General features: G+C 40.6%; 1 protein-coding gene and 1 long non-coding RNA gene across 3 annotated transcripts; both read left to right on the top strand.

Moving 5' to 3' along the window:
- Positions 1 to 2,018: 2,018 nt before the first annotated feature.
- Positions 2,019 to 93,884, top strand: LOC101163172 (alpha-1,6-mannosylglycoprotein 6-beta-N-acetylglucosaminyltransferase B). 2 transcript variants are annotated; one of them, XM_023957678.1, is made up of 18 exons: positions 2,019 to 2,477; positions 3,355 to 3,467; positions 21,393 to 21,537; positions 25,359 to 25,468; positions 26,966 to 27,039; positions 28,694 to 28,861; positions 32,927 to 33,091; positions 36,861 to 37,030; positions 61,605 to 61,736; positions 64,541 to 64,674; positions 65,467 to 65,597; positions 66,115 to 66,120; positions 69,693 to 69,848; positions 70,441 to 70,587; positions 70,683 to 70,799; positions 74,984 to 75,058; positions 90,532 to 90,794; positions 93,247 to 93,884. In XM_023957678.1, the coding sequence occupies exons 1-18, from the start codon at positions 2,407 to 2,409 to the stop codon at positions 93,443 to 93,445; spliced, it is 2,376 nt and encodes a 791-aa protein (XP_023813446.1). In that variant the 5' UTR covers positions 2,019 to 2,406; the 3' UTR covers positions 93,446 to 93,884. The 2 variants fall into 2 exon arrangements, with proteins under 2 accessions (XP_023813446.1, XP_023813447.1); XM_023957679.1 differs by having other exon boundaries at positions 90,532 to 90,703; positions 93,247 to 93,393.
- On the top strand, positions 85,712 to 86,017 carry LOC105354593. The gene is made up of 2 exons (XR_909182.2): positions 85,712 to 85,752; positions 85,831 to 86,017. It is a non-coding gene; the product is annotated as an uncharacterized LOC105354593 (long non-coding RNA).
- Positions 93,885 to 121,896: the final 28,012 nt, after the last annotated feature.

Here is a 121,896-nt window from a genome sequence, read left to right as displayed (position 1 = left end):
AGGAACACACATATTCATTCCAGATCTGTATTCATACACGGCAGCCTTCAAACCCATAAAACCTGGATATCCAGGTCTGCTGACAGATATTAGAAAACCTCCTTGTGGACAAAAAGCAGAAAAAAAAATGCATTTCTTACAACAGAATTAAAATTTGCACAACAGTTGGTGCAACCTTGACAGCATTTAGTCATTTCGGCCTAACTTAGTGGAAGTTTCGTGTTCATTTCATCTAATAGTTTATTCTTTTGGACATATAACACTTTATTAAGTACAAAGCTCTGCAAAATGATCACTTTTGAATTGTATTTGATCACTTTTAACTTGCATCTATCACGTCTGTCAAAATTAACTATACTTGTTCAGGCTGAATAGTCAAACAAATAATCTTCATTTCTTTTCTTGTGTCAATGGACACAAAATTGTTGAACACGTCAAATATTTTGCACATCCATTGTAAAAAATATTTGAAGATGGGAAAAGACAGAAGGTGTGGAAGAAATTGTATGAGAGACAGAGGAGGGAACAAGGAGGGAAGATTAGAATGTTGGCAGCAATCAGAAAAAAGCGCACACACCCATGTTGCCCGTCCTGGTCCATACAAGACACCAGACCTTTTGACTTGTTTGAATGCTTCTTATTTTCCCTGAGAATGAAAGGGATGAGCCTGATGACAATCTGAAAAAGTATGTTGTACGTTAGAACAACGTAAGATTCCACCACTCTGCTTTGCAGCACATGACAGTGACGGGGCTTGTGAAGTGTCTTCCTCTTTACTCTCCATACCTAAACCCACTCGAGGTGTTTTTCTCTTCCTGGAGGTGGAAGGAATTTGACCAGCATCTACATACCCAAGTGACCCTGCTAGGAGCCATGGATGCAGCTTGTGAAGACATCACAGCAGAGTCTGCAGAGTGTGGATTCGGCACTCAAGAAGATACTTTCCACAGTGCATTGACAGAGCTGATATTTGCTGTGAAGTAGATGAAAACACGTGCCCGGATGGTCTAGTTCTCCATGATTGTTTTGCAGCACTGTCTATTTTACAGAATTTTTAGTTTCAAATACGACCACAGTGATGGTTAATGAGCAAAAGGTGGTTTCATTTTTGTAGTAAATGTTTTATTTTCCAGGTGCACGATGGTGTAACCAGTTGCAAATTTACAGTATAAAGTAAAGTGCTTATTCAATGTCTGGATTTTTAGTGAATTCAAGCTTTCAAAATACCACATGAGGCCATATAAAGCTGTCTTCACATTACATGACATCGGGAAACACTTCCAGAGTAATCTGTCTCAATGAAAACATGTTCAAACCTTTTGAGTTGATTGCTAAAAGATGCTGGAGTCAGAACATGTCATTTAGATAACACTGACACTTTCACAGACATAAATACTTGCTTTTGAAGATCAAATGATCCAATTTGAGACACTGACTTGTTTTGTGCAAATGACTATACATTTTGAAAAAAAGACCCACTTTCGCAGGTTATTTGACACGTTTTGCAATTTGCACTAATTGTTTTGAGAAAACGCATGAGCAGTGGTACAAACTTCGAAACTGTTGTGAGAAATTCAGCAAAACGACTGAGAAAAACTTTAAACATGTGATCCCAGTTGTAGCCGCTGGGTGTCGCTGCCGCACAGTACTTTGTGAGCAAACTGGAGCTGTCCATGGTGCTAATTAATATAATTGTTTTCCAATAGTAATTGCCGTTGGTGCATCTTATTTTGAAAAGAACGACTTTAATTTCTAGTAGACAACCTCAAAATGGTGAAATCACTTTTTGAAATTGCAAAAGAGTCATTAGAAGGTAAACACCATAATGTGTTGGTGGATTATTGGATTTTTATAGGGGAAAAAACAAAACCCCCCAAAAAATTACGTTTTTATGACCCATCGCATCAGAAAGTCTATGTTAAATCTGCATATAGTTGAGCGTGAAGAAGTCTTTCATGATGTTAAACCGAAAAGTCTATGATCTAAACTTCAAGAATCAGTAGATGGCGCTCTGAGCGCAGGAGCAGCTGGTAAGACCGAGAGCAAAGGGCCAGTGCTCCATCCACTCTGAGAATTCAATGAAGTGAGCCCGGGCTTACTGCGCTCACTTCACTGTCAGGACACGCCGTGGCGTGACCGGATTTAGTCTTAACTCATTAACGGTTCTCCATCGACTAATTTCCCCCCTCCGGCAACCGGTGGAGGGAGTGAGGGAGGGCGGGAGTTCTCTGCAGGAGCTGCCGGCAGGATTTCCGCGCAACTTGCCCACAGCGAGCCGCCGGCAGCGTTTGGACAGGGAAGTTGCTTGTTTGGAATCCGCGCGCAGCGTCCAGCCTGAACTCCCGCAGATATGCAGATATTCAGCGCGATGTTAATCCGAGCAGGCGCCCTCTTCATGCGTGGAAAATGACTCCGACCGTCGGTGATCTTCTTTCCACGATGGTGAGGAGATGCCCCGTCACTTTCAAGCCATTCAGGTTAGTGAAGATTGAGATTTTATGCAGGATTAAAACTTTGCTTCGTTGTGCACGTGATCATCAGCCTCTGAGAAAGCATTACAGCACTTAGACTTATGATTGCATATTAAAAGATGTGTGTGTGTGGAGTTGGACTTACTAAAACTGCAAGAGAGATGTAAGGATGAGCAATAAAAGCAATATTATAGGATTTTATTTCTTGCTGCAATACATTTTAGGCTCTTAAAACCAAACTTTGACTTTTAGTTTCAAATCGTGAGTATTTCTTTTTTTTATAACAATATACAACCTTTTTTTCAGCTTTTATAGTGTGACAGAGACCACATGATTTAACAGTGTAGGTGCAGTGACAGGATGTTTTCCTTCCCTGACAACAAACATCCAGTTTTCTCCTGCGTTATCTGGAATCAGACATGGAGCCACCACACTCACTGTCAAGCTCCTTCGACTTCAGTCCTTTATAAAATGATTGAAGAATTAGATCTGTAACTGAAGTGTGACTGACAAATCTGTCCCACGCTTCCCCCACTCTTGTGCTCCTTGTAAGAATTGTTTCCACGCATTTTCTCTCTGCGTGAGCGCCTGAGCGCTCAGGCAAGGCGGGTTCAAGAAAATCTCCACTCAGCATTTGACAACTTTAAAAATGTTTCCAGCTGTCTACACAAGACCTCCTTTTCAATGTTAGAGCACATTTCAATTCGTATTTGAAATGAAGCAAGACTTGACTTTTTCTAGTGTGATCTTGCAAACAATTACCCCAGAAGCTGTACTTTGAGTTTCCTGAACTTCGATAAAATGACAGATTTGGTGTTTTAGATTTACCACTTTTTTCCATTTGTTGCGCTCCTATAATCATTCTTTGGTATCGTTTCTGCAGGATCTTTGTAGTGGGTGTTGGCTTCTTCAGTCTGTGCTTTCTAATGACTTCTTTTGGGGGCCGCTTCTCAGCCAAGCGACCCGGAGACTCCCCCTTCACCGTGAGGGCAGAAGGTAAGCCTGCGGTCACACATCAGCACAGGTTAGTTGCTTGTGACTCCAGTGGCTGTGCTGGTAATGAACAAGCAGGAAACACGCTGAGAGCATTGTGGGGCTGCCCTGATTGCTGCCAGAGAACTGACAGACCTGTTCACTCCTCTCATCAGGGGAGCATGGGGTAAGGGTTGGGGGTGGGGGGTACAGTTGCCTGGATAGAGTCATTTCTTTTCCCATCTCAACCTCTGCCTTTATTCCACTTTATATCACACCCCGCTCTGACCCATAAGGACTTGTTTTAGGACTGAAAAGTGCACCCTGAGACAGAACTGCTGTGTGTGATTTAAAACACAATTTTGGTCTCATTTGGAGGCATATATATAGATAAATTAAAGCCCACCCACTCTTTTGACCCACCCCCATTTGCTGAGCAGCTGCCACAAGCCCCTCAATCTCCTCTCTGTCCCCGCTGCCCCTTACAAATTGATGAAATAAACATGCTTTTTTCAAATTGCCAGCTGTCTTGTGGCTTTATCGCCATAGCAACCAGTTTATTTTTTGGTCATCTGGGGGTGATGAACAGGTCTATGGCATTTTTAGAAGAATTTACAAAAGTAAATTTTTGGATTTCAATAGTAACGTATTTTATTAACCAACCCCACATTCTTAATTACCGCATGTCATATCATTTGTTGAGCTTGAGCCAGGGATTCATGTATTCAATATTTACAATATACTAGTAACAATGTGAAAACCCCTCTTTTGTGAGCTCCGCCGTTAAAAAATCTACAAACTGTAAAATCAAAATTTTTTCCAAAGTAGCCACCCAATGATGCTAGAAGCTAATAGATTGAAATTCCTAAAGGAGGTGTTACATTTGTAGCTGGTACAAGAGTATTTTTTAATTTTTTCTATTAACATTCAAGATGGCGGCCTATTTCTGAGATCAAAGGTAAAAAAACAAACAAACCTGGCTGCTTGTATGTAAGATCGCTCAAACAACAGTTTTCATTTTCCAACTTTGTGCAAAGGTGTAAAAAATTCTATATTTGAAACTTTGCCATCATTTTTCAGATAATAATTCTAAAACCTTCATTTGAATATCATCTGACATGTCGGTTTTTGTTCCGTTAGTGGATTTTGAAATATTTGTTTTGAGTCCCATAAGAGATTTTGGCCCCATTCTTTTCTTTTCAACATTTTTCTATTGCTGTGATGTCATCAATTTTTTTGGGGAGTGTTGCTCACTATACCAAAAACTCATTTTCACAGGGTACTAGGTGTGTGCAAATTTTGGTGAGTTGTTGAGCATGTGGCGAGGGCAACCTTTTTCCTCAAAGGCACAGCAAGAAAGAAAAATGTTATTAATAATTTTGTCCTTACAGTTCAGGACGGCTGCGGTTCACAATAAATGCAAAGCATTGAGGACATTTTAAAGAAGAGGCTTCCAGGTTGCTCAACTAGGCAAAAGTTGCTTTTCTCTAAAATGGATTAGTCAGTAAGTGAAGGTTGCAAACATCCTGAATATTAATAACTCAAAAGAAGTGCAAAATAAAATTATTCTGGTATCAATTTGCAGTTTTTACAGAGATTCACAAACACAGATTAGATACATTTTACTCCCAAACATCAGTAAATTAAAACTACTCTGAAAAGAACTATTGGGAGAGAAACTCATCTTTTCCCTGACAGATCTTTGTGTTTGCTCAGTCTGCATGGAAACCATACAAGAAGTCGTCTTAGAAGAGCCATTGTTGGCTTTCAGAACATTTCTTTCCTCCCCACCTTGTCATTAGAGGCTGGGGTTTCATTCTCTCTGACAGAAACCAGCTGGCATAATGGGAAGTTATTTGTGACGGATGCAGTTGTTGTCAGCGTGTTACGCACTTTTTTATGCTCAAACATGGGTGCTGTAATCACCCCATCTCCCGCTGAATAATGCTGATTGTCCCAGGGCCAGTCAATAAACAGTTTGTGGTTGTGATAGACTTGGAGGTGGGGGCTTTGTTGTGTTGCTGATGGTGAATCGGTGCTAAAAATGGAAGGAAAAAAAGGATTTTGTAATGGAATCAAGTTTAACCGCGGGAGACAGTTTCACCCATTTACCCACTGATCTGCCTCCGAAGCAAAAAGGTGTTGGATTAATTAACCACTCGCAGGCTGCCGTAGTCGTCAAACATCACCTTGCTGGAAATCAGTGAGTGGAGCTGTGCAAACACGGCGTAGAGAGAGCTTGGATGCATTAGAAAGAATAGAGAAGTGGCAGCATGACAGTGGGTGAGTAAGTGGGATGCATCGTCGTATGTTCTGTCACTTTCCAGCGGTGTTTTGACATGCACACGCTCATGCTAAAAAGTGTGAAAACTGAACAAAAAAGCTTTGTGAGCACCACAGCAGTATATTTGAGTCTGGAGGGGTAAACAACACATTCATGCTTTGGCTGAGTTGGAGCCCTGGGTTCACCTTTAATGACATGAACTGCTTGATGAGCAAAAACACATGAAGGAAAACAGGTAACTGCTCTTTTCTCTTTCTTTTTTTTTGCTTCATTTTTTTTGCACCTTTACAGATGTCTAAGTGCTTTAGGCATGCTCTGACTGCACATCCACACAGTTGAGTTTAGATACAAAGCAGCGTCCAGATTTGAAATGCATGCATTCCTTTCATTACCCCTCTTTGAAGGTGCACGGGCTAATGATGTAGAAAAAGTAGGAGAGGAGGGGACAGTGGGAGGCTATTTCTTCCAGATTGGGAAGCATGAAAGGCAGAAGCTTTTGATCCTTGATATCTTAAAGTCTCCAGAGGTGCACCCTTGCTTTCTTATAAGCTCTTTGAAGACCACCTTCATAGTCTGTCCTTTAGCCACGGGCTTCTTAATTCAGCTTAGCTGTGAAGAGAAAAATGGCTTAGAATGCTTTCCCTGCTCAAAGCAACACTAAAAGGTCTGAATGTGCTCTCCATCCTTACGTAAGGTCCTTTCTGCCATTTTGGTGCAAGAAAAAACATTTTTTTCGCTTATCTGTTTTAACCCCATAAAACCATCTACCTTTGTATCATATTTATCATATTTATATTTTAATAGTATGATCCAAACTTTCGTTAAAAACCCATTGTATAAAATGTGGTCCATATTTTGTACCCTGTAGTTCATCATCTGTCCAACAGGGGCAGTAGAGGGGCTTTTCCTGCTCATTTCAAAATGGCTGCTTACATAAATTCTCAGAAACACTTTAGGTGAGAAAATTTTTTGCTAATTTTTCAAAACTCTATGGAAAAAATAAGTCATCTATTGTTATTTGCTTTTATTAATGAGTACTTACTATATTGAAAAAAAGCAAATTTGTTGATAAACAATTCTTTAGATTCCAGTTACACCGTGTTCAGAATGTGTGGTTAAAACTTGTGACAGTTGGTAAATGAGCTGTTTTTTTCCCCTGAAGACTCATTTAAAGATTTTTGCATCTTTAACAAACATTGTTGTTAGCAAAAACAACAATCATAATTGATCTCTATCTCTTAAAACATATATATTGCAAATATTTTTGTAGATTTTATTAAAGGGGTTAAAAACTTCTTAATTCTCCCCCAAAATTGAATTTTTTATGCCAATTTTTTGACGTGTTGGGCCTTATCTGTATTCTTTTCAAGAGTAAATTCTACATGAAGGGGAAATTAACGCGTATTTGCTCTGCTATTTTACTAAAATGTGACCGGATTGGTCACACAAGTACTAAGAAATGACAGGAAAGCCGCTTCACCGTGAGGGTTTGACGTTGAACCATCAGGTGTGTGCACATCTCAAACAGTCTGCATCCTGTTCCCTGCAAAGCCTGTCAGATAATCCGAGTGAAGTTTTTGCCGCATGGTTCTGCAGGATAAACCAAATATTGGATGTGAACGAGCTTGGTATTCAGTATCATTCATCCGACTGTGGTTTCCAAAAAACTTCAAAAGTCAGTACTTTGAGGGAGAAAATAAACAAGTAGAACACTTAAAATTAAGATAAAAGCTGAACCTTATCACTAGTAGAATTATTTGGAGGTAAAATAGCTTTATATTGAATCAAGAAGGATGTGGATGGGAGAGAAGCGCTCTTCGTGGATGCTGTTGGCCAGTGTTTCAGTTGAGATAGTTACATTGGATGCAGTTTTACCTGCTTTTCTTTATCCTATTCAGATTTTTAGAATTCAAGCTCCCATTGAATATTCAGACACAAATGGATATGTAAACGGCTGATTTTGGTCGAAAGTTCCCTTTTTAAAAAAAGAAAACAATTAAAAATGATGCTTTTGTAAGACTTTTGATAAAAAAAACAGAAATTAAAATCAAAATCAAAAAAGTTATTGGTTTGTTACATTTAGTGTTTTGAGATTTTTTTTTCAAATAAATCAAAGCTAGAAGAGCCCAATGTACTTACTTTGTACTGGAAGATTTTGCTCGTAACCATGGTGACCAACCTGAACCCCAGTAATGCAAGTCTTTGCACTCGTCGTAGTTGTTTGGATGGCTTTGAGACAGAACTATGTAATGTTCGAAAAAACAAGTAATTCTCTTTTCAGGTTATCAAAATACAAAGATTTTTAAAAATGTGTAAATTTTATTTGAACATTTCTTCACAAAGAAAAAAGGGAAGCCATTTCCTGGATGAACAATGACTTATATAACATAGTTTGAAAATTGTATACTATTTACAGAAAATCCATTCTCATTTTATTTTCATTTTCAATTTGTTTGTTTCTGTTGTTAAATGGATGTTATGTTATGTTAAATGTTAAAGTATTTTCATAAACTGGTCTGTTTTGGTGTTTTTATGGCAAAATAAAAAAAATAAAAAAGGAAAAGCAATTTTAATCGATTTTGCTTTACATTTGCAAAGGTTTTATAATTGTATTGATTTGTTGGAGTGTTAACAGATGCAAAAACTTCCCAAAATTTGCCTTTGAAAACAAGATTCAGTTTTTTGGTCAGAAGCTTTCACGGGTTTGTAAATGACATCTTGAGGTATGATCTTCTGAGCAGAAATGTAAAAAGCTGTAAATAGTGTGAGGATGAAAGAGAATACTTCTCACTGAGGAAAATAATGTGACATGTTGCATTTCCGCCTTTTATTTCCTCTTCAAGTGATTGCCGTTTCGTCTTTTAACTCTGCTGAGTTCAGAGACAAATGTTTTCTCTTTTTTTATGGATTTTCTTTTCCAAGGTCTTTGCTTCAGCAGATTCAGCTACAAAAATAAGAGCCCTCTTTTTTATTTTTCTCAAAAGAAGCAAAAAATAAAACCAAATAAAAATTTGATTTTACAGGGATTATAATTGACCCTGTATAACCATTCGTATCATATTTGATACACACATTCCAGAGACATTTTATTTTAATTTAAACTTTCCTTAGGGTGTATTTAGACTGGATAAGTCAGTTGGTCTGGATTTAGTCCGCTTAATTTGGTAATTTGGACTGAGTCCTGAACTATGCGTTTGGTCTGTTTTCAGACTGCCATCTACTGGTCATTTCTGATTCAAGCTAAAGCTTGTATACAAACAACGTAAATGAAGATCTCTTCATTCATTGGCCAGGTATAACAAGGGCAGGGCAAAGCAACAGAAGAAAGAATAATGGAAGTCCTTGTTGGGATCAGCTTTAAATTTTGCTGACCAATTTTGAACGTCTGTATCAACGTCAGGCACAGCACTTCTTACTTGTTACTTTGATCGAGCGGAGGCATGCTGCAAGGCCGTTATTGAGGAGCCAACGGCTAAGAAGGTACGCTGATAAGAATTTATGACATGGATTGTCAGGAAACCACTGTAATGCAATGTGTAACACTTTAAAAGTTGTTTTATTGATCCTGCATTCATCCGACCACATTCTAAAGAGTTTCTGTATATTACTGTGGCTTCGTTACTCTGTTTACATCACGTAAAGCCTGGCTATGGTGGCCGTTTGAGTCAGGTTTTCCACTCAGAGCATGGAGCCTATTCAGATTGTGGAAGCTCAGAGTAAACCGGAGCTCAGCCCGATTGGAAACAAACCAAGACCACCTCGAAAGATGGGCCCTAGAGCGGTTCCTGGTTCCATCCAGAAACTAAAAACATTTAATAAATTAACCAGAACATGACAAAAAAAAACAGGGAGAAACAAAACATGTGACAAAGCAGAACAGACGACATAGTCTGTGTTTTCTGCCTTGTAGTTCATCCTCATTCCACTAGGTTCAGTAGAAGGGCATTTCCTGGTCATTTCAAAATGGCTGCCTCCATAAAATCTTAAAAACACTTTTGGCGGGAATTTCTTTTGATGATTTTTAAAACTTTGTGGTGAGAATAACTTATCTAGTGTTTTTTAAATGACTACTTGTATTAAAGAATGTAAAAATTGTTCATAAGTAAGGGTTAATGGCCGACGAAGTGTGCGTTATTACTTTTTAACGCACGCCGTGGAAGCCTGAACCGTCCGACGCGACCGTCCATGGTCACTTACAAAACCAATACATATTTACCAGTTTTTAGCCCTTAATTCTTGTTTTTTTTCCGATTCAGATCGCTTTTCTCACAAAAAGCGGACTATCTGATGCACCGCGTCACGCAGCACCACCGCTGCAGTAAAGATTCGGCGATATATATATGCTGATCGTCCCGATGGGTTGAATAAAGCATCAGTTCAGAGAGAAAGTTCACCTCTTACCACTTGTTTTTGTCCAACTGATGAAGCAAAAGGTTGTTGATACAAAACATTTAAGCAAGGTGACCGGAACTTCTGTTTTCACCGTGCGTTTATCAGGTTTTAATGCACACCTAGCAGCCAATCAGAATCGAATATTCAACCGGACCATGGTATAACTCTCTATAATACAGTTACATCATGTTGAAAATGTGTGGATCAAAAATGAGACAGTGGGTAAATAAGGTGTTTTTTTTTCCTGAACACTCATGTCAATACTTTTGTACCTTAAGCTAAAATTGTTGTGAGCAAACACTACCCAAATCACTAAAATGTATCATAATTTATGCTTTTACATCTCATAAAAATTATATTACGTCGTTTTTGTGGATTTCATCAATTGGTTTAAGAACATCAACCTCAAAAAAGAAGAGGATTTTCTACTATATTTCTACTATTGATACTATCTGTTTCTTTTTTTCTTCTTCTTTCAGATGGATATTTATTTTATTTTTTTTTTTGCACAATTTTATGCTCATGCCAATTAAAGAAAGACTCAACCAAACAGGTTTGTCTTTGAAAACATAAAATTCGGGCTTGTTAAAAGCAAAGCGTAGCAAAGTTTGACAAAAACAGAAACCACATTTTTCACTTCACAGAGACACTATTTGTGCATTTCTTTTATGTATCTAAGTAGCTGCTCAGGAATATTATGAAACACAATTTTAATTGAATCTGCATGAAAGAAAAAACTGAAAGGAAACATTCTGTCAAGGTGAAAATCTGAGCTCTGTAAAAAAAATAAAAAAAAAATATATATATATATATATATATATATATATGGGTATAAGGTCTTGGTTCACATCCAGTTCTCTTTTTCTCTTCGAGGTCTGTTTATTGCAAGACTTTTCTGAAGGTTTTTGTGTAAATAATATATTTAAAAAATGTCCTTGTCTTGATGAATTAAGATTTTATGCTCTCCATACATGTGAGTGCAGAACTGCATGTCATGTTCAGGTTAAACCTTATCTCTCTTTATATTTGAAGTGACAAACAAAACCAGCACACAACAAAATCACATAGTCGATTACTAGAAATGGGAGTTTAATCCCATATCATAGGTATTTTTTTAACAAGTCCTGTGATCGTTTTGAAATTATTTCATTTTTGATGTGATGAGAAGTGTCCTGCTTAAAGTAACACTCAGAGTATGATACACTGATACGGGATGGACATGATCAGTTAAAACAGTGAGATGGGATGGGGTGTTTAAATCATAGCTGTGCAAATGAAACATCCCCATATCATTGAACCACCAAAACCACCACACTACTAATGCCTTAGTCACATCTGCCCTATGGGTGGAGGCACGCAGGTGGCCCATGCAAAATTTTAAGAGCATAGACCGCTTGGTAAGCAAAATGTTCGTGCACATTTCTTCCATAGACTCGGTCCACACGACAAGTAGTAGTGAGCACTTAAAAGTAAGTACATCACGTAAGAGTAAGTTGGAGTGAAGTAAGTGAGATGCAAGTGTGTTGTACAGATTTTTCATTTCTTCAACCCCCCAAACCTTGCACTTTGAACAGCAAGCTAGTTAGTGCTGTTCAAGTGATAAGTACTCCTTGTACGCCCAATGCGTGCTCCGTCGTTGCATCCAGACTGTTAAACTTCTCTCACACGGCTTTCAGCAACGCGTGTTCAACCGACATCCTCCAATAAAAAGTCTATGAAAGTGCGCGTGAATGTGGTTTCCGAGCTTTCGCGTTGAAAACATTTGCATTCCTGCATAGCTGCACACATTTTTAAGACCATTTTTGGGCTCTGCGTACAAAACACATGTTGCAAGTTAAACTTGGCCACACTTTGAAAAATCAGGGGCTCAGATTTGGTTGTGGTGTAGGAATGGTGTCCCTTTAATTCATGGAAGTGCCAACCATTTGAAAATTGATCATAGAAGAGAAATTACTAATTGCCGTTTGTGCCCAGACAGAATTTAACAACACCAAGTCTTTCATATATCGAAATAGAGCTGTGAAAAATAAAGCCTGGAGCAAGATTCACCAGATTTGAACCACTTTGAAATTTCTCACCAAACCTCTTCCAACTGTGGGTGGCGGACATGCGCTAGTAAACAGTAGCAAAAGAAAAACAAGAAGGAGCACCTCCATGCTAATCCAGTGTTAACTTTGTGGGCTAAATGCATGTTCAAGAATGCATTTTTACATGTCACATATCCAGTATGTCCATAGCTTTAGAAATAAGAAAATTTGACAATCAGGGCGTAGCCTGTATGGACATCCTGCTGGCGTCCTACGGACACATACGTAACACATGCGCACTCTGTGCGTGCAGCATTTGCGTGCGGTCAGTAAGGGGCCAGTACTTGCACCTTACAAATGACTAGAGTGGGGTGTAAGGGCCCTGTACAACAGCATCACCAGTACGTCACATACGTGTGTAACTTGCATTATCTTTACAACACTTTACAATACACTTACCACACGTACAACAATGGCACATTCCATGTTCACAACGTCCCTTGTGTGATGTTGTGAACATGTTCTCTCGGGGGCCTCAAGGGAACTACGCCCGTACAGGTTAACCCCCATACAGGTGCATGTGACGAAGGCGCAAGCAGGATGTATCCATGTGACTATACTATAGTATTTAAGGATAAAACTTTAACAAGTAACAATTGATTACGTTTTGTAACCCTTGTGCTATCCAAGGCACTTTAACATTGGGAGTTGGGTCATCTAGACCCACTAGACAGTGCTCTGACCCTTTTTTCTTCGATGATTTGTGATCTTCACTGGTGTCCATGGATTATATGAAATCTTTCCACCTTTATCCACCTTTGTCATGGTAGGGAGAACACGTCAATGTCAGGGTGGGGTCATAGGATAGCCCAAGGGTTAATCTCCCATTGATCAAATTGGGTTGTTGGTATTTATCTTGTGGCATATCCTTTCAGGGGTCATCACAGTGAATTAGTTTTCCTTGATTTGCACAGGTGAAACTGTACAAATGCATCCTGGATATCTTTTAAAGAAATCCTCAATCCTTTGTTCAGTCTGAACTGCACTAAGACATTTTGACTGCTTTTACATCTTTAAATGCATCAAGTTCAGTGATTGTCTGGTAATTCTGTTAAGATTTATTTAAACTAGCACACAATAAAGTGGCCAATGAGTGCAAATATGATTCGACATAGCCTTTAAGCTTAGTGCTACACCAAAATATATAGCAGTCAGTGTGCTCTGTGCTGTTAAGACTGGGAAACAGAGTATTATTTATGTGTTCCTGCATTAAATCACACTGCAGAATTGCATCTGCTATGAATTAAGGAAACTGAAAATACAGCCGTGTTTCAGAATTTACAGGAAAAAGCCATGGCCCTAACCAAGCATTGCAGTCTTCTTGCATAATGTGGTCCCTGATAGGTGGTTACCTCAGGAAATAACTAGATTAGGGCAATGACTGAAGGTGGAGAGAGCCATGTTTAAAAGGATGTGCTGCTAGTTTCTCTCTTTTTTTTTTTTCTCAGCCTGTCAGAATTAATAAGGGGCTGGAGCTGCACAAGGTATAAGTGACAGAGCATTTCGTTTTAATAGCGTCTGTATTCATTGACTCGCTCATAGGTGCCAAAGAGAAGAGGCCACCTCAGTCCCAATCAGCGTTCTCAATAATGAATATCTGAGATGGAAGGGAGCTGGTCGAGGTGGTGGGGGTTCTGAGCTTATCTGAATTACATCTGAGTTGAAGGAGATATATGGTATTTTTTAGCTTCAATTTAACAGTGAGTATGACGTCTGGACAGCCAGCCAATTAAATACAAAGAAGACAAAGAAAAAACTATTTTTTTTTAGCAGATAGAGTTATACACAAGAGAAAAAAAAATCAATATGTCACTTTGCTTAACAAAACATTTTCCTCACAAATACAGTCATGTTGTTTTCCCATTAGAATCGCATCATGGATAAGCTTTGATAATGTTTTGAAAGGTAAGAACAGACACGTTAAATGGTTTGAAGCCAGTGACGTGCGGTGAGGTTGATGGCTGGTGAGGCACTGACTCCTTTGCAGTCAGATTTACAATTGCTAGAACTGAATATTTCAGCATTCATCCAACAGCAGCTAACAGCATAAAAGATACACACAAGGAGATATTTTTCCTACAGAAAATATTTATTTTATAGATATGGATTGAACACTCTTCTTTTGTATAAATTATTCATATTTACTGCAAGCAAATGAAAGTATACAGATGTGTTTAGCACACATTTAATTTTGACCCTCAGAAATTATTTCTGGTATTTTTCCAACTTCAAATTCTGGTGCTTTAATCAGTGTTATCAAATTTTGTCTGTGAAAATGATCATAAAAATAATTATTTTAGGCCTAAAATTTAGTTTTCAAATACTTAAATTCTTTTTCCGTTAACTCCTATGTTATTTAAAAAAAATAAATTGAAAACCATGTTTGGCCTTACCTTTACTTGTAGATGAAGTCCACTTACAGTCAGCGCTCTGATGGCCCGTCACTGTTAAAATTGAGTCATGCAGTTAGACATGAGGTGAAGCACCAGGAGTTTCCGCTCCGTATGTGATTAAGCAACAGTCAAATTCTGCGATTTTAACCTTAGAAACTGTGGACCGCACGTCACTGTTTGAAGCTCAGAAAAATTTACTTTTCCCCCAAAGCCTGAGGATTTTGTCAAGATATGTGTTTAAAAAACATTATAAAAACATTTTTTTTTGCACAGGAAAAAGCTATCCAAAAAATATGAGAGGAACACTAAACTTTAGGAAGAACCCAGAAACATAGAAAAATAATCTGTCCATGCAGCAAGTCATTTTTTATTTAATTACCCACTAAAATAAATTTATTTCTTTCAAATAAAGAAAATTAAGCTTAATATTGCATTTATGAGTTTTTTTTAAATTGAATTTTTAGTGAATCATAGGTATGGCTGAATAGCCCCAATATTGCTCGCTGTTCTTGTTGCACCAATATTAGGTTGGGAGTGTGAGGGGCAGTAAACTGCAGGTGGGGGAGTGTGTAAACAGGTGAATGCCGGGAAGTGGGACAGCTTACTTAGAGCCAACAGTTACTTTTTTTTTTAAATAATTCTTTAGCACAACTGTTTATAGAATAATCTTTTGATTATCGCAGTGGGACTTTCTTGTAAGTCCTAATCAAGTTGTTTGTATTTTTTGAGTTGTTATGTACCATATTGTAGTTCATTTTGATTACAGGGACAAAGACTAGTGTAATACATGGAAATGATTAATTTAAGAGCTAAATGTGAACAAAATGAGGATACCATCTTAGTGCAATTTTATAGTACAATTAGTACTATAAAAGTACAATTTAATAAATCCTCACAAAATCTAAAAGTGGCACTTATTCTTAGAACATAAATCAACATTTTTGTTTACAAAAAATGACACTGAAAGACAGTAGGGATGGGTATCGTCAAGGTTTTAACGGTACTACTACTCTTATCGATACTGCTTATCGATCCGGTATTTTAACGGTACTCTTATCGATACTTTTTGAGGACGAAAAATAAATAAATAACAAATTAAGAACATAAAGCGTTTTATTTCCTCATTATGCAACAACACTTTTTTTAACAAAAAATTTTACTTTATACATTAGAATGTTCCAGACAGGATATTCATTTTAATTATTTAATCTAGTTATTTGTATTCTTTATGAGAGTGATGTTTCCTTTGATCTTTTGTCCATTTTCCACAACCTTGAATAGACTTTTCTGTCTGTCAAACACCAGAGTTAGGATTGAGTGAGATGATGGATACAAATTCACTTTGATGCAGCCTCCTTTCTATTTATTTATTTTTGTTTAAATCCAGTAAACCCAATAAATTATATTAATTTTACGGATGACAAATATCATTAGTCATTAATTATTATTAAGTATTAGGAAGCAGCTGATAGTTTGTCACGGGTCTGGAATCATAAGCGGTGAATCTAAGCCCCGCCTCTCTACCTGTTTGTTTTGTGTAGAACACGCCGCTTAAACACGCAGCGTGTTCTACACAAACAGCCTAACATACGGTCATCGTAGCAGCAAGGTGACAGGATGGTAGAGGCTCTTTGATGCAAACTTCATTAAGTTTACGCAGAAACGGGTGTTCTTAGTCTAGGGCGCTCACGTGTCCCCTCCGAGATCGCCACTGTGTGTGCGCTGCCTTGTCTTGTGTGTGTGCGCGCGCGGCGCGTGCCGTCTGAACAGCCCCGCCCCCCGTGCACACAAATAGACAGACAGAGCTCTCCGCTTCAACGAGAATACCGAAATTAAAATAATCATTAATTAACTGAAAATTGACTGACTTGGTGAGTTAAATATGGCAGAAAACGCTTGTGGAACACACAAAAAAAAGAAAAAGTAACTTCTCCAGTACCGATTGCAGAACCGTTCAGGTCAGATCTTAACGATACTGCGGTCTTGAAAAATGTGGCCCCGGGGCTGGTTCAATACCGGGGCACGGTACCCATCCCTAAAAGACAGTTTAATTTGTCAACATTTATTGAATTTAAAATGACAACCTTAAAGTCAAACCAAGAATTACAGTAGAGTTTGAGCAGTTTTGAGTCTTAAGGCCCGTACACACCGGGACGAATTTCACGCGCGATTTTCGCCGACGTTTAATACCTCTTGACTAAACAAAGGGCACCAATGAGAGTGTGCACACCGACGCGAAAAATTGCCACGCGTCAAAGCGTCAAAAAAAAAAAAAAACGCCTCGGGTTCGTTTTTTTTTTTGACGCGTCGCGTCGAAATCTATTCGACCAATGAGAATGGCGCTTTTGCACACGTGTCTGGAGCTTCTGAAGTTACAGTAAAACACAACTTGGGGGCGCTCAAACACAAAAGTGCCTTGCTGAGCACACATACCAGCGAAGAAGATAGACGCCGAGTTGCATCTACACAGCCGCGAAGAAATAATGACGGACATTCTAAAATATCCCCGAACCAAGCACCAGTTGGAGCAACGCCATCTAATGTCAGGGAATGAAATTGCATGTTCGCTCGGCTCCACGTCAGCGAAAATCGCCTGGGTGTGAACACAAAAAACGTGGCGAAAAACGCTGGCGGATAACGCCTGGCGAATATTCGTCCCGGTGTGTACGGGCCTTTACATTTTTTTATTGTCAGGATTTTGGAGCAAAAAGATTTGGACTCAATTTAACAATAATTGTCTTTATTTCCAAATCCAGCCCTTAATGAGACAAATGAGTGCAAACTGTCTGGTTGGAAAAAAAAGTAATTTGAACCGTCTTTTATATAACAGGACATCCTTCAAAAACCCTCACTGTCGGCTAATAGTTCTGCAGACAAAAACACAAAGAGTCAGAATTCCTCTGAAAATGTGCATGTGAGGAAAAAAAAATGAAAGAGAGACAGTCTGAGGTAGGAAGCTGCATGCATCTCTCTGTGGACTTGTTCCTGTCTGCCCAGCCGCTGTTTAAGTGCACATTCCACCTCCCGCACAAGAAGTCATCTAATTAGAATTTCCGAATACTTATTGTTCTGCAGCATTACCAAAACTGAGTCATTAACTCCTGCAAAAGCTACCTTTCATTACCCAGCTGAGGACGAATCACCCTGGGAAGGTTTTTATGTTTGAATGAAGACACACTCCATCGAAATCTGCAATTTAAAAACAAACAAAAGAAAAAAAAAAAGAAACAGCAAATGTGTCCCCAGAGATACCTTAAGTGCAAGAAGCAAAGGTTGTTTACTGAGCTTATGATTGCAAACATTTATAGTAACTCTGTTGTAAAGCTGTTTTTAGAATGGGTTCTGTGAATTGCAAGACTTCTTTTTTTTTCTTATAATTCTTTAGCACAACTGCATGCGACCAAGAGGGAACCTTAACGTCCCACTCCAATCATCTTTTGATCTATTGTAAAAGTGTTTCTAGTGGTCTTTTAATCATGAATATGTAGTTTTGAGACAAAATCCAAAACACTGTGTTGTTTTCTAGAACTTAGGCTGAATCTGAATTCTTCCCCTACCCCTATGGCTTCTCCCTCTCCTTCATTTATCGCTCCAAGCAGAGAGATACAGAAAAAAATAGTCTTAGAATTTGGACTGCACTAACACTCGATGACGTCATTAATGTTCGCTACCAGCACTAGGAAAATAAATGATAAAATCAGTTTTATAACTTAAAAAAGTCATGCTAAAACAATAAGTCATAACTTATATTTAAATGTAAACGTCTGTGCTTCAGAGCACTTACTTAAAACAAATTTGTGGCTGGCCCTACAGGCAGAGGGACGCAGAAGTTGTAGTCTCTTCGCTCTACACTTAAAAAGAATGATTTCGGACACCCCTAGTTCTTCAAATGCCCCTTCAATAGAAGGGTTAGGGAGAAGCCAGTGGGCGTATGGTTCGGCCATAGTTTTTTCACTGGAAATTTGCCTCTTCCCTCCCTTTCTCTCCATGCCAGGCTATGTTCACACTGTGAATGTGATACCCATTCCTGAAAGCGCTAATTGCACATTCTTGAACACATGTTTAGCCCATGGTGTTCACACTAGACGAGCAGGGAGGGGCTTCTTTTTTTTGTTTTTGTCTTCTACTGTCCACCACCTACAGTTAGAAGAGGGTTGGTGCAAATTGTAAAAAGGCATTTTAGTCTTGGGAATTTTGCTCCAGGCTTTTTCCTTTATCGCTTTATTCCGATACATGAAAGACTTGGGCTAAGTCCGAGTTCCCACCTAACTCCTAACTACTAAAAAGCTATATAGTGTGGCATTATGTAGTGCCCTGAATTTTAAAAGCAATTCGGACACCGTGCTCACTACTTTTGTTTTTGTTTTTTGTAAACCTTGGATATGACAGCATTGATTTCACGAAGATAAAATCTAATTGATATGGGTGTTTGCAAAGATTGTTTATGAAGCTGCTGTCTTCTAAAGATAAAAACGTTAATGGTTTATCAAAAAAATACATTTAAATACATTTTTTGGGGAAGAATTGTTCCGACACAATGCATTGTGGTCTATATTCGCTAATCTGGTGAGCATCAATGCACACTGGTTTTTTGCAGACTTCTTTCTGGGTAATTTCTAGGGCACTGGATTTTGGAATTGTTGATTCAGACAGCACTACAAAATGGCAAACACACTATATAGTGCACTATAAAGGGGTTAGGCAGGGTATTCGGACATAGCATTGATGCCGGCTGGGCAAACCGCAATTATTAATTTTTCCTCCATGATGAATTTTCAAGTGGTTGGCATTTCCGAGAATTAAATGGACGCCCTCCTTAAGTCACTACCAAATCCAAGTACCTGATTCATCAAATTTTGACCATTTTAACTTTCAACGGGCATTTAATGGCTGCACGTTTTGTACGTAGAGTCTGAAAAACAGTTTTAGAAACTTGTGAAGCGACACGTGAACATGAGAGTTTTTAACGCAGAACCCCAGAAACGGGCATCTATACGCCTTTACATAGAGTTTTCGTTGAAAGTGGTCACTTAAACACATGTTGTGCAGGGTGGAATGAACTTACTTTACTGAAAGCTCTCTGTCTACTCTCTCCCCCTAGCTTACAGCCCCTTACACTCCCATGCTAACATTACTGGTGGGTGCAACACAAATGGCGAGCAATATTGGAGCTGTCCAGCTGTCCAGTTTTGATCCAGATGCAGCTCAGAGGAGGAAAACAAAGACATACATGGATCTAGTCGAATACAAGTGGATGCATCAGAATGGAGCGGAGCAGGGAGCTTGTGGCCTGCCCAGTTATTTTTTTGTTTACAAATATGACTTTCTTTTCAAGCTGCATTTTTTCATCAGCTCCTGATTCACAATGATATGACTAAAGAAATACGGAAATATGCAATTTCTAGCTTAATTTTCTTTTTATGTGTTCTCCATCATTAGAAATATGCTATTGAAACATGCTAAAAACACCAAAAACATCATATATATCTAGGTTGGTTTTAGGCCTTTCCAGTCAGCTGACAGCATTTTCTTCCTTCGGTTGATTCTTTTCGGTGTTTTGTACACAAACTGAAATGGGAGTCACTTTGTGTCTCTTGCCACAAAATGACAATTTGCTGAGTCTTAAATTATTCAAAGGTTGACAATGCTAGAACCGATCAAGTAAAAGAGAAAATAACATTTAAGGGACTGAAAAGGTTGTGTGAATCTCAACTCTAGTTCATCATATTTTCATAAAAATTGTGAGTCCTTATTGAATATCCTGTTGGAACATTATTGCTTTATTCTTGTTTTAGGCTTTTTAAAACAACACAGAGAGTGTTAGAGCATTGCTTCCCCCCCTTAATCTCGTTATTTTACTTACTGGTCATGTCATGCCATTTTTCTCCTAGGGAAACATTGACTTTTATTTGACCGTTGATAGATCGGCTCTGACAAGGAAAATAACTCTGTAAACTGTAGTTTCTGAAGATGATGAGGAAAAATTTAGGGGCTAAACTCTATTTTTACTTCGTCATCAAATACAATCGAATTTTGAGGCCACTTTCTTTTCTACCCCCCCCCCCCCCCACACACACACACACACACATAGCCCTTGCTGTTACAATTTGACTCTTTATTAAAAATTGCTGAACTTTTACAGTTTGAAGCAAAAAACTAACCTTGTTATAGCAGCTGATGCTGCAGTTTAATAGTTATGAATATGATTAGGGTTATGGTGAACAATGAAGACTGTGCAGATCTTTGCTGCCACGGGACCTGATATGACCTTATGGCCGGTAGCTGCTTCCGTGTTCATTGTTTGTCAGATGTTTGCTAATCTGAACTCTTTGGTTTACTTCTGACATTTGAATAGCCATGAGGTTCATTATGGCCATAAAAGATGTGGGAACCAAGGAACAAATGCAAATGAGAATAGACTAGATTTGTATTCCTTTTTGTTGCAATGATGCATCAACAGGCCTGGATTTAGCCAGCCCCACTATGGGGTGTAGGTAGAAAATCAATGGGGGGAAATCTGGGTGTCCTGACAGTTCGGGGTGTCATATCCCTCCAAGACCTTAAAAGGTTTAGAAAATCATCCTATTATCATATCAGTTCATCTATCAATATGTCCATTTTCTCCTTTAATCTATTTGATGTGTCTCTTTTTGACACTACCCTCTGCATTTACTGGCCTTGGGACAGGCACAAACTGGATTAGGCATTTTCAGTTTGTGTGCCCTTTTTTACTTGTTTCTCTAATTCCTTCTGTATCAGAACAAAGCTGTGCTCCGTTTCTTTATGTCTTTAGTTCTGGGAGGACAGGAGTCCCGCGGCGTGCTGAGAAAAATCAGTGACACCCTGGAGGTGATCATGAAAAGAATGGACGCTCTGTCTAAACTGGGAAACGCCACAGACAACCACCGGCTGGAAGAACTGAGCTCAGCTCTGGACAGGTACACACAACAGCAACCAACTCACCTCCTATACTTGTGGGGCGGCAGAGGCTCAGGAGCAGGTTGTTTAATATTCAAAGGGTTGGCGGTTTGATCCCCGCTCCCCTCAGTCAACTGTCATTGTGTCCTTGGGCAAGTCACTTCACACTTCCTGCCTCCAGTGTGGCTCCACTGGTGTGTGAATGTGCATGAATGTCCCAGTGATGGTCAGAGGGGCCGTAGGCGCGAACTGGCAGCCACGCCTCTGTTAGTCTGCCCCAGGGCAGCTGTGGCTACATCAGTAGCTCACCATCACCAAGAATGAATGAGGACTGAATGATTAGTGGACACATTGTAAGAGCTTTGAGTGTCTGGAAAAGCGCAAATAAATCTAATCCATTATTATGTTGGGGTAATCCATTATTACTGTTGTTACTTAAAATGTACGAATGTAAACATGTCAGGCCAACTATGGTGCAGTGGTAGAGCGATCAACCTCTATTTGATATATCGTAGGTTCGGTTCCTATCCTGCTGTTCCCCTATCCCTCCCTGCTCTCTGGCCCCGTTGGCGGTCCTGCTGGCCCTGGCCTGGGTGGCGGATGCGATTGCCCGGCGGGCGGTTGTTCTCTATCTGCTACTGTGCAAGTGTTGGGGGGTGGTCCTGGATACCGCCGCTGCCGCGGTTTAGGGATGACTGGGCACTCTCCCTCTGTCGTTTTACATTCCATCATCCACTTTAGAAGAACATAAACAGTGACTCGAGGACAGGTGTTAGCTCACCTTTGCAGTTTGCGTGACTGAATGAAATTTTTCATGTGTGTTAGTGTGAATGCACAAGTATGTGTGTGTAAACGGTTTGTATTTTGTACATGTTTACTTGTTTGTTTGTGAACAGGTATGTTTGTAAAATTTTAGTGTGTGTGTGTGTGTGGACAGCCCCCGCCCCTTTTAGATCTGTTTCACTTCTAAACCTGAATGTAATGATTATAAACATCCAGCATCTTGTTGCTTTATGGTTTTAACCCCCCCCCCCTTCTATAATCGCCCACCTACTCCCCCCTCTTTAACAATCCTCTCTACTCTTCCCTCCTTTTTTTCACCGTCTAGTCCCACAAAAAACTGTTACAAATATGGTTACAATAAATGTTTACACACGTTTACACAGAATCTCATGTTAGCTTCAAGTAGTTAACGAATCAAATAAAACCGTTTATGCATTTGACTAATTGGAAGAAGTGCTTTATGTCATCGACCAACCAAACAGAGGACTTTTATGTTAGATGCCCGCCTCCTATGTAAGGTCATTTGGAGCATAATTTAAGTTATGTTGTCTTTTGTTTAGATAAAACTGTTGTAGTAAAATAGAAATTATGTTTTCGTTGTTTAGCTATTTGTTTATGTATCACAAGTCCTAGCGTCATTGATCACTAACATCGCACAGCGCAAGTTGTCCTCATATCGTGCAGCTCTATTTGATATAACCTTCTCTGACCAGAAACTTGAGGAAGAACCCTCCAACTCATAGAAATATCTTTGTCATTCAGAGTATAATTTATATTTCTTCACACAAAGCCACGTGACTAAACTCTCAACCACAATTATTTAACAGCCCATTAATTGCCCTCTCAGGGTCCAATCTGGTAATGTTCTTGTGACACAAAGGCCATTTTTCTTGGTGGTGAAAACATTTCTCCCTGCATGGCTAAGGGTCAGGGTTGACCTGAGGTATTACAGTGGACAGAATTCCTTTCCAAAACCCATTATTTTCCCCCCATGCTCTCCTGCAGTTCATAGCATACCGGGTATGTGCTGTGTGTTTAGATGGCTATTGCGTCTATATCTATCAGTTTGTAGGGACCTGATGGAATGCAAAATTTGGAGTTAGAGTTTGACAAACTTAGCATTAGAATTGTTTTAATTTGTAATAAGGACAATCATTAAATGCAAACATATGGAAAAATGCAAAAATATGCTGTTTCGCTAAAATAGACTGGCTGTTTGAGCTTTATCTTTCTGCACCTGCATTCATTATTATGAATTTTCCAGGTTTTATATTTAACAAAAAATCACTTGGAAATGCAAGAATTCAAAAGTTCCAATTTAAATACTTTATTTCAGGGTTTGTTTTTATTCAAAATGCTAAAAGAAATTCATGATTCATTGCAGAAGCACTGGAAGCTTCCCTTTTTTATCAACTTAGCAGAGATTCACCTTCAGTTGTTCAAAAAAACGCATATGCAGTAAGATGGTCCTCCAAACCCTGGTGACTGCAGTGGTCAGACACACATGCACAAAATTAAAATGATAGTTTTGAACAAATTTCCACTTGCAAAAAAATTCCATGTTTTGTATGCCAACAGTTTTTGTTTCCTAAAGTACAAATGGGAACTTCACATTTTTAAGCTGAGGCCCGACAGGTTTTGCCAAAAAACCAATTATTTAAACCTTTTAAAAAATATGAAGGCAGCAATAGAAAGCGTCCTGTCGTGCTGAAGAAAATGTGAAAAAATGTGCTCTGTTTGCTTTTAAAATTGATTAAAAATGCAGATCTTTGGATTCTCTTTGTCTTTTTTATGGCAATTAAATGAGGCTTTGACAGTCTCATCTGGTTGTAATTACTGTTCCAGTTCTGTTAGGAGAGATGCTCAATAACAGTAAAATAGATTAAATAACAGTAAAGTAAAAACTCAGATTTGAAGTCTTAACAAACTTTACATCAAACTTTTGGCAAAAAAATTCTTGTCATTTACTTTTCTTTTACTTCTTGCAGACTCTTCCTTAAATTGTTTCAAACTTGTATATTTTTAGGAGTTGTATCCTTTATATTTTTTTTGGCATCAGAATTCTTTTTTTAACAAAATGATGCATTTATTTTACCATAAAAAGCTTTACAGAGAGAGCTTACTGTGAACTTTAGTCTTTCTTGAATTGTATGATCCATGCTATACTCCACACCATGATATGACCTCTTCCATGCTTTAGTGAGCGATATGAATGGTTTTGTCACTTTAGAGGGGAAGACAACCACAATCAATTTAAACAAATTGAGTCAAATTGAGTTAAAAAAAACTTTACAAATCTTTTAAATGTTAAATATATTTCAATACAAATCTATGTCAACATATAACATTTAAATCCATGTAAAATAAATGTACTTTAGATATTTACATTCATATTTGCATGTTCTTGTTTGCATAAAATATTTGATTTGTAAAATTAAATTTGATCAAAAGAGAACATATTTTAAACATATTGTGCTCTAAATACTCGTGTTTTTCTAGGCAAATTCTTTAAAATTTATATTCTTTAAATTTATACTGAGGAATTACTGCTAACTTTGCACTTCAATGATCGTAATTAGTCATCTTAAGTGAATAGAATGGAGCTTCTCTTGTGGCAAACACATTGTTTTCCTCACATGTTTTTGACTTTCTCTAATTTTCATAACATGATGGGATAGAAAATGGTAATATTATTCAGTTTTTAAACTCTTCTTTTTTCTTTGTTTCCTTTTTTTCAGTTTTTATAGTTGTATTTTGAAAACTGTCTGCTGTTCTTTGTTTCTGCCAAGAGCTTGTTGGTCAAATGATGTCAAATTCACTAAATGAGATTTGAAAGCGGACTAATTTTTGCCCTTTTCTATATTCCCTACTGACTTAAGAGACTAGTCGAAGTATCCTCATTGCTGTAGTATCTAAACAAATAAAAAATTCAGTTTATTTCTAATGAAAAGTATTAAAAGATATGGAAAATTGCTGGACAGAATGATAAGAATAAACGTTTTTTCTCTCAATTTTCTTTTTAACATTTCTGTTGTTTGCTTTATTTTATGTACTACAGGATTCAGCCTGTTGGATTGGTGGAGCGGATCCAGGCCATAGCTCAGAACATGTCTGATATGGCAGTGCGGGTGGAGCAGATCCTGCAGCGCAGCATTGCCACCAACAGAGGTTTAGAAAAACACTTTATTATATCCTCTACTGCTCTTTTCTCAATATGAAGGTTTAACTGTAGTTTTTTGAGCAAACCTAGTTTTGTTTTCTTGCCTGTCAGTCCAACCTACGCTTTCAGACTGGTCGATCGTGCAGAACGTGATCATTATCTGCTCAAGCAAGAAACCATATTTTGTTTCACTATGAATGATCAGGCAGACGTTTCACACAAAAAGCTCAAGAACTTTCACAAATTACTTTTATTTCAATAGGATCCAGATATTCTCAGCTACCTTAAATAGTCTTCAATTAAAGGGCCTATATGATGCAAAATGAACTTTTTTAAGCTTTTAAGTGCATTATATTGTTAATACCTGCGGTATTTTGATCCATTCATGTATTTCTGAGCATTCCTCCAAAAACCTGTGCTCTGAGCATTGGCATACATGTATAGGCCTCTTAAGGGATTTCACTGCAGAATTGAAGTCTAAAGCTACAGTACGTTTACACTGCCATTGGTAACCAGCGTTTAACTGACCACTTTCAATGAAAAGTCCATGTAAACGCATGTGAATACGCGTATTGGGATTTCAACCGTTAAAAAATTGATCGTGGAGGGGAACTTAATAATAGCGGTTTGTTCGCGGCCGGAATTCCATGACAGCAAGTCTTTCATATATCATAATAGAGCTGTGAAAGAAAAAGCCTGGAGGTAGATTCACGAGATTTGCACGGCTTACACATTTCGTACCAAACCTCTTTCCATCTCTAGGTGGTAGACGTGTTCAAGAACGCACGTCACGTCTCTCAGTGTGAAGGTAGCACAACAGTAAGACTAACCATTTCATTCCCACCAATCAAGTGGCAGCACTGAAATATTAACCTTTGTCAGATAATTTTTTCTGCTGTCATAACGTTAGATCTCACTGATTTGGGTATAGACCTGAAGCTGCTGCCGTTCTGGCTACAGCGCTTTTCCCTGGGCTCTTTCTTTATCATGCTAATAAGAACGGTGGGCAATTATTTGTGTTTGATTGCACACTTTGACATTTGGCAAGAGGCGGGTACAGGAGCTGAGACTGCTCTTTTAATTAAGCTAACCAGTGCTGGGATTTGGGGGGGGGGGCAGAGTGATTGACAGATGAGAAACAGAGAAAGACAAGAGCGTTGCGAGGAGGGAAAATGGGATGCAGGATGGGGGAAGGGAGATCTTTATTTTTTTATGATTCACAGTAATTCAGTCTATGTATAGTACATCTGATGAATAGGCTTTAACAAACTGGTCTATTCAAAGAGCTTGTTATCCTTCCTGCTAGTCTATTGTGCTCTAAAGACTGGAGGAAAGACTGTAGAGACCCATAGAGAGGCATCTAAAAATAACAGCTCCAACAATTTTGCACAAATAGCAATTTGTTTTTTTAATGCTAGTTTTGTGCTTTGTGTTTTTTGCCATTTTTCTAACTGATTTATGCTTGTGTGAGAATTTTTTACACCTTACTTTTTTTTTCTCATCAGCCAAAGATGGGGCTTTTGGACAATGTGAGATTCCCAAGGATCCCCGTTACCCAGACTGCACCAGCAAGATGGATGTAAGATTTTGGCCTCAGACAGAAAGAAAATTGCCCAAAAATGATGATCTTTTTTTTTTATACGGTGACTTTATTTGATGACAACAAAACAGTTTTTCAAGACAACTAGATACGTAGAGACTTTTTCAAGAAAAACAGAAAACAAAAATTTACTATAAACAACCGGAAGAACATAAACAAAAAGTAGCTGTAAAATAAAATAGTAGAAACTCTCTCCCTGCTCCTCGCCATTCTGATGCATCTGCTTGCAGACAAATAGATCCATGTTCATCTTCATTTTCCACGTCCGATATGGAATCTGTTTTGAAGCTGTACAGCTGGGTAGCTCCAGTGTTGCTCGCCAGTTTTGTTTCACCGGTTGATAGCAGCTTGATGGCTCAGATGGTTGGGTGTAGGGCTGGCGCATGGGAAACCAGAGTTTGATTTACAGGAGGTGCAATGAGCTAGTCCGGTGTGGGTCTTTCATGCTACTGCCTAACAGCATAATAATAATAATAATGGATTGGATTTATCTGCGCTTTTCAAGACACCCAAAGCGCTTACATTGTGTCCATTATTCATTCACTCCTCATTCATACTTGGTGATGGTAAGCTATGGTTGTAGCCACAGCTGCCCTGGGGCAGACTGACAGAGGCGTGGCTGCCATTTCGCGCCTACGGCCCCTCTGACCATCACCGGTATCATTCATACACATTCACACACCAGTGGAGCAACACTGGAGGCAAGGAGGGTGAAGTGTCTTGTGTTAGGTTGGGGTGTGAGTGGCTGTAAGTTAGCGAGAGGGCATGTAAACAGATGAGGAAAAGTGAAAGACCAGTGGTTAACCTTCTAAATGGGACTTACGAGCCACAAAACTTAAAAAGACACCATATTGTCAAATTCTATATGTTTTTAAAAAGTGTAACCGGGCTAGCCTGTCTTGTAGGATGTAGGTGTGTTTTACTCCAGCACATACACCAAAAACAGAAGAAAATTGTGTACTTTTTAGAATTAGTTTTGCTTTAGCTGTTGTCAAAGTTTTAATAAAGGTTAAACAGACGTTAAACTCTTCTATCACAGGTCATTATAAGTAAGCTTTGATGTGTTAAAGCAACTACAAAAAGTAACTTTCACAACTCACTTCCTTTTTGTTTTTTAAACATGCTATGTAAAATGTAAATTTTTCTTTTCTTTTTTTGTCCTTTGTGGGATTTCTTTTTTTACATTTCTTTTATTGAGTTTTTAACATATTTTCAAAACAGACAACACTAACATATTACAAGAACAATTTGTGGAAAGAAAAAAAAATCAATAATGTAGAAAAAAAAGAGAAGAAAAAAAAAGACAATCCTTTGTGGGATTTAAATGAGATTTAAAGTATCAACCTTGCACATTAGTTATTAATCAGGAATACATTTGACACAATTTTGCCCCAAAAAGTTAACAGCTAAGGACAGGATTAAAAACGAAATTCTGTACACAAGAGTGCAAGATTACACAACTCATAAATTCAAATGTATTAAAATTTAAAGACATTTATTTTGTTCTGAAGCATTTATGCCAACTGAAGTTGCATTAAAGAGGATATACTCAAAGGAATTTGCTGTGCAGTTGTAATTGGAAAACATCTTCCAGGTTTACATCTTTAAAACAAAATGTATTTTTGCTTTCCAGTGGATGCGTGCTCGCTGGACCTCAGACCCTTGCTATGCATTTTACGGTGTCGATGGCTCAGATTGCTCTTTTCTCATCTATCTGAGTGAGGTGGAGTGGTTCTGCCCCCCACTGGTCTGGAGGAATCAGACCACGACACCCACCGTGAAGCCTCTCGCCAGGAAACAGGTAATCCAAAGTCCACGTTGTTTGTGTTACTTCCAAGGCATTGCAAATGCAGTATTAGTACTTAAACATATAAAAACAGTTTTAGTTTTGTAGTAATCGTAAAGACTGCTATAGTAAGATCTTAGTAGGATTTCTGCATATTTGTTTCTGCAGATGCATTAAGAAAAATGTTCCTCTACACTCTCCGACTCACACATTGCCTCCTCTCAAGCACTAGTTTCTCTTTGTGTTTGCATTGCTGCATCAATTAGTTTTGTGTCTTCAGAGCAAACACAGATGCGCTGAACTTCTCGTCACCCCCACAAGGTTGCCCTACTCTTCGTCTTTGCTTCCTCGCTCCAGTTATCCCCCCACAGCCATGAAGCTGGTACTAAAGGCCAGGAGTTTCCCCTGCCGTTCTGCCTTCTGCTCTAATTGCCAGCCGTTTTTGTCTAATCCCGAGGCTTCCCCTTTGATACTTCACGTTTAGCTCTCCTAACATAAATTGCTCCTGGGACCAATAATAAATCTGCACTTCTTGTCCTCAGTATAGCGATGGCATTGATATTTGTCTTTGAGTGGAATTTAAATAAATTAATGGGTTTGACAGATCTGCAGCTTTCATTTGGGAGTATTTTTTGTCTCTGTCTTTACTCCATGATCCACTATCACTTAAAAAGTGTTAACTCAGACATTGATTACACTGAGCGAAGTAAAGATGTACTGTGTGAGCATATGATGAGACAAATTTAAAATCCCCTCAGGCAAATATTCAGAAACGTTGTACCCAAAGGTACAAGAGAAAATTCAGTTTGACAGCTTGTCTGTACGCCTTACACTTTTAATCATCATGACTAAAAAGCTAAACCCAGATGTTATGAACAGATGTGGGATGTCTCAATTGGTTTTCCTTTCAGTCTAAATATGTATATAATTTTTTTTCTGAATTAGATGTAATGTACTTAGAGATCAACATTTATGATTTAATGTTTTTATAAGAATTTTTTTTTCTTTTTGTCTTTATTTTTACCTATAGTCCCACTGATAAGGTTTTTGGGGTAGCTCTGCAAACCAGGTGTCCCTGTGTGAGAGGTTTAAAGAAAAGTGAGTATGGCAAGCAAAAAAAAAAAAAAAAAAACTCATAAAACAGGACAAATGACTTAAAAAACTGTGTTTTTTGATGGCTGTTTTTTATGTGGATTCTCTTGACACCTTATGATCTTTTTGGGTTGCCATACAAGATAGACAAATCTGAACCGTGTCACCCGTGAGCTACTGCTCTGCTTGTTTTACAGTTAGCCCTGCTTCAGCAATTACTGGTCACCGGGGGTTCTCAAAGTGCGGCATGTGGGCCAATGGCGGGAAGATTTCTTTGTGGCCCTCAATAAATGAGAGCTAGAGCAGGTTCCTTTAAGAAAAAACATTGTGTTGGTGAGGAGAAAAGGCGCTTTCAAGCTAAGTGGTCAAATGCTTAGTTTTGTCGTACCTCATGGGCTAGATAAAGTCATGTGCCTGATGTGCAAGCAGGTAAATGCAATCCAGAATTCAAAATAAACTGTCGCTATGTTACAAATCATAAAAACTAGGACAAATTTACCGGTGAGGAGCGCAACAACAAGCTCCAACAACTACAACGAGGCTATGCAGCACACCAGATGTTTACAAAAATGGCTAAATCCAGTGAAGCTGTGACAGAAGCTAGATATGTTGTTGGAAATGCTCCAGCGTAGGAAGCTTTTAAGTGACAGGGAGTTTGTAAAAAGAATTTATGCTGAAAGGAGATGACATTGTTTGTCTAGAGCAAAAGAAAACATTTGAAGAAATAATTCTATCAAATGATACAATTACTAGACGAGTAGAAGATCTGCGGGCAGCAACCACCGACCGCAACTGGGAAAACATCTGGAGGACCTTGTTAACTGTACGAATGACACTTGGTCATTAAAGTTTTTAAAAACAACTTTTTCTGTTTATCCATTTTTTGCCCACCAAAATTGGTCCCCAGTCTGATGTCGAGTTCCTAATTTGGCCCTCTGCAACAAAATCTTTGAGAACCCCTGTTTTATACAGTCAAGGGGGTTTATGATTCCTTTTGCTTGCCATACTAGATAGACCAAATTTTTAACTTAATGTAACTATCTTACAATCATCCTCAGTATGTCTATGTGTTTGTGAATGTGACCATGAAGACCTTCTAGCCAGGTATTAAAGGGCTATATAAGTATACGCCATTTACCTTTTTTTTCGTCATTGATGCGTCTGTGTCAACAAATTTCTTTAAAGGTATTCATTCTGTGTAGGGTGGTGGAATGTGTTTTGATGTAGGCGGTAGGTAAACCAGCTCAGTGGCCTTGTGGTTAGAGTGTCCGCCGTGTAACTGGGAGGTCGTGGGTTTAAAAATGGGACCCAATGCCTGACGCTCAAGGATTGTGTCTGCAGCCCATCGCAGCTCACCGCAGACACAAATGCGGAGTCAAATGTGGAGAACAAATTTCGCACACCTAGGTGTGTGACAGATATTGAGACTTTAACTTTAAAGGATAATCAGGTTTCTTTTTTTATTTCAGTTTTTTAAGATTTCATTTTGATTTCTGGAAATTACTTTTGTTTTCCGAAATGCTTTTTTTCTTTTTTACAGAAACTGGAAAAAGTAGATACTATGGGACATTGCTGAGTGGATGATGAAGTTTGTCCATCATTTCAACCAAAAGTTATTTGGCAGGAAACGATACTGGTTATCCTCCATACTAACATACTAATCATCAAACTTTTATTAGTATGCAGAAATTGAAGACGCAGCTGAAGAAAGTCAAACGTCAAAAATCAAACGTCATCATCCTATTAGCAGTGTCACGTAGTAAATACCTCTTCAGTTTTCTTCTTTTGTCTTGTTTTATAAAATTTCACTTTTGTTTTCTGAAACTTTTCTTTTTTTATTTCTTAAATGTAATGCTGTTTTGTCATTTGTTTTTACTTTTTGCTATCATTGTGGTCTTTAATATGTTTTTGCGTTTAGTGATTCGTCAGTGTGATATGCACTTCAGGGCCCCCGTGCTTTTTGTCTAAAATACAGTTTAATAGTATGTTAGTTGACTTTTCCCTATCAGGAGACACAGCAATGCAACGTTTGACATTTGACTAAAACACTGGCACTCATGGAATTTTTACTCTGAAATTTTATTGAATGTTGAGGATTTCATTTGGTACATGTACAAAATGTTTTGTTTACAAAATTTGTATGAAAATCGATTTGGAGTTTAGGCAGAAGGTAGTTGCTGTTAAAATGTGACTCGCCGAAACACATAATTTATTATAATTGGTTCAAAAAAACAAAAAGAAGCATCGTAATGAGAGCAAATAATGCAGACAGCTTTTTTCTTACATGGCTTCCTCTTCTGGACATAATGTTCTACAGGAAAATGTCATGAAGGCTCTTCGTCATGGCGGAAGCCATTGCCCAGGAAAAATTCTGTTACTCAAACAGCCTTACATCAAAGCAAGACTGAAGTCTGTCTATGAAGATTGAAAACATGAAGATGAGCTTCAGAAGTCTGTCCCTTTGATGTGATAAGTCCAAACTTGTACTCCCCGGCCATATGGAAGCTGCTCTGTGGAGGAAGAAGAAAATCTTCAATGCAGAGATTCTCTGAGGCTGCTCTGCTGCTTCCAGCAAAAGAAACCTTGATGAGTGCATGTGATCATGAAAAGCCAACCCTCTGTCGGAATTGAATGCCTTAGTAGCTAAAGGTCATCGCTGGGACCTTTTAACAGGACAGTTAAAGGTTATTGTCAAATAGTGGCTCTTTTTCATGAAGGTTCTGTCTTGGAATTTACATAATAAATTATATGTTTATGAAATCCCAGTTTCATTTGATTGGAACATTTTCAACATTAAGGAATCTCAGCAAGCCTACTTATGGTTTCATCACAAGCCACACTGGGAAGAACATCTCCTAATTAAATTATCCTATAAAAACATTCCATAACCACAATGAAACCACATTGTCTAGTTAGTTATTTAATGACTAAATTACGGTGGAAGCTGTCTATATTGAGTGATCATGTGGACTTCTTTGTGCACTCCAGGCTGTTTTCCAGTCTGACATCGGCGCCCTTCTGGAGCAGGTCGGCACCGGGAAGGAGTCCCTGAGCTTCATGAAGAGACGCATCCGCAGACTGGCAGCGCAGTGGGTTTCTGCAGCTCGACGGCTGGATGAAAAGCTGCGCAACCGCTGGAGGGACAAAAAAAAAGTGAATATGAGGAGCTTTTGCACACGTCTTCCTATATCTGCTCATAGTAGGCCTTAGTCGCAAGTGCCCTTAATAGGAGATACAGGCGCCTGCAGGCGTAAAATGGGCAAGCCTGTGCGGGGGCATGCAAGGGGCTGCAGGACGTGTCAAAGCCATTGACCTCTCTGTGAGCCCGTAGACCAAACTGTTCATGCACTTTCATCTTGCTACCTTGACGGGTCGCAGCAAACGCTTCAACTAGATGATGTAGGCGTGTCGTACGGGATTTCGGGAAAACATTCAGCAAGCAACTGTCTAAGGTTACAAGGATGCTGCTAATAAAGTTGCTCAAACGGTGGATTCATATTTATGATTATATTTAGAAAACAAAACAGTTTTAGTGACCTTTTTTCACTATTTATTTATCTGAAGCACCTCGAAAGTCAGACAGGGCAGAAGTTGGCGTCTGACTTTTTTAGCTTCCACTCTTACATTTTTTGGTTAAGGGATAATTTAATTCACATTTTAATGGTTCCAACACAAAATCTAGAGTACAAATAAAGTTGCAGATATTTTACAGAGGATAAAGATAAACTTTACCCTCAAATGTTGAGGGAAACTGTAGGCTAAAAAATAAAACTGCCAACTTTAGCCTCCAACAAGCCAGTCTGCGAAAATATTGTCTGACAATAAAGCGCTCTGTGATCTGAAAAGGTTGGGAACCACAGCTGGGGATGACCAACGTGTCATGGCCAATAAGCTCATTGCTTAAAAAGTCCCAATACATGGTTTTATTTCTGTTTTCTTATGCAGTTTATAAAATGAGTCTTTAAGGAAAAAATCAAATAAAATAGTAAAATATCATGTATTCAAAACTACGTACAAACCTTTGATACCTTAAAGTCAGGATACAAAACTATCAAAAGAGCCGTGACATTTTGTTGGACTAATATTTCTTATCTTTAGCAGCCTGATGTGAATCATTGCAAGCTGAGTTAGAGGCAATTGCAGATAATGACAGGGAGGAAAGTTTGCAGACATTTATTTGCTATGGTGCACTCTCACCGCTGACATTTAGAGGGACATTTCCTGCAGGTGGCAAAAAAAAAAGCTTTGCCTGGTGGATTATGTCTGATAAAAATGACTGGCTGTGATCTTTCCGTCATGTAAAACCTTAACAAGATTCTCTAACTTTAAGAGAATTAACCCCACAAAAATCATCCTTTGGTGTCGTCCGCACTAAAGAAAAAATATTTAGTAATTGTTTTTACTCAGTTAATTGGGACTGTAGATCAAAAAATTATTAGAATAGTTAAATAAATTATTGTTAACAGTTTTTTTTTGTTGCAAAAAAAGCAGTTTCAGTTGATTGAATTCAAATTTGCTCCGTTGATAACGTTTTCCCCCAAATGCCCACTTTTTTTCCCCCTACTGCTGTACACAGCTTTGTTTGCTGTAATGGTGTGTTTGACAGCAATGGTTACTGTCCATTAGCCTGACCCCACAGGCCTGGCCTCCATTGTTCAAAATGCCGAGTGCTGTTAAGGAAGCAGAAATGGAGTGATTTGTGTGAAGAGGTGTTTTGCAGAATGGCTCTCCCTAGCCTCCCTTTCGTTCCTGCTCTTATTTACGTTTGCTGTTCTTATTTTGATCGAGGCTTTTATGGTTTCCCAGAGAAAAACTGCATTCAGCCCTACTTTTTCTTTCAGCTTATAAAACGTGGGGAAGCTATGAGTCATTAGGAAAGTGATGGTCATGTTCTGGTTTTACAGGAAAAACTGCCACCACTAATTTTTTTTAGCCATGGTTAAATATAAAGATCGCTGTTGCTTGGAAGTAGTCTTTATACAGATCGTTTATTTTTTTTTAAATAATTGCACCTTTTTCTTTACCAATAACTAAAGGGGAAACCAAAAAGTACCATTGAAAAGGTGTATCGTGTGTAACATTTTACTTGACTCCATAGGTGAAAAATTCCTGCCTTTTTACATTACATTACATTACATTACGTTAGATTACATTACATTATCATCTAAGATAGCACAAGGGTTAACCCTTGTGCTATCTTAGATGACCCCACCCTTACTTTGACATGTTCTCCCTACCATGATAAAGGTGGATAAAGGTGGAAAGATTTCATGTAATGACCCAACTCCCAATGTTAAAGTGCCTAGGATAGCACAAGGGTTACATGAGCCAAGAGTTTTTTGGAGGCAGAAAAAGCAGATGCTAACTTCCAGTGTTCTGTGTATTACTTTGATACAAAATTTGAACATATACATTTATGGCATTTGTTGATGTTTTAGCATAGTTAATTTCCTCATGGATTATCATATTTTTCTGCTGGCACTTATTCCCACTAAAAGTACTCCATTTCAGGGGTTATACCTAAAATGTGATGGACCCTTAACTGTGAAACCTGCTCTAAAAGGTCTAATTTTGAAGGATTGAAGGATTTTGGAGTCCTAATTTCCCTTTGATATATGCCCTCCATTATCGGAAATATATGTTAAAAACACAATTTTCTTTGAAATGGGTCTATAGTTTTAGAGCGAAAGCCCCATCACCTCTGAGCTCACGCTGCATCTGGGGGGCTTTTAAAAGCAGCTGATCAGTCAGCCCATGAGAAAAGGGAGCCTCTAACATCTCAGAGTGATATCATTAGATTTAAAAGCAAATAAAATAATCTTAACATGAATTTTAAAAATTGTAATGAAGCTAAAATCAAGGTGATGTGTTCATGCTTCTCTGTTCTGGTTGCCCTTGAACGCCCCTTTAAAAAAAACTCAGAGTAGCTTCATAGTCTATAGTTACATTCTTCCTTTGTAAATCAGCCTCGGTCAACTTTGTATTTCTGCTGAGCTTTTGATGGACCCACCTTTAGACCACGAAGAATGGCTGTATTGTTCATTCAAATAAAGGATGTTTTTACCTTCCTGCAGGTATCTTATCGATCCATGTTTCTCAGGAGCCTTAAGACCACGGTCTGCATGTCCAGAGCTGCTGTTGAGGAACTTCAGATGAGCTCCACTGGCTGTCAGAACACCACTCTATAAATTTTTCAGTGTAGTCCACTTTAAAATTTGCTATCATCTTTTGGAAGAAGATTTTCAAGGATCATCCATCACAGCCATGAGGACAATAAATGTGCTAGTAGATCGAATAAAAAGTGTTTCATAATGAAGTCACTTCATGTCAGTAAAACATGTTTAGTCTTTTTGTCTGATATCACATTATTCTGTTAATTGGTTTAGAAATTAGAAAAGAAATTCTCTGTGGGACTGATTTTTTTTGCACCATTTTTAATTTTTTCTCTAATTTTGTTCATGAGTTGTTTTATTATTCCGTTTTTTTTTTCAACACAGACTGAATCATTTTGTTAATATTAATAAAAATGTTTGAAAAATTGCTTTATTAAAAACACCATCTGTTAAAAAGTCGAATTTGATCAAGTGTGAAGTAGCCTGGGAATTAAAACCCTCCTCGTCAGCAATCAAATCAATTTTATTTGAATACAGACGATTCCTTTACAGGTTATATTTATTTTCTGCTTCAGCACAATCCATGGTTGATTAAGTATTGTGCTTTGAAGTTGTGTGTGTCAATCTGTCTTTATAATATGCTCATTCGAAAAATAATAGAAATGTTTCCTGGAGAAACTATCACCTATGATCAAACGGATAAACGTGGGAAATTACTGCTGTTAAAGGAACTAATCGTACTCAAAGGTGGGTTTCAATCCACTTCTCTTCTGCCTTGACAGATTTTTTTTTTTTTTTTTTGCATTCAGATTCTAGTCCATATCGGCTTTTTGACAGAGGAGTCTGGAGACGTGTTCAGTCCCAAAGTCCTGAAGGGAGGTCCTTTAGGTGAGATGGTGCAGTGGGCCGACATTGTCACAGCTCTACACGTTCTTGGACATAACGTCAAGATCTCAGTTTCTCTGAAGGAGCTGCATGGGTAAGCTCCAATCTTTATTTCTCCAACCCTAGTATTTTTTCAGATCTGTTTAAGCCATTTTTCCATCAAAATAAGTGGGATCAGCTCCTAAGACTACGATTAAAATTGATTTAAGAAATCAAATCAAATCAAATCAGTGTTACTTTTATTCTTGGTAGGAACTTCCTTAGTCTGTGGAACACAGAGCAGAGACAAACAATCATTTGCATAGTTAATTCAACACACATACACTCAGTTAGATACAGACAAAATAATAATGAAAAAACAAGAAGAAGAAAAAGAAAGGTTCATTGGAAGGTTTTTTCCATCGTTCTTGGCCCCACACACACACGTGGCCGTAAGTGTGTCTGTTATTTTTTTCGTGCTGTTTTAGCCTGAGGGCCCCTTTTTAGCTTCTGCACATCCTGTCCTCTTGCCGCTCTCTGAATCCTGCTGGAAAATGGGCTTGTCACTCTTCACTATAAACACAAGGGCCTTGGGCACGTGTGTGTGTGTGCCTTGTCAGAGTCGTGGCAACACCATGCCAAATGCTGAACATGGTTGTTCAGATTCTGCTCAGCGCTTTTTTTTAAATCAGGGATTTTTTTTTTACTAAGTGCTTCCTAACACAGATATGTCCAAAACTGTTTAGGATGATTTAAAGTCATGAGCATCTTCATGTTCTGTAATTTTGCAAATTGAATTCAAAGCGCTTTCCTGGAATATACCATCCCCTATGGGAAATTATAAAAAATAAAATAAAAAAATGCTTCTTTTAATGTAACTATGTTTAATACACAATTTAAGAAACTCCAGGACTTACCAGACTTAAAATAAAATACATGAACCTTCAAAAACTGATCCAAAATAATGAAACAATCACCTTTCTATTGGGCACTGAAGGACTTTTTTATATATTTCATCTGCTGTTTAGTGTTTGCTTGAGAAAAATGGTTGCAACCTTGCAAGTATCTTATGTGATGTGGAGTCAGGAAGATGCTCTGTTGTCTTTGCCACTGAGGATTACCTTTCACCTTTCTTTATGATTCTGTTCTCCTACAAGGTTAGATATTTTTCTCTTTTTGTCTTGCTTTCACACTGTGTATCTATGTCAAGCAAAGAGGACTTTACTAAAACAAACAGGGGAACCCCCCCCCCCCCCCCAAAAAAAAAAAAATAGTTGTGAAAGTTTTAGAGTGAAAGTAAAAGACAAATTTAAGGCAAAGCCTCTTTAGGAAAGTTGTTCCACACTGAAATATTTTTGAACAGGGGCCCGAAATGACCAGTACCAGTTTGTGAGACAGTTGGTACCGGATCACAGAGGAAAATAACACAACCTGCTTTTTTTTGTTTTGTTTATAATTCGATGCTGAAGAGAGTTTTGTTTTGGAAAACTACTTAATTATCCCTACCACATTCGACTCATTCCTGTCAAGTCACTAAGTTGACCAACTGCGCCAACCACTAAATTAAAACCTCCAAGCTAGCATAGTTTCTTAAAAATGAATGTATTTGAAAAGTTTCTTTTTGCAGAAAGGATCCAGTGAGGAAACACAAGAAACTTTGACTTCAAAATAAAACAAATTTGGATTTAACAGACAAAAACCAGGAGTCTTTACTCCAAATATGGATTTATCGTTTACTCCCACAGACCATAATAAAAATGCATACTATTATGTAACCAACTGTCTAATATCACCATGATGCTACTGATAAAGTTGTTCAAACGGTAAAATTACCAGTATGTTAATTGATTATATTCAGAAAACTAGAACGTAGTTGTCTTTTTTTTATTTTTGGATTAAGAGTTGGACGAGGCTGAAGTTTCTACATTAAAACTTATGGGTTAAAGGAAAATCTAAATTGCATTTCTGTCAGTCACATTTAAAATCACCAATATTTAGTGTACAAGTAAAGTTTAAACCAGCTGCAGATATTTTACAGAGGATGAAGATAAACGTTAGCTTCAAAAGTTAAGGGAAACCAGATGATAATGAAAACAGTTCTGAACACTAAAGCTGTTTTAACTTTGTTATATCCAAGAGAAAGGATGTGAAATTGGTTCCAATCTATAATTTTTACTGTTAACATTAGTAATACTGATAAATGTAAAATGGCCCTGTTATTTAGCATTTGATTATATTTTGTTGAGAAAAAACAGCCTTGATAAGTCGGAATAGCCCACTTTGACCAAAAATGTTTTGCTGTGAAGAAGGATCTACTTTGATAACAATTGCCAAGGGAGATCAGTGTGGTGGTGAAACTGGAGTAAGGGTGCTTCTACCTGCCATACCATTATCTACTCCGACTAATTGTCGTCATGATGTACTGAGCTGCAGTTTTTCTCCTCTGGAAAGGTTGGAAAATTATCTTAAAAACTATTTTCACTACAAGGTAGTATTATAAATCACCACTTTTTCTCCTAATTCGTTCAGACCGGAAGGAGGTGTCTCACTGTTGCATCAATGTGTTGTTACAGACAGCATCCCTACATCACTGCATCAGCTTAAGGGACAACAATCTGGCTGTTAGAATGTTCTTCTTTTGTCTCACCTAGACTCTTCACGTAGCTTTTTTCCCACTCATAACATGGGGAAGAATAAATCACAAAACCCCTTACAACAGTGCATTTTAAAATGGTTCATTAGGGTGTTGGGGTGTACAGTGGTGGCAGAAGTGGGACCTATTAAATGATGTCGTATTTACAAAAACTGCTTTTGTTGTAGAATGTTGAATAGGATATTACAGAAAGGTGTTTTTGTGTGTGAAGCAGTTTTCTATGAGGTAAATATATCCCTCCACCAAATACAGCATTCTAATCATGTCAGAATTTGTCTATTGTCTATTTTCTGCACCAAACAAGAAGACCATTCAATGAATGGTCTATTTTTGTTAGTTCCAGTTTCCAAATGGTTTTAATTTTTAATTAAGACTTTAAATTTACAAGAAAGAAGTCATACATTTACGACAAATAAAGGCATAAATTAAAGAGAAAAAACACCAAAGTTGTCTGTTTACCGGAGCCGTGCTCAAAGATGAAAGATGTGGAGCATTTTGTGAAGCATAAATAACATCCATTATAAAAAAGTTAAGAGAAATGGAAGACTAGTACTCTTAACGCTTTGTATTGTCTTTAACTACACTCCAACCCTTTTTTTGAACATAGGCTTAAATAAAATCTTTTGACTTAGTTTAAACTTCCCGGGCTTGGACAGCGGATCCTGCTTCGGGGAGGGATCACCCAATGAGTGACAGCTCTTCAGCTGCGAGCCATAGTCTGTGAGTTGGGCGCGGCTCACGGCTCACTCCTGCCACATATTTTGCTAATTTTAAAAACAAAATGCTGAGAGTTATGGGATAATATAATGGAAAAAAAGGAGTCCACCATGTCAGAAGGTTCTCCGACGCTGAATTTATGGCATAAAATTACATTGAAGCTTTGGCGAGCCAGCTTGCTGGTCACAGCTCACAGCATGAGTCGAGACGTACGTCAACACAGTCTTTTCATTGAACGTGGTCGCTTGAACGTGCGCTTGAACGTGCGCAGGGAGCAGTGTGAATGTAGCTTTAGGGTTGTCAACATTTTGAAAAAAGACTTTTGTGTGAAGGCAATTCTGGATTAGCAGAAGACAGAGAGAAAAATAAACAATTGTTTAAATTGACTTGTGAAGGGTTAGTTAACTGTCCAGTATTTACACCACCTTCACCCTACAGAAGCTGGATAAGCTCCAGTAACCCCGTGACCCTAAACAGTAAGCACTAGGTATAGTAAAATATGGGTTGATAATTCCCTATTCTTTAAGAATCTCATTTGTTAAATTTGTAATTTGCTTGTCCTACACAATGTGTTTGTTATATTTATTGCTGTTTTCTCGCCAATTTTCTTATGAAGTATATTTCTGGTAATAAGTAGGTCTTCCTGGTTATCATTATCAAAACATAGGCTTCTAACAAGCCTGGGACCACCATTAATATTAATTTCAAAAGTAATATTAAGTCTTTTTGTGCCCATCATTCTGAATACATCCTTGTATCTTTAAATCAGCAAAACCAAGAATACTTCTCCCTATCTCCCACACACTTTGAAATCGACACATCATTATGTGGGTTGTGCTCCCACAGATTCCCTCAGGCTTGCATCTATTTACATTCCCCAACCTTCTCTCTTACGTCCAGGCTTTAGAAAGGGTTTCACTGAGTGACCTGCTGTGGTTCTTATACAGGGAAGGCGGTTGATATGCTCAGGGTTCCTTTTGATTGACATCCAAGCAACGCTGGGAATATAGTTACTGCAGGAGTCAAGCTGTTGCTTGGCATCACATAATTGCCTCTGATTGGCAATGCTTATTCTCTGAGGTGGCTTTGTTTAAGTCTGTTTTGCTGCTTTTCTGTTTACCATTCTGCTCAGATATGTCTGTTTTGTACACGTGGTGCTTATAGTGAGATTTCTTTCACCGTAGAAATAGCTTACTGCAGCTTCTTTTCAACCAATCTATCTAACCCTGACGATCAATCTGTATAATTTATTCCTATGTTTGTTTGTACTTGTTTAAAGTTTTAACCCCTTATTGTCTCCTTGCTCATTATTATTATTCTTTTTTGCATATTTCTATTTTGTGCACCTTCCCAATTGATATTAACTGTTTTGAATTCCGCCACTGTGGTGGGGGAATTCAATGCAGATCATTGATCCACAGATCAATGTGGATCAACATTCCACATTTTTTCCATAGTAGCTTGCCGTTGATGCCTAAAAAGCTACAAGATGATCGATAAAAATCCCAGCGACAAGTTTACGTTTGTTTCTGATATTAAATGAGCTTGTATTTTTTAAATTCAAGATGGTGGCCTCTTCCCGAAGTCAAAGGTTGACAAAAATACAAAGGTGGTTGTAGACTTACGCTATACCCCCCTTTTACTCTACAAGCCCTGCCTTTTTGACTAAAATCTACACCTGACAGTAATGGTAAAGACTACACTTGACGGTGTGTCTTTAAAAAAAAAAAAACAACAACCTCGAATTAAGGGGAGATTGAAATATGTTTGGTAAAAATTGTGTTGCATTGTAGTCTAAAAACTTTTCTACAAACCGTTGACTGTACATAGAGAACTGGACAGAGCAGGTGTGACATCACATACAGAAAAGGCCTTAGCTTTGACTCCTGCAGAATGAAACCAATTCAGTCGCCACTTTCAGCGATAGGGCCATCGCCATGTTGGAGCCAGAAGGCAGTGGCTGGTCGGAGTGGTCGGAGTCAACGTTTCTAGGTTAACTATTGTCGCCAATCAGGAATAAGCTTGTTGGACGTCAACACCCCTACTACTGAAAGGGACAATTTCAGAGGCTCAAGATTTCATTTACAAATACTGCTTTTAATAATGTTTAAATACTTAAAAAATCTTGTGTAGCTCATTTCTTAATATTTGTCAATAATGAAACTAATATGACTCAAAACTTGGGGGGCAAAGTAGCCCCCCTTGTTCCCCTGTAGCTCCGCCCCTGGAACTACTGGAACTACATAAAAAATTATTTATCTTGATTACAAATCATTATTTGCAAGATCAACTAAGCAAGGTATCAGAAAATCTGATGAAATAAACATCTGATCACACTTCTAGCACAATTATTTTACTCTGGTATGAGAAAAGCAGAAAGAAGAGCCATGTAGAAGTATAATGAAAAGAAAAGAAAGAAGAGCAGTCTGCTTGGAACAAGGAAAGGGAGACTGAAGCTCCATTTCACAACTTTTCTGTCACCTGGCTGATGCTGGCATGAGCACAGCAAGGGGTAGAGCTCACTGCTCAGGGTCAAAGACAGCTGTCACTTCTGCTTCAAGATCTCCTCTCATCTTCTCCAAGTGCTCCGCAGGTAATTAGCTTGCAATCGAGCATGACATCACACACCTCAGGAGCGAGGAACCGCAGGAGGGGGGAAAAATAAAGCGGCTGAATGGTGTCAAAGAGAAATCTCTAAAAGCAGAGAGGAGAAATTTGGGAATAAACACTTTTAAATAATATATTTTTAATTCTATATAATCTATACATGTAACTCTCAACTACTTTCTAACATTGAATCTCTCTGTGACATCATCCATCTGATATATTTTTGACATCTTGTTGTCCTGCTGAGTGCAGAATACAGTATAAATTACCACCACATTTTTATTTCTTAGTATAAAGATCTGTCATGTGACGAGCGACCAATAGAATTAGTTAAGAATTCACCTATCCTAAACAGTGAAAGTGATAAACCAAGTAGAAATTGAGACTTTTGGTAAGGTAAGGCAAGAAATGTGAAAATCAAAAGCAATCTCTTTCTTTTAAGCTCTAACCAAAAGCCATTTCAAAATCCAAAACTTCCCCAGAAGCGCTGATGCACTACCAGCCTGCAGCTTTCTGACTGATGCTTCACCGGTTGAAGATGAAAAGCAAAAAAAACACGCATTGTTAAAAATAGCCAGAGTAAGCCATCAGTCAGATGAAATCATGGGGATTTGTCTTTTATATAAGAGTAGAATATTGACTAAATACTGATGTTTTTATATTATAGTGAAGCAGTTTAGTGTGTCTTTAAGGCTGTTATTTATTTATTTATTGGAATTTAAGTTGTTTTTTCTGAGCCATTTGTTTTTTTGGTAAATGAAAAACACAGTCTAGTTTTCTAGCCGCTTAAACGTGGTTTGAAATTTAATGTGTTTTTCCATTAAAGAGGTAAGAATTAGCACTTGACTTCGCCACTGATGCTTTTCCTGATATAATTTCATGAACTGTTTACATGTGAACTTTGAGCCACAGAAAAAGCAGAGTTTTTCCCCTCCACCTGTGATTTTCCTGTCTCAAGTGGGCCATTAGAGTGACAGACCCTTTTGCCAGACAGGTTCTCCTCCCAGCCATGTCACTCCTCTCATTCTGTGTGAGTTCCTCTCCTGCTGTCCTGCAACCTGCAGTAAAGTCCTAACTCCCAGTTATAATAAACTTTTATGTCCCTCCCCAGTGGATGTCTGGGCCCTTGTGTTTGGAAGCAAAGAAGATTTACTGGGTTGTCTATTTTTCTCATTTGTCTCTGTAGTCTCTCTTCCCCTAAACTGTTAAGTTGCCATGGTTCTGGTGACCAGCTGTGAAACAGAGAAATTGTGTGCAGTGTTGGTTGTCAAGTGGTGTAAATTTATGCAACCCACATGCCTTTATTCTCTCTTTTGAGAATTTCTTTCTGAGACTGTTTCCTTTGTTAAATGTGTTTATAATGTTTAGCCATAATGTATTTTTTTGTAGAGGGACTACAGATAGAATTTAGCTAACAAGCTACAATCTGGTGCAAGCATCTTTGCATTTTAAGCTTAATGTATTTGCACGCTGTCCCGATAAATTATTAACTAAACTGAACTAAACTAAACGTTCCCTCACACTCTCCTTAGCCGAGGATGTTTGACAATACTTGGATTCCACTTTTGGGTTGAAATCATATTGACTTTGTGAGTGTTCAAATGTCTTCTGCTATACAATGTTATTTTACAAAACCAAGAAACAGGTAACTGTATTTGGCAGACATCCAAGAAAGAGCCTCAGGTATGAAGAACTTGACAGCACCAGGCACTGACATTATACACCCAAACTGGCTTAAGAAACCCACTGCACTCTTTTCTCTTGGCAGCACAAATGAACCAGCTGCTAAAAGATGGCACTCACCCCCAATGACTAAAGGAAGTGCAAAAGATTCTGATATGGAGTGATCCCTCAAAGGGGGTAGTACCATCGAACTACCGGCCAATAATCTAACTTTCTCCAACATGGAAGCTCATGTCAAACACGTGGATCACTGAATGCTTGGAGCTGTACAACATCAACATGACTCTAAGAGCCTTCATAGTAAACTCAATGAAGTTGTGGAAAACCACCCTTGAAGCCAATGCAAGCCACTTGCACAAGTGTCCATCAAATGTGGGACATAACAAGGTGACACTCTGTCTCCACTGCTGTTCTGCATAGGTCTGAACCCCCTCAGCCAAATAATCAACAAGACTGGCTATGGATACTGACTCAGAAATCGGGCCACCATCAGTCACCTCCTCTGAGGATGACATCAAGCTATACGATAAGAGCAAGCGCGACATTGACTCGGATCCATACCACCAGGAGCTACAGTACTGACATTGGGATGTCATTTGGGTTCAAGAATTGTAATTGGATGTTGACAAATAGAGGCAAGGTAGTCCACACAGAAGAGGTCTCATTCCCAGAAGGAACAATAACAGACAATGAGTACAGTTACAATTACCTTGAAATTCCAAAGCCAAATGGCAACCTGGAGCAGGCAACAAGGAAAGCTGCAACCCACAAGTAAGGCAAGTCCTGAGAAGCCAGCTGAATTGCAAAAACAAGACCTAGGCAATAAACAGTTACACACTGCCAGTCATCACGTACCCTGCAGGAATAATAAGATGGTCAAAGGAAGAGATACAGATCACGGATGTTAAGACACAAAAGTTCCTCATCATATCACCCAACCATATCTGAAGTGGCTGATATCAAGAAGTCCTACCAACGGCTAGAAAAGGCTGGCCTACAGGACAGCACTGAAGCACTCATCCTGGCAGCTCAGGAACAAGTCCTGAGCACCAGAGCAATAGAGGCTCAGATCTACCACACCTCACAAGACCCAAGATGTAGGCCGTGCAAAGAGGGGCCTGATACAACCCAGCACATAACTGCAGGGTGTAAAGGCCCGTACACACCGGGACGAATATTCGCCAGGCGTTATTCGCCAGCGTTTTTCGCCACGTTTTTTGTGTTCACACCCAGGCGATTTTCGCTGACGATGAGTGGAGTGAACATGCAATTTCATTCCCTGACATTAGATGGCGCTTAATGTAAAACAGAAATACTCCTGTACACAAGGTGGCGCTGCGCAACTTTACGCTTCTTAAAGTCGCTTTTCACTCAGAAGAAGAGAGCAAGTATTTACACGCTTGTCAGAACCAAACAAAGAAAACATGAATATTTCAAGCACCAGTAGCTCCAACTGGTGCTTGGTTCGGGGATATTTTAGAATGTCCGTCATTATTGCTTCGCGGCTGTGTAGACGCTACTTGGCGTCTATCTTCTTCACTGGTATGTGTGCTCAGCAAGGCAGTTTTGTGTTTGAGCGCCCCCAAGTTGTGTTTTACTGTAACTTCAGAAGCTCCAGACACGTGAGCAAAAGCGCCATTCTCATTGGTCGAGTAGATTTCGACGCGACGCGTCGAAAAAAAAAAACGAACCCGAGGCGTTTTTTTTTTGACGCTTTAACGCGTGGCGTTTTTTCGCGTCGGTGTGCACACTCTCGTTGGTGCCCTTTGTTTAGTCACGAGGCGTTAAACGTCGGCGAAAATCGCCGGCGAAATTCGTCCCGGTGTGAACAGGCCTTCAGATGCTGGCAGGGAAACCATACATGGAGCGCCACAACAAAGTGGCTGGAATAAAACACAGAAACATGTATGCACAATATGGACTGGGAACACCAATTTCAAAATGGGAAATGGCAAACCAACCAGACATTTTAGTGGTGACTAAAGAAAAATGAATTAAGAATATGGCAGTACCAAGTGATGATGACACAAGAAACTGAAGAAATACCAGGGACTCGGAGAAGAAGTGGAAAAGGCATGGAAAGTGAAGATGACAGTAGTGCCCGTGGTAATTGGAGCCCTCGGGGCAGTAACCCCGAAACTGGAGGAGTGGCTGCAGCAGATCCCTGGAAAGACCTCATCTCAGTCCAGAAAAGCGCGGTGCTAGGAACAGCTAAGACACTGTGCAGGACCCTAAAGCTCCCACAGGCATGTTATGTGAAAGCTGTAGTGAACCATCATCAATGTATAATGTCTGTTTTATGTCTAATTGCTTTGGTATGACTGTCGAGGAGCCAGAACATTAGGTCCTCATTTTCCTCTCAAATCTGTCCAAATTGACTCTCATTTGGCAACCAAACTATAATGAAACTACCCAGCATTCTCTGACTCACCAACACTGAGCCAAATTGGTTAAGGAGAAGATATGGTTGGCACTCTTTCAAGAAAAGGTTTAAAATTCCATTGTTATTTAAGTCGAGACTATGCACCTTAGACTGGGAAATGGAAGACCTTGTCAATGTTTGGAGACATTTTCTTTACTTTAAAAAAAATGCAATTTGTAGTTTGTCACATACAGTTGAAGCTCAAAGACAAATAGCCATTAGTGGGAAAAACACTATAAAGATAGTACTAAGGGCAAGAATTTAATTGATTTTCAACCTTTTTTCATAAAGATTATTAGATAAAATTTAATCTTTTGTGTTTACCTCGGAAGGCTTAAGAATAATGAGGATAATATGTGGCATTTCATCAGTTTTCACCCAGTTGCTCAAAACAGGCTCCCTAATTCATTCTAATCCTGTTACTCTTCTCTTAAAGTTTCTCTGGATTTACATATATCCAATTAAGCCTCTGAGCAGCAGCGGCTTCAGTGGATCTGCGAGGAGCAGCCGCACTTTCTGCTCTCCGTCACTGTAATACATCTGCTCTCATATTAATGCATGTCAGCATTACACTATGAAAACCAGCACAGCCCATAATTCCAGCCTAAACTCCAAGTGCGAAATGTTGCTCATGAAAAATGCACCTGAAGCACTGGTAAGTAAAAGGATGCACACTCACATTTCAGAGTCACGGAATGAATCTGCAGCATGTCATTAAGCCTAACTCCTGCATTTTACAGGTATTATGGTCTATGGGGGGTAAAGTTGGTGTGTTTAGTCGAGCCAGTAGCAAGGTTCCAGCTGCGCGTGCTTTGCAACAATATAAATAGATTGCTTGACCCAAAAACGTCTGAGCAGGTATTTATTTAAAGCATAGGTATAAACAACCCTTTTGATTAGTACAGCAGTGACTGATTCATTTCACCAACCTAAGTTACATAACAGAAGTTGATGAGCAGTAAAGCTATTTTATTCTTTAAAGCAGTGATTCCAGACCAGTTTAATGTCAGACAGTATTTTCGCAAACCGGTTCAAACAGGGACAAAGTTGGCGTTTAATTTTTTAACGTTTTTCAAAAAAAAAGTCATAATAAATTGCTACTACATGAAATATACTTTAAAAAATGTAAACTGTGTAGGGATTTTATAGATGATGAAGATTAAATGAAACACAGTTTTTAATTTATAGAAGTTGTTTCTAATTTGAAAAAAATTCAATAAAGGTAACTTTAAAAAATTTTTTTCATACAAGGTGATTTTAACCGTGAAAACTCATTTCAGGCTAAGATTATCTTTCAGGACAAATAAATCTTGATTTATTATGATTTACATGTGCTTAAGTTTCCTAACAGGTAACCAGTCGATTCATATCATAAGTTCTGATTGATGATCCGATTCAATTTTGATTTTGGGTCATTTAGAACGATCTGGTTTACTGACCTAAGACTTCAAACAGAGACAAATACCTGGGTACTGAACAGTGCGGGTGAAGTTTTCCAGATTCCTTGTATTTCTTGCAAGATAATCAAGTGTAAATAAAATTTTTGTACAAAAAAGTTAACAAGAAATAATGGCTTGATCGTTTTTTGCTGCCATAGCATGTGTGTTATCGGCTGTGATGCACTTAGTCGTTTTTACGTTATAATAAAATATACCTACTGAACCTCAAAATTGTGTTTTTCAATATCAATAAAAATGGATTTATGTCATTTTGAAACGACTTTATAATGGTATATGTCAGTTTAAATTGATTAACAACTTGCCTTTCGATTAACAAATTGCCTTAGATCTATCTGGTTAAATCGATATATTACTTATTCGTTACTCCCCTAATCTGCATTTACTGGAAAAAAAATAAATTATGTTGACTTAATTTGTTATAGTACCGGCCTAAGGAAAAATCTAATTTCACCCCTGTGTAGGACCCATAAATATGTCATGTGGGTGTTCCCGTGAATGTCAACGTGGAGGCTAACTTCAGCCATGTCCAACTCTTAACCCTGGTGCTATCCTAGGCACTTTGACATTGGGAGTGAGGTCATCTAGACCCCACAAGATAATGCACTGAACTCTTTTCTTCAGTGATTTTTGATCTTCCCTAGTTTCCATGGATTACATGAAATCCTCTCCACCTTTATCCACCTTTGTCTGGTAGGGATAACACGTCAATGGTCATATTGACCCCATAGGATAGCACAAGGGTCATGGTGTGACAGATAAATACCATTGACAATAACGAGTCAAGGGCACAGATTGTTAGAAATTGTACGGTAGCAGCTCAGGCACTCAGCAAAGGCTGTTGACATGGGCCGGGGGCCCTTCGATGAATGGACATCAATCTGGCGATCCCGGCCACTATGGTACCTGTATATAAAAGGGGAGATTGCGTTGATGTGTTGATACTCTTTATCCGATGAAGACTCCTGCTGTGGTTGGATCGCTTGGACCTTTGTTGTCTTGGGCACTGGGGCTTTGCCTCTGCTGGGTTTCTTGCAAGGCATGTTGTCTAAATATTTGTAAATGTTGACAAGATTTTAATGTGTGCTTAAAATCTGAGTTGTGAATGACCAGTGGTGCAGAATGGGCCGTTTTTTATATATCCCTGGGCTACCGGGCGACTGGCGGCCGGTGGCACTTGTTATGGATGGCCACCATCTGCACATTTACAAATTGTGTAGACAGAGTTACTGCCAGCCAGCAATCCAGCCGCCATCCCCCTGTGGCCGTCCAGCTGTTGCCCGATTCCATCCCCGCCTGACTGACTGTCACCTGACTGCCACCGTCTGTATTCATGACCACGCCAATGATTTTCAAAAAGTTGGGTAGCACCAGCTGATCTTGAAGATTCTGCAGATGCCTCCCCATCGCCGTTGACAGTCACATATGTGATGTAGCATTAAAGTGGGCATGTGAAGAGGTGAACGACAACATGCTTCAAGAGTAAGTCATAGATGGGTGTGGTTGACAGCATCCGGTGTATCCAAAATACAACTTTATACAGAATCAGAAAATAACAAAATAGAAATCTTTTTTTTTACAGTATACATTTTTTGTCTGTGGCCTGGTACCAAGCAAAGGTTGGGGACCACTGCTTCAAAGGATCACCTTATTCAGATGCTCAGCAGGTTTTGCGCCTTTCTCTGGTCATAACTACTCTGATAAAGCTAAAGCTAAATACAAGGAATAAAATAAACATACTTGGAAAGGGGGTCCATGGAACACTGACAAGGCTTCCTTGAACAACAAACAGAAGACGCAATAACCAAGGGGAAAATTGTGTTGACATCATGCAAAATACCAAAGAGGTAAGATGAAACTGCAAGAACGTGTTACTAACTAGTAGGAAAGAAAAGAAAAACAAAAGCAAAAGATGACATTTAATCAAATAATATAATCAGAACTGACAAAATAAAAGTAAGATCTGATGATTCATACTGGACCCCTTATGACAAATTAAAAAAAACATTCCCAGTGGGTTTTTTAAATTATTATGATGTTTTTAACTAAATCCCACAACCTAAATATCTTAAAAACCCATAATTCATGTCTATCTGAAGTAGCTCCGCCCTCGATCCCCCTTTCTGCAAGCTGTTTCTTGCATGAGTGAAGAGCTTGACACAAGGGGATCACAGTTGACACCGACTGACATTCTCAGAATTGGTGAAAATGGTTCAATTCATTTGCACAGCTAATAAAATCAAATGCCAGAAATAAAGTGACAACTCCCACATAATTTTCCAAATACGTACAGCCAGTGCTTAACTTCTTTCTTGGCGGCATGTAGTCTGAGGACAGGTTAAGATTAGGATTGCGGCCAGTTTCGATGTTAAGTCAATGGTAAAGACGCATTCTGAGGTTGAGCGGTGCGATTTGAGCGATGGATGCAGGGCAAAGGTCTGGCAGCAGTGCGGTGCGATTTGGTACCCGTCTGAACCATCTGAACCAAAACTCCTAACAGTACCTGTCCTGGCTACTGTTGGGTGAAGGCAGGTTTACCCTGGATAGTCTGTCAAAAGGCAGATGGAGCTGGAGCGATCACTATGCCGGCTCCTGGGAAGAGAGCTGGTGGCCAGACCCATAGCGGAATGAAGAACGAGCCTGCTCAGACCTCATGAATATCATGATATTTTTCTTATTTTCATTGAGGCAATAATAAAAAAGGTCCCCTGATTTTCTGCTTGTTTTTATTTTTACCCTCTCTGCTTAACGCGGGACAGCAAACCTTCAAGCTCCGTCAGAGAGAGAACACAAATGTGGAAAGCACATTTAGGACTTTAACTTACAGTTTAATTTTAAATATACGCGGGCAATGCAGGAATGTGCCGTCTTCTCTTCTCTCTCACCTGAGCTTGTGCACGCTGGACGGGGCAGATCAGTGAGTTTGTGCAATATGCATGCGGTACTGGGTCGTTGTGACATCACAACAGCTCATTAATTCAAATCGAGCATCTTTGCGACAGTTTGATTGACAGCAATTTAAAAGGAGAACTACTGAAATGCAATGAAGAAACAGCAAATTAAAAGAAATGATGTTAAAAATAAAAAGAGACGCTGCTAAAAAAAAGATTGCAAATAAAAAAGTCACAACAGAAGTGAATTATCTGGGATTGTTTTTGCACATACACCACCTTGAGAAGGAGAAAAAAACAACAGGAGTATAAATTGGAAAACAAACGAGAACGTAAGTGAAGATGTTAGTGGACAAAGTCACTGTGTGTATGTTTTTATGTGTCGTATGGTTAGGCCATTTAGGCCTATTTGAATATAACCTGAAAGATGCCGGGTTATTGTTAGCGCCACCTCTCATCGAGTGGAGAATGGGGTTCTGTAGCGTTACTCCAATATGCAGCAAAACGCAGTTCCATGCACCACCTCACAGACCCACCCAGAGCAGTGTCTACCCCAGGCAAACACAACTAACAGGTACTGAGGAACTTGAACAAAAATACACCAGAGTGGAAACAACTGTACGTTAAATACTTCAGTTGTTTACTGTGGTTGTTGTTGTTTGTTTCATTAATGATCATACTAACAATGATTTAAGGCTTTTGTAACAATAGTCAACTTCATTTTGTCTGTTTTTCTATCCAGTTTTATTTTCTGTTTTTTATCCTGTTTTTTCTATCCTGTTTTATTATGTCTTATTGATGTTTTATCTCTATGTTTATTCATGTTTTACTCTGTTAAATTCTTATTGATATTTTATTCTGGGTTTTTTTTACTTTTATTTTTTAACCTTGTACAGTGATCTTGGGTGACCTGAAAGGTGTTTGAAATAAAATGTATTATTATTATTTTTAGAGTTATTTGGAAGAACGTGAAGTGTTTTTTTCATTTGCAGCATTTTATTTTTATTTTTAGCTGTTTGTAGTGTTTCTTTTATTTCCAACATCTTTCCTTTTTATTTGCTGTGGAGTTACCCTCTGAAAAGTGTCACAGTGTTGACAACAGTTTTTGTTGCATCTGCTGTTAAAACATCTGAAAAAACCTTTAATATCAAGAATGTGAAAGTATACCAGAAAAAAAATATACAAATGAGAGAATTTTGAGGAAGTAAGATGTATGGACATATTTCTTATTTTTTTTAAAGTAAAACCAATCTAGATTTACACAGCAGGATGTTAATTAACATTCATTCCATGAAAATGTGTCCATTTGGACATGATTGTCATTTTTTACCAAAATATTTCCTTTTTTAATATGTTCTAAGTTATTGGGAATGTGTTTAAGTTTAAAAAAATAATATTTTCCCATCTCAGGCATTATTTTGTTTTTATAAATTTTCCTTATTTCTAGTTGTGGTTGAAGTAAATTTCCTTTTTACTTTTGAATATGGTGATTTTTGAACATGGTGGTTTTACTTTTGGTCCCCATCCGTCCTGATTGTGTTCACCTGTGTCTCGTCTTATCTATGTGTATTTAAGCCTTGTCTTTCCCTTTCTCCTATACTGGTCCAAATTATGCTGTTCCTCTGTTTTGTGAAGTTAGCTGTTTCCCCTGTTTCGAGTTTCTTAGTTATACTTTTCCTGCATTGCAGTGGTTTTTGGTTTTTAGATTGTTTAAGTTAAAATCCTTGTTCGCCTGGAACTCCTGCCTCCTCCTCTCTGTGCTTGGGTGCTTCCCCCAACCCCCACCGTAACATCTTGTAGTTTAGCTATACATTTCAGCTATTTCGGTTCTTTATTTGATAAAGTTTGAAATATCCAATAAATTTCATTCCACTTCATGATTGTGTTCCAATTGTTGATGGTTCTTCACAAAAAATGTTTTATATCTTAATGTTTGCAGCCTGAAACGTGGTGTTACGGGGATGAGGCGTTACTCGGGGACAAAACTAAAACTACTTTAAATAACAACTTATAGTAATATTAAACATAAAAAGCATTGCTATCAAAAGAGTAACAATAAAACTTTAGATTCATGTAAAAATCATTGACTTTTTATAATAGTAGTTTGGAATGTAAACTTTAATTTAGGTCATGAGGGACATGACAAAATTGATTGTGTATGTTGGAAAACAAATATTATTTCTAATTAAAACAAATAATTTCATTATTTTTGAAAAGAAGTATTAAAATTTTTCATTTCATTGTATATATTAAGCTGTTTGAAAATAAACCTTGATGACCAATTATATTAAATACAGCTTAGTAAGAGAGGGACACAAATTGTCACATTTTCGTAGAATGACTTTAATAACCAAGCCATTTTTTTTACCTTCCACCTGCAACTTTTGCATTCCAATCACCTTCTTCTTTTTAAAAAAAGAAAAATAGAGCATGTCATACTGTGAAGGGATGGTGCTTTTGTCACACCCCAGCATCACAGCTTCTTCTCTAATGATTGTATTATACTCTTAATTGTATTCAGTGGTAATTGTTTACCTTTCTTTAATGAATACCTGAGAGGCTAGCTGTGAGACATTTAGCCAGCATGATTTATGCTAATACACTCGTGAGTTGAATATGGGATTTTCTATTGCCTTTTGTACACAGCATATTGATGATTAGTTATTCGCATTTCTTTTTCCTTTAAAATGGGCTTTAACATTTTTCATATTGAAAGAGATTTTAAGATCTTTACTAACAGAGTTTTAATGAGTTCAGGTGGACTGCTTTGTATAGAAAACGGTGGATGTTATGGAAAAAAATCTCTGTTGTTTGGAGGAAGCACTGAATTCCCAGGGGGTGTACTCTTTGACTGATGAAACTAGTGCTTGAAGCCCCGTTGCCTTTCACACTCTTGCTCATTATTCCAGCTGCTAATAGGAAAGCAGACAGCGTAATGGTTTCCAAAGGGCTGCAGCTCAGCCTAGACATGTTCACCAACCAACGGAAGATCGATAGTCCTTTATTATTGTGTGTGTTTGCATGGATGTTTGGCTGTGGTAAGTGAAAAACTGTAAGGTTGTGAACTGTAAGGCACTCACAAAAAGATCATGGTTTGAAAACACCAAAAATACTTTCAACAAACCTTGAATGTATCTTTTCAGTACTTTCTCATATTTCTTTTTCTTTTTAAGTTCCACTCCAATCATCTATTGATCTGTTTTAAAAGCATTCCTAGTAGTTTTTTTTTTATTATTATGGTTATGCTGTTTTAAGCTAAAGTTAAATAAAAACCTGTGTTGTTTTCTGCAGCGCAGCAGTAGTTCATTAGAAATTCGCCTTTGAGTTGTGGGCGGGACTGTTGGCATAGAGCAACCCTGCCCCCACTTCCTATCACCCATAACCGATCTGTTTGCACTCCCTCCCACTAGGTTACAGCCCCTCACACCCACATCCAAACATTAGCTGTGCAACAAAAGTGGCGAGCAATATTATAGGTATCCAGACGTACAGTTTTGAGCCAGATGCCAGCTCAGACGAGGAACACGAAAACGTACATGGATCTAATCGTGTATGTAAAAAATATGATCTTTTTTAAACAACATTTTTTCATTTGATCCTTATCCAGACTGATTTTACGAAAGAATGTTCAGAAATGCAATTTTAAGCTATGTTTGTAACATTTGAGTGTGTGGACAGGCCCCGCCCCTTCTAGATTTGTATTACATCTGAACCTGACCGTAATGATAAACATCCAGCAAAGTGTTGCTTTATCATGGTTTTACCCCCCCCCCCCTTCTATAATCACCCTCTTATCCCCCCTCTCTAACATCCCTCTCTCTTATTCCCTCCTTTCCTTTTCCGTCCGGTCCAACACAAAAGATTTTGATTAAAATGAATAAAGTTTGGCCTCATATTACAAAAGGGGTTTATTCAGACATACCTCTGGATTGTCAGAAGATTCATAACCCCTGTTGTTAAAGTAAAATATGTCCAACACAAGAGGCCTTCAGCTTTCATCTGTTTGCCCAGTTGTTGGACAGGACAAGTTGATTAAAAAAAAAATGCAATTTTAAGCTCAATTTTCATTACGTATGTTCTCCATCGTCAGACCCCCCCCCCCACACACACACACACACATACACACAAAAACATGTTATAAACAATAAAAACATAGTTTTATTCAAAGTGGGTCTTAGACATCACTTATAAATGACAGTTGTGCTTTTTTAGGCTTCTTCTTCTCATCTGATCATGCTCAGAATTTAAAAGAATAGTATATCTATTAACAGTGTTTGAGAGAAAGCCATTTATCTCATCAAAGACTGCAGACTATAGAACCCAAAGCTTTTTTTTATGCAATCTTTCTTGAGAACTCCTAAGAGGGGCCAGTAATAACAATGTTTAATTTCCTGCTTTGGTTCTCTCACAGACAGTGAATCGAAAGAGTCTGGGCTCGGTAGAAATGTTTTTGTAACCTTCTCTAGCCTCATCAGCATTTATGTCTTTTTTAAATTCCTTGGAAGTGTTCTTTTATTCATTCTTTGTAATATTTCACCTCAGTAAAGTGCACGAGGTGTGGCAGACGTGGCACTGTTACTCTGTCCTCACAGATTTCAAGTAACTCACTGTTCTGGTCTGTTGTGAATGTAATGTAGTCAACGTCTGTCATTATTGTTTGAACTTTCTTACGTAACTGCAAGCTTTTTTTTTTAATTCCCTGGTATCACATATTTCTCAGAAACATCCATTTGTCTTCCAAACCTACTTAATCCCTTGCAGGAGCCTATCCCAGCAGTACGCCACACACTCACATTTACACCTAAGAGTCACCAGTTAACCATGAAGCATGTTTTTGGACTGTAGGAGCATGGGGTGATTTTTGCGCCATAGTTCCAAGCACAACACTCACTGTTTTGAACGTAAAGTAAAAAAAAAAAAAAATGTGTTTGCTCAAAAAATTATTTTGCACTTGAAACAGAATAATGCACTTAAAACTAAAAAAAAAAGTGCAAACATGACAGTTTTACTCTCATCACTAGACTGACACTACAACTGTCACTCGAGAGAAATTCTCTCTCTTCTGCCAATGAAACAGAACAAGACACTACATTCTAAATGTTCCATGAAAGCCAGCCAATCAGACATGGACATGAAGGTTGATGCTGATTGGTCAGAAATTGTTTCAATCACGCACAAAACCTGATCCAGTGTATGAGCTAACATGGTGGAATCCTAGGATTCCTGCTATTCCTTTTATAAGGGCTCCCTCCTCATTCACAGATCACATTTGCAGATGACATTGTTCTTCAGGTTGCTTGTGGGTGATTAGGTTGATTTCTTCAACTGGTTAAAGAGACTAAGCTAGTTTGTATGTGCAATATTTGTTAACAAAGTTTATTAAAAAAAGAAAACTAAACTAGATATGTCTTTGAGGGTTCTTACTTTTCCAGGTAACCTTGTCTTAAAGTAAAATCATGATATCTGGACTTAAAATCTTTCTTGAAACGTTTGAGCATTTATTCTAGTGGCTTCATTGGTTGGAAGCCTGGATTCAGTCAGATTTCTTACAGTCAGACATTAAATTAAATGTGAAAATGGAAAGGATGAGGTTAATGATAATCTAGAAGTATGGGGTAGATAAAAAAATGTATTATAGTAATTAAAAAGTTATGATTGTGTAAGAGGTGAGATTTGGTGACCACATCAAGACAAGAGGAAGATCAGACCTTTATTGTCTAAATCAAAAGCATAAAAACAATTCTACCTTCACTGGTATCAGGAAAGTGCACTCATAGGGCCCTATGGGGTGCTTAAGGACCTGCCCTTTTTGCCTCGCAATAAAAAAAAAGTATTAATATAACTAAATTCCTGTTAGAGATACATGGCAAAAAATCGTTGCTACAAAATCCCGCCGGTATTTTATTCATAGCCATTTTCTTCAAATACAGGGGTTCTGAGCTGCTTTACGGTTCCACTCAGACTCAGGGCTGCCAGAGAGAGAAAGATAACAAGATAAACTGCTGCTCCACAGAGACCTAAAGAGACGTGACAGTGAAGCATCTTGAACCTATGAGTTCGGGTCTAAATAGTTGCCATCCACTGTTTCAACTATCTCAAATATGGTTATAATCAGGCTCATGGCTCACAGAGTGCATTTCTACTTTAGCCAGACGTCTGAGCAAGGTGCATCTAGTCAAAACAACGTAGATCATCCTGGGACAGGAGGTTTGGTACTAAGTTCAAAATAAAACATCGGGTGAAATTTTAAAATAAATTGACTACATTTATAGCTGGTTCATAGCTTTCTCACTACAGGTTTGACACTGCGATAAATTAATCTGTTAATATTTTCTGATTAGATTTGCCTTCTATAAATTCTGCATTATTCTGTTTCAGAATCGTTTGTGTTAAAATCCTTCCAATCACAACAAAAGCCTGTGATAAAGGATAAGATGCAGAAGAGAGTTTATCTGGCTGTAAATCCACATTTAGAACAGGAGTCACATTGGGTGCAGCTGTGAGGAACTGGAGGTGCAGGAAACTGGGCTTGAGGCAAAAATGGAAAGATTTAGTAAATAAACTTAAACAGGACAATAACTGTGGAAAAACAAAACGGAGATAAAGTAGATGACCTGACAATGTAGAACTGAAAACTACACATAATTCACAGAAATGAAGACACATGTAGATGATTAACATGAATCTGGAGTGATTGACACCACTGAAAAACCAAACTTAACCACAGAATCCTCACAGCTACAGTATGAGAATAACATATTAATAATGATTCCAATATTTTGGGGCTAAAAGTTGTAGGATTTCTATGATTAAAATATTACCATCTGTATTAAAAGTTGATTATGCCTGCAGCACATTGTGCCAACATAGATTATCTCCAGTATTTTATTGCTCTTATGTCTTCCAAGTATATTATAAAGTGAATAAACTCATGTTGACAATAATTTGTTTACATAAAAAATAACAGTTGTTTCACTTACACGGGTCAGGTAGCTGTGTGGTTATTTATTAGTGTTTTATTTTTAAATGTTACAAAATTTCTATATTATGTAAAGGACGAAAAAATGTGTTTTTGCTGCCATTTTCCGACGTTGAGCCGCTGCCCCTCTGAAATCCTGTGAAATCCCTGACCCGCACATGCAGACCTGCCTGTTTTTCAGCAGACTGGCTGGGAGGAGAACAAATGTTGCCAAATAATATCTAGAAATAGTAAATAGTTTTAGTTGCAAATAGTCATAGTTAGTTTATAAGTTATCTGTTTAACTCTTTAATACCATGTTTAAAACTTCTTTCTGTCCAAATGTCTGTTTGACATTCGTTTGATTACTGTGACTCTTTAACCATTTATGCAATTAGCATAATTCCAGCAGATCCAGAAGCCGACATGCTTATACAATTGACATTTTTCAGCCAATTCTGAAAAGTCACTGTGAAGAACTACTTTTCTCTGCGAGAGAATCAGCTGATTTATATTGATTGCGTAAACAGTCAAAGAATAATGGTAGATCAAAGAGCGTGTTTTATTTCGGTGTCCGTGGTGTTAAAGGGTTAAAGTGAAACTACTGGAGATGTTCTAAGAGTAAAATATTGTGCATAACTGCTTCAAACAAGCCCAGAATATTTCAAGGCAGGTGTCAGCTGCGATAAGAACCATTTGCGGTTATGCTGGATTAAGCTACCGCTCAGATAGAGCCATCTTCCCAATGACTAATGTGCCCCGAGTTTATCCACATTTAAACCCAAACTTTTTTAGATATACTGCATTGTCCGCTCTGATCTGGCCTTTTCATCTTTTGTTTTTCATCTTTTTTCTGACTCTATTACCATTGTTTTAGTGTCATCAGTACTTTTTTGTGTCTCTGTAAAGGTCTTTAAATTGTTTCTGTTAAAAGTTAAAGATACAGAGCTCTCCTATAAAAACACTGTCTATTCACTTCATTTAATTTATACTTTACTTCATGGTTTTGTGTCTCCTTTTAAATCCATAAACTATTTTTTCTTTATAAGCATACTATAATTTTTAGTTTTCATTTTTATGCTAAATTATGCAAAAAAAAAGTCATTCTGATTAGAACTTTGTCCTGTTTCATTAACTTTTGAAGTAAACTCTTGGAAACTTCCAAAGAAAAGTGCATCCGGAAGGAGCTCTTTTGAAAAATTTGAGGAAAATGTTTTCGGATTGCGCTGTTCTTCTAGAAAAGCTGCAATTGCCCTCACACTGGATGATTTGGAAGAAGGGTTCATCTTACTGCAATTATAGGAAAGTAAATAGAAGTGCTGCATGAGCAGTCCTTGAGTATTTTTGTGATGGCATGCAAGAGAATTGAGAAACTTCCCATTGTAGTTTTTGGTTCTATGCTTGAATGACTGCTGCTCCTTCGAGAGCTCCATCCTGCTTTACTGTGTGAATTATTTCTTCCTTTGTGTTCGTTCTTTCCTCCTAAATATAGAAAAGTCATTCATGTTTCATGAGAACTAAGTTTAACTTTGTTTTGCAAAAATTAACATGTTTTCATCGCCATACTTTGATTTTAGGAGTACTATTTTGGTTCTTATGTGAAAACAATCTCTTATTGTGTTTTCTACATTTTAAGGCACAATAAGACATTACTTTTTTTTTTTTAAATGGTGCGCCTCATAATCTGGAGCGCCTTATATGGATTATTTCTGGTTATGTTTACTGATGTTGAAGTGAATTTGAGAGGCACACAGCACTCTGTCAAAATTTCCGTCTGTTTTTTATTCGAGTTGCAAAGAAGGTTGGGTGAACACCCTAATGCGGCTAGCGTAGCGGTTTTGGACAGTGTTTTTTTTTAACGTATTTCTAACAAGGTTTGGTACGACGGAGTATTAGGGCCACCAAAAAAACAAAAATTAGAGCCACCAAAAAAAAAAAAAAAGTAAAATTACGAGATTTTATCTCGTAAATTTAGGAGATAAAAACTCGTAAATTTACGACTTTTTATCTCATAAATTTACGACTTAAAATCTCATAAATTTACGAGAAAAAAGTCGTAGATTAAGGAAAAAACACTGAAGTTGTCCGTTTATCGGAACCTAGCTTGAAGATGAAGTATGTGGAGCCTTTTGTGAAGCTTCATTTCCGGATTATTATAGGTTTAAAACAAAGAGATTCTGAACCTTTTGGCGACTCAAAATCAGATTATTTTCCGTGTAGCAGTCTTTCCAGGGTTCAGTGTCAGTAAAGCGGAGTTTAATATGTAAAATAAGGAGCTCAGAGACACGTTTGGGTGTAGACAATCGCTGCAGCCTTTATTCTCCTTTTCATTCACATTTTCTGAAGTTCATTTGTCTCATTACGTCATGAACCTGTCATCCCAACACCAATGCGGAAGTAAACAGTGTTACAAACGCCCCCTCCTGCAGATGAAATGTCCCGTTTCAGCATAAAACAATAAAGAGGAATGAAAATAGTGTTTTATATTAGCTTTGGAACGTTGAAAATGCCCAAAAAAAAGTGCTCCTCCTTTTGTGTGACGGAAGCGTCACACAGACGTAGAGTCTTGTCTTTGGTGGAGAAAGGATTTAAGCGAACAGCTGCAGGGACACCGACGACGGCTAGTTCATCGGGCTGCAGAGATCCTGCAAACCAACCATCAATAAATAAAACTTTAATGAATCGTAAATCAAACAAATGACCTTCCAGACATTTGGAACGTTATCAATAAACATTCAGCTCACCTGTTCAACAAAGTTTAGTCGGTCTGCTCTGCTGCTGCACGGCGTTCACCTTCTGCTCTGCATGCTAACTTCCACTGTAATCTCCTAAAATTACGACTTTTTTTCTCCTAAATTTACGAGTTTTTATCTCCTAAATTTACGAGATAAAATCTCGTAATTTTACTTTTTTTTTTTTTTGGTGGCTCTAATTTTTTTTTTTTCTTTGGTGGCCCTAATACTCCGTCGTAGTTTGGAGTTAGCATAGTCACAGTAATGTTTGTTTCAGCAGTATTAATCGGAGTTAAAGGTATTTTAAATATACTAACGTGGCTAACGCTTCTAATGTGGCTAACGTGTAGCTTGTTACAAACAAGTTCTAGAGTTTCTGTGAACGCAGTTAATAGTCTGACTGAAGGACTTATCTCTGACTCTTTTGCAACTTATAGTTTGGAGCATTTTATACATACATAAGTTTGAAAATAGACCGTACATTGACAGTGCCTTTTTATCCTGTGTGCCCTATATTTGTGAAAATACATTATTTATGGTAATGTTTGACCACATATCTTTTTTTTTAGGTTTTTAGGTGTTCCCCCTGGTCGAGGTAGCTGCCCCCTCACCGGAGCTTTGCCCTTTGACCTCATCTACACCGATTACCATGGCTTGCAGCAAATGAAGCAACACATGGGTCTGTCATTGAGGAAGCACAAGTCAGTTCTAATTTTTATTTTTCCTTTTGCCCACCTTCCTAAATCTGCAGTTTTTTCTATTCCACAAGCCCTGTTTGTGAGGTCTTGTTGTGTTCCTTTGTGTGCTGCTTAAAAAAAACTGTAATTGACTTTCTGCACGGGGTTATTTGCTGGCAGCAGTACAGACTCTTAACCCTGCAGCGCATCAGCAAAAAATGTCTTCTTCCAATTTGGCTTTTTCTTTCTTTTTTTTTGGAGCCAGATCAATGACTTAGGTGTTTGCTTCAGGGTTGTTGATCTGCCTACATTTTATTCTGTCTTTTTAATACATCAATACCCAGTTTATCTGCACACAGCTGATGGGGTCTGCACAAATGTACACTTAAAAAAAAACTTAAAAACAATGATACCAATGACTAACAAAACAAAAACAGTATAGTAGCAATAATTAGATATTCATTTTTTTACATTGTAGGGCATAGGAGCTCATTACGTCAAATAGGGCTGCACGATATGAAGAAAACTCGCGATATGCGATATTAGTAATTAATATTGGGATAATAAAATAATTTGCGGTATATAAACAATTAGCAAAACAACCAAAAATATTATTCCCATTCCATTACAACTGCTTAAAAATTATACTACAAATGACCCTTGTTGACATAGGAGGCAAACATACAAAATAATAGGGCGCCATCCGATTAGTTAACAACGTGAAGGGGTCCATCTGATTGGTCAAATGCAGAAAGGGATTCTTTCAATCCATTAAACACTTCAAGCTGCCATAAGATTGTTTGGCCACATCTAAGGTAACCATTTATTGCAAATTTACTGTCTTTTGCGATTTGCATATTGCACAGCTTTATATTGCGATAACGATAAATTTGCGGTATATTGTGCAGGCCTAACGTCGAAGGACATGTGGGTAAATCACCTACTATCAGAGATGAATAAACACAATAATTAAAATCTGTTTTTTAAAAATCTGTCAGTAAATAATCATCCTCACCATGAAGTATGTCACTTGATTGACACGCAGGACAGCCAATCAAACATCGATCGAACACCACCAGGCTCTGACATGAGACACGCATCCTGGCTTAAGAAACTCACTGCACTCCATGAGCACCTGGCAGCACAAATGAACCAGCAGCTAAAAGATGACACTCACCCTGAATAGCTAACGGAAGGGAAAATAATCCTTATCCAGAGGGATCCCTTAAATTGTACAGACCCATCCAACTACCGGCCAATAACCTGTCTCTCCACAACATGGAAGTGCATGTCAGGCATCATTCCAACCAAAATAAATAGAGCAATGCAAAGAAGGGCATTAGTAGAGATTCCAGAGGAGCCAAATCTGGTTGACAGAACAGTTGCTCAAGACTGCAGGTCACGACACACCAACCTGTGCACAGCCTGGATTGATTAAAAGAAAGTCATGACTCAATGGCACACACGTGGATCACTGAATGCTTGGAGCTGTACAACATCAACAGGACTCTAAAAGCCTTCATAGGAAAATCGACAAAGTTTTGGAAAACCACCCTTAAAGCCAATCCAAGCCAGTTGCGCAAGTGTCCATCAAATGTGGCATATACCAAGGTCAATGCTGCACTGACCTTGACCTTGTCCCCACTGCTGTTCTGCGTAGATCTGAACCCCCTCAGCCCAATAATCAACAAGACTGGCTATGGATACCGACTCAGAAATGGGGCCAACATCAGTCACCTCCTCTAAATGGATGACATCAAGCTATACGCTTATCAGTGCGGCATTGACTGTGATCAACACCACCAGGAGCTACAGTACTGACATTGGGATGTCATTCTGGCTCAAGAAATGCAGTCAGATGTTGACAAATAGAAGCAAGGTAGTCCATACAGAAGGAGTCTCATTCCCAGAAGGAACAATAACAGACATTGAAGACAGTAACAAGTATCTTGGAATATCTCAGGCAAATGGCAACCTGGAACGGGCAACAAGGAAAGCTGCAACAGCCAAATACCTCCAAGAAGTAAGGCAAGTCCTGCGAAGCCAGCTTAATGGCTAGAACAAGACCCGGGCAATAAACAGCTATGCACACACACCCAGCAAGAATAAAAAGATGAAAAAAGGAAGCGATACAGATCACAGATGTAAAGACATGAAAGCTCCTCACCAACTTATTTTTTAGGTGTGCGTTTATCACTGTGGGTTATCACTTTTTAATGCACAACCAGCAGCCAATCAGAATCGAGTATTCACCCAGACCATGGTAAAACTCGTAGTAAATGATTAACATTTCCAACTTTATAATAACGCTCTAGTAACATATACTGATGCCACAATTTCTCTGACCATGAAAAAAAACAGTAATGCTGCTTTCACTGACCACCTGACACACTGCAGCTTCACAGTTGTTTGTCTTAACTCCTGATCCCTTGGAATTATTGAAAACATGGCAGCAACAGAACTATCTGATGGTTTTAAAAACCATTAGTCCTGAGCGGATTGACCAGCCCTCTTTGGCCACGCAGAACATACCAGCACTTTTCTTGACAGCTTCACCTGTGGTTGCAGATACATAGCTTTTATAAATCATCCAAGATTATTTTGACTTCCCTGCATGTAAATTAGCACATATGGGAATACTGGTAATGGTTTACTGAATGTTGTAAAAATGTTGAGAATAGATTTTTATTAAAAAATAGACAAGATTAAGGATGCTTTTGTGGTTACAATAATTTGTCATTAGACATTTGTCTTGAAATAATTAATTTCAATTATAACTAAAACACTCAGTGCAATTATATTAACTGAAAAGGTCTTGCTTCATCAAGGTGCCACATCCGAGTCATAGACACCTTCGGCACTGAACCGGCCTACAACCACGAGGAGTACGCCACACTTCACGGCTACAGAACAAACTGGGGATACTGGAACCTTCACGGGCAGCAGTATATGACCATGTTCCGTATGTGGAGTCTCATTTTGCACTCTTTTTTTGCTGATTCAGCATGTACAGAAACGGTTTAACTTTTTGCTTTTGTTTTGCAGAAGATTCTTTGCAAAGACAAAAAAAAAGTAATGATTTCTTTGTGAAGACAGGTTGTACACTGGTTTGAGTGACTAAACATGCAGGCAGATTGTGTTAACTGACAGACGCCTCAGGCTGTTACAGGCCAACTTTGGGGCTACCAGAGAGACATCAGAACAGCTGCACCTGCACAGATGCCTGCAGCTTTATAGCTTTAGCCAAACCCTAAAGGCAACATAGAAATACATTTTTAAAAACACAAGTAGCACACGCGTAGTACTGAAAGATTCAGTGAAGCTGCTGGAAGATGAAATCCTAGGCTTTGGTATCAGTCTGCAATTATTACAACAGGAATAGGCAAGCCTTTTGTTTTCAAAATAGTGTTATCACACAACCTGTCACAGAGAGATCTTAGCTTTCATCCCAGCTCTGGAAACTGATTGAAAATAATGTTTCTTTTCTTCTCACCACTTCACAGATTTGTGTTGTGGCAGATTTCCCTTGTTAGATTTTTACTTCAGTTTGCTTCCTGGAACCGCACATCTGCAGTTTGTCCTCTTAGAGCTTTTTCAGAAGCAAAAAAATGAAAAGAGTCTTTAACTGACAGTTAACACTCAATTTCATGCATTTTGCCCATTAATACAGAAAAAAAAAACATGACCGTTGTGTATTTTCACCCCTAAAAAAGATGTAAAGTTCTGTTTTGCTAACGAACCGTGTCCTTGGCAGCCCATACTCCAGACAACTCCTTTATGGGTTTTGTGGCAGAGGAGTTGAATGAGACTGAGAGACTGTATATTCAAAGGAACAAGGTCAACAACATGGCTGTTGTGTACGGCAAAGATGCCAGCATGTGGAAGGTAAGTCACATAGATAGCATATTTGTTGCAGGTTTTGTATTTTCAGACTTTTACTTGCAAGTGCGCAGTTTCTATCACAAAATAAACTCCTTTATTTTTATACAAGTTGGATTTAGCAAATTCCTGCATAAACTTTTTCCCTTTAGGTTTCTGAAAGAACAGTTGGCATTATTTGAAGTAAAAAAAAATCTGTGAGGTGCTGCCAAGGGCTTTGGCTCTTGCTGTAACTTTGAAGTATGTGCTCCTTCTAGGTTTGTAATGCTCCAATGTGGCTGCAGATTTGTCTTTCTTCTGCCATAGAGTAACCTCCTTTACATAACAGCCTTGGCTGTGATGTAACACTTCTGAACGTGAGAAATTGGCGTGAAAAAGCCTTTTAGTTAAGGTCTCTGTAGATATGGTAAATCCATATTGAGCTCAGGAGAGAAACTTTCTGCATTTTTCTCCGCTTGCTGTTTTTAATTTGTACTGCTTTGTATTTTTCATGTCCTGATGCATCATTGATGGATCACAACAGCTGCAAGTGAGTACAAATACTCACTCATCAATTCTCTAATAGCTAAAGGCCAAACATTAGTTTTTTATTGACTTTATTTCTGCAATACATCTCAAAATGAACTTCATGTTTGTTAGCATAAATCTATTGAAAGTTGATTCAAGGACTGTAAAATTTTGCAAGTAAAAAGATAACTGAATTAAGTGGTGTTGTATGGCCCGCAAGCACTACTCGACTCCGTCCTCGCGGCCCCCTTCTGACACCCCCCCACTACATGGCCCTCACTCTCAGTCCCCTTTTTTTGTTAACTATGCCGTTAAAACATGTTATCCCACATAGCTTCCCAATGATGCTTGAGGAGTGAAGGGGCTGTGATTTTAAATCCCTAAAAATAGTTTACATTTGTGAAAAGTTGGCTACTACTAGTTTCTTTTATTTTTATCCAAGATGGTGGCCTCTTCCTAAGGGTAAAGGTCAACAAAAAGTTGAAGGTGGTTGTAGACTTAAGCTGACGATGTGTGTATGAAATTTTGTGAAGATTGCTCTTACAAATTTCATGTTTTGCGACAAAATGGCCGCCGAGCCGTAGGTGCTGTGACAATTCCATAATCATTTTAAAATGTCTTTTGAAAATCCTCGACTGCGTTTTGGGTTGTTTCCTGATTTTGAGTTATTTTTTAAGCTCCGAAAGAGATTTTTTTGACGGTTTATCTTTCTCCTGCTATATTTAAGAAGCACAATAAGATTCTTTCAAGGCGAGCCATCAGGTTTCAGAAAATTGAATTGAAAGGGTTTCATTATCATTATAATATGGAGAGCACACATGATTTATGACTGAAAGAGGTGTTTTATATGTTCTTTTATGACATTATCGCAAAAAAATCACTGCAAAATAATACATATAATAGTTTAAACTGCTGCAGAGGATATGCATCAATATTTCTGTATGTTGCATTAAAATTCCATAAGTTCTGCTGACAGTATTTGTGCTGAAGATAGTATCAACTCATTACATCTTTTTCTGCTGGCTTCAATTTCATTTTTAACACCTTTGAGGATTTTTTTTCCCTCTTTCCGAATGGAAGTGAGGTTATCAGTGTGTGTCTGGATGCTACTGAGAAAACCATTTATGCCGTGTGATCAGTCCAGACAGGTGCCACACTGCAGCAAAAGTTATTTTTCACGATAAATAAATCAATATAATACAAATCTAAAACAAAAAAAGAGCAAAAAAAAGAAACATTTCGGCACATGTACAGTTCAAGTGCAAGATCAACATTACAAACCCCTTTTTTGCCACACTATTGGTAAAAAATTTCCCACATTACTAAATATTTATAGATGAAGATTATGTAAATACATAGGTGCAATAAATTAAAACTATAAGTTTTAAAAACTGTTTACTTTTTTATTGGAAACCCAAAAGATTCCTACAAAAAAACAATTCCTCCTTCAGAATTCAGGCCTGAAGTGTGACTGTAAAGCAACAATTTTTTATTGTTTGACGAAATTTCCCTTGAGGTTTTCATTTCAGTTTATGCAAAACTTGCAGATTTAAAAAAAAAATAAAAAAAAAAAAATAAAAACACAGGAAGAGACATACTTTAAATCTGTCCTTAAAGCACCACAAAAAAAAGCCTCCAAAACAAAGATATATCTAAGCAGCCGAAAATCATATTGGTTCCTAAAAGGGGAACAGGTCCCCAAAGCCAGAACAATATTGGCAAAAAGATTAAAGCCCCTTCACTAGTATTAGAAAAATATGGGTTTTGATGCATCTAAAATTGGGGGCACATAGGTTTTAGAATGATCACTGGATAGATTCAAGGTTTTTGTTTTAAAGGGATGTTTGTTCCCCACTGTAGTTGGTAAATGCAGGACACAAAGCTACAATTATAACAGAGGTGTCCAAACCTTTTGCCAAAAAGGTCAGTTGTGGTGAGGTAAAAAAAAAAAAAAAGTGTTAGGGCCAACCATTTACCCTGCTTTCATTAAACGCATAAAATTACCGGTAAATGCAAATATTGTTTAAAACAATACATCTAAAAACTTTTGCCAAAATTTTCATTTTTAAAAGCACAAACAAAAAGAAAAGGTCTGTCAAAAAAAATAAACTTTAGCCAATGTTACATATTATTCACATTCAAATGGTCAATGTAAACTTCTAAATTTAAATAGTGTGAACAGTAAAATAACAATGTTATCTTATTCAGAAGTACAAAACATTGTGGTTTTGATCAGAGGAACAAATAGATCTGTTCTAATTTGGCCCTTGTTACGCCCCCTTCCATGTCTAGGGGTACCTATGGGGGGCAGAACATAAAAAGGTAACTTTTTGGCTACTAATTTAAAATTAACAAAACACCAGAAGAATATCTCCATAAAATATAACAAATTTATTTACAAATAAACAACCACCAAGAACTAAAAGTGAAGCAAAAAGGCTTCAGGGTGTCACGAACTGGTGGTGGAGGACCCAAATGCAGGAGACCAAGCTTGGTGACAGGAACTAAAACATTTAATTAGCAAACTGAAACATGACAAAACTATGAGGGGAAACAAAACTGTGACAAAACAGAGCAGATGACCTGACAAGGATGAACAGAAACCAAGACACTTAAATAGGCTGAGGGTTATTAACTGAACTGAAGACAGCTGTGGATCATGAACCAGAAACTGGTATGACTGACAAGGAAACCAAAAACATGACAAAGAAAACCAAACCACTGAATCCTGACACAGGGTGAACCAAGGCCAAAGTAACAAACAAAACCTCACCTAACTGAAACATGTAGTCTTACCTGTAAATGAAAGAAAAGGGAAATCAATGACAAACACTAACCTCCATAGAATAACAAACAAAAGGAGAAAACATACTAAAGAAAATGGCAGTTCAGCCCTACAGCTCTACTTAACATATAACTACAAACCAAAAGACTGAACAGAGTGGGCAAAAAACCACAAACTACAAAGAACTACGAAGAACTACGAAGTACAAAACAAAGTGCAACACAAACTAAAACAAATGGAGAAGAGCAAAACAAAATGGAGAATACAAAAACACAAATGGAGAAGAGGGCCAAGCTGCAGTGGAGACTGTTGCTACAAGGCTCCCTTCTCACAGACTGGAGGTCCAAGTGGTGGTTTTAAAGGCTGCCTCCATCAGCTTGTCCAATGGGAGGCCACATCCATTTCCACCACATCTGAAAATATTCAGACACAAACACTAAGATGCACAAGAACACAGAAGTCCCACTCTGATACAGAAATAATACACAAAACACAGAATAAACAGAACTAAAAAAAAACCAAATACGGCCACACACGTAACAGCCCTTAAGACTCTTAAAGACACTGGTTGTCGCCACAGGCTTATAATGACATTTAGCCAATCGCAGTCAAGACATCGTACACAGAGTTCTTAGAAAATGCCGGGGGTCGCAGGACGGATATTTGGCCCATGTGCCAGACTTTGGACATGCCTAGTCAAACCAATAGGTGTGCAGACAGTTAAGAAATCGTTTCTTGTGTTGTCTTTACTTGTCTTTTCTTTTTGTTCATTTAAATAAAGTTATTTGCTTCTCCTTTTTGTGTCAAAGGATAAAGAAAAGTTTCTTGCCGTTCTGAATCGCTACATGGAGATTCACGGGACAGTTTACTATGAGACACAGCGCCCCCCAGAGGTGCCAGCATTTGTGAAGAACCACGGGCTGCTGCCTCAGCAGGAGCTCCAGCAGCTCCTCCGAAAAGCGAAGGTGAGCTACGTCCAAACCGCCCTCAGAAACAACTCTTGCAACTCTTGAGGTCAGGCATAGATACAAGTTTCTATGACTCTAGGTACTATACACATGTCCATTTACCACAGGTTGAAAGTTAAACCAGCTCTGGCCAATCAGGGACTTGGATTTTGTTGTGATGAAGGGATGGCATCCTTTTTAATTCACGGAAATGCCAACCGTTTAAAAATTGATCAGGGAGGAGAAATTAATGATTGTGGTTAGTGTCGGGCTGGAATTAAATGACATCAAGTCTGTCATATATCGTTATAGAGCTGTAAAAAAATAAAGCCTGGAGCAAGATTCACCATATTTGAACCACTGTGAATTTTGCACCAAGACTTTTCAAACTGTGGGTGGCGGACACGCGCCAGTAAACTGTAGAAAAACAAGAAGACGAAGCCCCTCCCCGCTTGTCCAGTGTGAACACCATGAGCTAAATACATGTTCAAGCTGACTTTCCTCAGCTTGAGAAGTCCTCACACTCCTATATAGACAAATATATTTGATAGTGATGGTGGAGCTGAAAAGCTATGACTCGCATTTAGATTTTTTTTTATTTTCCTCAAAGGTATTCATCGGATTTGGCTTCCCCTATGAAGGTCCCGCCCCGTTGGAGGCAATCGCGAACGGCTGCATTTTTCTGCAGCCCAAGTTCAAGCCGGCCCGCAGCTCGCTCAATAACGAATTCTTTAGAGGGAAGCCCACTTCCAGGAAGGTAAAGGCTCCCCACAGGATTGATAAAAAACCCACAAAACACAAAAAAGAATCTTGATTTAAGCCTTCATTCTGTTTCCATTTGTATTTTCCCAGGTTTCCTCCCAGCATCCGTATGCAGAGCAATACATTGGCAAGCCACACGTCATCACCATCGACTTCAATAACTCGGCAGAGTTTGATGCAGCCATCCATGACATCATGAAGATCAATGTATGTAAATACTTTGAGCTTTCCATCTGAATTACCACTAAACAAAAGAGCAGTCTTGTCTTATAAAGGTCTGCCAAAGTGCTGCATATTGACATGGATGGAGCATAACGTGCAAATCTCACACTTGTCTGGTTTGACCCACTTGGAAGAACACAGCCAGTAATGGAGCTCTTAATCATAGCATTTTGACATTACAGCAGAATGCTTAGCTGGCTCCCTCTCTGCTCCCCACACTCCTAATTGCTTGAGATATTGAATGACTCAGTGGGTAAACTGTACCTACACCTTGGTTTTGCACAGCAGCTTTTCACAGGCGAGCTCCGCAGGCAGCGTGCATTGTTTGCAACACATCGTATTAATCAATCCCTTTGTTCTCAATCTGTCAGGGGAGCGGGCAAGCCTCCCTCAATGCCTCGATGCATGCATTCCTCTTTCTGGAAGTTGTGGAAAGCACATTCAAAGTGCTCACAAAGTGAATAAAGACATAAAAAGTCTTCTTAAACACAAACAAGAGGGCAGAAATGAAGTGTTTATTTCTTCTCATTAACAGCTAGAACAATTACTAGATATTGTACTGGTCAATCTTTTTGGTCTTGGTTAAGATTGCTTTCCCTTGCAAGAAAATCTACTTATCAGCACTTTTAAAAGTCACTATAATTATGACATCGCGTCTGGTTTGTTTTGTAAAAGCCCAAATCTTTTTTTTTTTTTTCCCAAGGGGTCTGTGTCGCACTATGTGTTGGTTGGAAGCTGCAAGTTCCTGCAGTCTCAGTTGCCTGGCAACTGGCAACTTTGTTTCGTTTGGGTTTTGTGTAGACAACATACCTCTTAGATGTGCTGTTGGGCTGCTTTTGCCACAGTTGGACAGAGACAGACAATCTGTTCCCTTCTGCTCCTTGGGTGCAACACTGAGCTGATGACTGTGGGTGGTCACTTTCAGTTCAGCATTTACATGTTAAGGCGCCTTTGACTTTGACACCTGCTTTTTTGTCACACAATTAATTAGAGTTAAGCAAGCTATCAGATTGTTTTTTCCATTCTTACAGTCCACTCGATACGATTCAATTCAATTTTGAATTTACACGATTACACATTTAGACATATTTGTAAAGAAATACACCAATAATCTATATATGTTTTGAAGATATTTATATTTAGCCAGCATTGTAAGTTAAGGTCGACTGACCGTTGGCATTTGGGGTCCTGTGGGTGATTCCATTATATGTTAGCATTGAACTAGCCGACTTTGGCTTTACTGCCGTTTTGCATTAGGTCACCGAAAAAGGGAAAGGCATTAAAGATTGATCTCTACTTTTATAGTTGATTATTGATTATTTAAGTTTGATAGATTCAGATCAATAATCGATTTTATCAACCCAGCCTCATTGTTTGTACACTTTTCTAAAGGTTAAATATTAGCATTATGTATTCACCGCACTATGGCACACACTGGATTACAAGGCGCACCATCAGAGTCAGAGATAAGTTCATCAGTCAGAATTTATTAATTACGTTTACAGTAATTCTTGAACTTGTTTGTAACATGCTACACATTAGCCACCTTAGAAGAGTTAGCCGCATTAGCGTATTTACTAAATCTGTAACCTACCTTGTTTGCAATACGTAACAAACAGACTGATACCATTAAAACAAATATTACTGACTACACTAACTACCAACGTCTGACACAGTCTGACACCGCTAAATGTAAGCCACATTGGAAGCGTTAGTGTATTTACAATACCTATAACTCCTGACCCGCTAATGCGGGACAGCAAGACATCAAACTGGGTCTCTGATAGACAAAAGTATCATTGAGCATTGCTTCGTCATTAAGACGCAGCTCCTGTAGTAGAGGGTAAAGATCACTATACTGGAAGAATTTCGGAATAATCCCATGAACCCAGACATGGAGACGGGATTACTGATGTTTAGAGCTCTTTAAAATAAATAAACCTGATCTGTCAATATGCTCTGTGTCCTCCATGCATTGTAAATTAAATATACAGTCAATGCTTTCATGTATGAGGAAAACATTTTTAGACAGTAGCTCCTCCCACACGCGTCAGGAGGATCACGTTTATGAACACACAACACAACACATTTGTGGACAAACATCAAGCAGCGAATTTGACACGCGTCAAAAGACAGGCAATGGACTGAATTTGAAACGTTTGATACATTTAGTGAAAACGCAGCATTTGGGTCAAAAAGTCGTTAAAGAATTAAGACATATAACACACCAAAACTGTTCTTTCAGAGATGGTGTTTGACTCAAATGAAGATAAAGTTAATGGCCGTAAGTAAACTAAGTAGAAAAAGGTTGAAGACAAGCAGGAGACTGAACACATAAGGAGAAAATATGAGGATAAAAAGCCAAACTAAGAATTTCAAATTAAATATGATGAAAATGGTGGAGACAAACCTTTGACTTTACTGTTTTGGGGTCTAATTATCAAAAACAAAAACCAACTTCATTTGGTGTGACAGGGGGGAACAAAAACCTCAAAGAAGAAAATAATTGAACAAAAAAGCTGATTTGAAAACTGAGAAGAAGACATTAAAAATGCACCGATTCTCACAGGTTTAGGCTGAGAGACTTTTTTTTGTTATGCTTACACTGTCACAAAGGTTTAAAGGCTGACACAAATTTAAAGAAATAAAGGTTAAGCTGCTGTAAATGGAGGTCTGCTTCAGAGATTCTGTTTAATTGGGACCCTAAAGAAGGAGGTTTGAACTCAGAGTCTTCTCCGCTTCAGCGTTCCGCCAGACCTCGGCTTAATGCTGCCATTGTATTGATGTTATTATCTTTTAATCTTCTCATTTCTTGAAATAGCAGCCAGGAAACTTTTTGCAAACAAGCATACATAAATTCAACTAATACACCAATATTAGGAATTTACATTCAAATGTCTCTCTTAAGCCCCCTTTTACTTTCATTCTGTTAAATGGAATTGCCCCAAAGGCAAATTGCTGATGAAATGCCAGAAACATTTCATTTTACTTGGTTGAAACAGAGTAACAAGACAGTGCCAAAAGGATCACAACGCTAAAAGGAAGCATTTATCAATTTAAAAGCTTGAGTGCTTCAGTGGTTTGCTGGTAAACAGTCAGATCTCAGTTTAAGGCCCTTTTGGCAATGTGGAACGCAGTGAATGGTATCTCAATGTTTTGTATAAATACTGAAGTTGTTGAGTCACATCTGGATTAACCATTTAAAGATTTTAAAAGTGTTCCCAGTGGTCTTTTAATTATATCTATGCTGTTTTTAACCAACATCAAAAAACCTTGGAGGACATAGTTGCTGCAGAGCGGCAGGTTTTCATTAGAAATTTGCCTCTGAGATGTTGACGGGGCCATTGTCCCGGAGTATCACCCCCCCCCCCCACACACACACACACACACACACCTGTTCCTCTTCCACTACAACCAGGAAAACAAAGACGTATATGGATCTAAGTGAATACATCAAAATGGAGCGGGGCAACAACTTCTGTATGTCCCCCACCATCAGAAAAATGCCACAAGAACATGTTAAAAACACCCAAAACACCATCTTTAACATAGAATATGTCGCCGATAAAAACTAAACAAGGCACTCTTTGAAATACATCTGAACAGTGTGAACCAGCTGATTCTGATATTTCTCCTCTTCAGAATCTGCTGGAATTAAGTTAATTGCTTAAATGGCTGTAGAGTTATGGTAGTGGAAAGAATGTAAAGCTAAATCTTCTATGTGATAAAAATGTGGCGATTAACATGCAACATTCATCATTATCCAGCACGGCTCAACTTTTTATTTTTTTCTAGCATCTAAACCTTAAAAATGGTTCCTAATCAGTGCTTTTCTTGGAAGTTATATAAGGGTCAGGCTTTTTCTAAGACAGCTGCCATTCTTGAGGACCTGCTGCTCTGCTGCCAGTTTCATCTATTGTTCAATATATTGATGCACTCGTCACTAAAAAATAATGACATTCATTTAAAGACCTGTCACCTGTGATGCATTGGGTCATTGATTTTAATGAGAAACTTGAGGCATGATGTAAGCCTTCCATAATTAAACTAATGAATATGTCAAGTTGGATTAACTGTCAGATGCTTGCTTCCTGTAATTACATTGGCTTGGTTCTATAAGCACACAGGCCAATACACACATCTTCCTGTTGTCACGTCTGTGTTTTTAGGTAGAGCCCTTCCTTCCTTATGAGTACACCTGTGAGGGAATGCTTGAACGACTACACGCCTACATTCAAAATCAGGTGAGTATAGACACAAAAATCAACAAACGGATAACGGTCCTAATTTCCAGAGACAGTACTACATGTTGCCTCTGACGTGTGGTACTAGATATATATTCAGATGTGTAAAACAGATCTAGTAGTGTGTGCACACTTAGTGTAAAAGGAAACAGAATACAACAAAAACCAGGAGCTGTTGATAGGATAAAAACAGAAAATGCGACAACATTGTTTCTGTACCCAGTCAGCAAGGCCAAGTGGGCCCCATATGGTGTAACCCTTGTGCTATCCAAGGCACTTTAACATTGGGAGTGGGGTCATCTGGACCCCACAACACAGTGCACTGAACCTTTTTTCTTCAATGATTTGTGATCTTTTACTAATGTCGATGGATTACATGAAATCCATGGACACCATTATTCACCTTTATCATGGTAGGCATAATACGTCAATGGGGTCATCTGGACCTCATAAGATAGAACAAGGGTTAAAAGTGGACAGAGAATGTTGGCCCTGAATGGGTTTGTCCGCAGTTTCTGTGGTCACACCACCTGTGTTTGCCACAATGGCTTAAGTGGGCACTCACTATGCTAGCCAGCCACCTGGTTGACAGTGTAGCGAGCTCCGCTACCCCAGGTCTGGCAGAGCAAGCGAGCGTTGCCGCTCGGGGCCTGCAGAGGTAGCTACGCATAGCAAACCAGCCCACTGAGTGCTCACTTAAGCCAATGAGGGAAAACACAGGTAGGGCCACTACAGAAACACCGGCCAAACCCATTCAGGGCCCACATTTTCTGCCCACGTTTAAATCATATGGGGCCCACTTGGCCTTGCTGACTGGGTACAGGAACTGTAGTTGAAGGGAGTCCAAAGAAAAAACTAGTTCAGGATAAGAAATCTGTAGAACCTAACAATGAAATGTCAGCAGGAATCCAGCCAGATTGGGATTTTAGGGATTGAAAACCTTTATTCACAGTAATGCCAGAAAAACCCAAAATTGTTGATAAAAATAAGTTACATAACTAATAGAAGAACGCAGGGTTTTTTAAAATGTCAAATGCCTCCGGCAGACTCACTATAAAATTCAAAAATAATAAAATAACAAGTCTGTATGCATTATTTAAATGGCGAAGGGGCCGTCAACATGCTTTCAGCCAAAGGTGTGTTTTTAGACAAAGCATGTTTTTTTTCATACGATTCACACAGAGGAAAAGTCAAAGTTCTGTATTTTTTTTACTCTAATTCGTTCTGGAGTATATGTTTGAGGTCAGAATCTAAGGTGATGTTCATAGAGAATTTTTATTTATTATTATTTTATTTCTTTATTTCAATGTATTTCTTTTATTATTATTATTATTATTATTATTATTATTATTATTATTATTATTAGTATTTATTATTATTATTATTTCCTTATTTATTATTATTATTATTATTATTATTATTATTATTATTATTATTATTATTATTATTTTTAATCTATTTTAGGTTCTCCATTATTATTTTTAGGGGGGGTGCCCTGGGGGGGGGGGGGGGGGTTGCTAGTCCCTAGGGATGTCAGGGCATGAATGGTGGGGCTGGACCTCCTGCCCCTCCGTTTTGGCACCGGGCCCCTTCCTTGCTGACTGTCTCTCAGCGCTGGCGAGGCTCTGGCCTCAATCTGCGGCTGGCTTGCCGCCTCCTGACTGGCTGGCCGAACTGGGAGCGGGGCCACCTAACACTGCCGGCTGGCCGGTCGCTCGGGGGAGCCTTCTTCCCCCAGTTGTGCCCATCCGCCTGCTCTTCCACACTCCCACCCAAATAAATGTTGCACATAGGGCTCCGGGAACTGGATGGGTGGGTTATGCTGGCAGGGCTCACTGGGGGATCTCTCTCTGGGTCGTGTCGGCGCCCACCCTCCATCCCGCTTTTACTTGCATATAAGACACCCTTATTTATCTTGGGCCTTGTGGGAGGGGGCACGATGAAACATCTGTCCTCATCTTTCACTGGTCCGCCCCACAATTTTAACTTACAGTTTAGACACACACACTACATGTTAGCAGCACACACACAGCAAATACACACCACACACAGAGGGACTCCGGAGTGGGGGGGCTCTGCTTCTTGGCAGCGGTGGGGCCCACCACACTGGAGACCTCCTATTTTAACTGCAGGCACACACACAGCACACCCACACCTCCGTACATCCGTAGGGTAGGGGAGGGGCGGCCAGTCTTCTCCCGCATGGTCCTTTCAGGGCTGCGGTGGTGGTCAGGCGTGCGGCGCTGGGGGGTTCGGTCGGCCAAGGGGGTTACTGCGTGGCGACCGGGGGTGGGGGACAACCAGAAGATTGTGAGTATGTGTGCGAGAGTGCATGGGTGGGAGGGACCTGGGGGCTGGCTCGCTGGGATCCTCTGGGGCTCTCCCTCCCCATCACAGAGTGGGGAGGGCAGTGGAAGGGTTTTGGAGGAGGGGTCAGATAATATGGCGGGTGAGGAGAGTTGTAGAGGGTAGGGTTATGGGGGGTGGGAGGGGAGCTGTGGCTGCGCGGCGATCTCTGGGTTGCTCGGGTCGGGTGCCGGGGCTGGCTTGCGGAGACGGGGCGCCGGTTGGGTGGTGGGCGGCTCATGGGTTCTCGGGGCCCTGGCCTCGTCCTTGTCTCGGCGTCTGGCGCCCGGTGGCCCCATGGCTGCCGCCTGGTACGGCTAAGCTCTCCTGTCCTGTGGCCTGGGGGCCCGGACCCCGGGTTCGCCTATGCCTCTGGGCGCCGGGGGAGCCCCTGTAGGGGGGACTTCTCTGCACCTGGCTGGCTGCTTGGGTCCCGATTCTAGGGGCGCTCCTGGCCTGGGGGTCTCTCCTCCTCTCTCCTGGTCTGGCTGGTCGGGCTGGCTAGGATCTGGTTCCCTTTATGAAGACACGGTTCACTTCAGCAGCATGCATGTATCTCTACCCCCATGTGCACGTGCACACTGCCACACTGCTCTCTGTCTGCTTCATCCCCCCTCCTTACCCACAGTTGTGTTGATGGACAGACATTTTCCGCTCATCTTCGTGTCAGAATTTCACCTTTGATGTAATATTTGTCTTTCCAGCAGATCTAGTATAATTGTTACAGCTTAAAATAATAACTTGTTCAAATCAGTACTTGTATCCCCCACTTTCTCACCTCTCTTCCCTTTACTCTCTTCCATCCCCCCCCCCCTTACATTCTTCCCCTCTCCCTCCCCACACACATTAGGGGTCACGAATAAAGAGAAAAGAAGAAGAAAAAAAGTTTAGTTCCTAGATGTTTTTTATGACAACATTAATATTCCAAGATTATCAATATATTTTCTATAAGGGGAGCCAGTTTAGCTCGGGCTGGTTTGCGGGGCCTTCCGTGAAACCAAGGTTCAAATCCGGGCTGCTCCCTGTTCCCTTCTCTGCTTCTGTGCCGGTCCCAAGCCCGGATAAATTGAGAGGGTTGCGTCAGGAAGGGCATCCGGCGTAAAACATTGCCAAGTTAACCATGCGACTCCTCCTCGAAAGGGAGTCGCATGGATAATTTTTGACCTTTTGTTTCTTGATCTAAATTTTTGTAAAAACTATACCATATAGATTTTTTTATCTTCATGTCTAGGCCTTTTTTATACTTTTATGTATATTTTTAGTTAACTTTTATTTAAACTTTTCATTTATGTTGAGAGTCTTATATTTTAACCATATGCAACAGGTAAAAAAAACAACATATAATTGGCAGTATTCCAATCAATTTACTGAATTTCTTGGACCATAAGGCGCTCCGGAGTACAAGTTTGCAGATGCCACGAAATGCATATTAAAAAAAGTGGCACTGAAGTATGTTGAATTTTTGGGGGGAATTTATTTAAGCAAATATGTTAGGCACATCATAATAAGGGAATATATAATATTAATAGACTAAATATATGCAGGCATCACTACTTTTACACATTGATACTTATTTAGCTTCATGAATCATAGGAGGCAACAAATGAACAATTATTCAGAATAAAGAATATGTTAACAAGTCAACTATGTTAACAAGTCAATTAATTTATCTTCTAATCCATTTCTTTTTCCCCTTTCGGGGTCATGGGGCTGCTGGAGCCTATCCCAGCCACTTGCAGGTGAAGGCAGGGGACTCCTGGACAGCTCGCCAGCTTGTAGCAGGGCTACAATCACACACCCATTTCCACTCACATTCACACCTATTAACAATTCGGAGTAACTAACTAACCTATGAAGCATGTTTTTGGACAGTGGGAGGAAGCCCCCCATCCGGGATTTGAACCAGGGGCCTTCTTGCTGTGAGGCAAGAGCGCTAACCACTTCACCACCGTGTACTCTTATCTTTCTGGTCTGAGCCACTCTGGAACAATTTCCCCAAGTGCGGTGTAAATCTATGTTCACACTACCCTCCGCAAAACACATGTTAAAGAGGCAAATTTAAATCAAAAGTCTATTCAAAAGCATGTAAAAGCGTGTTTCAGGCTGCCACGTTCAAAACCCTTGCGTTCACGCATAGCTACGCACATTCTAAAATATTTTTCATTGTCTATTTTTTGTTGGTGTAAACATTGGTGGTTCTATGTTGGCTCTTGCTCTGCTCTGGCATCATCTCCCCAAGCTGTCAACAATGAAATAACCTTACTCCTATCCTGCCAGAACTGACTGGAATTCTCAATCGCCTCCTGGCTCACTCAAGGTCTGACCCACAGAAAGACACTGCTCCCTTGTCTTTATTATACTTTTATTAGCTTCTCTGGTTTTTGTGGAACTTTTCCAATTTTAAACCAGAGTTCTCATTTAGCACCTGTCTTTTACCATCGACTTTTCTGCTCCCAAATTGAATCTATTATAGTCGTCTATCAAGGTTGCTGTAAAACTTCCTGTTTAATGTCTCTAATGCCTTTCTAATCCTCTTACGCTGGTGTTTTCTTGATGTGCGATGATGCGATTATGGCACTTTACTTAAACAGAAACTTGACTGAAATCATATACATTATAATTACTATTATTACACCATTGATTTAGAGAGTTCAGGAATTTCTTTACATATTAAATTCGCAAAATTAAAAAAATCACAACAAGAATGTGAAGTAGAACTTTTTCAACTGCAAAACCCGTAATGCTTTGATAAAAAGCTGCTTAAATTGTTCAACATTATCAAATTTTATCTTAATTTACATAACTCAATTTCAAATAGTACAGTACTTTTTGAAAGTGTTTTTTTTACCTTTCATGCTTTTATTTATTTTTTTTGCTTGTGCATGGTTAAGGCTATGTTTTTTTTTTGTATGCCTATAGGGGGAAAATTGCAGCTAAATTCGGGGGAGCTTGGATTGGAAGCTTGGTTATTGCCTTTGGGCACAAGGAGCCTGTTTAATAAATGGACCTGAAAACCAGAGGGACTTGTCAGAGAAATGTTATTACCTAGGTTTTATGAATAGTCCCAGTATGAGAAGAAGGATCTCAAGTCTAAAGTCTGCATCTCTTTTGTGTCATTTGGGGACGTTTCTCAGTGGGGGCATGGCTTTTACCGGGTGTTTGACAAACACTTGACAGCTTTAATTCTATTTAATTCAAGTAAAGTTAAAATCTATGTATATAGTGTTAATAAATCAATTAAACACTATATTATTTCACTACACTATATTTAACTAAAATTCATATGCATTTTATATTTTAATTTAGATCTGCTGTGGAGTTTTGCACAGTTAGAAAAAATGGTAATGTATTTTTGCAATTTTTAACTTTAAAAAAAAAAAGTATTCTGAAAAAGAAAAGGATTATGTCACGGTGCCTCGGTCAGCCCCGCCCCCTCAGCTCTGCTCCTGACTTCCTCCAGCTGTGACCACTTCATCTCATCAACCTGCCTACTCTTAAGGAGATCCAACCCATTCATCGACGCCAGTTCGTTAACTCCTAACGGTGACTACGCCTGGTCAGCCTGCTCAAGTCCCATGTCTCTGTCCTGCCTTGCTCTCATGTTCTGCCTCTCTGTCTCAGGATTTACCCAAACGAAGGTCACCTGTGTGGAAGTCTGCCGTCACTCATCTGCCGTCCTGAACCGAGCTCGGAGTCCTCCAGCCGCGGTGTTCCCTCCAGCCTCGCCACGAGCCACGTCCGGATTCCCTCCTGTCAAAGGATTTATTCTCTTCAACTTTTCCTGTGATTAAACTCACTTACCAAGTTACTTACCCGACTGATCATTCTGAGTTCCAGCATCTGGGTCTGTCTCGCCTGAAAACCATGACAGAACGAACTGGCCAAAACCCAGACCCAGCTGACTCAGATGGTCTACGCTACGCCGTGAGCCAACAAGGAATCATCCTGGGACGCCAAGCTGACGCGCTATCCCAAATAGCATCGGCTCAACAGGAACTTTTTCGGCGCCTCGATGGTATGTCACAAACATTAACAGAAATCACCAGTCAAGCCTCCGCTTCTGCTCCTACAGTTCCGGCCGCGACTTCCGGCAACAACCCCTCTTCCGCCGCCGTCACGACTCCTGAAAATTTCCGTCTCCAACCGGAACCTTTCCACGGCAACACGGAAGCATGCGGGGGCTTTCTCCTCCAGTGCCAGTTACTCTTCCAACAAGCTCCACGATACTACTACTCCGATCACAGTAAGATCACGCTAGTCATCAACTCTCTTCGCAGTAAAGCGCTACAATGGGCTCAGGCTTTCTTAGCCGCCAATCCTATATCATACTTACCTTTTGAACGATTCATTAATGAATTTAAGTTGGTGTTCGATCAGCCCCGTAAGCAAGACGAAGCAGCACGCAAGCTCCTTTCACTCCGACAACGAAACCGCTCCGTTAGTGAGCATATCATAGACTTCCGCATCCTGGCTGTGGAGGCTGGATGGTCGGATCCAGCTCTCCGAGGGGTCTTTTACCAGTCCCTCAACGAAGCTATCAAAGATCATCTATGTACCCAGCCGGAGGCTAACACTTTCGAGGAACTAGCGGCTGCCGCCTTACGTTCCGACATCAGGCTACAGGAACGTAACGGGAGTCGGAGTCATGTGACCAGGAAGACTACTACGCTAACCCCCCTCGTCACTCCCATGGACTGTAACACCACTCTTCGGTCTGATACTCCTCGCACCATCCCAGAAGAGCCTATGCAGATCGGGCATTCAAAAATCACCGCCGAGGAGCGGCTTAGACGTCGCAACGAAGGTGCGTGTTTCTATTGTGGAGAATTAGACCATCAGATTAATCAATGCTCCCGCCGTTTAAACTCCAGAACCCCCCGTTAAGAGACCGGTCGCGGGGGGATTGTCCCACTCATAATAATTTCTTGTTTGTTCCGGTCAAGTTATGCCACGAATCCCGAATTCTTGACTTTCAGGCGCTGGTCGATTCAGGCGCAGAACAGAATTTAATAGATCAGAGTATCGTTGAGCGCTTAGCGTTACCCACTGAACAACTCCCCTCTCCGGTCCATGCTGCTGGGTTGGGGGGACAGCATCTGTCCATTATTTCCCATCGCACCAAGCCGGTTATGCTTATTACCTCGGGGAATCACCGCGAGTTCATTCAGTTCTTTGTCACTCGCACACCCCAGACTCCTGTCGTATTGGGATTCGCGTGGCTTAAACTCCATAATCCTCACCTCGATTGGTGCCGTTTTACTATCAGGGGGTGGAGTGATTTTTGCATGGGTCACTGTCTCCAATCTGCCTTATCCTCCGTTTCCACGCCCTCAAGCAGTGAACCCGAAATTATTGACCTTTCCAATATTCCGGACCTTTATCATGATTTAAAGCCCGTGTTCAGTAAATCGAAGGCTTCTTCCTTACCACCGCACAGACCTTATGATTGTGCCATCAACCTTCTCGAGGGCGCCACCCTGCCCAAGGGAAGATTGTTTAACCTTTCGGGTCCCGAAAAGAAAGCTATGGAGCTTTACATTCAGGAAGCCCTAGCTCAGGGTCACATTCGTCCCTCCTCTTCCCCAGCCGGGGCCGGATTTTTCTTCGTCGAGAAGAAAGACAAATCACTCAGACCTTGTATAGATTACCGCGAACTTAACCAAATAACTATTAAAGATAAATATTCTCTCCCACTCATCAGCTCGGTCTTTGATTCCATTCAGGAGGCACGCATATTCTCTAAACTCGACCTTCGCAATGCCTACCACCTCGTGCGTATGAGAGAAGGCGACGAATGGAAAACTGCATTCAATACTCCGCTAGGTCATTTCGAATATCTTGTGATGCCGTTTGGGCTAACCAACGCTCCTGCCACTTTTCAACGCTTGGTCAACGACGTCCTCAGAGATTTTCTAAATCAGTTTGTATTCGTGTATCTAGACGACATTTTGATCTACTCCAAAGATCCCAAGAACCACCAGAACCATGTGCGCCTTGTCCTTCAGAGGTTAGCCGAAAACCAGTTGTTCGTAAAGGCCGAAAAATGCCAGTTCCACACTACCAGCATCCCTTTCCTCGGGTACATTTTTGAAGCTGGCAGTATTCGACCTGATCCTGCCAAGATCACCGCTGTTTCCCAATGGGAATCCCCCACGTCACGTAAAAAGCTTCAGCAATTCCTTGGCTTTGCCAATTTCTATCGCCGTTTTATTCGAAATTACAGTGCTATCGCCGCGCCTCTCACACGTCTCACATCCACTGCTAAACCCTTTCTCTGGGACTCCACGGCTCAAGCCGCTTTCAGTAATCTTAAGAAACTGTTTGTATCAGCCCCCATCCTCATTCAACCAGATGTTTCCAGGCAGTTTGTGGTGGAGGTTGACGCCTCCGACTCCGGGGTTGGAGCTGTCTTATCCCAACGTGAAGAAACATCCGGAAAGCTAAAACCGTGTGCTTTCTTCTCAAAGAAATTATCTCCGGCGGAACGCAACTATGATGTGGGCAATCGGGAGCTCCTGGCAATAAAACTGGCTCTCGAAGAGTGGCGTCATTGGCTGGAGGGAGCGGCTCAACCTTTCATAGTATGGACAGACCATAAAAATCTGGAATACCTGCGTTCTGCCAAACGGCTCAACTCCCGCCAAGCCCGCTGGTGTTTGTTTTTTGACCGCTTTAACTTCTCCATCACTTACAGACCCGGCAGTAGAAATATCAAACCGGACGCCCTCTCACGCCAATTCTGTGACACCGAACACTCCAAGACTACCACCAGCATTCTCCCTGAAACCTGCATCATCGGCAATCTCATCTGGGACATCGAAACCAAAGTTATTCAGGCGCAAGGTGAGGAACCCGATCACCCCACTCCTCCTAACGGCACTCTCTATGTCCCCGCATCTGTAAGGTCGGCAGTCATCACCTGGGCTCATACCTCTCGCATCGCCTGTCATGGAGGAGTCACTCGTACACTCCATCTAATACGAAGACGCTTCTTCTGGCCCTCCATGAATAAGGACGTCAGAGAATACATCGCCGCCTGCTCTACCTGCGCTCGTTCTAAAGCTTCCAACTCTCCACCTTCGGGGTTGTTGCAGCCTCTGCCCACGCCGAACCGTCCCTGGTCCCACATCTCCATCGACTTCGTCACGGGCCTTCCCGTGTCTCAGGGTAACTCAGTCATTCTCACCGTAATCGACCGATTCTCCAAGTTTGTCCACTTTATTCCTCTCCCTCAGCTACCCACAGCCACTGAAACAGCAGAGGTCCTGGTAAATCACGTCTTCAGACACCACGGTATCCCTGCAGACATTGTGTCTGACCGCGGACCACAATTCATTTCTCAAGTCTGGAAGGCTTTCTGTTCTGCCTTAGGTGCCACCGTCAGCCTTACTTCTGGGTATCATCCCCAATCGAACGGACAAGCAGAACGGGCCAATCAGGAGCTGGAAGCTGCGCTCCGCTGCCTAGCCGCCCAGAACAACTCTGACTGGTCTAAATACTTGGTCTGGATCGAATACGCCCACAACACACATCCCTCCTCTGCCACGGGTGTGTCACCGTTTGAAGCATCTCTGGGTTATTTACCTCCTCTGTTTCCATCCCATGAACTAGATCTCACCGTTCCATCTGTCCAAGACCACCTTCAACGCTGCCAACTCATTTGGCGCCAGACTCAAGAGGCCCTCCGTCGCTCCAAGGAAGATAACTGCCGTACTGCCAACCGCCACAGGGTGGCAAGCCCCGACTACCAACCGGGCCAGAAAGTATGGTTATCTTCTAAAAATATTCCGATCCAGGCCACGTCCCGCAAGCTGGCTCCACGTTTTATTGGACCTTTCACCATAGATCGCATTATCAACCCCTCATGTGTCCGTCTTCACCTTCCGGCAGCCCTCAAAGTCCATCCGTCCTTTCACGTTTCTCAGATCAAGCCTGTTATGGACAGTGAATTGTGCCCGCCTTCCGCTTCCCCACCACCCGCCCGGCTCATCGACGGCGCTCCGGCGTTTACTGTCAGCCGTGTTTTGGATGTCCGGCGCCGGGGGCGCGGTTATCAGTTCTTGGTGGACTGGGAGGGTTATGGTCCTGAGGAACGATCTTGGATCTCCCGTTCCCTCATTTTGGACCATTCCCTCATTTCCGATTTCTACCGCGCCCACCCGGATCGTCGGCCTCGACCGCCCAGCGGCGGTCGTTAGGGGGGGGGTACTGTCACGGTGCCTCGGTCAGCCCCGCCCCCTCAGCTCTGCTCCTGACTTCCTCCAGCTGTGACCACTTCATCTCATCAACCTGCCTACTCTTAAGGAGATCCAACCCATTCATCGACGCCAGTTCGTTAACTCCTAACGGTGACTACGCCTGGTCAGCCTGCTCAAGTCCCATGTCTCTGTCCTGCCTTGCTCTCATGTTCTGCCTCTCTGTCTCAGGATTTACCCAAACGAAGGTCACCTGTGTGGAAGTCTGCCGTCACTCATCTGCCGTCCTGAACCGAGCTCGGAGTCCTCCAGCCGCGGTGTTCCCTCCAGCCTCGCCACGAGCCACGTCCGGATTCCCTCCTGTCAAAGGATTTATTCTCTTCAACTTTTCCTGTGATTAAACTCACTTACCAAGTTACTTACCCGACTGATCATTCTGAGTTCCAGCATCTGGGTCTGTCTCGCCTGAAAACCATGACAGATTAAGTGACAATATAATTAGGAATCTTATCCTCTCTGTCACACATTTGTTTTTTTAACAAAGAAATCAATATCGCAAGCTAAACCAGTGACCATGGATTGCACCTTCAAGCAAAAGTGGATTTAAAAAACTGGTTTTGTTGTTGGAATCAAGGCATACGTGCAGAAACCTTGCTAAAAATCAGTATGAATAAAGCTTGGCTCTGCAACGGTAACTCAATTTTCTCACTGAGCAAAAAAACAATAAAAATGAAGCAGATATGGCAGATAAAGAAAGGGGAACGTTTGAAGGTTGACAACTATTCTGTACAATTTCTTTTTATAGTGGAGCTGAAATGGACTGAGGTGAAGTGGAAAAACAGTTCTGAGATCTGACAAATCAAAGTGATCCATTTTTTATGACGGTCATGAATACTACGCACTGGAGCCAAGAGAGCAAAGACCTCCCTGCAATCAATTCACAGTGCAAATCCACTAACTTTCAGGCTGGAGGGTGGACAGAAGTGCAGATTGTAATAATTTATTCCAACATTAATAGAATATTTTTATATGAATATATTGTGAATTTTATTAAGCAAGGTTGCCAGAGCAAAAAATAAAAGTGGAGGGATTTCACCTACAAGACACAATGTCACATGCTTTACTGGTGAAAACCAAAGCCAACGGGTTAGCATTAACAGCCACCAACTCTTAAAATCTGAGGTGGAGGGACGCTACTCCAATGATCAAGGTTGGAGTAGCGGTCTTTGACATTTTGACAATTTATTCATAGATTTACTATCAAATTACTCTGTGAACCGATACATTAAACAGGTACACAACTTCGGAGGAACTAAAATTGTATCACATAAAGATTCATCACAATAAACCTGAAAAGCTAGGTAGTCTGGGACATTGCTGATTGGATGATGACGTTTGATTTTTGACGTTTGAGTTTCTGCAAATGTATTTTCATTAACCGTTGTAACCTTGTAAAGATTTTAAGATTAGTACAGAGCAAATCAAGTTACTCTTCATGCCAAATAACTTTCAGTTAATATGATGGACAAGTGTTGTCATCTAATCAGCAATGTTCGATGTTGACTATCGGTAAGTTTATAAAAAAAAAAAAAAAAACTTTTGCAAAAACAAAAGGAATTTTCAGAAATCAAAAGGAAATGTTAAAAATGAATGAAAAAGAAGAAATTTGTATTTGTTTTAGTATTTGAATTGTTGTTGTAATCTTTAATCTGTTTTTGCTTTGAGTGATTTGTTGGTTTGATTTGCCCTTCAGGGCCACCGAACAAAACTCAGCCAAAACTAATTAGAGAACAAAACCCAGAATCAAATGTCTTTTTCTTATGGAACCTTCGTAGTTTCTTGCATTTCAGATGTAATAAAGATCAGAAAATTTAGGAGGAAAAGCCTTAAACCTAAGATTTTTTTTTATTCTGCCTAAAAGAATTACAAAAAAAGGAGAAAAACAATATACAGTACAATGAGTACAAATGTCAAATTTAATAAATAGTTTTATGACTGCTGTTAAAAAAATAACTGTTTTTATAGTTTTTTCATCTAGTTTCTACGACGGAGTTTTAGGGCCACGGTGAGGAAAAAAAATTCTGGCCAACGTGACGAGATTAAAGTCGTCACGTCGACTTTAATCTCGTCATGACGAGAAAAAACTCGACACAAAGTTTCGAGAAAAAACTCGTCTTGTCGAGATAAAAGTCGAAATAAAGTTTCGAGATTAAAGTCGCAATGTTGCGCGCGAGAGAAAAAAACTCGTAAATTTACGAGATTATTGTGGAAGTGAGCATCATGCAGAGCAGCAGGTGAACGCCGTGCAGCAGCAGAGCAGACCGACTAAACGTAGCTGAACAGGTGAGCTGAATGTTTATTGATAACGTTCCAAATGTCTGGAGGCTCATTTGATTGATTTACGATTCATTAAAGTTTTATTTATTGATGGTTGGTTTGCAGGATCACTGCAGCCCGATGAAGCCATCGGGTGTCCCTGCAGCTGTCCACTTCAATCCTTTCTTCCTCCACCAAAGACAAGATCTCTATGTTTGTGTGATGCTTCCGTCTGAGGAGCAGCACTTTTCGCCTTTTTCAACGTTGTAATGCTAATATAACAGACTATTTTCATTCATCTTTGTTTTTTAATGATCAGACGGGACGCTTCGTCTGCAGCAGTGGCCGTATGTAACACTGTTTACTTCCGCATTGGTGATCGGATGACAGGTTCATGACGTAATGTGACAGATGAACTTCAGGTTATGTGAATGAAAGAGAATAAAGGCTGCAGCGATCCTCTACACCCAAACGTGTCTCTGAGCTCCTTATTTTACATATTAAACTCCGCTTTACTGACACCGAACCCCGGAAAGACGGCTCCACTGACAATAATCTGATTTTGAGTCGCCACAAGGTTCAGAATCTCTTTGTTTTAAACCTATAATCCGGAAATAAAGCTTCACAAAAGGCTCCACATATTTCATCTTCAAGCTAGGCTCCGATAAACGGACAACGTCGGGGTTTTCTCCTTGTTAATCTATGACTTTTTTACGACGGAGTTTTAGGGCCACGGGGAGGAAAGAAAAATTCTGGCCAACATGACGAGATTAAAGTCGTCATGTCGACTTTAATCTCGTCATGACGAGAAAAAACTCGACACAAAGTTTCGAGAAAAAACTCGTCCTGTCGAGATAAAAGTCGATATAAAGTTTCGAGATTAAAGTCGCAATGTTGAGCGACAGCAGTGAAGCTGCGTCTTTCAGGAATATTCAGTGTTATGGCTAATGTTAGAGAGCTAGTGGCTTTGTATTTAAGAGTTTACGACAGAGTTTTATGGCCACCAAAAAAAAGAAATTTTATTAGGAGATAAAAACTCGTAAATTTACGGGAAAAAAGTCATAGATTAACAAGGAGAAAACCCCGAAGTTGTCTGTTTATCGGAGCATTGCTTGAAGATGAAATATGTGGAGCCTTTTGTGAAGCTTATTTCCGGATTATAGGTTTAAAACAGAGATTCTGAGTCTTTTGGCGACTCAAAATCAGATTATTTTCCGTGTAGCAGTCTTTCCGGGGTTCGGTGTCGGTAAAGCGGACTTTCATATGTAAAATAAGGAGCTCAGAGACACGTTTGGGTGTTGAGGATCGCTGCAGCTTTTATTCTCCTTATCATTCACAAACCCTGAAGTTCATCTGTCACATTACGTCATGAATCTGTCATCCGATCACCAATGCGGAAGTAAACAGTGTTACATACGCCCCCTCCTGCAGATGAAGCTTGATCATTAAAAAACAAAGATGAATGAAAATAGTCTGTTATATTAGCATTACAACGTTGAAAAAGTCAAAAAGTGCTTCTCCTCCTCAGACGGAAGCATCACACAAACATAGAGATCTTGTCTTTGGTGGAGGAAGAAAGGATTCAAGCAAACAGCTGCAGGGACACCCGATGGCTTCATCGTGCTGCAGTGATCCTGCAAACCAACCATCAATAAATAAAACTTTAATAACTTGTAAATCAAACAAATGAGCTTCCAGACATTTGGAACGTTATCAATAAACATTCAGCTCACCTGTTCAACTGAGTTTAGTCGGTCTGCTCTGCTGCTGCACGGCGTTCACCTGCTGCTCTGCATGATGCTCACTTCCACAATAATCTCGTAAATTTATGAGTTTTTTTGCTTGCGCGCAACATTGCGACTTTAATCTCGAAACTTTATTTCGACTTTAATCTCGACAAGACGAGTTTTTTCTCGAAACTTTGTGTCGAGTTTTTTCTCGTCATGACGAGATTAAAGTCGACATGACGACTTTAATCTCGCCACGTTGGCCAGAATTTTTTTTCCTCACCGTGGCCCTAAAACTCCGTCGTACTTTTTCCCGTAAATTTGCGAGTTTTTATCTCCAAATAAAATTACTTTTTTTTGGTGGCCATAAAACTCTGTCGTCAACTCTTAAATAAGCCACTAGCTCACTAACATTAGCCATAACACTGAATACTCCTGAAAGACTCAGCTTCACTGCTCTCGCGCAACATTGCGACTTTAATCTCGAAACTTTATTTCGACTTTTATCTCGACACGACGAGTTTTTTCTGGAAACTTTGTGTCGAGTTTTTTCTCGCCAATTTTTTTTTGTGCCGAGTTTTTTCTCGTCATGACGAGATTAAAGTCGACATGACGACTTTAATCTCGTCATGTTGGCCAGAATTTCTTTTCCTCACCGTGGCCCTAAAACTCCGTCGTAAGTTTCTCATCATCTATGTCAGGTTTTTATTAAAAATGTTATCAAATACCTTAATAGTTTGGGAAAATATTTTTCTTCTTATTTCAGTGTTGTTGGTGCAATAAACTGTGTCACTGCTGCACAGAAGCGAAAAGCTCTTCAGATCTTGAAAGATGAAACATCAAAACCACGTCTGATCTTGTCCGTTCTGTTTTCCTCCTATACCTGCAGGATTTTTGTTCCCCTGAGGTTCCGTTTCCTCCGGTAAACTCTTCTGAGGCTTTGCTCGAAAGATTTTTCATCCGGGAGCCAAACTCCAGAATCCTTAGCTGGGCCTCCAGCATCATCTCCTTCCCATCGTGGCCTCCTCTCACTGCACTGCGGCTCCTGACATCACTGCAAGGCCAGTCATGTGTGGAAGCATGTCAGAGCAAAGGCCTGACCTGTGAACCTGCCTTTTACCGCTTCATCAACATTAAGGAGGCCTTTAAAGCGTAAGGTTTCTGATTTTTGTAAAAAAAAAAAAAAAAAGGTTCTACAAACAATAAACAACTTAATATGAAGCTTTATTACAGACTCATGACACAATTTGTCACAATATACACAAAACATATAAAGGATTTAAGGATTAAAAATAAAATCCTCAAACAAGTATAAAAACAATGACATAAAAAGTATAAAAAAACAATGTCATAAAAGTATAAAAAACAATGCCATAGAGGTATAAAAAACAATGACATAAAAGTATAAAAACAGTAAAATAACCAAGTTCAAACTACTGATAAAAGATTGGTTAACATTTATAGTTATTTTTAAAAAAAAAAGGTTTTTACATTGAAAAAAAAAATTACAACTGGTCAACTTATAAACATTGACAACATGGTTAAAAATTTAGTTTTAAATTTCAACATTTTTGTAATTCAGTTTTTCCCACAAACACTTTGGTTGAATCCGAATTGCATTCCTACCCCTACAGCTTCTCCCTATCCTTACAAGCGGAGAAATATGAAAAAATAGTGTCTTTAAACAAAAAACTGCTGTTTCAAAAAGCCTGAAGTTGTTAAGAAGAAGCTCCAGTCAGCGAGCTGCTACGAGCTCCCTACTTTGCCCCATTCTGAAGCATCCACTTGCAGACCGATTAATCCATATACATCTTCGTTTTCCTCGTCCGAGCTGGCATCTAGCTCAAAACTGTGTGGCTGGATTGCGTCAATATTGCTCACCATTTTTGTTGCACCGGTATTGTTAGGTTGGGGGTTATGAGGGGCTGAAAGCTAGCGGGTGAGAGAGTAAATGAAGGGATGATGGGAAATAAAGGTAGACTCACTTTGTGCCAACAGTCTGAGGCAGATTTCTAAGGAACTCCATCCACTCTGCAGAAACTTTTTGGCCAAAAATGGCATAATCATACTTGATAATTAATTGAAATTTGGTGTGATCATTATGGTAATTGTCCTATGGAAAATCTCACTGAGTGTTTTATAATACAGAGGGAGACAGGGACTGTCTTCTTCACAAAGTAATTAGGGTTTGTTCATCAACATTAAACTTTCAAAGCGTTGATTGAACAGTCAAAGGGCTTCATGTATCATTTGTCTTCCATAGACAAGCAGCCTGTCTGACTACTTTCTGACAGTGTCAGTCTTCTTTGAACAAAAATGCATCCAAAATCATATCACACATTTCACAAATCCCCTACTGTGCAGCCACATTCACGTTAGCTTAGCAGATGAAATATTAAGGAGTTCTAAAAGCAGGCAACTTCCAACCAGCTTTTTAAAGTAAAAGGTTTATTCATTCATCTTCTTCCGTTTTTTCCCTTTTGGGGTCACGGGGCTGCCGGAGCCTATCCCGGCCACTTGTGGGCAAAGGCAGGGGACACCCTCGCAGGGTAGAGTGTCCACAATCACACTCCCACGCACTCTCACTTTCACACCTAGGGACAATTTAGATTAACCAATTAACCTACGAAGCATGTATTTGGACGGTGGGTGGAAGCCAGAGTCCGCGGAGAAAACCCACGCATGCACGGTTTAGGTTTTTGAGGTTCAGTTATATTTTATCAGTGATGTAACAGCGGGTTAGTCCTGCTATAAGTGTTTATTAAAAAAAAGGTTACAGTAATAAGAACATGAAGAAGCTTCACTTTTTTAAAGATGACTTAAAAAAACTATAAAAACATTCGTTTACCATCTCAAGTGTATCACAGTTCTGTCACAGGACTTCATTAGAAGTTTGCCACTCAGTTTGGCGATTGGCAAGGAGTAAACCCACCCTCACTCCCCGTCATCCATGTTTAAAATCTCTCCCACTCACACCCCCAGCCTAACATTACCAATGCAACAGAAATGGTGATCAATATTGCTGCTATGCAGTCTGACAGGTTTGAGCCAGATGCCAGCTCAGATGAGCAAAGCAAAGAGGTATAAGCATCTTGTCAACTACTAGAATGAAGCGGAGCAGGGATCTTGTGGCACACTGATTGTAGCTTGTATGTCACTGCTTCAAGCTTTTTCATACAGCATTTTTTCATCTGCTCCCGATTCACAAAAGTTTGAATAACAAATTACAAAATTTTAATTTGAGTAGGTCTTTACAAACACTCGTGTTTACTTGCTTTTCACATGTAATTTGTCATGAACACTCAGGATTTAGTCCTGGTTTGGGGTTTTAGTCACTAATTCCTCATAATGTAGTGTCAAGGTTGCAAACCATTTACAATGTTATCCCATTTTTGTACCTTTTGGCTTTTTTGACTTTATATGAATCTTTTGAATAATTGATCTCATCTAAATTGCATTGTGATAACATCATATTTTGTTATTGGTGTACAGTTAATTTTTCCTTTCATTTTCAATTCTTGCTGCATAATGTAGTAGAAAAGTGGCACAAAGATTCAGCTTTCAAAGTTAATTATTTTGTTCTTGTCTTGGCTTCATATTTTAGGCTGGGTTTCCAGTGTGAAGTAGTGGAGTCGGAGATGAACCACCTCTTCCCTGCCTTCTCAACGGAGCATGGGGAATGTTCCCTGCAAGTGGATCCACTTCTGTTCAGCTGCGCTGGTTCTAGTGCCAAACACCAGCGCCTTTGCCCCTGCAGGGACCACCGGGATGGACAGGTGGCGCTATGCAAGGAGTGCCTATGACCAGAGGGGAGCCCAGTAGAGAGAGACAGTTTTGCATTAGTTGTACAAAACCAAATTGACCACCTTTATCAAGAACTCTGCAGTATGAAACTGTAATACCTAAACACGGATTGGATAAATTTACCTCAGACCCAGAAGTGGCTGCAAGTGAAGGGTAAGTTATAAATAATCTCAGGGAACTGCATGATTGTACTCTGAATCTAATGGGTTTGAAACTTCTGTTTACAATTTCCCATGACTGCAAAAGGAAAGAATATTACATGTGATTATTTTTAAATTCATAGTTGTGTGAATAAAAGCTGTCATCGTGGAGTTTGAATATTTGTATTTGATGCACCCAAAGCCATGTACACAAAAGTGAAGATGTGGTATTTTACATTTTCTGTGATGAATATATTTATGTCAGTAAATATATTTAATAAAACAAGACGAAACAGTGCTTTTTGATGCAAATGGTTTTAATTGCTTCACACTCTATTCATTTTAGCATTAAATAAAGAAAACTGTCCCTTCTGTTGATAAAACTAAACTGTGGCTTAGACACATTAAGTAGCATATCTGAAAGAAAAATTACACCAACTACATGTAATGACTTAATTTTGGCAGCATGAAAAATATTAGAAAGCCAATGACAATTGGCTCTCATAATAAAGCAAAAATATACATTGGTTACCATATTTCCAGTACTATAGGGCGGACCGGATTACAAGGTGTACTGTGGTCTGTTTTTTTAAACTGATGTCAAATATGGCGCACTGAAATATACGGCGCATTAACTGATGTTGGCCTCATTTTTGAGTCGGTATCCATAGCCAGTCTTGTTGATTATTTGGCTGAAGGGGTTCAGACGTATGCAGAACTGCAGTGGAGACAGAGCATCACCTTGGTAAATGCTACATTTGATGGACACTTGTGCAAGTGGCTTGCTATTGGCTAGGTTTCCACAGCTTCACCGAGTTTACTATGAAGGCTCTTAGAGTCCTGTTTATGTTGTACAGCTCCAAGCATTCAGTGATCCACGTGTGTGGCATTGAGTCATAGGCTTCCTTGTAATCAATCCAGGCTGTGCACAGGTTTGTGTGTCGTGACCTGCAGTCTTGAGCCACTGTTCTGTCAACCAGGAGTTGGTGTTTGGCTCCTCTGGAGTCTCTACTAATGCCCTTCTGTGTGTTGCTCATGTATTGATCAATGTGCCTATTTATCTTGGTTGCAATGATGCCTGACATGAGCTTCCATGTTGGTTAGAGACAGGTTATTGGCCGGTAGTTGGATGGGATTAGAGGGCTGTATTGGGATTGGGTCCCGCGGGACCCAACCCAAATCTCGCGGGATTGGGCGGTTTGAATTGTGCTGCGGGCGGGAGCGGGCGGCAAAAAAAAAACAACCTGCGGGATCAGTGCTGCCATGAATATCTCATGAATATATATTAGCGGACTACGTTAGGCTGTGCGGCTGTTGGATTCTTATGTACTGAAGCTCCGTGAAGGCACCAGGTAAAGACGCCCAATGGCCTCTGTCATCTAACCTGTTGTTGGGGGTGTGTAACGCCCCGCCCCGCCTCTTACTAAGAGCGCGCTTCATGCCGTCTGTCTGCGCGCGCACACACGCACACTTTTAACTGAACAGGATTTGGGAAAATATATTTAATATTTAAGTTGCACATTACACAAAAGAGGAATGCATGAAAAGATGAGGCTGAAGGAGGGACATGAATCTCTTTAATAATATCAATACAAATACGTGTTTTTTTCCTGCGGGACAGGAGACGATACAAAATCAATGCATCTCTATTACTGTGCGGGACTAAATTCTATGAGTTTTACGGGTGCGGGCGGGAGTGGACATACATATTGCGGGTGCGGGCGGGAGTGTAACGCATACGTTGCGGGAGCGGGCGGGATTGGTCAGAAATTCAGCAGGCGGGAGCGGGATGAAGAAAATAGTCCCGCGCAGGGCTCTAGATAGGACTGCACCCTTTGAGGGATCCTTCTGGATACCCAGAGTACTCTGTACGAGTTTGATCCAACTTTTTATTAAAAGGGCTACATTCCAATTGAGTTTTTTCAGTGGCGGATCGTACATTACACACCTGGGCCTTCGATAGTGCTACGGCTGACTCACTTAAACCCTCATTAACCATTTTTATGCCTCTAAATAAACTAAATAAACAAAACAGTAAACAAATCTCATGCAACTACAGCCAGCACAAAACACTGAAAACAACCACGTACATTTGGAATATTATTTATTGTGATATTTATTATTTCACTCATCAAAAAATTGTATTATTAGAAAACAGAATTCATCCTCCTGTATTTCCTCAAAAACAGCTCGGTCACCCTGTCATTTAGATTATCACGCTTTAGTTCCATCAAGAAGTCCTTTTTTATTCCATCAAGGCCAGTGATGAGAACCGAGTCTGTCCAGTTGTGTTTCTGCGCAGGTTTTAATTCGCTTTAGAGACGAAAATGTCCGCTCGATAGACAGTGGACACGGGGATGGTCAGTGCCAAATACACAAATCTATATAGCTGCTCACGATTTCTCTCAGATTTTTCTGATGAAGAAAGTCAAGGAAATCAGTGGGAGATTTTCCTGCAAAATCATCCATTACGTACATTACGGTCAGCTCTGTTTTTAACCGAGACAACTCAAAAAGTGCTGCGTGGCTCTGTGTCATACTGGGGAAGGCTGCATGTGACTTCCTGAAACTTCTGTCCAATCAGAAGGTCTGAATACTGTGACATTGTCTAAGCCTGCTAGAAGACCCTGCTGACGCCAACTCAAAATCTGATTGGTTGAAAGAAATAAATGACCAAGATTGATTTTGCTTTAGGAGGCCTTCACAACTGAAGGTGAATACCCCTACCCTGCCTGGCAACAGAGGACAGCTGAAATGTTATTGGTTGAATGCTCCAATGTGAAAATACGTCTGTTTGCAAGCAGCATAACTATCAACCATCAGGGTCAATTTGATCCTCATTTAATGTTTGTCATTCAAAAAATAACAGTTGACTTTTTTGTTTTTACTTCATATTTCATGACTTTTCCTAATTTGATGGGGACAACTGATTAGGCATAAAAATTATAATGATGATATTTTTTTCAATGTGCTAAACACATATTGCATACATTGGTGTTCTTTTGGGTTCCTTTGCACGTGCTTGTCTGGAGCTCTGCTCACTTCAGGTGCGTGAACGTGTGTGTTGAGCTGTCTGCGTGGAGCTGTGTGGAGTAACTCAGTTGAAGGACTATTCATGGGAATAGTTGAACATGGATGGTTGTGTTAAGCCAGAATTGATAGTGAAGTGGAAGACGATAAACGAGCAGAGTCAGGAGATGTTGGCTTATTGCCGTGGGCCAGTGAACCCAAAAGAAGACACAGCAGCTGCGGCGAAAGAAGACGGAAGTAGCTGATACAGAGATCAGAGCAGCAGGATTGAAAAGAAAAATGTCGTTCAAATTATTCATGGGGAAAGCACAGGAAAAAAAATCTGACAAGAAGTAAAAGAACATAGATTCAATTCAATTTTATTTGTATAGCCCAAATTCAAAACAAAAGTCGTCTTGATGGGCTTCGTATCGAGACGACTGTTATTCATCAATAACCCCTTGATAATGAAACAGATCAGTGAGTTGATGAGGAAAATGAAAAAGCAGGGATGTTGGGTCTCATAAGGTGAAGAAAAAAGAAGGAAAACATTAAAAAGTCATATATTAAAAGATTTATTCCAGTGAAATGGTTTACTTTGTTAAATGTTAACGTGCCTAAATTGTTGTGTGGTTTTGTTTGTGTTTTTGTTTAGTATTGTGAGCACGACCACTGTCTAAAAGCTATTCTTTGGGTTATTCTGTTTTGTCTGTGGTTCTTTGTGTTGTGTTGTGTGCTTTTGTTTAGTTTTGAGAAAACTATTGCTGTCAAAAAGTTATTGTCTGAGTCATTCTGTGTTTGTATTTTAAGCCATGGATGTGTGTGTGATTTGTGGGTTTTTGCCTAATCGTTGAGTAGAAAATTGGCTCACTGGAGAAATACCTGCAGAACTCAAGGATAGAAGGCGTGCAAAAGGGAGAGCATTCCTCTGGCCCCCTGCAGGGGAAGCTGAGCCATGGCAGATAAGGATAGCCAGACACTGAGTGGTAAATAGGGGTGCTGCACCCCAAACTGGCAGCAGGTTTGTTTCCCTCCAGTTAACACCTGGAGGAAGGGGATAGTAAAATATGATCCTTATAGCTTTGAAGATCTGATTTCTCTGGTGAAGTGATGCGCCCTCTTCAGAGAGGGGTTCATTGTGGAGGAATGAGTTTGATGTGTTAACACAGGGCCATAGGCTGACATTTGGAGTTTGGAGAACCAGAGTTACAGTTCTCAGTTCCTGCAGGCATTCTGCTGAGACCAAAAGTTGCTAATTTTTCCACACATTATGGGCATATTGGTGAAACGATGAGTGAAAAGTTCTGTCGCCTTCCAGATTTGCCTGGGAATGATTTAGTTGTGTGGGAGAGGTACACAACATGAATTGGCAGAAAACCAAACTTAATCCACAGCTCTAGCTGTTAAAATTACAGGTCAGATTGGCCCAAAAAGGAGGCCACTGATCGAAGAAAAGATAAGTAAGACATCTCTGCAACCGAGATGGTTGTTCGGACCTCATCTTTTCAGCTACCTACCAGCACAAATAATCACTCTGAGTGTGGCTTCCTGTGCACATCCTGATTCTTTCTGGATGCCCCAGCCACCTATGAGCAGATACTGGGGATAAAATTGCAGAGGAAGAAACTGGAAGGGACGGGTTGCTGTGGGGGGAGGGGCACAATGGAGATCAAAACTCTGGGGTGGACAGTAGCAGTTCTTTCGGCTGTGGGGACCCATCGCACTCAGTTGAGGATTTCCCTTTCAACCTAGCGCATAAACAGAGTTCTGGGGATTAATGGTTACCCCATCTGGGCAGCAACTATCAAGGGGTCTGGCATAGGGCCCACCTGCCCCAGGACAGTTCACAATGGGGGAAGGGACCTGACGGTCCTCAATAATGCTGCCCACACCACAAAGAGGGCTGGGTGATGGGCTGGCAGAACCCACACAATCTGTACAGGTTGGAACCTTGATCTGCTTCTCATGGTTGATACAAAAGCATAATTAAGTCATGAAATATTTACTATCTAGTCTTTGCAGCGCACAATGTTCTTGGTTGGCTTCTCTGGGGAACCTTTTCATTTGCCATTCACCAAACCTGTGATAACTGTATTCTAATTCAACCCCAGTAAATTTGTCGGGTGGACTCCCTCGGGAAGCACGGGGGAGGCGGCATCCTTTGCCTATTCCAGAAGTGGAAGTCTTGGATAATGTCTTTCCGACCCAGTGGCTTACCTGTTGACCCTCTCCAGGTGACACTTGTGTATGATCATAAAGAACACCAACTCCATCATGACAGTTTCTAGACACAATTAGAAGGATATAATTGGATGATTAGGTCAAACAGATTTTTTGTGGCTGAGGAGGAAGTGGCTGCCGAGGTCCAGCTGAAACCAGAACAACATGCTTGATTTCATGTGGGGGCAGAAAATCTCTTCCAAGTGTCTTTCGCCATCCATCGGAATAATAAGGCTAGAAAATTGGGTCAAACGATTAAATGATGTGCAGCTCAGACTGATAGGAAAAGTAAAGAGTGGGAAGGACTTTTATACTTGCCCCACATTAAAAGTATATCAGGTTGTATCCATGTTTGATGATTCTGCCCTAGAACACAAAAATCTGGATTGCTGGCATGGGAGAGCCGTGACGAGGCAGATGCCTGCCTATAGCCTGCGCTCTAAGGACATGCTCCTGCTCTCTGTGCCCAGAGTGCGTACAGAGATGGGAAAAAAGGATTTTAGATTTGCTGCAGCACAGTTTTGGAATGAACTCCAGAAAGAGTTAAAATTGAAAGAATTGATCTCCCTGGGCTCTTTTAAAAAACTTTAAATGAACGTGAGACAAAGCTTTCAAACTGTAAATGCTTTGTTTAAGACTGTCTTTTATGATTGAGCGTGAGTGTAAATGAGAGTTGTGTGTTATTGTTGTGCTGCTACCTCTTGGCCAGGACGCTCTTGCAAAAGAGTGTCACGTTGCTGCGGTCAGTCTCCTCCCCCGTCGCAGCGCTCCTGCTCCTGCTGATTGGAACCAGCTGACCTGCATCACCTCATCTCCTGCCTACCTTCTTAAGGACTCCACTCCTCAGTATCCAGTGCCAGTTCGTTTTACTCACTTCGGTGCTTATGTCTGGCCTTTTAGTTCTTGTATTCCAAGCTAAGTTACTTGACTCACCTCGCTCTGCATTTGCCTTCAGGTTCCTGCTCCACTGGTCTCGCTGGTTTCCTCATCCTAAGCTCTCCGCCATTCTCCACCCTGATCCCGCCGTCCTCGGCGTCCACGCCTTGCCTCAAGCCGCTCCGCCGTCCTCGGCGCTCACGTCCTGCCTCAAGCTGGTTCCGGCGTCCACGCCTTGCCTCAAACCGCTCCGCCGTCCTCTGCGCTCACGTCCTGTCTCAAACCGCTCCGCCGTCCTCGGCGCTCACGTCCTGCTTCAAGCTGGTTCCGCCGTTACTTCCGGGTTTCAGCGTCTGGGTCAGGCACGTCTTCATGACAGAACGAACTGGCCATTACTCAGACCCAGCTGACCCGGAAGGACTCCGCTTCGCCGTCTCCCAACAAGGCGTAGCCCTCGGACGTCAAGCTGAATCGCTCAACCAGATGGCCACGGCGCAGCAAGACCTTTTTCGCCGTTTGGACAGCATCTCCCAAACTCTGGTTGAGCTAACTAGCCAACAAACTGCTAACGCTAGCCCTATCTCCACATCCTCCGCTGCCGGGAGCTCTAACCAAGCCACCACCTCATGGACTCAGGAGAACTTTCGTTTACAACCAGAACCGTTCCAAGGAGACGTGAGTTCATGTGAAGGTTTTTTGCTACAGTGTCAACTAATTTTCCAGCAGGCCCCGCGGTATTACCACGCAGACCACTGTAAAATTACCCTCATTGTTAACTCTCTACGAGGTAAAGCCCTCCAATGGGCCCAGGCGTATCTCTCAGCTAACGCCATCTTCCAGAAACCTTTGGAACGCTTCATTGGGGAGTTTCGTCTGGTCTTCGACCAACCCCGCATAGCAGAAGAAGCTACTCGTCAACTTATGGGCTTAAAACAACACAACAGATCCGTAAGTGAACATCTGATCGACTTTCGCATATTAGCTGTAGAGACTGGTTGGCCGGACATTGCCCTAAAAGGCGTTTTCTACCAGTCGTTAAGTGATCAAATTAAAGATCATCTATGTTCACAGCCCGAAGCTACCACTTTTGAGGAGCTCATCTCCGCCGGCCTACGCTCGGATGTGCGGCTCCGAGAACGTCAAAATGAACGCACACCTTCTGAAAGAAAGAGCACCGGTAACTCTGTTCCTCAGTTTCCCATGTCAGAGTCACCATCCTCCCATCCGCGAGAAAACATCAGCCGCTCCCTGGAGGAACCGATGCAGATCGGCCATTCCAAACTCACTCCAGAGGAACGGCGCAGACGTAAAGAGGAGGGTACCTGCTTTTACTGTGGACAATCAGGTCCCCACGTACAACAATGCTCACTACGTTTAAACTCAAGAGCCCCCCCGCTAGAAGACAGGCCGCGGGACGTTAACCCTACGTTTAATCAGGGAAGTAATTTCCTTTATATTCCTGTCAAGATTAGTCATCACTCTTGTAACTATGATTGTCGGGCTCTTATTGATTCCGGAGCCGAACAGAGCTTCATAGACTGTAATTTGGTGTCCAAGCTCAACCTTCATATTGAACCGCTAGAACATCCTGGTAAAGCTGCTGGCCTGGGTGGTCAACTTCTCACGCGCATTACCCATCGTACCAAACCCGTGCATCTTATCACCTCTGGCAACCACCATGAAATCACTCAATTTTATATCACTAAATCTCTCCAGTCTCCTGTCATTTTAGGATTTCCCTGGCTGCGCAGCCACAACCCTCAGTTCGACTGGGTCAATCTCCACATCACTAACTGGAGCTCCCACTGTCTCGTTAACTGCCTCCGCTCTGCCATTCCCACAGTTTCCCCCGATCACGATTCCACTCCAGAAGAAATCGACCTTTCTAAGGTACCCCCTTGTTATCACAACCTTAAGGCCGTTTTCAGTAAACGTAAGGCTGGCGCGCTACCCTCTCACCGCCCCTACGACTGCTCCATCGAGTTACTAAACGGCGCCGCCCTTCCCAAGGGCGGTTATTTAACCTGTCCAGTCCTGAAAAGCTTGCTATGGAGAAGTACATTGCAAATTGCAGGCAGGGTTTGCAGTGGTGAAGAGAACAGAGGATGACTTTGAGGTCATTTGTCAAGAAGAAATCAACACATAACAATTAAAACCTGAACATTTACATAGACTCAGTGTATGTTTTGGCTGCAGCGATTACAGAGCTTCCTCAGTGGCAAAGAGCAAAGTTTCTTACAGCTGATATGAACCCTATAAAGCATGAGAAAGAGATGAGAAAGTTGCTACAGGTGTTGAAGCGACCACAAGAAGTGGTGATCATAAATTGTATGGGTCATAGTGAAGCATACACTGTGGTTGGGGAAATTAGGCTGCTGATTAAGCAGCAAAACAAGCAGCCAGGTAGTTTGGTGAGATACAGAACTTTTGTCCCAGATTACATTGGAACAGGTGGCGAGAGACCACCTGGACGCATTATCAAAAGAGAAAACCACGTGGCAACATTGATGAGCCGTGGAAGAGTTCACCACAAGGGTGTGGATGTCACCAGGGTTGCAGTATCTGTTGTTTGTTGTTGACTTATAGTTATGTCCAAAAGCTTTGCCAGCAAAGCAGGAGCACAGCGCTAGCATTAGTAAGTGTTTAATCAATTATTATATTCCATAGCACAGGTTCCCAAAACGGATTAGATCGGCAACAGGTCTCACTGTAAGGGCGCAGACTTGGGGACAGTTGAGAAAGCCCTAGGTCTAATCACAATTTGTAGCAAAAATTGTCAAAACTTTGTGCACAAACCAAATTTAACTGGGTTTAAGCACTTTTCATTGCTTTTGTGACTGTCCGATGCTCTGTGAATTCTAACACACAGAACACTCCCAATGAGCTTTTAACAGGTCAACAGTTTTCAGGACCAGGAGAACCACACGCATAACGGAGTGGGGTCTTTAGAAGGTCATTAGATGAAAGTGCCCTGGACACTTGAGAATGAGAATGTTTTTTATAGATTATGAACGAACAAAGTTTTTTTTACTGGGCTACTAAACACATGCAAATCCTCTAGTGCAGAAAATACAGTAAATATATAAACTTTTTTAATGTATTTTTTTTGTCCTAAGCTGCTCAAATAAACTGTCAGTCTCATATTTTGTTGCACCGTTCATCACAAATATAATATCTAGCGAATCGAACAGATTGTTTTTCACCAAGTGTCAGGTTTAAATAGCCCAACCAGTTCTGACAAAGTTGGAGGTGAACTTTTATTCTTTCCTTTCAAGTGTCAGAACCAGTCTGCCAGACATGTGGTAAAAGGTGACGAAATAACTGATTTCCAATCTTGCCAAAATGAAATTTGATGCTATTATATTACTCCTGGGTGAAGTTTCATGTTATTGCAATATGACCTTTGTTTCAGGTGTGATTTGCCAGCATTGTGTTTCTGCTTTATACAACTCATTTTATCATGAGTCACTGCAACACTGCAGCTCATATCTGAGTACAGGTTCCTTCATACCTCCTTTCCCACTCCTACTGTTAAAAATAATAACACATGGCTCTGCTGTAGTGAGAAAGAAAAGCATAATCAAGAAATGTCATTATTGCTCATTTTACAAACATTAACATTGATAGATTTATGGCACCAATACATTTTTTAAAATTTGGATTATGTTTGAATATATTTTACTAACCACTTGCTGATCCTCAAATTAATCATTCTTATAATCCTTTGATGCATGTGATTATTTAATTTTCTATTATTCTGCTCATTAATCACATTTTTGGGCACCTAAAAACATAGAAATTTGGTTACACATTCCATGAACTGCTTAATCCTCAGTGGTCTCTAAACTCATTGGTGAGTTTGGGAATCCCATTGGATGTTTACAACAACGTAGGAAAGAGAACAACCCCCCCACTACCACCACCAACATTAGTATAGTTTCATTCAAAATAATATGAACGTTTCAAAAATGGCCTTAAGGCATGTTAGTGTGTTCCTGGTGCCTGCCCCTTTTCTCTTCTTCCTGTCCAGGATAAAAGAGCTACTGAAGGGGCTCCTCATGGTGAGTTCTTCTTCTTGTCTTTACTGCCGTGTCCAGGTCTTTGCTGCAGTGCTGCTCCGAATCATCAGGCTTCTCATTCCCTCCCCTGATTGCACTCTTCCTCAACTTGGTTCCGATGGTTTTCTTTACTCCATTTGCAAATTTACTCACACATCCAAACGCTCATGCTACACCACACTTTCATGCTTTCTGTTATTTTGTTGTTTATTCTTTATGCTCATTAAATTGGCTTCATCTCACATCTGAGCTGACATTAACAAATTGGGGGCTCGTCCGGGATTATTGAGTAAAATAATGAAAAATATATGTTTAAAAAAAAGAAGCTGGGGTTGTACTAAAAAGATTCATATCGGGCATTGCCACAAAAAACAATCTTAAGATAAATTGGTAGATGCAAATTGTAAAGTAGAAAGAAAACTCAAAAAGCCTTGTACTACTAAGGGCTAATATAGATTTAATACCTTTAATATGTATTCAAATTCAACATGATTTAAGATGAAGTTCAACTGCATTAGCAATACACAGAACATCTGTTTTTTAAATGTAATGTTTTGTCTGGGGAAAATTGTTCCTTATCAATCCATATTTATACGTTATATTGTTTATAAAATAAAACAAAAAACAAGAAATGTACCAAATGTTTACGAGGATCTCTGATATTTCTTGGGCTATTTTTCTAAAATAGGAAAGAGGGATGTAAAGTGGATACAGTAGTATCTGTAATGCATACATTTTTTAAAGTACACGCCATCCAACAGCAGCAAGCTAAAAAAAAGTCGATAAACCTCCAAAAACAGACTGACCGCAGCCGTATTTGTTTTCCATGCATTATTTTTCATTACACCACCCTTAATTTGTGTTTTTAAATGCACTGAGCTACAGGCTTCATTGCAATTTTGCTTAGGAATTTATCCCACTTTAATAAACAGAGCGTGAACCAGGAAAACCATTTGCAAATTGGTAGAGGGGCTGTGCTGGTTAGTAAGGACAACATTCATCAGAGCAGAAACAGGTTGACTGAAGCAATTTGGTGTTCTCCAGTCGCAGATTTAAAGGACTGTGTAAAATTTAATTATAGGTGTCAGCAAACAGGCCTGAAGCTCACATAAACATGAGTAGCTAATTGTATTTATGGACTTTAATGTAGTGTGTTCTGTTCAGAATCCAATTCCCACCGCAGAAAGGTTTAACGGTTAGTTTTTTAAATTTACTGTAATCCCTCTTATCCAGATTTTTTTGAGAAAATTCTGGTTCTACTTTATTAAGCTTATAAATTGAGACACAATTAAGCTTCTGGAAACCACTCAAACCCTTCCCACACACAAACCTGTGACCTGATGATGCACACTCATACACACAACTTAACTTTGGAACATAGACATCACCCATATTGTTTTGCAGCATGACTGATATGCTTTGATACTCGGCTTCAGATCAGACATTATCTGAAGGTTATGAGCTGCTTTTGCAAACCAGAAATGTGCAAAAAAAGGCCATGAAGAATTCAAAGTCTCTAGTACCACCTGATGGGTTTGGAATAACTAAAAAAAGCACGTTTGAGTTTTGAAAATGTCATGGGTATTACAAAAAGTTGTTCATTCGTTGAAACCTCTTATCAAGATAAACCCTCTTACAAGAGAAAACAGTTTAAAGAAAGAAGCCTCTTTTAACTGTAGGTGCATGCGCTAGAATCAGGTAGCGACACTCCAGTGTGAACATCATAAAATGGCGTATACTTATATGGGGCTTTACTATAAAGCCCCATATAATAAGGGTTCCCAAAAGTCGACCATACCACAGCCACCAATGCGTGTTTAGCGCATTCTTGAGCACGTGTCATATGCATGTTGTGAATCCAGCATTAGGTTTTTACTTCAGGAAATTGGTGATGTCATATTGGGTGTCAAAAAGTAGCGACTAATGCTTTTAAAATCCAAGGCACTAGATAGTCCCGCACTACATCATAATTCAGTATTTAGGGAGAAGGAAGGGAATTCAAACGTGGCCTAAGACATGCTTTATAAAAACTATGTTTATTTTGCTTTTAAAAAACTTTCTTGATACAAATATTTTTTTATCAAGACAGAAAATAAAAACCTTTTTCATGACACATGGGTCTTCTTACTTTAAGATTCAGTATTTGCAATGTTGTTTTTGCTGCGTTTAATTTTAATAAAAGAGTCTTTTGGATCTCCATCACCATTTTAGCACAGTAAATACAGCTTAATTTATAATGCACTGAAATAGTTAAAAAGGTCCTTATCAAAATTAAGCACTCTTCTTTCTCTTTCGGCTTTTCCCATCAGGGGTCGCCACAGCGAATCATCCTTTTCCACCTCACTCTATCATGGACATCTTCTACCCTAACATTAGCCAACTTCATGTCCTCTGTTAAGACATCCATGTATCTCCTCTTTGGCCGTCCTCTTGCCCTCCTGCCAGGCAGCTCCATCTCCAACATCCTTCTTAAAATTAAGCACTACCTTATGAAAATACCTTATGAAAATAAATCATCATATTTTGGTGAATTGGTCTGAGGAAGTATTTCAAAGAGATGGGAAAACAGCCCCTTTTGTTCTGTGGCATGGAACAGAAGTGAAGGAAGAGCAAATTGCTCCACACTGCACAGCCTCTTGCAACTCTACAACTGTGACATTTACCTTAAACAGCTGACAGATGGTTGCCCTAATCACATTTAGAAGTCTGCTCCATCATCTTCCGGTGGTTTGCCATGCAGAATTCGGTCATGTTGCAGTCAAAGCTTGACAAGGCCATTCAGTTACACTGTCATCCTCGTCCCCATATTAGGACAACTTTGACACAGCAGATCACAGCATAGCTTAGTGCATGTTGATCCATAATAAGTTCAGAAAAAGTTTGTCATCTTTAAAATACATTAAAAAAAACATGTTTAAAAACGGTTTCATAGACAGTCTTGGCGTTATTTTAAAGTAAAAGTGCATGTTTAATGTGAAATTGATTATGGCGATACAGATTTTGATTCATTCATATGACACTAGCCGTGGTTACATGCGCAAAATATTTTGATGGATCAATGGTCGGATTAAAATTCAACCGTGTCCATGGGATCAGAAAACCTTTTTCCGATTAGAACGAACGTTCACATGGTCACACTTTTGGTCAGAATAAATCATTTGGGCATGCACACTAGTGTTGAAAATACCGGAAGAGGAAATGGGTCCCACTGTAAACAAACTGAGTTGCCATTTACATTTATGCAGCAGCTCGGTAATATACGAGATGATCTTCTAAACGTGCTTTTATTAATGTTACGAATATTATGAAGCGCCTGTTCGCTCATCATTTTATTTTTAATCCGTGTGGTCAGTGCTTTTGTTTTGTGGAAGAACAGAGCTAAAAGAAGGGTAAGGAGATGGATGGATGAACATAAATTCCATGTGGGAAATGCTGCAATCTGCATCTTGGCTGCACGTAAATATGTGGAAATAACAACAGCCTTTATTTTGTTGGGACACGACTGGAAACACAAATCCACATGATTGTTTGAATGGTTTCTGAGGACTGAGCGACATTTCTGCTTTTTAAAGCTCACACACCGCCCCAAAGCCGCTGTGTGAGCTGGCGGTCCGAGGTCTGCTCGGACACACGGTTATCCTGAGTCCGGCAGCCGCTAATCCAGAGCGGCGGAATGGCTCGTAGTCCGAAGTCTCAGTCGCACACGTAACAAAATGACAAAACGCACACAAGTTATAAATCCGGCTGCTCTGCTCAGAGGCACAGTTCGCACAGTCCACCGGCACCCGAGCCCGGACTGCGCAGGGTCCAGACGTCACGGAGCACGAAGCGCTCCTCCGCGGCACCCCTCTCGTGAGGGGTGTAAGAGAGGGGAGAGGCAGAGAGCCAGCGGGGCAAGGGCGGGGTGAGGCCGGAGCGGAGCTTCTCACCGGGCGTCAGCAGAGCAGCCAGTCGTGCCTGTTTGAGCTCCAAAGCTTTCTCTGGAGCAAAACACCGTCTATGCATGACGTTAAACCAGAGCAGTAGTGACACACGATCGGAATGAACCGTTTACCTGAACAACGATACGATCAACAATCGGCATAACCCACCTATCTCGATCTGAAAGAAATTTTATTCCGAACATGTCTAATCGGGGCAGAGTGTTCCGAACGCCGTGTTTATATGACACATTTTTCTTCCTATCAGGCGTTCATTCTGATTACTTTTGTCCATGTAAACGCAACTATTGTCTTGAAGTTGAGGCATCCAGACCTAATGTCTTCTAGGAACATTTCGCTCAAATGTTTTGAGGGTCCGACGTGAGACCACATATTAAGACCACATACTTTTTCTAAGGCATCTGATGGGCCAATTTATAACCTGAACAATTTGCACTGCAGAAAATGTTTTTGAAAGAACAAAAAGATTAACAAGAACATGTTAAAAAAAGAGGAAAAATAAGAAGTTATTTTGACAAAAACAATGACTGAGTAATAGCTATTTATTTCTCTATAGAAGTCTTTGGGATTTTGGCTTCTTGGAGCCGGCAGCTACTTCCTGTTTGGAACACCAGTGGGTAGGAGTTATTCAGTCAAATTCCCTTATACAGACAATGGGTATTAAAGCACATAGCAGCTATTTTGTTTGGAAACAACACATAGCTATCTTTTAAAAAACAATTATTCTTAGTTGGACTTTTTTTGCACTATATGGTAGATCCAGTTTAATAAATAATTTTAATTATGATTCAAAATTACAAAAGTTGAATCAAACAGTACAATTCACAACATGACATTACTCAAACAGGGCAAGAGGCAACATTCTTTCCATTGAGCAAAAAAAGCCATAGACTTAAACACAGTGAAATGACTAATTAGACACAAGAAGGAGCTGTGCTGATTAGCAGCTTTACCCAGGTTCTAATTATACAAAAGACGGAGAAGAAAAACTAAATGAAAGCATTAAATAGGAAATATTAAACAAACTACATATCAAAAAATATTCCTAACAAATGAAATTTTAGAAAAAAACAACAAAACCAAAGAAAGAAACACAAAACCTTCATAAAGTAGGCAGCAATAACACACAACAATTTAATGTTTCTTAAAAATTCAGTTTGATTAAAATTATATTTGTGACAAAGAAATTATGCTGGGTGGGCCACAACTTCCCTTTTTTCAACCTTTCATTAATGGGAAAAGGGGCGGGGGGTTTTCATCGCCAACAGTAACTCTCGCAACTCAGAGGTGAATTTCTAAGGAACTCCTGCCACTCCGCAGGAAATATGTCCTAGAACAGTGTTTTTTCAACCGGTGTGCCGTGGCACCCTAGTGTGCGAGATGGTCAGGTGTACCGTGGGAAATCACCCATTCACTGATCTAAAAACATTTACCATCTACAGGATATCAGCTCTCTGTTCATCAAAATAGGCACCGATAAAACACTGAGTAGTTAGTAATATGAAAGATAGTAAACTACTTTTTCCTTTGTGTTTATTGGATTCTATTAAAGACATTTTTGTCAGGACTGGAGAGGTGGACACAAGCGCGGGACACCAGAAGGTAGATAAGAAGGATTTAATCATACGACTAGAACCAAGAAGGCAAGCAACCAAAACGATCCGGTGACAAGTACCGTCCAAACACAGAATAAATACACCACAGAGAAGTGAAAACAGGTGCGAACCAGGTGCAACAAATCACAGAAGTAAAGACAGCAAACATAAACAAAGAACGTAACCGGAAGTTGTCAAAATAAAACCGGAAGTGAAAATGAAAACAATTCTAACCGCCCTGACCCCTGGTACCTGACAGTACCCCTCCCTCAAGGGGCGCCTCCAGGCGTACCACCAGGCTTGTGAGGATGCAGCCGACGAAACCTCTGGAGCATGCCCTTATTGTGGATTCTGGATGAGTGTTCCCAAGACCTTTCCTCAGGCCCATAACCCTTCCAGTCCACCAAGTACTGAAAACCCCGTCCCCGCCGTCTGACGTCCATAATGCGCCATATGGTCCATGCAGGCTGGCCGTCTATGACGCGAGGTGCTGGAGGCGAGGAGGGAGGTGGTTGAAGGGGGCTCGTGACATGGGGCTTCAGCTGGGACACATGGAAGACGGGATGTATACGCATAGTACGTGGCAGGCGTAACTGGACCGCCACTGGGTTGATCACCCTCACCACCTCGAACGGTCCGATGAACCTAGGTGAGAGCTTCTTCATCTCTGTCCATAACTTCATGAGAGCCGTGGAGAGTAAGACCAACTGACCTGGCACGTAGGCGGGTGTGGGACGACGATGCCGGTCAGCCAGCCTCTTGTTAGTTGCGGAAGAGCAAAGAAGTGCGGCACGCGCCTCCCTCCAGACTCGTCTGCAGCGGCGGTAGAAGTGTTGAACGGACGGCACTGCCACCTCCTTTTCCTGTTCCGGGAACAGGGGGGGTTGGTAGCCCAGCGAACACTCGAAGGGAGACATTCCAGAGGCAGAAGAGGTCATAGTGTTGTGGGCATACTCAACCAAGGGAAGCATGGAACTCCAGGAAGTCTGGTGACGGGAACAAATGCAATGGAGAGCCGCTTCGAGGTCCTGGTTGGTCCTCTCAGCCTGCCCATTGGACTGGGGGTGGAACCCTGAGGAGAGGCTGGCAGTTGCACCAAAGGCTGCACAGAAGGACCTCCAGACCTGAGAGATGAACTGTGGTCCTTGGTCCGAAACCAGATCCACCGGAATCCCATGGATGTGGGACCAGGGACGACTTGGGACTGTTAAGGGATGGAGGAGCCCAGCAGGTGGTTGGTTGCTCGTTTTGTTCTGTAAGCAAACAGTACAGGCAGAAACGAACTCCCGGGTGCAGGAAGGAACCGCCGTTGCAGGAAGGAGACGGTCCTGCGGATCCAGGGGTGGCAGGTCAGGCGTGTGGCATGGGCCCACTGGAGTACCTAGCTGCGACAGGTCCTGGGGACAAACAGTCTATTGGGTGGCCCCCCACCTGGGTCCGGCTCCTGAGCCTGAGCAGCCTTGACGTCCCTCTCCAGCTGCCAAGAGAGAGCACCCACTACGCAGGTCGTTGGTATGACAGTCGTGGGCTGTTGCTCCCCCACTAAAAGTTCCTGCTGCCGAGAGAGGGCGTCAGGTTTAACATTTTTGGAGCCAGGGCGGTACGACACAACAAAATCAAACCGGGTAAAAAACAACGACCACCTTGCCTGCCTGGGGTTCAGCCGTTTAGCGTTCCGGATGTAGGAGAGGTTCTTGTGGTCAGTCCAGACCACAAACGGCTGAGCCGCCCCCTCCAACCAATGTCGCCATTCCTCCAAAGCCAGCTTAATGGCTAGGAGCTCCTTGTCCCCTATGTCGTTGTTGGTCTCTGCCGAAGCAAGCCGGCGGGAGAAAAAGGCGCACAGATGGAGCTTATTACCCTTACCAGACCGCTGCGACAACACGGCTCCCACGCCGATGTCAGATGCATCAACCTCTACGACAAACTGGTTGGAGGGATCAGGTTGTCTCAGGACAGGGGCGGTGGTGAACAAGTGCTTGAGTCTAAGGAAGGCAGCCTCTGCAGCCTCAGACCACCGAAACGTAGTGGAGATGGAGGTCAAACTAGTCAGAGGTGCAGCAACAGCACTAAAATTTCTGATAAACCGACGCAAGAAATTGGCAAACCCTAAGAACCGCTGCAGTTGTTTGCGGTTGGAAGGGGTGGGCCAGTTCACAACCCCGCTCACTTTCGCAGGATCGGGCCGAACCTCCCCTCCTGCTCTGACATAAGCCAAAAAGGACACACAAGAGGAGTGAAATTCACATTTTTCCGCCTTTACAAATAACTTGTTCTCCAACAGCCGCTGGAGAACCAAACGAACATGCCGCCGATGTTCGCTGGGGTCCTTAGAAAAAATAAGAATGTCGTCTTAATAGACAAACACAAAATGATGAATGAAGTCCCGGAGCACGTCGTTAATCAGTCCTTGAAACACTGCAGGGGCGTTAGACAGACCAAAAGGTATTACCAGGTACTCATAGTGTCCGAGGAGGGTGTTGAAGGCGGTCTTCCACTCGTCACCCTCCCTGATACGCACCAAGTGATAGGCGTTCCGAAGGTCCAACTTGGTGAACACCCTGGCCTCCTGCAGTGACTCGAAAGCAGAGTTCATTAGGGGAAGAGGATAACGGTTCTTGATGGTAATGGCGTTTAACCCACGATAATCAATACAGGGGCGTAAAGAACCGTCCTTCTTCCCCACAAAAAAGAAACCAGCCCCCACAGGTGATGAGGATGGCCTGATCAGACCCGACCTAAGGGAGTTAGCCACACACTGCTCCATAGTCTCTCTCTCCGGCTTCGACAGGGTATAGAGATGGCTTTAAGGAAGCAGAGCTCCAGGCTGCAGTTCAATGGCACAGTCATAGGGCCTGTGAGGTGGGAGCGAGAGAGCCTGATCTCTAGAAAAAACCTCCCTGAAAACTATTTCTCCATTAAGAGAACTGACTTGTAGTGGCCGGGGGAGTAATTTGGTAGAGAAACCTGCCTGTTTGGCCAGCTCGGCATCCATGCGGTTCTGCTCTGCCACAGAGTCCAATAAAGCTCGAACAGGAATTCCCCCATTCTGAAACATAATATGAGCTTCTAATAAAAAAGCAGAAGGAATAGAAAAAGTGGGCGCTCGGCCTCCGCTCGTCAATGTGCCCACTCTTAATGACGAGCGGAAGCATTTGGGCAATCCCTACAGATATGACCCCGCTGTCCGCAGTACAAGCACTCACCTGCCGTCAGCAGGCGTTTCCGTTCAGCGGGGGACAGGCGCCCACGTCCCAAAAGCATGGGTTCGTCCGGGGGGTTTGTGGAAGTGACAGAACGAGCATGAGAAGAGTAAGAAGATGAATCCTCGGCGCGTCCCCCAGAACGAGGAACCTCAGTCCGACGCCCCTGTCTGCGATCCTGCAGGCGATTGTCAATCCTGATAGCGAGGGCTATCAGGGGCTCCAAGGAAGACGGAATCTCCAACGGCGCAAGCTGATCCTTCATCTCCTCGGAAAGACCCTCCAGGAATGCGTTCGTAAGAGCTGCGGGGTTCCAATCGCTCTCAGTCCCGAGAGTCCGGAACTCTATGGCGTAATCTGCCACTCGCCGAGTCCCCTGTCCCAGCCGCATAAGCGCGCGAGCCGCCTCTGTCCCTGGCTTAGTGTGCTGAAATACCTGAGAGAAAGCCTCCAGGAATGCAGGAAGAGAAGCGCAGGTAGCAGCTCCCCGTTGCCACTCAGCTGTGGCCCATGCTCCGGCTCTGTCCGTGAGATGAGAGATGATGAAGGCGACTTTGGACCGCTCCGTCGGGAAGGCAGCGGCGTTCAGCTCGAAATACAGCTCACACTGTGTAATGAACGCCCTGCAATCCCCGGAGTCACCGGAGAACCTCTCTGGTCGAGCCAGCTGCACCGCAGGAGCTGGAGGAGTCTGGATGGGAGCCACAGGAACCGCAGAGGAGGGGATAGGTGGAGACGACTGCTGGACCTGCGTGGCTAGGAGGTCTAGGCGGTTGCAAAGCCCAGTCATTTGACGCTCTTGGTGATCGGCCATCTCCATCATTCCTCGACGCAGAAATTCAAGCTGTTCTGCCAGGTGACGGATGAGCTGCTCCTGGTTACCGGAGTCCGCTCTGGAAGAATCTGCGCCCACTGCGTCCATAGTTTGACCAGATCGTAATGTCAGGACTGGAGAGGTGGACACAAGTGCGGGACACCAGAAGGTAGATAAGAAGGATTTAATCATACGACTAGAACCAAGAAGGCAAGCAACCAAAACGATCCGGTGACAAGTACCAGCCAAACACAGAATAAATACACCACAGAGAAGTGAAAACAGGTGCGAACCAGGTGCGACAAATCACAGAAGTAAAAACAGCGAACATAAACAAAGAACGTAAGCAGAAGTTGTCAAAATACAACCGGAAGTGAAAATGAAAACAATTCTTACCGCCCTGACCCCTGGTACCTGACATTTTTTTAAGAATGACGGTACCACGATTTAGCTGCAGCTATAAATGTTTTCTGAAAAGTCCCGCCCCTTTAACTGTCTCCACCAATCATTCTTGGAGGCTTAATCACACATCATCAGTCTGACCAATCAGAAGGGGTTAAAGTCTTCACTTCCTTGTTCCGATTCTGCTCATAAAGTCGCTCAGTTCCAACAAAAATACCAGCTAAAGCTTGTTTCTAGCGGTGTAGCTTTCCACAGAATCCGGTATTAGACCCTGGAACAATTGAACAAAACAATGAAGTTCAGAGATGCTAGTCTTTCTGCATTCGGCAGCTGTTTGCACTACATTTCCCATGATGCATTGAGTTAAAGTGACAGCGTCTCAGCACACAATCAGTCTATGTTGTTAAATGTCTTGAAACCACAATGAACACACATCAAACAGTTTTTAAATCTTTTAACTTAACTTTTATTACATCTTTTAGAAAAAACAGCTGCAACTTCCAGCTTTTCTGCCACAATTATAACAAAAATGCATGTGAGATTGCGGAGGGGCTGTAGATCAATACAGACTATGGGTCTCTCCTTTTTTTTTTACATTTTTGGATGCTGGTGTGCAGCTGGATTTTTGTCAAGGTTAAAGTGTGCCGTGGCTCAAAAAAGGTTGAAAAACACTGTCCTAGAAAACGATACAAATTTATTAGTTTTAACCCCACAGGCATAATCATAAACAAAAGAGCACTAGGAATGCTGTTAACTGATCAAAAGATGATCAGAGTGGGACTTTAAGATATTTCTTATTTTATGAAATTCCATTCTATCATATTTATTTTGATTACAATGAAAAGTATCAGTGGTCATTTCAATTTTTAAGGAAGTGTTTTATTTGTAGTTTAGACCTGAAGGACCTCGGTTTAAAATGAAAGATTAACGCTATTTTTACAGAAACGCAGGGTTTTAGGATTTGAAAGGCAAAATCCAATTTTTTAGCTTTTAAGTGTATTATAATGTTAATTTCTCATGAACAGAATCCCCAAAGTGGTATTTTGATCCATTTATGCATTTCTGAGCATTCCTCTAACAAACTGCAATCTGAGCACAAGTCCCTCCCAATCCACGAAACCAAGCTGATGTAGACAAGGGAGGACTAAGAGGCCATCAGTTTGAAAGTGTAGAGAAAGTCTAAGGCCCATTCAATGCGCTGAAAGCAAACATGCCTTCTTTACTGATGAGTTTGATTGACAGATTCATTAGCCAATGATGACATTAATTGACCTGCCAAGTCAGGAGAGTCTTAAAATTCACCACAGGGTTTTCCCCTTACAAATATAGGGACTCTGTAAATGCACATTCTGCAATTCGCATGATCTGTGAGTTTGAATTACAAGTGTACCTAAAATTCCTGTTTGCAAAGCATCAATTGTGCATTTCTGAAACATTTATTGGGAATTTCTGAAACATTTATTGTGTTTTTGTGAAACACAGCTTGTACATTTGTGAGAAACATTTATTGTTCATGTGTGAAACTTTTAGTGTGCATGTGTGAAACACAACGTGTGTGTTTGTGAAACATAGGGTGTGCATTTGTGAAACACAACGTGTGCATTTCCAAATTTATATTGCACGTTTGCATAGAATGACAGTTGTGAATCGGAGTGTGTGCATTTGTGACACAGACTATGTGGATTTCTGAATTATGAGACTGTTCTGTCCACAAGGTGAACAGCCCCTTCCAGGAAGAGTGTGCGTTGCCAGCAATGCCTCTAGGCTAACACACTCACACCTAGCTTTTCCGTGGAACAAGTGGTGTTTGGCAAAAACGCTTTCCTTTTATGTGCACAATATGCACATCCATCTTTGCAAAAGTTGTTTTTATGGGCGAAACGCAGACACGCTGCCAAGGCCAGCTCTATGTTGACGTCAATAAATGGGCAGCACCTACAAGGAGTCAAGGCCGGTACCTCAGAGATCAAGCTTTTCACTATATAAGGCTTAATAATTGCATGGTTTAGGCCTTTTAAGATCATAGAATATATTGGGCCATGCTTTGGGTTCTTTTTTTTTTCGCCAGGTACACGTTATCTTTTTTTTTTTTTTTTGGAATGAAAATAAAATGTTTCAAGGTAGTAGCATCTTTAGACTTCCACATCATAGAAGACAGACATGTTAAAATATACAATCCCTGACTGGTTCGAACGAGGGACTGGTTCGAACGAGGGGTGCTGTAGGTGAACGAGGGATGCTGTAGTATCGCGAGACCCAGCGAGACGAGTGTGGTGAGTCGACTTGGCGGCGCGTAAGCATTTGAACAAACATTTTCAATCTTGTTTCATTTTTCCGCCATATTAAAATATTTCCAGCAAACTAACATAACCTGTTAAGAGTATTAAGCTTCTGTCAACCTGGAGGACCTGGAGAAATTCATTGACGAGTGTTATAATACCTGCGTAATGGTGAAGCCCAGAACCGCCACCACCACCCCATCCGCCAAGCGTGAACGGCCTGAGGACTCTCCTGGGGCTGCGTCCTCTCCAGGCAGCGGCGTGAGCGATATCCTGGATTCGATTGATAAAAAGCTCTCCAGCTTTGATTGCCGCCTCAATTTGCTGGAGATCCTCCATAGAGAATTTCAAGGTCTGCGGGAGTCTTTGGAGTTCAGCCAGCAGCAGGTGCGGGAGCTCGCAGCGGAGAACCAGGCCCTCAGAGAGACCCTCAAGATTCTGGGCAATGACACCGCCCGTCTCTCCGAGGAGAACCGATCCATCAAGGAAACCCTCCTGGATCGTCAGTCGAGGAGCATGAAGGTTGTCCCTCATGCTCCTCGTGATCTCTGGGATTCCAGAGGAGGCAGGAGAAGACCCGGAGGCCACTGTGAAGTCCTTCTTTGAGGTCCACCTGAAGCTCCCCAAGGAGGAGGTGCAGAAGATCTCTTTCCACAGGGTTCACCGCCTCGGAGGAAGAAAGTCCGACCACCAGCGCCCGCGTCCTATTGTGGCTAAATTCGAACATTTCAAACAAAAGGAGCTGGTGAAGGGCCGAGGCCGGGAGCTGAAAGGAACGCATTTCAGCTTTAATGACCAGTTCCCGGCAGAAATCCTCCGTAGAAGGAAGATCCTGTTCCCGCTAAGGAGGAAGCATCTTGCTGCTGGTTCTAGAGCGATTGTGGCCGGCTGTTCCGGGACCCGGAGATCACCCCCTGGCTGTGCTGAAGGCTTTCAGACCCGCCCTGAGAACATCTGACCAGAAGAAACCCGCTAAACTAAATTCAATGAATGGAAAACCGGATCATCAATAATCCACACCTCGATCTCAGGAAAACAGTCTTTTTTTTCTTCTTCACCTCAGTCCCACTCATGGCAACCATGTTTTGTTGTTGTTTTCGTTTTCCCTTCTATCTCTTTTTTTCTTTCCTTTCCTCTCCCCCCCCCCCCCCCTCTCCGCATATGTAAATCATCTGGAAGCAACTCATCCTCGGTAAGTATTTATTTATGCACGGAACGGGCGCGCGCGCACACATGGGGGTGCACATGCGATCCCGCACACACACGCCGACATACTGCAAACACCTCACACAGGCTCTCATAGGACGCATGCGACACGCAGTTCACATAGCCAGAAAACGTTCACGCGCACACATGCACAGCGCTTCTCTGTCACGTGCAGCGGGTTTGCAATGCGGGCACGCGCACACGGACTGGCACACACGCATTACTTAGCTTTACAACTTTTCAGTCAGAGCAGTTATGAACAGTCTTAACATCGTTAGCTGGAATGTGCGTGGACTTGGCTCTGGGCCAAAGAGATTGAAAGTGTTAAATCACCTGGATGGTCTAAAAGCAGATATAGCTCTACTGCAGGAGACCCATTTATCAAATTCATTGAATCACCTCATGTGCTGCTTACAATTTCCAGTCATATATTCTGCCAGTTACAACTCCAAACAACGAGGAGTTGCTGTTTTAATTAATAAAAATCTTAATTTTACTCATGAGGATACAGTTACTGACCCAGAAGGCAGATTTGTAATCATTAATATATCCATTCAGAATAAGGACTTTTGTATAGCGATTCTTTACGGCCCTAATGTTGACGACTCTTCCTTCTTTCACAGATTCTTCACCTCACTCTCAGTTCACTCTGACTCCACAATCATTATCGGAGGAGACGTCAACCTTGTTTTGGACCCTGAACTTGACAGACTCAGCACAGCAGCAAACCAGCGTACATGGCGGTCTGCAAGTATTCTAAAGCAGTACATGAATGATCTGGGTCTCTGCGACGCGTGGCGCTCATGTCATCCAAGCACTAAAGGGTTCACCTTTTTATCTCCAGTTCACCACTCACACTCCCTTTTAGAGTATATATTAATCAGTAACTCTCTTTTAAAAAATATTCAAAGTTCCAATATCCATCCAATTATTATCAGTGATCATGCACCAGTCTCTGTAAATATCTCTAGGGAAATATCGACACCCTCAGGTACAACCTGGAGGTTTAATACGTCTCTGTTAAAGGACCAGGAATTTATTGAATTCTTTAAAAAAGAGTGGGCAACCTTCTTAGACTTCAACAATACTCCAGACATCCCACCGTGCGTTCTTTGGGAAACAGCAAAGGCAGTCATGAGAGGGAAAATAATTTCTTATTCAACGCACAAAGAGAAAGCAGATTTATAAGAACTAGAAAATAAAATCAAAACCCTGGGAGACTGCTTATGCTGCTTCTGCACAGGAACACATTCTGGGAGATCTGAAAAATTTAAAGCTGCAGTTAAATGACATCTTTAATAAACAAACATAATTTCAAATACAAAGGCTACGACTTGAAAGATTTGAAAACTCCAATAAATCGGGCAAATTTCTGGCTAATCAGCTTAAAATTAATAGAGAAAAATCATCAATCACCTCTATTATGGACCAAACAGGAAATGTCACTCACGACCCGGTCAAAATTAATAACGAATTTGAAAATTTTAAAAAAAATTTGTACACATCACAGATCCATCCGTCAGAGCAAAGTATTGACTCATTTGTTAATAATGTAAACCTACCCAGGTTAAATGAGGATCAAATTACAAACTTAGACTCTCCGCTCTCCTTGTCTGAACTTCATGAAGCTCTGTTACTTATACCTAATGGTAAAGCACCAGGGCCTGACGGCTTTCCTGCTGAGTTTTATAAAGAATTCTGGGAACAGCTGGCACCAACATTTTATAAAACGGTCACATCTATCAATGAGAGCCAATCAATGCCACATAACATAAACTCAGCCAACATAATTCTTCTTCTAAAACCAGACAAAGATCCCACTAGTCCTTCAAGCTATCGCCCTATTTCTTTAATCAATGCAGATGTAAAAATTATCTGCAAAGCACTAGCACAGAGAATAGAAAAAATCACTCCTCACATAATTCACTTCGACCAAACTGGATTCATCAAAGGCAGACACTCGGATTACAATGTCCGTAGACTAGTTAATATAGACTTTGCCACCATTGAAAACCAGGAAATGACCATACTATCGCTGGATGCTGAAAAAGCCTTTGACAGAGTAAATTGGAAGTTCCTTATTGCTGCCCTCCATAAGTTTGGTTTTGGAGAAGCATTCATCAATTGGATCAAAATATATCACAACCCCAATGCATCAGTTAGAACTAATAAACAGACTTCAAACAGGTTTTTTCTTGGAAGAGGAACCAGACAGGGTTGCCCACTCTCTCCTTCTCTTTTTGCTATATTCATTGAGCCTCTAGCTGCAGCAATAAGACAGAATGAGAGCAATATAGGAACAAAAACCAAACACAGCCATCATAAAATTAGTCTCTATGCAGATGACATATTACTGTTTTTAAGGAATTTACATTCTGTAAATGAAACAGCAATGATCATTAATGAATTCTCTTCCATATCAGACTATACCATTAATTGGAATAAATCTGTTTTGTTACCACTCAACAGGAATATGGAACAAAGGCTCACAATTCCAGTTAAAACGGGAAATATCAAATATCTGGGTATCTACTTTTCCCCCAAACTATAAGAACTGGTGCAGCTAAACTACACCCCATTACTGAAAAGCATACAGGACGATCTAACACGCTGGACCAACCTGCCTCTGTCCCTTATGGGCAAATCTGTCATGGCGGAAAGGACGCGGCAGACCCAGACGTTGAAAACCCCGGAAGGAAACTCAGGCAAGTAGCGATAAACAAAGAGTCTTTAATATCCAGGCAGGAGATAACAGTTCTGGTTGTTACTTCTTGCTAGCTTGGATCTCTGGCGAGGAGTCGGCGCAGCTCGTAGGGACTTGAGAGCTAAGTTGAGAGCGTGGCGTGGCTGGAGCGGAGCGAGACGTGCGGTGCGGATCGCTGCGCGCTGCCTGATGTCTTGGGACCCGAGGTGAGCGAGGAACGTGGCGTGACTTCGAGGCGAGACTGGTGTGGAGCGAGCTGAAGATCTCCCAGGTGGACACTCGTGGATTTGGAAACCTGGAGGCGGGTAGAATAAGCAGGGTAAGTAAAGGCCAGAACTTGAATCGGAGTACGTACTGAGGTTCAGACATGCGTCGAGGTAGGCAACGGACTGGCGATTACTGCTGGGCTGGATCCCCTTAAGAAGGCGGTGAGGTGATGAGCAGAGTGTCCACAGCTGGTTCCAATCTTCAGGTGCACAGAGAGAGGGGAGGGGGAGGAGCACTGACAGAGGCCACCGTGACAAAATCTTACCCAAAGTTAATTATCTCTTCTCAATGATTCCCACACAACCGCCATTAAAATGGTTCAAAACATTAGACTCATCCATATCAAGCTTTTTGTGGAACAATAAACCTGCAAGAATTAGTCTAAAAACTTTAAAATCTGCAAAAAGCTGTGGAAGATTAGAATTACCTAATTTCCACAAATACTTTCTTGCAAATAGATTACAATACATCTTAAAATGGTTAAAAAATAATCCAGAAACCAACTCAGGGTTAGACTTGGAACAGGCGTTATGTGGAAAGATCAACCTCTCAGAGCAACCATTTATTAGCCAAACAGTTAAAAAACAGGATTGTTTCAAAACTATTAATATAAACGCCACTTTAACAGCCTGGTGGGAATTTCTCAAAATATCCACATCATCAATTCAACCGTGCAAAATGACACCCATCTGGAACAACCCGGACATGCTTATAAACCAAAAAAATGATTCACTTCCCAGCTTGGCAAGCAGGGGGCATAAAACAACTAGAGCACATAATTATTGATAGAAGATTCATAACTCCCCAGGAACTTCAAGACAAACATGGAATAAATAACTTCTTGCAACTTCTTCAGCAACTTAAATCAAGTATTACTAAAAAGTTTAAATATAAAGACAACGATTTAAAGCTACCAGATGTAGTTACCACTCTGATTAATTTTTCAATGAATAGAACTCTCTCCAAAATATACAAACTTTTATGTAATTTAGATAACAATATTGCCCTTCCAACAACAAAATGGGATGCAGATTTGAGCATCAGCACAGATGAAAGCTTCTGGTCAGAACTCTGCCTAAACACCTTTAAACTGACAAAAAGTCCAAATTTGCAGCTAATCCATCTCTTCACAGAATTTACTACACTGGACAGAGGATGTTCAAGATGGGTCTCAGTAACTCAGACATTTGCGAGCACTGTGACAGTAATCTACCCGACAGCTACATGCACGCACTGTGGTTCTGCACACCTGTCCAGGCTCTCTGGTAGCAGGTATGTGCCGATTTATCGGTCTGGCTTAAGGTTTCAATCACGGCCTCACCGTCACTTTGTGTGCTTGGTGACATGAGTGCCATCGATATAGAAGAAGTATTAGCATCTATCATTTTCATAACTCTTTGTATTGCTAAATAAACTATTTTAATAAATTGGAAAAACAAGAAAAATATAAACATAAGTCAACACAGAAATCTGCTGTTTGACGTTGGAAAAAACGTCAGCCCAAAGTTCAAGTAACTTTGAAAGAATTCGGTCTCTCTGGTCTCCCGTGGCTGACTCCATGACTTAGGGGGTGGGGGGCCTGGTCGTCGCTGCTCCTTGCCCTTCTGCCGTGGTTTGGGGTGGGGGTCGGGGCCTCCGGTGCTTGGCGGGGGCGGTGGGGGCTCCGTTGGTCGGGGGCGCTGCGTGGTCCTGTGGGCTTGGGTGTGGGGGGGCATGGGGGTGGGGGCTTGTCGGCC

Source organism: Oryzias latipes, chromosome 8 (genome assembly GCF_002234675.1).
Source record: "Oryzias latipes chromosome 8, ASM223467v1".
NCBI classification, from domain to species: Eukaryota; Metazoa; Chordata; class Actinopteri; order Beloniformes; family Adrianichthyidae; genus Oryzias; species Oryzias latipes.
The sequence above is the reverse complement of the archived record's forward strand: the minus strand, read 5'-3'. Positions and strand labels throughout refer to the sequence as shown.

Bases quoted from the DNA above. Each gene is read 5' to 3' on its own strand.
- LOC101163172 (XM_023957678.1), top strand. From the start codon at position 2,407: ATGACTCCGACCGTCGGTGATCTTCTTTCCACGATGGTGAGGAGATGC. The intron at 33,092-36,860 runs GTGAATATGAGG...TTTTGCATTCAG, and splicing joins GCTGGAGGGACAAAAAAAAA to ATTCTAGTCCATATCGGCTT. The intron at 70,800-74,983 runs GTATGTAAATAC...CTGTGTTTTTAG, and splicing joins ATGACATCATGAAGATCAAT to GTAGAGCCCTTCCTTCCTTA.